The following is a 138,873-nucleotide window of genomic DNA, read 5'->3' as shown; positions in this document are numbered from 1 at the left end:
GCCGGATTTACGTGAGCAGGGCCCTCCCGCGCCGGCGTGCCTATTTTGCATAGGCCGCCAGCGCGTGCAGAGCCCCGGGACTCGCGTAAGTCCCGGGGTTTCTGAAAAGGGACGTGTCAGGGGCGTCGCCGAGTGACACCGCGTTTGGGGGGCATGGTGCGGCGTTTGGGGGCGGGCCCGGGGGCGTGGCCACACCCTCCGGAACAGCCCCGGGTCGGATCTCGGCGCGCCAGCAGCCCGCTGGCGCGCGCAGATTTACGTCTACCTCCGGCAGGCATAAATCCATGGATAAAGGTAGGGGGGGGTTAGGTAGGGGAAGGTGAGGGGAGGGCGAAAGTAAGTTCCCTCCGAGGCCGCTCCGATTTTGGAGCGGCCTCGGAGGGAACGGAGGCAGGCTGCGCGGCTCGGCGCGCGCAGGCTGCCCAAAATCGGCAGCCTTGCGCGCGCCGATCCTGGATTTTATAGGCTACGTGCGTATGTTATAAAATCCAGCGTACGTTTGTTTGCGCCTGGTGCGCAAACAAAAGTACGCAAACAAGTAATTTTTTAAAATCTACCCATTTGTGTCGAGCGCCCTCTGTGAGGAGTTGGAAGGGAATGGCTTCTGCCATAGCCCAAACAAAACCTGCAAAGGAGAGGGCTTCTGTGGGAGATTGATGGCACTCATCTGGCAAAGAAGCCTCAGAAGGCAAGTCGCCAGAGTCATTGGAAGAGGACTCCGATGAAGCATCACTCCAGGGATCATAAGGCATGTCTTCCTCGCTAATTTCCACCAGGGGACGTCGAGGGAGGCCAGCGCCTATCCCCTTTGGTAACAGCATCGTGGGATGCCTCGGCAGCCTCAGTGCTGGGGGTCTCAAGGGCACCGATGGAATCGCACCAGGGTCCCCGGGGGAACTGATGGCCCTGGAGCTCCCGATGACCCGGGAACGGGCTCGGGGAGCAGAGGCACCCTTGAAGGCTTTAGGCATCCTCCTCTTCGGAGGATCCGGGAATTGGTATTGCTCCAGAGGGGGACCTCTGAAGGGAACTGAAGGAGCCCCGGGCACCAGTTGCGTCAGTAGGACACCCAAGAGGATTTTGAGACACTCCAGCAGGGGTGCTAACAGTACATGAGCTGGGGACGGTTCAAAACTATGCTGGAGTCGATGGAGCTGACTTTTTGGCACCAAAAAGCTGCTCCATTGGTCCAACCTGGAACGACGGCCCTTAGGGGTCATCTGAGCACAGTTGGGGCCCCTGCAGACATCGTGGGAAGCCCCCAGGCAGAGGATACAGACCTCATGCCAATCCATGAGACATGCTCTGTGGCACTGGAGGCATTTACAAAAACCAGACAATGCCATGAAAACAAGTCGCTAAGTGGTTGAGGGCCGGTGGCCACTGGGAGGCGACACACTCGGGAATTGACCTCAAAGAAAGATCGAAAGAAATACCTACGAAGACGCTGGGGGAACAGATGCGAAGAGGGACCCCACGTGGAGGAAAAACAGGAAAATCCTCGATGAAAAACATTTTTTTTGAAAATTGTGGAGAGAGCTCCAAGAACCACGAGGTGACTGCTTTCTGAAAAAAAAACCCCAAAAAAACAAGACTGAAGGACCCCGTGTGGCCGCGCGGATAGTGGCATGCTCAGTGTGCCAGTCAAAGTTTTTAGAAACAAAAGTTTTCCAGGCCGGACTCCATCTGATGATGTCATCCATCTGTGAGGACTACGAACCTGCTTGTCCTAGGAGAAAATGACCATGCGGCCCATCTCATTCCTGCTGCAACATGTACATGTCACTTGAGTTCTGGATTTCCTTTCTATTCTTTGCTCTACTTATCCCATGCTATCTTGAATTTTGTTACCAATTTGTCTCCCCCCCCTCCCCCCCCAGCAAGCCATCCCATATATTCACCATCATTTCGGTGAAGAAAACATTTGGATTTTGCTCCCAAATTGAATCCCTTGGGAGTCTCGTATTGTGGCCTCTTGTTCTTTCCTCTGAAAAGATTTACTTCTTCTTTTCCATTTATACCTTGGAGTTATTTGAATGTCCCTCTCATACCTCCTGTCTCTCTAAACTAGAGTGTGTGTGTATATATATATATATAGATAGATAGATATATATAGATAGATAGATAGATTTAGGGCCGCAAGTCTCATCCCATATGAGACTGGCTTTTGGAGTAGACCTGGTACCATTTTAATGACAGTTCTTTGCATTGCTTCCATTATCTATATTCTTTTTGGGGGGCAAGGCTTCCAAAATTGGATACAATAGTATAGGTGAAGGCGCACCAATGAGCGGTGCAGAGGCATATTTTTTTTATAGTAATGATACCTCTCCTTATAAAACCTTGAAGGCCAATAACTCCTTAAGTATGAATTATATAAATCAAAACAAAAATACAGGAGCTTACTAATGATTTTCTATCTTAATAATGCTTTTGTAAATTCCGCCACTTTGTTTAACACAGTGAGGCCCTTTTTCACAACTGTGCCACAGATAAAACCTCCCCTCCCCCCCCCCCCCCATCTACTTATCTGGCATACACTGTGACTTACTAGTGCTTTCTCGTAACAAATGCCATAGCTGCAGCAATTCACCCAGCAGTGTAAAAATATAATTGCTTATACAAGTTTGCTAGGAGATACATGCCTAAAAAAAAGCAAGCAGGTGTTTTAGGAGGGGCTGGAACCCCTATTTCGTTCATCCTCATGACTAGTGCTGCAATCCAACTAATGCTATTTTGCTGCTGGTGACAGCCTATGTGAGACCCACAGTCTCTCACTGCAGGTCTCCATTGAAACAGTGGAGATGTAGGTGTAGATATGGCAGCCTTTTCCTCCATATATTTCCATTGGTCAATTTGCAGCACTTTTTGCTCTGAACCAGTGGTGTGAGATAGCTGCCCCTCAAACTGCTTCTTCATCCTGTAGCTCAGATTAAGCAAATGTTGCTTACCTGTAACAGGTGTTCTCACAGGACAGCAGGATGTTAGTCCTCACATATGGGTGACATCACAGGATCGAGCCCAATCACAGAACACTTTTGTCAAAGTTTCCAGAACTTTGGCCCCTACTGGGCCTGCCCAGCATGGCACTAACCCTGTAGCCAGCAGGGGCCCCCCTTCAGCCTTGTTTAAAAGCTACAGGCAGTGCCGAAAAATAAAATAAGAAACATAACAAACCCAACACGGCTGGCGGGTTTCGTGAGGACTAACACCCTGCTGTCCTGTGAGAACACCTGTTACAGGAAAGCAACATTTGCTTTCTCACAGGACAAGCAGGATGGTAGTCCTCACATATGGGTGAGTACCGAGCTGAGGATGTCCGAGAAATGCACCAAACGTACCCAAGGTGTGCAAGGCACTAGGACTGGGATAAAATTTGGCCGAGGGCATCCTGAACCCTAACGGGCAGGCGGAAGGGTGTTGGTATGTCATGTTGTAAACAGGTTACGAAGGACAGACTGGCCGAAGATCGAAGCTTGTCTTCCGCCTTTGTCCAAGCAATAGTGGGCTGCAAAGATGTGGAGAAAACTCCAGGTGGCAGCCCTGCAAATGTCAGGAAGCGGCACTGATCGTAGGTGTACTACTGAAGTCGCCATGGCCCTCACAGAGTGTGCTTTAACACGGTCTTGAAATGGAATGCCCGCTTGCTGAGGAAAAGGATATGCAGTCCGCCAACCAGGAGAGAGTCTGCTTACCCACAGGCTTCCCTAACTTGTTAGGGTGGAAAGAGACAAACAATTGATTGCTTTCCCTGTGGGCAGCTGTACGGTCTAGGTAGAATGCTAGAGCCCGTTTACAGTCAAGGGTATGCAGAGCCTGTTCTCCTGGATTGGAATGGGGCCTGGGAAAGAAGGTAGGTAGTATAATGGATTGATTAATGTGAAACTCCGATACTACCTTAGGCAAGAACTTAGGGTGAGTGCGGCGTACTGCCCGGTCCTGCAGAAGTTTAGTGTAAGGCGGATAGGTAACTAGGGCCTGTAATTCACTAACTCTGCAAGCTGAAGTGATTTCCAGAAGGAAAATCACTTTCCATGTGAGATAGCAAAGATCACAGGAGTGAAGAGGCTCGAATGGTGGTTTCATTGGCCGACCCAAAACCAGGTTGAGGTCCCAAGAAGGGGCCGGAGGACGCAGAGGAGGCTTGAGGTGAAGCAAGCCTTTCAGAAAACGTGTTACAAGGGGATGTACTGATATAGGAACATCCCTGACACCTTCATGGAATGCGGCTACCGCACTGACATGCATTCTGCTGGAAGAAGTTTTTGGACCTGACTCTGACAAGTGCCAGAGATAGTCCAAAAACTTCGTGATTGGACACGAAAAGGGGTCAAGGGACTGAGAAGAGCACCATGGCGTGAACCTGTTCCATTTTAAGAGTAAGATTTTCTCATGAGAGGCTTCCGTGAGGCAATCAAGACACGGGAAACTGGTTCAGAAAGGTTAAGTGGCTGAAGAATTAACCTTTCAACATCCATGCCGTCAGGGACAAGGCATGAAGGTTGGGGTGGCAGAGGCACCTGTCATTTTGTGTGATCAGAAGCGGGTCCTTTCCCAAGGGAATGTGCCTGCGAATGGAGAGATCCTGCAGTATTGGAAACCACACTTGGCGTGGCCAGTGAGGTGCTATCAAGATCATGGTTCCCTTGTCCTGACGTAACTTCACGAGAGTCTTCGAGAGAAGAGGAAGTGGAGGGAATGCAGAGAGTAGACCGGTTGCCCACGAGAGGGAGAATGCATCTCTGGGCTGAGAGTGTTTGCTGCGAATGAGAGAGCAGAAGTTCTCAACTTTGCAGTTTTGAGGAGATGCAAAGAGGTCTATTTGAGGATATCCCCATTGTTGGAAGATGGAGTTCGCTACCGAGGGGTTGAGAGATCACTCGTGCGGTTGAAAGACGCGACTCAGCTTGTCTGCCAACACATTGTCCACTCCCGGCAAGTAGGTGGCCCTGGGGTACATCGAATGGGAGAGAGTTTCCGCCCATATCTGTGCAGCTTCCTGACACAGAAGGAAGGAGCCCGTGCCTCCGTTTCTTGAGGTACCACATGGCCACCTGGTTGTCCGTCTGGATCAGGATAACTTGATTTGAGAGGCAATCCTGAAATGCCCTGAGAACATATCTGATTGCTCAAAGCTCCAGGAAATTTATTTGGTGTTTGGCTTCCTCTGAAGACCAAGATCCTTGTGTTTGCAGATCTGGCACGTGGGCTCCCCATCCGAGGTTGGAAGCATCGGTACTGAGAGTGATTTGAGGGTCTGGAGCCTGAAAGGGCAAGCCTTGGAGGAGATTGATCTGATTTGTCCACCAGGCAAGAGACTGACTGAGTGAGTCTGTTATGTGGACAATGGTCGACAGAGGCTGAATGCTTTGCATTCATTGAGACCTTAAAGTCCACTGCATGACTCTCATGGCCAGGCGGGCCATTGGTGTGACCTGAACTAAGGACGCCATGTGTCCCAGGAGGATGAGAAAGTGGCATGCAGTCGCAGAGTGCTGAAACTGCAGCTGGTGTGCAAGAGACACAAGAATGAGAGTTCGCTATCGAGGCAGAAAAGCCTTTACCTGCAATGTGTCCAAGTCTGCCCCAATGAACAACAAGGTTTGAGATGGGACTAAGTAGGATTTGTCGTAGTTGTCGAGAAATCCTAATGAAATCAGTGTGTGTAAGGTTAGATTGAGGGACGACAGAGCAGCTTGCTGAGTGGGAGCCCTGATTAACCAGTCATCTAGATAGGGGTAGACGTTAACACCTTGGGTCCTGAGGAAGGCTGCAACTACTACGAGGCATTTTGTGAAGACTCGTGGCGCAGACGCTAGGCCGAATGGAAGCACTCAGTTTTGATAGTGCTTGGGGCCTACTAGAAACCTCAGGTATTTGCGATGAGATGGAGTTATCGCAATATGAGTGTATGCGTCCTGGAGGTCCAGAGAGCAGAGCCAGTCTCCTCTTTGTAGAAGAGGAAGAAGCGAGCCTAAAGTTACCATCTTGAACTTCTCTCGCTGGAGGTACTTGTTGAGGGCCCGTAGGTCCAGAATAGGACGAACACCTCCCGATTTTTTGGGGATTAGAAAGTACCGGGAATAGAACCCTAGGCTATGCTGAGAGTAGGGTACGGGTTCTATTGCCTTAGACTGGAGAAGGAGGGAGACCTCTTGATCCAGAAGGATGGAGTGATCAGATGTTCTCCACGTCGGTAGAGGTGGGGAGTCCGGTGGTACGGAGAGAACGTTCAGATGGTAACCCTGAGCAATTATCACCAGTACCCATTGGTCTGAGGTGATTGTGCCACTTCCACAACATATGGCACCCAATCGACCTCCCACTGGTATGTGAGGCAATGGAAGCTGGCTGCTGCTCTCTAAGTAGAAGTCAAAAACTTGAAGCAGGACCTGGTCGAGGAGTTGCTTGCGGTTTTTGTTTCCATGTCTGACGAGACTGGGCTTTTTGAAAAGGTCTCATGGAACAGGATCTGGTTGGTGGCGGGTAGGACTTCTTCGGGCGGAAGAATGACTTCTTAAGAGTCCTTTCAGAAGAGCTGTTTAGAAGAGTAGTTAGAAGGCAGCAGAGAGAGCTATCTTAGGGTCTCATGATGGTCCTTAAGTTCTGCCACTGTTCGTTGAATTTGTTCGCCAAACAGATTTATCTCCTACACAGGGCTGGTCGGATAACCTGTCTTGTACCTCAGGGCGAAGGTCAGAAGACTTAAGCCAGGCCCACCTTCTTGCCGAAACAGCAGCTGCAAATACCCTAGTAGCAGTGTCAAAGATATCATAAGATGATCTGATCTCATGCTTGCCTGCCTCATAACCCTTGTCTACTAGGGTTTGGAGCTGATCTTGAAATTGCTGAGGCAGGGAGTCTGTCAAGTCTTGTATCTGCTTAAAAATGACCCTATTATATTGGGTCATATAGAGTTGATAAGCGGCAATTCGGGAGATGAGCATTGATCCTTGGAAGACTCGGCGACCAATGGCATCTAGAAACTTCTGTTCCTTGCCAGGGGGAAAAGAAGTGTGAGGCTTTGACCTCTTTGCTCTCTTCAGTGCAGATTCTACTACTACAGATTGGTGATCCAATTGAGGTTTCTGAAAGCCCAGAGCTGACTACACCAAATAGGTAGTGTCAGCTTTCCTGTGGACTGGAGCAACGGAGCCAGGATGTTACCAGTTCTTCTTGAGGAGGTCCAGAAGAACCTGGTGGATAGGGATGGGGGTTATTTCCTTGGGAGCATCCAGGAATTGGAGCAACTCCATCATCTGATGTCTATCATCCTGTTCAGTCTGTAATTGGAAAGCAACCAATTCAGACATTTCCTTCACAAAATTTATAAAGGAAAGGTCCTCTGAAGGAGACGCTTTCTACTTTCAGTGGGTGAAGGTGGTGAAGGCAAATCATCAGTGTCTGGGGAGGAATCATCAATCCAGGTGTCACAGGGATCAGCACCTGCCCCTCTAGGAACTAGAGGGGGACGGGGTGGTGGGATACCCGAAGGTCCTAGTCTAGGGTCCGAAGGAATCGAAGGAATAATTGGAGGCACCGATGAAGGTATTGAAGGCACCGGCGCAGGCATCGAGGGCATCGATGGATGGCTCGGTAGTGCCGAGGGCTGTATTGGCACCGATGGCTGAGGCATTGGCAGAACTCCCGATGGAGGGATGCGGAATGGTGTTTCTCCTCCCGATGATAGAGTAAGCGGGGAGGGCGCCGGAGCCATCGGTGACCCAGGGTCCATGGGTGGAAAAGCGGTAATGAGCGCTTCCATCCTGGAAAGCAGCAGTGCCAACCCTGCCAGAATCGGGTCGTGGTCAGTTCCGCAATTGGTGTCGGTGCTGGAGGAACCTGGAATCGTTGCATCGCCTTGTCGATGGCCTCCTGAACCATCCGGTCCAGTTCTTCTCGGCGACCTGTAGCAAGCAGCCCCAGCTCCGGAAGAGAAGAAGGAGGCAGAGGCATAGCCGGAGGGACCACCGTTAAAGGCGGAGTCGCGGCTCCCGATACCCTGGTGGGTAAGGGTTGCCTCTGTGACCCGGTCGCCGAAAAGGTCAGTGCCTTTTCTGGACGGGGTTTCTTCGCAGGCAGCTCGGCAGATGGCGAGGTCGATGATTTCGCTCCCTCGATGGTCCGAGACTTTCAATGCCAGTGGCGATGTTTATCTCTACGATCCCCTCGATCCTGAGGGGGAGTAGAGGGTGTCTAAGGCCGAGATGTCGTCGATGCCGGACGGTCACCGGCCGGTTGTCAATGCTGGCGCGAAGTTGACCAAGCTGGTTCTGACGATGTCGATGCAATGGACGGAGTCGGGGTTTGAGCACGGAAGAGAAGTTCCATCTTCTCCATTCTGGCCTTGCAACATTTTGATATCATTAGGGCACATTTGGTGCAGGTCAAGACATTGTGCTCTCGTCCAAGACACATTACACAGACTTTATGGGGGTCTGTGATGGACATGGTGCGATTACAGTCCGGGCACCACCGGAACCCTGATGCCATGACAAAAATTGAGCTGTGGTACAGTTGACGGCCAGTAGGCCGCGAGGGCCAAACTCGACGGTAATTGATGGAAAAACGGGTAAAAACTTACCAGAGTACCTCGGCTTGAAAAAGTTAAAGGAGGGACCCCTGTGGGGCAAATTAACTTTTAGTAATTCCGTGAGGAACATTCCTGTCAGGAATCTCTGTAGAGCTCCTTAACCGCGAGGCTTCTGCTGCATGGAAAAAAGAAGATTGAAGGGGGACCCCTGCTGGCTGCAGGGTTAGTGCCATGCTGGGCATGCCCAGTAGGTACCAGTCAAAGTTCTGGAAACTTTGACAAAAGTGTTCTGTGATTGGGCTCCATCCTGTGATGTCACCCATATGTGAGGACTACCATCCTGCTTGTCCTGTGAGAACTCCCCTGAAAAACATAGCAATTCAAAGACTGTTCTCGATCACCACTCGTGTAAAATCTAGAGTAATACTAGATACTAAGTGAGATAAAGTCTAATAATTTTTTACTTTCTTTTATAGGCTTTGGCTATGGCATTGTTTCTAATACGGAACATAGATGCACATTCAGTATGAAAAGCAAAAATAGTGCAAAGCTAATTTCATACAGGTGAATTACAACTTGTCAAGAAATGGTGAATAAAGTGGAAAATGCCATAATGCCTCTGTATCACTCCATAGTGACGCTACATCTTGAGTGCTACTATGTGCAGTTCTAGTCACCACATCTCAAAAAAAAGATATAGTTGCACTGGAAAAGGTACAGAGTAACCAAAATGATAAAGGGGATGGAAAGGCTCCCCTATGAGGAAAGGCTAAAGAAGTTAGGGTTATTCAGCTTGGAGAAGTGACAGCGGAAAGGAGGATAGAGGTCTAATAAAATCATGGGAGAACTAGAACAGGTAAATGTGAATCGGTTATTTACTCTCTTAGATGATAGAAGGACTAGGAGGCACTCCTAGAAGTTGGCAAGTAGCACATTTAAAACAAACCAGAGAAAATTCTTTCACTCAATGCACAATCCAGCTTTGGAATTTGTTGCTGGAGGTTTGGTTAGGGCAATTAGTGTAGTTGGTTTTATAAAAGGTCTGGAGAAGTCCATAAAATTTTTTTCATTTTGATTGCCAGGTTGTTTTCCATAGGGTTGATATACAAAGGGTTGGTCCAGGTACCTTTTTGTTACATGGATCAAACTTGAAATGGGAACATTCCCCTTCCCCTGCTATCTGAATAAATTCTGTCAGAGTAACGAATTACTCGCACAAAGTTTAGCTGGATCAAGAGAGATAGTGATGGAAGCATATTTACTGTAAATTTTAGCAAGCAATTCAATTAAGGTAGCCAAATGAGTCTGGTTAGAAAAATACTTGTCCTTATATTAAGCAGATAACTTTATTCAGGTATGTTTCAGTAGATAATGGGTTAACTTTCCTGCTCGCCAAATACTTGCCTCTGGGTTCTTCTGGATAAAAGGTCAATGACCAATTTTGGGAACAAACAATGCAAATAGGTAAAAGCAAGCCTTCAGAGTAATCACAATTCCAACACCTTACTGAAAACTTGCATTCAAAAGCAAGTGCCTCTCATACGGGCCAATAACAGTAAAAACGCCCACTCTCCTGTGCGTGCGATACAATATCTTAATTTATTTAAATTAGGCCCGGTGGTAAAAAGAGGTGCTAGGGACCCCTACCGCCTCTTTTTTTGATGGAAGCGGCGGTTGTCAGCGGGTTTGACAGCCGACGCTCAATTTTGCCGGCGTCTGTTCTCGAGCCCGCTGATAGCCACTGGCTTGGAAACTGGACGCTGGCAAAATTGAGCGTCCGGTTTTTGACCGGCAGCTGCGGGCCCATTTAAAATTATTATTTTTTTAATTTTTTACTTTAATTTTTTACTTTTTTAAACTTTCAGGACCTCAGACTTAATATCACCATGATATTAAGTCGGAGGGTGCACAGAAAAGCAGGTTTTACTGCTTGTGTGTGCACTTTCCCGGTGCCAGCAGAAACTAGCGCCTACCTTTGGGTAGGCGCTAGTTTCTGAAAGCAAAATGTGCTTGGCTGCACATTTTGCTTACTGAATCGTGTGGGAATTCCTAATAGAGCCATCAACATGCATTTGTATGTTGCTGGCGCTATTAAGTTCGGGGGGATTGGACGCATGTTTTGGATGCGCTATTACCCCTTACTGAATAAGGGGTAGAGCTAGTGCGTCCAAAACGCACATCCATAGTTGTCGCTGTTTTAGCCCATATGCTTGCTACCTCTCCTTCAATTTATTGGTGGTCTCACTTCATTCCTTCTCCCAGGCTAAAATCTTCCATACAACTCTTCCATATATTACTTCCTTGCCGATATATATATTCCCAGTGTGTAAGGGGGTGGGGGGTGGAGTACTGGGGTGGGGGGTGACTGTATAATTAAAAATTTGGTCAATTTTGGTTCGGAATGTATTGGTTCCTCTAGCAGTTTGTTGATGCTACCAAATTGCACTTACTGTTCTGTATTACACTTTCTGTTTCTGTTTTTATATGCTGATGTTTTGTATCATTGTTTTGCACTGATTGACAATAAATTCTTTAAACACAAAACGCACATCCAAATGCCGGCTAACAGTGCGCTCTGTCGGAGCGCACTGTACTGTATCGGCCCAATAGATGGTATAGCTGCAAGCCAGATGGATGGGTTGGGAGCCCTTATCCCAGGCAGTAGAAACAACAAAAGTGTACTAATGGAATTAGGGCCTCTCTTTGGTCTGAGCTATGAGTTCAGGACAGACACTTCAAGGCCATTTGGCTAAGCTTGAGAATCTGTACAAGATGGGGGACTATTATTCTTCTATGCTACCCCACATAGGACACAAAACTGTTTTAGACACCGACCAAACCAGGAAGAATTAGAAGTCTAGATTAAAAAAAAAAAAAAAAAAAAAAAAAAAAGAGTTACAGATGAAACCCTACTCGTTTTTCCACATTTTAAAATGCAAACAAATGAAAAGAGACCAACAGAGAACTGTTCCCACTAGATAAATATGTATTTGCTTAGAATGCATTACAAAACTATAATTGGTAAAATGGAATGCAAGCGGTACAGAAATATTAACACTTCTCAATACTGCATACACGCAGTACATGACTCTGGTTTAATCCAGTAGCACACATCTATACATTTGCAAAATTACAGTACTTGGTTTCAAAAGAATAATTTTTCCAGAATTGTTAATAGGCAGCTCTGGGATTTTGACATATACATAAGTAACAATAGCCAATATAACAATCAGTGCAGTTTAATTAATGTACGGCTGCTGCATATTTTTTTTTTTGGTTTACACACAAGGGCACACTGTGCTTGTTGCAGAGTCGTGGGCTTCCAAAATTATAAATCACCAACAAGAAGCGAGCCAACCGCAGTGCAGCAGTTGGAAACATTCCAAGAAATCCCATCTGAGGAGAAAAATAAAAACAAAACAACAAAGCAGTCTCCTGGCCAGAACTAAAATCCCATACTCCAGTACTGCTGTCTGCTTGGGCTGTTCAACTGTAAAACGCATAAGAGTGAAGAAAAACTTCAGCAGTTCCTTTTCACTGCTGTGGGCATGCACAGCTTCGTACGCTTAGGTTGCTGCTCAAGTTGCCAATGTCATTACCTTTGTGAGTCATGTCCACTCCCAGAGTTTTGTTACAATTATAAAAGTCGTTATTCTTTTATGCAATAAGAAATTAAATGAGTAAGAGATGCTGGAGCCACAGGATCTGGAAGGAAGATTCTGCAGATGTACCTGAATCTTAGTTTCTAACTACTGGGCAGCACATCATACTTGCTGTTTGGTTTGTACTACACACTGTAATTCATCTATTTCAAATAGCTTACTGTGATGATATCTAGTATCTGAAGCTGCTTCTCTTTTAATCTGATTTGCTACACTAAGAATATCTTTTCTTTAAAAAAAATCTCTGCATGAAAAATGTTTGCAATTTTACAGCACAAAAAGCAACATTTTTATATTTACTTTAAAAAAAAAAAAAAAAAAAGGCAAGACTCCAAACTGTTTTAAACTATAATTCATGGTGCCTGAGCGATTTTCTGAAACTGCTTAAAACCAGAGAAACTTAGCTTGTTAAGGCAAAGGTCCTTGGGGCCTGGACACCCCTGCACCCAACTCTTTGGGCCTTTCTGAAAACACAGATAAAGAGGCATTTCATTACAACAGCAAGTATAATAACCCAAAGCTGTGAAAAGTATTTTGTGCATTACTGTTAGCTTGATCAGAATGGCAATATATTTCTAATAATGTTATACAACCTAAAAATAATAATGCAAGATTGTACTACATACATAAGGCACTGTCTTTTCTAACTAAGAACACCAACTCGGATTATTGCACTGCTATAGCGGCTTCCCTCTTTTCTTTCTTGCTGTGCTGCAACTTTTGCATCAGTCTTGATGAAGTCTACAAGGTCAGTGGGTTGATACATAATAGAATTGACCCCTTATCTGCTCAACCTATGGATTTTCACAGATACGTAAACTGAAAAGCAGCACCATTTTAGTTCGTCAAAACCAAAAATTATCAAAAAAATCAGCAAGTAGTTTTGGGTAAGGCCTAGGCCTTTATTATGCTTGGTAGTATAGAAAGCATCACATTTTAAAATATTCATTAGCATGGTGAAGGTATCGCATCTCTCTTACCAACAGTAAATCCTCCCAATACCAATGCTGCCCTTTGCAATGGCTTTGGAACTGCATATGATTAGTTTATGCGAGGGACTGGAAGTTAGGATCATTAAAACTTCAGCACCACTTTAGGCAAGAATGTCTGGCTTCATTACAAAAAAAGTAAGCTACAAGTGAGGAGCTGCAGAATAAATGCACTTATAGGTGAATAAGAGAAGACTGAACTGTATGCAGGAACAGATAGGGAGCCAATGTATGACTTAAGAAGACGGGGTTATAGGGGTGTTAGAAACATTGATGGAAGGAACGTTGTTTAGCTGAATTCTGATTATAGTGGAATGCGATGGTTCAATGGGTGATCTGTGAGTAGTTTCAGTAATCTTAAGTGCAAGGTGATGAATTTGAATAAGTGTTCTGGTAGAGTATTCAGAAAGGAAGAGGGATTTTGGTGATGTTATAGATAAAGAAATACAACATTTTTTCAGTGTTCTGGATGAGTGTAGAGAGAGCAGTCAAAGATGACACCAAGGGAATCATATGGATAAGTTATCCAAAGAAACAGAGAAAGAGGGAAGAGAGAAGGTGGGTTTGGGGGATATGAGATATTCTGTCTTGGCCGTAGAAGTTTAAGGTAGAGGTTGTGGGACATCCAGGTGGCAATGTCAAACAAATGGGCTAAAATTTAAGACTGGGTGGGAGAGGTTCAGATCTGGGAGCCATCAGCATAAACATACTAAGAGCCACTGAAGGAGATCAGAATATCAAGGGAACAAGTATAGAAAGAGAAAGTCCCAAGGCAGAGCTCAGTGACAGTTCACTGCCCTGCAAAAGACCCGAGCTTGATTCCTCTAGTGGGAGCACAAGTCTCAGCTCTCTCTCAACAGTGACAGCTAGAGGCCAGCATTAGGGTCCATGCTAGGTTGTGGAGGAAGCTGCAGTTTGTGACCCCACCATCCAGCCAAGGGCTGTTACTGCAATGACTGTGGCTAAGTTGGGAGAGAGAGAGAATTAGGGGAAAAGGCTCATAGCACTGTTGCTGAACAAAGGCTGGTTCTAATAGAGCTGGAAGTCTACAAGGAGGAGGAGGAAACTGCCAGACCAAAAAATGAATACAGATGTTGGAATACTAAAAAGTGACCCAAAATAAGATGAGATGATCATGCAATTCACAGATCAACCGCCAAATACTTGCACATATAACCAAGCCTAATCTGGCCATGGGTTACCTTTCCAAATTTCTCCTCACCAAATTGTTCTGACAACAGTGTATCCAATCTGGGCTGGGGAGCTCATATAGAAAGGTATCAATTTTCTGGAGCTGTGGGCTGTAAAATGTTTTTAAAGGTCTTCCAAGATCAAGTGGGCAACAAGATTTTTTACTTAAATTTTCAGGTAAGGATGAAAAAAACTAAACAAAACTAAATGACGCTTAAGGAGCTGCCTCCATTCACATACTGTATTACAGTTTATTAATCTTAGGTCAAGGTGTATACTAGATCCTGGAAGTTCACAGATCAACAGAAATGTCTTTTGATATGTAGAAGGGAGCTAATATACTCTGGGTTTTATATTTTATGGGACTGTATAGAAAAAGTAATTTATATTGAAATTCTTACATTACCAGGAATTATTTCTCTGCATACAGAAGACACTTCTGAATGAATTATGCATCTTATGGATAGTCTTGTCACTTTTAAGGAGATCTAACTGTCAATCTCAGGCCACAAACTGGCTGACAGGTTTTTGTGTCAAAGTACTTGTTTGCATTTTCATACTTTTCCCTGAATCATTCTACCATTTCACTGAAACAGGCTGGGTGTCCATATTTTATGTATTTCACTTATTAGCACATTGTGAATTCTGCAGTTGATTTAACTATTGATGTCTTCATTTCAGATAAGTGGAGGAGTGCGTTGGGAAGATATTCCTGCACAGCCACAGATATCTCAATTCCAGTCTTTAGTATCAGAGCACATTTATTACACTACCAGCTCAAGGGAACAGGAACCTTTGTAAGTGTGTTGTGTGTGTGAAAAAAAATTGGAGGGGAGTGGGGTGTAGGCACCAAGGCTGGAGCGTCAAAGGCAGGGGCAGAAGCTGTGCACTTCATATCACCCTCCCTCTACCTCTGTTTTAGCTATTACTCATTTGAATCACTTCCAGCTTTCACTGTGAGCTTTACTCAAGTAGCAGAAGCCATTAGCAAGTAAGAAATTCAAGTGTGCCTACAAAGCCCACATGTGAGAGTGTAATTTAATGTCACTAAAGTTAAAAGTAACTTCAACCACGACTGGGTATGTGTTTCTGTTTCCATTTCGTCAGTGTTGTGTTAAACTGCTCTCTGCTATCTATAAACCATAAAATGAAGCTTATACCACAAGAAAAAACAGATTCAAGTGTAAACACCACCTACTACCGTCCTTGGTGTTGCATATTCTGGTGCTCTCGAGCTTGCTGTTTGATTCAGGAAATCCTACAAGGCAGTAATATCTCCACTTACTGTTTACAGAAGTGCCTGCATGCACAAAACAAGGGGGCCTGTCTACATTTTTCCCATTTTGCTGACCTCTGCCATCACTCACCCTCTTTCTTACCTGCACAAACATATTTCAGACCTGCTCAAGTACAAAAGTGACCCCTCACTACATTCTGAAAATCATTTTACCCCACCCCATCTAAAAAAAAAAAAAAAAAAAAGAGTGTTCAGTCATAACAGCAAACAAGTTAGCATGAGAACCAGTCATCCACCTTTCAAAATAACCCAGGAGTTTTATTCAGGTCACATGACTCCCTAGAGCTGGAAAATCCCTTATTGGTAGATAAAACATTACTCTGTGGAAGACCAGTCTGCACCAATGGTTAGTGAAGCACTACTTGTGCAGTCAGCAAGAAACACTGCAGGAAGCTCAAGTGTGAGGCAGGCTTTCACCCAAATTACCCCAGAAAGAGGCTGAGAAACAGGCCAAGGTAATGTATCGGACCAAATGTGACTAAAAATGCAAGTCTGACAGTCAAAACATGCAGTGTGAAAAGTGTGGACCATCACTTTTCCGTCAAGCATGGCTTCTGCTCATCAACAAATTTAAAAAATATATGCTTCTATGGCTTCAAACTGATCATGCACTATTAAACTAAATTGCAACCAAGAGAGCATGATAAAATGTATATTGGTAATTCTATTTCTGGCTTCAGAAAGCATTACTGCACCACTAACTTTCTATTATCTGGAGAAAGTCTTCAGATTACTCCTTGATTGAATTACATACGTATAGTTTTGGGTAATTCACCAAGTCTGTCTAATGTTGCTGAGATCAGAATGTGTGGTGGTGGTCCTCCACCTATGCAAAAAAAAAAAAAAAAAAAGCTTCACAGGGACTCTCTTAAACTTACCTAGTTTGATTTTTTTTGTTTTACATGTTGCATTTCACCTATGCATTTCCAAAGAGGGGAAAATATGTTCATTGGTCTCATTGCCACCTAAATGTATTGCAATGCTACAGCACCACTCCCCCAAATTCCACCATAAAAAGCTTTTTTTCCCATGTCCTAGAAAAGGTTTAAATTGCATACAGGTTTATCAGCAGTAAGGCAATTTTGCAATTACCACTTCAGAGCCATCAAACAAGGGTGCCCTAGTAACTTCATATTCAGCAAATGCATACCTTCCAAGCAAAAACTACAAATTTAATCTAGAAGTAATTCAGAAGAAAACTGGTGAGTTGACCCTGCAGTAGAAAAAAAAGAAGGGCCTGTAGCAATAGAAAGAAAAGAAATAAAACCATGCAGGCCGTTTGGGTCTGAACAATGCTGCAACTTGTCAATACAAATGAGACTATGTCCCTATAGCAGCTGGGAGCCTGTTTACTCTACGCTGATAATGCGTCACAGGACTGCGAAGGCGAGACTTCGCTCAAGTTTTAAATACATTAGCATTAGGGTGAATTTAGCAGTGAGGCAGCTGGTATGGTAGGAAGCCAGACACAAGGCCTGAACAGAAGAATCATAGAATTAGGAGAAAAAAAAACAAACCACAGGAAACTTGGGTTATTGCCTCTTAAAGAGAGCAGAACAGCATCAAGGCTAAGACCGTGATTAGTCAAATTTTCCAGTTTTGGAAGGAGGCTTCTCCATTGATGCCATTATTCTACTGTCTCCCTGCTAAGCATTTCCTTACAGCAATATATTTCAACTGAAAATTACAACTCCCTGTTTCCTCTTCCAAATCCCTCTTTCATAGGCTTTCAAAGGCTGGTGTGCCTGTTTTTTTGTCTTGCGTAGTACTTTTTCTCACCACTTTCCTGTGTTGAAGAATCAAGCCTGACTATCTAAGGCCAAGTTGGTGTGAGATTCAGTGCACCATACCTGCTGAAAAGATAGATTTTATACCAGGTGTAAAGAAGGCCTTGGCTTCCAACTGTTTTCCATGATTTATGCCAACAAACATGGTGCTAAGACCAGCCCATTTCAAGTCCGCTCATAGACAGTTCCGATGCCTGCTGCATTTTTGTGACATGGACAAAATTTCAGTGGCCCAGTTCACTCCTGCTATCATTCACTGCAGTTTTTGATTCTCATCCCACATCCATCAGTTGTATGTACAGAAAAGCAGCTGCAGGATGTTTGTTGCATCTAATCAGTGCCACCTAACAGTTGTATGGTCTAAGTCAGTGATTCCAGACATTTTTTTAATGTCCAAGTACGAGTTTCACTTTGTCGTCTCCCTCTTCTTCTACCAACTCCTACTGCCATCATTAGACTCTTTACTCCCCCATAGCACATGCGCTGGCATTATTTTTCTCTTCCCTCATCTTCATTCTCCTGCCATCACTACCTTCCCCTTCCCCCACCTGTCCTGGCTTCATCAGTCTTTTCTTCTCAGGCCACTGGTATCACCACCTTCCCTTCCCCCCTCTCCCCCCTCAGCATCCGCTTTCCTTCCCTCCCATCTCACCCTCTTGGCATAAGTACTATCCTCCCTTCCCTCCCATCTCCTAACATCACTTTCCTTTCCTTCCTACCCCCCCCTGGCATGAGCACCATCTTTCCCCTTTCCCCTCCACTGGCCAAGGCATTCATTTTCCCTTTCTCCCTCTGGATGGGCTCCAGCTGGCAAGAGGAATCCAGCAACCAGTGCTTCTTACCTGCTGCTGCCACTGCATTCTCTCTTCTATAGCTGGAACAGCACAGGGCCAGCGGGTCTCGAGAGAATAGAGGGCTTCGTACAATTCTGATTTCAGAAGGAACCCAGAACAGGAGATGGCAGCAGCCACAGCAGGTAAGGAGCACTGTTTGCTAGCTTCCCCTGCAAACGTGAGGGCATGGTGCAGGGAAATGGGGTTAAAAGGGAAAGAGGAAGACTTTGCTGCTGGCAGCAGTGGCTGTGATCTGTCCTCGGCTTCCCTCTGCAGGTGCCCAAACCTTTGTGGCATAACTGAAGTCCCCTCACGCTATACTTGTATGCTGCAGCACACAGCACGGCACTTTTTCCATGAACAGTGTCTCTTTAAAGGCTGAGATACCCAGCTTGTTTCTCTTTTAATCTAAACTCCTCTACAGGACAAATCTTTCCATCACAGAGTACAAAGGAAATAATTCAAAATTCCAGCCCACAGTTCAAGAAGCAAATATATCAGTTCAACATGTGGATAAATACAATTTTGGAGGTATTTCAGCAGATATACAGAGATACTACTGTGTACCTGTCACAGAGCAGTTTTATATCTCCAGGAACCCAACAACACTAATCAGAAAATTGGCTCTCTTTCCAGAGTCAAAATCTGAGTTTGTTAAGATAAGTGCAGGATCCCTCAGGAATACCAGCAGTCTATTCCCAATGCCTCAGAAGACTACTTAATATCACCACTGGCCCTTTCGATGGCTAAGTATTCTATAGAAATGAAAATAAACATACTAAAGTTAATTGCTATCCTGAAGGCAATTTTGAAGACAGACAAAAAATAGAAAGGTATTAAGGCAACTGCCTATGGTGAATATTAACAATTGTACATCCTTCATATCAGATATTATTCCCTCTCAAGAAAAATAATAAATAAATGACAAAAATAATCTTCACGTGAGCATGATGTCACACAATTGAAGGAGAGAGATTAGACCCTGAGTCTGATGACAAGATCAGTGCATTCAAGACTACCTCCCAAGCTCTTGACTTTTTTATCCTAGGACTTTCTCTCCGAGTCTCTGCCACTGTATTTAAGGAGAGAGAACTGGAAATGACCTACCCACATCCATTCTGGGTCCCGGCTGCACCTTATCTAAACCCACCCCACCGCTTTTAATGCTCCTAGGTGACAAACTTTCCCACACCCAAAATACTCTGGTCTGTAATGTCTCTGTGTGTGTTACGTACAATGCAAGAACAAAGACATCTATCTCTACATCAATTCCTGTAACCAGCTTTTCATGGTGGGTGCTCACAATTCTTTCCTGGTCAGTCGCTCTTTGATACGATGCCGCAGGAACATCGCCGTGACAGCACTGCACAGAATAAGCCCAAAAAAGGAGGCACAGGCTATGTATGTTGAGGCTGGATTATGCCTTGCCAAGAAATACTCATGCCTGTTACTGTAGTCCAGCAGCACAGCCTCCAGCTGGGAGAGTGTGCACATGGCTAGGAATACATGAAAAATCTGATGCCCATGCCCTACAATGTCACAGGCACCAGGGAAATATTTCTCAGGAACTGGGCAGGAGAAAAAATAAGCCCCGATAACAAAGAAGAGAATCTGGAGCACATGGTAGCCTACAGCCTTCTCTGCGCAACTAGCCATATGGCAACTGATCACTCGATGGATGATCGGGCTGATGTCTAAGATGTATGCCAGGGCAGCCGGAACTATTTGACAGACTTTCCTCATGACAGGGTAGGGGCGTCGGTACCGGTATTTGGCATAGCAGCAGCCAGCACAAGACAGCCAGCCAAAAAATGCAGCCCCTGGAAGGAAGAAGAGAGAAACCTGGTCGTACCAGGTTTGCTCAGAGCTGTAGTAGAAATGGGCCAGAGCACTCCCATATTGGTAGACACTGACACCGACATAGTCCATAAAGTAGAATGTATAGTGTGCTAGCTCTGATCTGGACTGCAGCAAGTGAGCTAGAATGCTGAAGGTGAGGTAAGTAACTGAGGCCAGGACAAATATGAAGAGTGGCAAAGACATGAATTCCAGGGAAAGCTCTTGTGTGTCTACAAATGCTTTGAACCTCAGGAGCACGGCTAAGGCAGCCACAAGGTGAGTCCAGACATTGATGGCTTCGTTGTGTTTCTGGAAGAGGCTGAGGAAGTAATAGCGCCACTCTTGGTCAGTTGGACGATATCCTGTCTGAATGTAAGGCTCCCGGAAAAGCTGTGGGACATCAGTTTCTTTGACAGTGCAAGGCATCTTGGGAAGGCCATCTTCTAGCAGCTTGGGGAAGCGCCGCAGCTGCTGCCCACTAATGGACAGAGTGCTGATACGTTCCAGGATTGCCGTTGTCATGCTGAGAAAAGATCAAGCACTCAACAGGAAATACGAGATGCTGGCCTGCAAAGAGAGAAAAAACATAAATAAGAATTAGAAACCATTCTTGAACAGTATTTATAAAATCACATATGACTGGATCAACAAGACCATAAATTATACAGTAAGAAGTCCATATTCAAAAGGTTTATTTGGCTAAGTTTGGGACTTAGCTGGACAAATCTGGGGTTTGAAATGTTCCCCTCCCTACCTTGCTGACCAGGTAACTTTTAGCCAGATAAGCCATTACACACCTAAAATTGCTGTGGATTAAAAAAAGGCAGTGCAAGGGGCATTCTGGGGGTAGGATTTAAACTTATTCTGGTAGTTCTGATATTCAGCCTTACCCAGATAAGTTTATTTGGGCAAGTGTGGTCGTGGCCCAGAGAGTTTACCAAAATAACTTTAAAACTAATTAGCTATATCCCAAATATAGCTATCAAGTTTCTAGGACTGCTGTCGGGCTGGTACAGCCTAGTTCAAGCGAGCACAAACTAGGCCCCAACAGGCAGCGGCTGAAGGGTTGTGGACTGTGGACAGGACGGGCTAAGTTCAGTCAGAGGTGAAAAGCAGACTCAGGTCAGGGCTGGCAGAGTTCAGGCAGAGATGGGGAGCCAAGCTGAGGTCAGGGCAGGCAGCAAGCAAGGCAGCATCAAAGGGCCAGGCTGGTTCAGCAACAAGAAGTCAGTCCAAAGGATAAGCAAAACGAGAGGCAAGAAGGAACCAGGACAGGTGAGAAGACAGGAGCAGTAGAAGGTAGGTAAACAGCAAGGTCTGGTGCAGAGACAGGAACAGGTAAACAGGCTAGTAGCATAGCGGGAACAGGAGACAGGATCAGGAACAACACCACCACTTTGGAAGAGGAATCCCAGGAGGACCTCTTGTTGAGGCATGGGTCTGTTACACTGAGCTTCCTTATACACCTGGGAGGTGCTGATATCATCAGCAGGTGCCACAGGAAGTCCCAGCTGCTCAGCCTATAAGGCTCAGGAGCCGCTGACTTGCCTTGTCAGCAACACAGAATGGAACAAGATGCAGGGGGCCATGTTGGAACGAAGGGAAGGGAAGGAGGAGTGTTGCATTACAATAGCTGGTTATATAACAAAAAAAAAATAAAAATACAAGCAGGCCCAATCCCACATCCTCTCCCAGCCTCCAAGATAAAGCAGAGTTGCTTACCTGTAACCTGGTATTCTCAGAGGACAGCAGAATGTTAGTCCTCATACATCAGATACAGGCCTGATGTGGAAAACATGTCAAAGTTTCTACAACTTTGACTAGGCACACTGAGCATGCACAGCATGCCTTATACCACTCATCCATGCGGGGTCCCTCTCAAGTCTTGTTATCATAGAATTATAATTAAAATAAAAAATTGGAGAAACCCAACTCCACAGAGTGGCGGGCGGATTTGGGGAGGACTAATATCCTGTTGTCCTTAGAGAACATCTGTTACAGATATGCAACTCTGCTTTCTCCGAGGACAAGCAGAATGGTAGTGTTGCTTGCATCCATCGGTCGCAGACGGCTGCGACCGCTCTGCCTCACCTCTCTGTTATCCTTCTCCTCCTCCTTCGGAAGGATGGCTGCCTCCTGCTGCTGTTTGCCAAACCCCTCGGCGTCTCCGAGCCAGCATGGGCGTCCCCGTCCGCCATGCTTCTTCCTGAGGCCTCCTAGGGTGCGCGCTGCCCACATCCTTAAGCACGTCATGGCAGGAACCTCAGGGGTGGCCCCACCGCATGACGTCAGTACCTCCGGTTATTTAAACTTCCGCTCCAATTCAACGAGTTAGCAAAGACTTCGGTTTTGCTACTCTGACCACTTCTAAGCTGCTCGCCTGGATTCCTCATTACCCTCCGGGATATTATGCTGCCTACAGAAGCTCTGGGTACCTGCTCCTCGGGGGCCTCTCGCTTCTACTCGTCCTCCGGTGTATTCTGCCTAACCATCAGGACACATGCTCCTCGGGGGTCTTGTCTGCTTTATTCCAGGTACCCTCGGTGCTCCTAGGTACTCGCTCCTCAAGGGCCTATCCTGCTCTGGGTATCCTGCACCTCGGACCATGGGTTCTTCTATTCACTGCTACCCTGTGGGTACTACTTCGCTCCAAGCTCTCCTCGCTCCACCCTTCAGGTTCACGGCCTATCCCGCGCTGCGGAACACTACTGGACCTTCGCTACATTTGGGTGAGATCATCAACTACATTACTACTGAGACTATCTGGAGCCTTACTGTGATATCACTGGACTACAGCATCATCCTTTCCTTGGACAAGTCATCTTCATCACAGCAGTATAATAACGCTTCCTTTCCTCTGTGTCTGCTTGATATTGAGTCTAGCCTATCGTTGTGGTTCCCCACGGGGCCCCTCCCTGTGGGCGGAGTCATCGCCACTTCGACCAAGAGTCCACATCTTGCCACAAACCCAACAGGTAGTCCTCACACATAGTTGAATTCCTAGCTACAGGCTACTCCCCAACAGAAAAGGGACCAACAGACACCCAACTAGGTGCCAACAGGCACAACACCACCAATGGAGTCATTGGTGGCAGAGCGGGAGACAGCCTGAACTTAAACAGGCCCTAGGTAGGAGACTTGGTTGCTATACCTCAAATAGGTTCCGAAGGACAGACGGGCTGAACCTACTGTCATGTCAGCCATCCTTATCACACAATGAGATGTGAATGTGTGGAAAGAACTCCATGTCACAGCCTTACAGATCTCCTCTACTTGAACTGCTCACAAGTGGGTCACCGATGCTGCCATGGTTCTGATAGAATGAGCCTTGACATGAGCCCCAAGATGCAGTCCCACGCAGGACCGATGCTGCTCATGGCCATAATCTGCCAGCCATTCGGATAGTATGTGTCTGGCAATGGTAATGCCCAACCTAATCTCAAAAAAAAAAAAAAAAAAAGTTGGGTGGACTGTCTATGGGCTTCTGTCCGCTCCAAATAAATGGCTAAGACTCTCTTGTAGTCCAAACTGTGCAGTACTAGTTTGCCTTGGTGCAAACAGGGCCTGGGAAAGAATATTGGCAGGACGATTGCCTGGTTAAGATGGAAACCTGTCACCACCTTAGGAAGGAACTTAGGGTGCGTACGCAAGACTACCCTGTCATGATAATAGTTATTTTATGTATTTGAAGCTTTTTTATACAGACATTCGTTTGCACATCACATCGGTTTAAATGGAACAAGTAGTAAAAATAAAGTTAAACGTTTACATGGAACAGGTAGTAAATTAACATTAGACACAAATGGGAAAAAGGAATAAAAACATCTAGAGTCCTTAAAGGGGGTTTTCAAAAATCAACAAAGTTAATAATTAAACAAAAACAATTAAACGGGAAAGAATGAGAGAATAAAAAGATTTGCACAGGAGGGTAGTATAAAATACAAGGGAAAAGACGAAGGAGTTTGGGGGGGGGGGGGCAGTTTGAAGAGCCAGGTTTTTAGTTTTTTTTAAATTTCTGGGTGCATGGTTCCAAACGAAGGTCAGGGGGCATTGAGTTCCAGATTGAAGGTCCTGTAATAGATAGCGTTCGTTCTCTCGTGGAGGTAAGATGGGTAAGTTTAGGCGAGGGTATGTGTAAGGTTCCATTGTAGGCAGATCTGGTGGGTCTATTAGATGTATGGAAGTGTAGGGAGTCATTTAGCCAGTGTACGTTATGGTTATGTAGTGTCTTGTGTATAATTGTGAGGCTCTTAGAGTATTCTGAAAGAGATTGGGAGCCAGTGAAGGTCTCTTAGGATAGATGTGATATGATCCTTTCTGCGAATATTAGTGAGGACTCTAGCTGCGGCATTTTGTAACAATTGGAGGGGTTTGATGGTAGTAGTGGGGAGGCCTAGAAGTAGGGTGTTACAGTAATCAATTTTGGAGAATATAATGGCCTGAAGGACAGTACGGAAGTCATTAAGATGAAGAAGGGGTCTTAGTTTTTTTTAGAACATGAAGTTTGTAGTAGCATTCTTTCATCGTAGAGTTTATGAATTTTTTTTAGGTTCAGTTGGTTATCTAAGATGACGCCTAGATCTCGTACATGTTGCGAGATAGGTATTGAATGGGGAATAGAGTTGATGTCGTTGGAGGTAATAGTATTAGGGTTATGTGATATGATAAGGAGTTCAGTTTTGGAGGTATTAAGAGCGAGATTAAGATTTGTGAGGAGCTGGTTAATTGATGAGACAGTTTTCCCAGATCTTGAGGGATTTGGGAATGGATTCCGTGATGGGGATAAGGATTTGGACGTCGTCCTCGTAAATGAAGTGAGTGAGACCTAGATCAGAGAGGAGTTGGCATAAGGGTAGCATGTAAATCTTGAAAAGCGTAGAAGACAGAGAGAAGCCTTGGCGTACGCCTTGAGTTAATGGGTTTAGATTCGCTATTACCTATTTTGACCTTGTAGTGTCTATTATCTAGGTAAGATTCAAACCAGCAAAGTGCGGTTCCTGTTATGCCAATTTCAGTGAGTCGGTTTAGTAGACTTTTGTGGCTGATGGTGTCAAAGGCAGATGAGATATCTAGCATTGCTAGAATGTAAGAATGGTCATTATTTAATCCTTTGAGGAGAGTGTCTGTGAGGGAGATTAGAAGAGTTTCGGTGCTGAAGAATTTGCAGAATCCAAATTGAGAAGGGAATAAAATATTGTGTTTTTCCAAGTGATCAGAGAGAGAGAGTTGGAGGTTTACTAGTTTTTCCATACGTTTTGCTAAGAAGGCTATGATTGAAATTGGTCGAAAGTTGGCAGGTTCAGCAGGGTTGAGATTAGGTTTCTTTAGGATAAGTTTGACAATGGCTAGTTTTAAATGAGGTAGGGACATTTCCATGAGTGAGGGAACAGTTGATGATCTCGGCTAGGGATTTGGCTATTATGTTTGGGATCGTTAAAAGGGATTTCGTTGGGATGGCATCATCTGGGTGTGATGCAGATTTTATTTTCTTTAAGAGTGATTCTATTTCAGAGGAAGATGTGGTCTCGAAGGAGTCCAGGGTAGCATTAGGGTTTTTTGGGAGGATGTTAGTGTAGGAGGTGGAAGGGGGAAAAACTAGCTATAAGCTTAGAGATTTTGTCATTGAAAAAGTGGGCTAGGTCATCGCATTTGATTTTGGAGTCATTGTCAGATATGGGAGGGGGGAAGTATTAGTAAGATCGGAAACATAAGAGAAGAGGGCTTTGGCATTGTATCGAAAGTCGTGAATTTTCAGAGTATAGAAGTCACATTTGGTTTTAAGGATAGTAGTTCTGTAGATGTGAAGGGAGGATTTGTATGAGGCCAGCAGGAGAGGAGAGGAATCTTTTTGCCATTTCTTTTCGTTGTTTCTTAGGTCGCATTTAAGTTTTTTTAGTTCAGGTGAGTACCAAGCTTTTTTGGTATTGTGAGAGGGGTTTATTTCTTTGGTTGTTAGAGGGCAGATTTTGTCGGCTATGTTGCTAGTGATATTATTCCAAGTGGAGAGGGCAGATTCGGTGTTCGATAGGTCAAGTTGATCGAGGGCGTCGGTGAGAGAATTAAGTTGTCTTTGGTGAAGGGTTTTCTGAATTGGATAGTATTGTTGTGTGAGGGAGGGGAAATAGATTTTTTCTTTATGGAGAGCTTGGTTTTTATAAGTGAGTAGTCAGACCAAGGGACGGGGGTGCAGGTGGGTGTTTCATTGGAGAGAGTGCGTGAATTTATGAAAATTAGGTCTAGGGAGTGACCTGCTTTGTGTGTGTGGGGCAGGTTATAATTTGTTTAAAGCCCATAGCATTAATGGAGGATAGAAAGGCTTCACAGGAGGGAGATAGAGGAATGGAGTCTACGTGGAGGTTGAAATCACCAAGTATAATGGCTGGGGTGTCCATGTCTATATTGTCAGCAATGAATTCGATGAGGGGGGAGGCACTGTTTTCGAGGAGACCTGGGGGGGGGGGGGGTGTATACTAGGCATACTTGGAGTTGAGATGATTTGAAAAGACCAATTTCAAATCTGGGAGAGGTATTTGTTACGAGCACGCACGGGCGCGGTCGTCGTAAGCGGGTGGTGGTGAGCCCTTGGGCCACGGCAGGACTCAAGGAGGAGCCCCAAGCCACACCGTGGGAGGTGAGCTGAGCAGGCATGGTGAGCCAGGCAGGCAGGAACAGAAGCAGGGAGTCTGACCCTCAGCCGGACCTGCATGCCCATGGTAGCCAACACGGGGAAGTTGACTAATGAACGGTCCTCCGACTGTTCCCGGCCCTTTCGGACCTGCCGCAGGGAACGGCAATGGGCAGCAGGCCGGACAGAGGCGAGGGCAGACAGAGTCCTTAAACAGAAGACATCAGACGGGGCAGAAGCAGGCTGAAGCAAGACGGAGACATCAGGACAAGGGCTGAAGCGAGACACAGGGAGGATCCAGGCGAGCAGGAACTCCGATGCTGGGATACTCACATGCGAAGCCCCCTCGGCTGGCAGAAGCTCAAGAGCCCGTGGGACGAATCCCTCCTGTTGGCCACTCCAGGGCCCAACAGGACAGAAGGCTCAGGAACCAGACGAGGACGTAGATCAAGGCAGAGACAGGAAGACATCCGGGCAAGGGCTGAAGCAGACACTGTAGACAAGGCTGGACGGAAACATTGCACTGTCCATCAGGGCACCCTACTCAGCCCACCCGTGGGACTGAGTCGCGGACCACCCTGTCCCAGACGCGCCCTACACAGCCCAGGAAGGCTGGTCGCGGACCACGCTGAGAAGGAGGGTGCGGGGAAGACCCAGGCGAACAGGAACTCCGATGCTGGGATACTCACATCCGAAGTCCTTACGGCTGGCAGGAACAGGAGCATACATCTAGGCAGGGACACAGGACAGGAACCCATCAAGGCATAGGCGAAACCGGGGGACCTGGATCGGCAAGGTTACAGACGACTGTAGAGCCCGATCCGGAGGCCCTTTGCAAGTGAACAGAAAGTCCTTAAATACTGGAGGTAGAAGGCAACTCCCTGGGAGGAGCTTGCCAGGACCGCCCACCGCTGGTCCTATAAGTCAGGTGGAGAGCTGCGGGCCAGCCCCTAGGAGAAGGGCGTCGCCAAACAGGAAGTCCAAACGCTGGCAAGCAAGCCACAGGCACAGCTAGGCCTCTCAGGCCCTGGAGCAAGTCCCGGATGGAACACAGGCGAGGCCCAGGCTTCAGAGCGGCCTCTGGAGGAAGGTAAGAGACCTCCTGTAGCGCAGCAACAGGGGGGATCGCAACAGTATTGACGGTCTGGGATATTAGTCTGAGGTCTTTCTTGGCTGCTAATAGGATACCTCCTCTTTTTTTAAGCCTAGGTATAGAGATGATGTCGTATAAGTGTGTCGGTAGTTGGTTTAGGAGGCCTAGGTCTGTTTGTTTGAGCCAAGTTTCAATTATGGCACAAATGTCAGGCTTGTAGTCAAGCAGGATATCATTTAGGATAGGAGTCTTTTTAACTAGGGATTGAGAGTTGAAGAGTAAAAGAGAGAATACTGTGAGGCCAAGAAACTGCATGAGGGGGGATAACATGATTGGTAATAGGTATCTTGGGTGAGAGGTAGGAGTGGGTATAGGGGGTTTTCTGTAGTTGTGTGTGAGATTTTTGAGTATCGGAATAGGGAGTGCTAGCATGATTGGTTGAGGGGGGAGGTATATAGACAGAGGAGGGACAGATGGTAAGGGGAGTATAACGAAGATGAGAGGGAATGGTAGAGGTGGCAGAAATAAAAGTGAGTGGGGATTGAGGAGGGGGTGAGAAAGATGAAGAGGGCGAAGGGCAATAGAGTGGCGAGTGAGGGAGAAAGGTTTTGTAGGGGGAAGATTAGGACAGGTGAATAGCAGGAAGAGGAGGTATGTGAGGCTATGGGACAGGAGGGAGATGGATAAATATAGTCTTGTAAAGGTTAGAGAAGGAAAATGCAGAGTGGTGCAGCTTCAGGGGCTGTGCCAAGGAGCAGGCTCCTTGGTTGCGTACCTTCAGCGCATGACGCCAGGCGTGCGACACCTGAGGCCGGCGCCTTGCTTTAAGGCTTAGTCGGTCGCTGAGAATGACGTCGCGGGAGGGCGGGCCTCGGATCCAGTTGAGGAGTCTAGCTCACGGTGGCAATACTGGGGGTCTAGCGATGTAGATGTGACGGCTCCTGATCCCAATGGGTCTACGCCGATCGCGTGGAATGGTCGTTGTGGCCCAGAAAGTAAGGCAGGACAATGGCGGTCGTGAGGCCAGCGCCTTGCTTTAAGGCTTAGTCGGTCATTGAGAGTGACGTCGGCGGGAGAGCGGACCTCGGGTCCGGTCGAGGAATCTGGCTCGCAGTGGCAATACCGGGGGTCTAGCGATGTAGACACGACAGCTCCTAACCCCAATGGGTTTACGCCGATCGCGTGGAGTGGTTGCTGTGGCCCGGAAAGTAAGCAGGACAACGGCAGTTGTGAGGCTGGCGCCTTGCTTTTTAGTATAAGGTGGTTAAGTCACTAAGACCTAGAGCTCGCTGGCCCTGCGCACTGAAGCGACCACCACCAAAACTATGACCTTCCAGGTCAGGTACTTCAGGTCGCAGATACAGAGCAGCTGTTAAGCATTAAATCAGCTTAAAGGTGCTGCCCCATACCAAATTAGGAGAATTGGTAACTCCAGTTTCACTAGGGCCCCTGAAGTCGAGACGGTATCCTGTGAGAATGTAACCTCGTCCATTTGCTCTTTGTGACCTCATGACCCTCCATCATAAGTTTTGAACAGCTCCAAATGCAGTCCAGATGTCTCCCAGAGTCTCCAAGCTAGGGTCAATTTGAGGTTCTCATGGCCAGAATTTGCAGATAGGCCAAGCAGCAAAGGATTCTGGGTGAGCCATAGTCTCTATGTTGATTTCAAACTTCAGGCACACATATCACAGCTCAAAAAGAGCTTTCATCTGTCCAAAGTTTATATCTGATACAATCTCCTCTGTTCCTATTGAAGATAGGCCGGAATCTGCTATACCTCAGTAATGCTGTAATAATTCTCTAATTGAATTAAGTAATGTCCAAAGCTATATTTCTTTAAAGTTTTCCTATTATGTTAGACTTCACTTATTTAGGATCCATAATTATTGTGGACTTGATTCAATGACCATTAATATTATATTGATGTGTTTGGATTTATTATTTCTTAACAAATTTATTTATTTATTTATTTAAAGTCTTTTCTATACTGTAGCTAAGTTATATAGTATGTAAATGGCCATTGAAAAACTCCTAGCTAATAAGAATTTGCTTGTTGTGAATTATATAAATTTGCAATAAATAAAAAATTAAAAAAAAAAAAAAAAAAGAGCTTTCATCAGCTGAGCTAACACAACACTGAGGTCCCAAGACATAGTGGGAGGCCTTAGGGGAGGTTTCAACTGAAGCAGGCTGCGCATGAAACGTACAACTATAGGCTGTACAGAGATGGGCGTACCATCTACACCTTGGTGTTATGCGCCAATTGCACTGAGATGAACTCTAACAGAGCTGGTCTTTAAGCCAGCCTCCGATAGGTGTAAAAGGAAGTCAAGCAGCTTTTGTATGGGGCAGGAGAACGGATCTAGGGCTGTCTGCCCACATGGAAAACCTCCTTCACTTCAGTCCATAGGACTTTCTAGAAGCCACTAGGACCCGAGACATATCCTCTGAAAGATCAAGCAGCTGCAGGATTAACCTCCCAACATCCAGGCTGTGAGTGACAGAGGGTGGAAGTTGGGATGCCACAGCCTGTCCTGATCTCGTGTGATGAGACTCTGGGCAAGTCCTCAGACTGACTGGTCTCCAGATGGACAACTCCTGTAGGAGTGAAAACCAGACCCATCTCGGCAATGAGGGGCTATGAGAATCATAGTCCCCCTATCCTCGCAAAGCTTCAAGAGTCTTCACTAAGGGAATCTAGGATATGCACCGAGAAGACCCTTGCCACAATGACGGGCAAGGGCATTAGAGGCTGGTTTACAGTCTGACTTGTACAGGGAGCAGAACAAGGCACCTTCCTATTGCAGGGGGACACTAACAGATCTACATCCGGGCTTCCCCCACAGATGGAATATCTGATTCGCTAGCCCCTGGTCCAGGGGACCACTCGTTCGGTCTGAAGGCTCAACTCAGCCTGTCTACCACGTTTTCCATCCAGGCCAGGTTCATGACCCTGAGCACCATCCCATAGGATAGGGTCCACGACCCGATCTGGACGGCTTCCTGACACAGGACGCACGATCCCGTGTCTCCCTGCTTGCTGACATACCAAATAGCTACTTGGTTGTCAGTGTGGATCAGGACAACTTTGTTGGAAGCCAATCTCTGAAAGCCCATAGCGTATACCTGATTACCTGAAGCTCCAGGAAGTTGATTTGACAAGAATGTTTCTGGGCGAACCAGAGACCCTGGGTGCTGAACCCATCTACATAAGCTCCCCACCTCAGGGTGGATGCATCCATGAATAGGACAATTTGGGTAGGGGGATTTCGAAACAAGATCCACTGTTTCAGATTTGAAAGTACCTGCCACCAGAATGAGTCCCAGAGAGCCAGGGTGATTTGGATGCAATCTTGGAGGCTCTGACTTGCCTGCCATCACTGCGACCTCAGGGTCCACTTGGCTTTGCGTATATGTAAACATTCCAAAGGAGTGACATGGACTGTAGTGGCCATATGATCCAACAACCTCAACATGTGCCATGCTGACACCTGCTGGCTCTCCTGGATCTCTGCTGCAATGGTCTGGAGATGCAGGAAGGCCTTGGCCTAAGCCATGTCTAGCAGGGCTCCTATGAAGACCAACTGAAGAGACTGGCTGAGATGGACTTTGGGTTGTTGAGAACAAAACCTATTGACTCCAGCACCCAGATGGTCAAACACATGGACCTTGCCTGAGACATGCTCTTGAACAGCCAATCGGCCAGGTACGGGAAAACATGCACTCCCAGCCTGCGGAGGTGTGCCGCCACCAAGGCTAGACAACACCTGCTACTGAAAGTGCTGTTTTTCCATGACAAATCAGAGATACTTTCTGTGACTGAGAAAGATCTCGATATGAGTGTATGCATCCTTTAGGTCGAGGGAGCATAGCCAGTCCCCTATTTGCAAAAGGGGGATCAAAGTGCTGAAGGAAACCATCTTGAACTTTTCTTTTGTTAGAAACTTGTTCAAGACTCTTAGGTCTAGGATGGGCCAGAGTCGTCCTGTTTTCTTTGGAATCAGGAAGTACCTAGAGTAGAATACCTGCTCTCTTTTCCCTGGTTGTATGGGCTCGACTGCTCTGGCCGTTAAGAGTGAGGAAAGCTCTGCTAGCAGTACATCCTAATGTGCTACTGGCCCCCAAAACAGGTATGGAGGGCAGTTTGGCAGGATATCCAATAAGTTCAATTGGTACCCCTGACGGACAATGGACAGAACCCACTGGTCAGAGATTATACTGGGCCACTGGTTCATAAAGAACTGCAGCCTTCCCCCAACCAGAGGATCCATCATCCTGGGTATGGGCAACTGGCTTTCATTCTCTATGGCCCAATCAAAACCCTATCCATAGAGTTGACTGAGGAGTCGGCTGGGGCTTGGGAATCTCTGCTGCCTGGGATGGCCACAGGAGCCCTGATGATGTTGACAGGAGAGAGAGAAGGCGGAGGATGGTACTTCCTTTGGCGAAAGAAAGAAGCCCCAGTCTCACTGGCCTTTTGGAAGAAGAGAACTGGTCCGAAGTTCTGGCAGAGAGTTGTTGGGAGGGTCTCATGGTGGTCCTGAAGTTGGGCTACAGCATCCCTCACCCTATCTCCAAAGAGATTCTCTCCAGTACACGGCACGTCAGTGAGTTGTTCCTGTACCTCTGGCTGGAGATCAGAGGCCCGCAGCCATGCCATTCTGCAGGTACTGATTCCCGCTTTAAAAGACTGAATGCCATCTCAAAAACATCATAGGTTGCACTGAGCTCATGTTTTCCGCACTCCAGGCCCTCATGCCCCAGCATGTTGAGGTAGCTGCTCAGCCACCTTCTGCACTTGCTTCCAGATGGCCCGCAAGTACTGGCTCATGCAGAGCTGGTAGGTGGCATTGCAGGCAATAAGCATGGTGTCTTGAAATACTTTCCTTCCAAGAGCGCCTATTGTTCTATGGGCCTTCCCAGGGGTTCCAAGGAATGAGTCAGAGAATGTTTGGCCCTCTTGAGGGCAGATTCGACTACCATCGACTGGAAGGCAGCTGACACTTATCAAATCAGACAGCGTTCTGGATGAGGTAAACCCCATCTAGCGAAGTTGGTTACTTGTAACAGTTCTCCTAGGACAGCAGGATGTTAGTCCTCACACATGGGTGACATCATCGATGGAGCTCGGCATGGAATTTTGATCTCAAAGATTCTAGAGCTTTTAGCATGCCCTATTGAGTATGTGTAGTTGTAGTGATAACCCTGTCCCCTAGGCAGAGTCCCTCAGCCCATGATATAGCTAATTCATGAAGAAACCAACTCCCAGGGGAGGCGGGAGGGTTTTCTAGAGGACAACCTGTTGTCCTAGGAGAACACCTGTTACAGGTAAGCAAATCTGCTTCCTCCTAGGACAAGCAGGATAGTAGTCCTCACACATGGGTGAATACATAGCTCCAGGCTGTCCGAGCAGGAAAAGGCAGTAAACTGCACAGTGCTGGAGCATTACCTCCCTCCTTTGCCTGCCAGCAAGCCGACCCACCAGGGATGCAAGCTGGCAAAGAGTTAGGTTCTACCAAGAAAGCTAAGAAAAAGACAAAAACACAAACCCTCATGCGTAGCAGGGATGCCTGAGGCAGGGGAGTGATGCGAGTGCTAGCAGAAGCAACTGTGCATCACGGAAACAGTACAAGCAGGGTTTCTGACAAGAACAGTGGATCTAGATCCTCCTGGATACAGGAAGGACCCAGAGATGTAAATAAGAGACTCTAGGATGAAAACCACACAGTTTCCATTGGTGTGAATACAACCAAAAAACAAACTGGGGTCAGAGAGCCCTCCAGAAAGAGACAATTGGCCACTGACAGCCAAAGGTCTGGAGAAAATTGGGCAAAAGAAACCCATGCCACGCTTGGATGAACAAGCAGTACCCCACGGCAGGGCCTGGGAAGACACTGCGTGCCGAAGCATCAGACTTAGTTGACCGCGCAGGACAGTGTCGAGGGTTTCAGGGAATGAGAACAATCCCCGAAACAGACCTGTAGCCCAAAGATCCTGGAAGGGAGATCAAATAGGCCTGAAGCTCACTCAAGAACACCTGTCAGAACTGGTTCAGCTATCCTGTCACAAGATAGCAGTGGGAGCAGGCAGGCCCTTTGGAATGAGAGAAACTAAGGTAGTAGCTCTCCCTGCAGGTATATGGAGAGATACCACGGGCGCCTTAGCTTCCTCGCCACTCACCCTGACAAACCAATTGGAAGTCGGGAGGAGCAAAGAACACAAGGAGGCAGGCCGGCAAACCGCTGGGACAAGCACAATTCACCTTGTTGGGTATCAACCCCAAGCGAATAACTCACTGCAGAAGGCAGCGGGGAGTATCCCCCTGAGATGGAGCCCTCAGTCTTCTTAAAACAGTGGAAACTGAAAGCAATTGCCCCCGGGGAGAAGCCCCGGAGGTTCCACCAGGAGACAAAAAGGCAGAGAGTCGCATGCATAGGTTCTGTCAGAGTGTGATGTTATTACCAGCCTGGAAGCCCAAAGGGCATTAGGGCAGGTCCAGCGCAATCTCGGAATAGATTACCAAGCCACCTGATTGCGGTATCACTACCCCAGCCATGAGGATATATACTTCCCCTCCTAAGGGAGCATGTGGCCCAGCAATGGACAATGCTGCTTAACCCAGTACTGCTCGCCCACAGACAGGTCGATACTAACATAAGGGGAAAGAACAGCTTGCACACTACTGCTAGTGGAGGGCAATGCCCCTCATGTTGGGACTGAGCCCTCAATTCCCAGAGTCATGGACATGACAAAAGGGGAAAGGCACGATCGCCTAGCTGATGGCTGAAACACTCCTCACTGAGGAGAGTCGCCCAGGCAAGGATGACTGATGATAGCAATCCTTGAGGAAGACAGCCACAAAGTCCAGTAAAGATTGAGGTAACTCCCAAAACGGGGGAAACCTGGAGGGTCAGCACTGGACAGACTCCCTCGAGGATAGACCTGCCGCACATCAAGCGTACAAGGGAGAGATTGCTACACTCGACTATTCTTGGGGCTGGTGCCCATCAGAGTAGTGACATCCCTCATCCAGGAACGGAAACAAAGGGCACCCCTCGAAGGAATGCACAGTGGGACATCCAGAGGGGAACCCGAAGGAATCTCCATTTTCAAGGGGGAGAGGAAAGCCACAGGATCAGGGCCTCTCGATCCTGATAGATTAAGTGACTCCCCAAAGGACAGCAGATGCACAAACACAGACCGCCCAAGCGCAAAGTGACTAACCCACCACAGGCCACCAGCCTTAGATAAGGGATGTCGTTACTGCAATCCCCAAAGGGGTCCCAGCTGAAAATGGTCCAACGATCGCCTCATCTGCTCCCTGATCCTGGCTTCCAAGGAGACATGCCGATGCAGAAGATCAGGGCCCCGAATCAGAGAAAAACGTCTCATGGACAGCCTCAGGTACTGTTCCACAAGAACATAGTAGAGGGCAAAAGACACTCACCTCAGGATCCGACCAGGAGAGCAGTTCTAGGTCAGTCTTGCAGCTGCGGAACACAACTATTGTGAGTGCCTGAAGGGAACAAGCATACACACACAAACGCCCAGGCGACAGAGGACAACTGGAAGCCCTCTGCTGCGAAAGCACGCTAAGCGGAACTCATGCAGTTGTAATCCATCCATGAATGGTGGCACACCCATGATCCTGAGCGCAGTGCTTGTGGGAGAAACCCCACGCCCCAGAGGGTCAAGAGCCACGTCCCAGAGTCTGTGGTTATATGTCACCCCACAACCAAGCAGAGAATGTATAATGACGCCTCCCCCGCCAGTGCTCCTCGGCACTATGCGGTACGGACTGATGCGGATGCCAAGACCAGGCTGAAAGATGGCAGAACTCTAGTTTGGCTGAGAAGTGCACAGCCAGAGAGAATGCCACCTGCCAGCGTCCTTGGACCAGATGCCTTGTCTGTCCCAACCAGGCCAGCTGCGTGTCAATGCCACAGTATCTCCAGCAGAGTGGAGAGGATAGTATGACGGTGGCATACCAACACCACTAGACCCTTGAGTAAGGCATGGTGGAGGGTGCAGTCTATGGCATCACCCCCTCCAGTACCAGAGAACGCTCCGAGAGACGGGCCATCGACCTGTATTGGAACTGGCTCACGTGCGAGTCCCACTGGGAACCACTGCAGTGAAATCCCCGAAGAGTGCAGGTGCTTATGGAGGACTGCAGACATGTCCTGCGATCTATAAGCAGTTTGCCACTCACCTAGACACCCGAAGGTACAGACCAATGAAGCCATGGGCATCTGTAGGGAGAGGCCCTGCAGTTCCCCAACAGGTCATCGATGTCAAAAGAGCCTGGGATCATCGGCTAAGGGACAGCTCTGAGCCTCCCAGTGCTCTGCAGTGGACACCACACAGGAGCCCCAAGAGCACCGGGCACTGCGGACAGGTGCACCAAGGTGCTGAGAATATGGCTACCCCTGTACTCAATCTGCAAGAGGCCAAGAGCCTTTGCCCCCTAAGGGCTGCCGCATCATACGGGGCTTCAGAGAGTCCCGGTGGTCGACAGCCACAGAGGTGACAAGGCCACTCAATGGCAGATCGGTGCTTGGTCGTTGGGGGCTCAATGTAGCTAAGGCAGAAATGAGAGGCATCGGTGGTCTGACGACCTCTCTGGTGGCCCCACGCCTTAATGGCCTTGAGGGAGTCAATGGTATCGGGGCAGCACCACATCACGATGGCATTGAGGCCATGCTGGCAACAAGGCCACATACCTCAATGACTTCTTTGGGATCCGTGGGACTCAGGGAACGCCCTCAATGGCGGCGTGAGGGCCTGCCACCACTTTGACATTGCCAGCCTCTAGAGTGGCCATGCATGCAAGTTAATGGATCAAGGCGTTGATGGTGTCAAGGGCCCCGCTGGCATTGAGAGCAGCACAGGCATCGATGACACTGTGGGTACAGTGCTGCGAGGGTACAGAGGCATCAAGTGTCCCGAGCGTGCCGAGGGCACTGTGGCAAGTGCACAGAGGACATTATGCTGAGGGATCAAGCCAAAAGTACTGTGACATTGAGTGCAACAAAGGCACCGTGGCACGGAGACATTGAGTGCAGTGAGGGCACCGAAGCCTCGAGTGTATCGAAGGCACTGTGAAATAGAGTACACTGCACCACAGCACAGAGGGCACCATGACATCGAGTGAGCTGCACAGAGGGCACCAAGACATCGAGTTATTGAGGGCACTATTTCATCAAGTGTATGGCACCACAGCACAGAGGGCATTGCGGCACTGAAGGCAGGGAGGCCTCGATGCCCAAACCGGTGCACGTGAGACTCTGTTCCACAGATGCCGAAGGCGCCAAGGGCCACTGTGGCATCGTGGGCAGTCACACACCTTATCGCAACAAGGGTGACCCTGGACCTCGATGGCGTCAATGGGACCATGGTACCCGAGGATGGGCCCCATCCCCGACGTGGTCCCGACATCGATGCGTCGGACGAACGGTGCACTGGTCACAGCTGTGCATGGGCAACCATTCATGGGCATTGCACCAAAGTGCGGCAGCAAGCTGCTAGCTCAGGCTCCGCTCAACCTCTCTCTCTCAGGGAGATTGCATTGCCAAGGTGGGCAAGCAGAAGGGAAGGCAATGTAATCCAGGGCTCCTGCCCGTGGAGACAAGTTCTCTCCCCCCCACAGGAACAGCATGGTCCTCGATCCTTCCACCATCTGAATCCATTGATGCCCAGTGATCAGTGAGCCGCCATGGAACTCCAACCTGGGTAGAACTCAGGCGAGTCCCCAGGCTCAGCTGCCTACAAGGATCACTGACGGATTGCATAGCTCAGTTCTGTCAGCGAAGAAAAATTATTTATAAAAATAAAGTTTTCCAAAAGACAAGCCAGAAAGCCCAAAAGTTAAGAAAAGTGAGACTTTCACCCGACCATGAAACAGGCTATGCAGAAAAGAAGAGTTTGAAGGGGACCCCATGTGGATGCGTGGTATAATGCCTGCTGAGCATGCTCAATGAGGCTCAGTTAAAGTTCTAGAAACTCTGACCTAATTTTTTTGTGCTGGCTCCATTTGATGATGTCACCCATGTATGAGAGCTACCATCCTGCTTGTCCTCGAAGAATCAGTTCTCGGGGGGGGGGGGGGCGCTCTAGCCGCGAGACAAAATGGCCGCATGAATCAGAGCTCCCGCTGAACCCGAATCGAATGGAGCGTATAAACCTCGCTATTTTGCAAGCGAATCGCCTGGGGACACTCTCAGCATGGCGCATCGGAAGAAAGGCACTGACTTACGTCAGTTTTCTTATGCGAAATCGGCGTTGCAGGAAGAAGGGCCTGTAGAGGACCCAGAAGCAGCGGATTCGAGTGAACACGAGGCTGCAGAGGATAGCGCAGCTGGGGGTGCACCGGCCTCGACCGACACCATACCATCTCGGGCGGAATTTCGCCAATGGTTTGGCGATATAAGGCGAGAAATGAAGGCAAATAAAGACTTGCTTAACCATATGGATCTGCTAAAGGAGAAAATGGCTGAGATAGGTTGTCGCGTGGATGACTGCGATATCAGGTTGTAGGCACAAGAGGAAAAGATAGCCCATATGAAAAAAAATCGATATTGAATAATACTGCCGCTAATATGGACTTAGCTACCAAATTGGAGGACTTAGAGAATAGGTGCAGGCGCTCCAACCTCCGCTTTCGGGGGATTCCAGAAATGGAGGAATATGCTAATTGCAGAGAAACCATTCAAAAAGTCTGCAAGTTTCTTTTACAGCATAGCAACAATCCTGAAGTGGACGGGGTGCTTTCTGAAGTTGAATTGGAAAGAGCTCACAGAACCCTGGGAACTAAACTTCCTGGAAAACCACGAGATATAGTGGTATGCTTTACTAAATATTCCATGAAAGAGCGTGTATACTTGGTGGCCAGGAAACAGCAGTCATGGACATGGGAACAAAATAATATCATGATTTTTGCAGACCTATCTCCACTGACATTAAAAAGAAGATTGGAGTTCAAGGATATCACACAAGTCCTGCGGAAAGAGAACATACGCTACCGGTGGCTTTTTCCATTTGGTATTGCCTTCACCATACAAGGCAGGACCTCCAAAGTGCAGACAGTGGAGGAAGCCGTAGCCATCTTAAAGGATGCCGGCCATGTTGTTAAGATTACTGGAGGGAAGAAGATTGCATCACAGAATCAGTTCTCAGTAAAAACATTACTGAGCACACGCAGGCGTTCCTGTACGCTGCCTCGAGTCCCTTAGTCTCTTCCACAGCTTAAGCTTTAGAACGATAGAGTTAACTCTTCAGGGAGTTGGGCAGGTATAAAGAATGGCAATTTATTCTGATGTCTATAGAGAACCTTGTGTACAGGTAGCAATTTTCCTCTCTGTTGACAAGCAGGCATGAATCAGCCATTACACAGAGTTCCAAGTTGAAGACTACAATGAGGAAGCACTTGCTTAAAAACAATTGGCCCCACCAAGTGGAGAGTGGACTACTGGGTGAATAGGAAAAGCAGAACTGCCTGTCCACAGTTAATGGACATGCTATCCAGACAGTAGTGAGATGTAAACAAATGATCAAGAAGCAGCTTTGCAAATGTCTTCAATAGAAGTGGGCTGAGATAAGCCAGTGAAGTCTGCTTCGCTCTTGCTTGATAAGCCTTGACCAAGGCTGTAATCTGTATTTATTATTTGATTTATATTCCACCTTTTGGACACTTCCAAGCATGTTATATTCAGGCACTGTCTTTTTTCTCTGTCCCCTGAGAGCTCACCATCAACATGACTTACCCAAGGTCACAAGGAACAGCAATGGGATTTGAATCCTAGTTTCTAGCCCTCTGCTCTAACCACTAGGCTACTAGTCTACTTTATAGCAAGCCAGCATGTAACAGTGCATGATACAGCCTACTAGCCAATTGGACAGAGTACATTTGAAAGCTGCCCTTCCCAATTTATTGTAATCAAAAGACACAAAGAGTTGAGAAGCTTGACAGTGAGGTTCAGTCCTTGTTAGCTAATATGCCAGGATTCATTTACAGCCCAAAAAGTAAACAGCCCATTCTCTTTTGTGCACATGTGGGTCTTGGAAAGAATATAGGTAGAACAATGGCTTGATTGATATGAAATGCTACTGGGACATTTCTCCATCTTAGGGCATATCACAAGCATAGTGTGCGGCTACAGGGCAAACCCAAGACTGCACTGAGGACTAGCCAGCCTTTGGTTCTGAAAGAGATCAAGCAGTTGGAGTGAGGCTAGTGAACTGCAGCCCAGCTTTAGAGAGGGTCCAGTGGCTGATCCCAAGAGGCATTTATGTTCAAGCTGCCAGCTTTGTGCAGGAGTCAAGAACGGAGATGACTGTTCCAGTAATATGGCTACCTAAGGGACCTGATAACATCAGTTGTGGTTTTGAACTGAACCCTCCCTAGCATCAGGCTCTTGGCCCTAGGTACTGTAGGGAACTGAATAAAGAATAAGTTGCAAATATGAACAGTGGCCTCAGGGATTCCTTAGGTACTGGGTAGGAGGGAAGGTTAGCGGGGATGGAGAGAGGCATTATTTTAAGCCACAGTTACCAGGGAAAAGGGCAGGAGGGGAGAGGCCAACACCGAAAATTAAAATTTTCATTTTATATTACCTATCGGAAGGATTTGGGGGGGAGACTGAGCCAGCAAGGGACTTTGTGAAATATTGGGGAGAAGGGGATAGGAATAGACTGCAGGCCCGCACAGTACTTTTTAAGCAAAATAATGCTACTTAACTGGATATCTTTTGAAGCTATCCAGTTAAGTGGCAGGTTATCTGGCCACAAAAGGTTGGATAACTTTAGATCTATACCAAAGTAGATCTAAAAAGTTATTCAATTAATTTAGTGAGTTATAGCTGAAAATAGGATAAGCTACTCAGATAACTTTACCCTACCCTGGAACACCTTTTTTTTTTTTTTATCTGGTTGAATTATGGCCACTTAGATAACTTGTGATTTTTCTGGCTTTGAACATTAACCTCTAGGTAAGTGGGAGCAATACTTTTCAAACAAAATTTTCTTCAAATAAGCCATATGTGAGAAACTGGTCTGCAATAAGCCACAGGAAGGCAAAAAAAACAAACAAACCAAAAAACACTGCAGATCTTTTGTCCAGTTTTTTCACAAGTAAACAATCTTTTCTCTATCCAAGGCAGGAATCACATTTCAGAATCAGCAGCTATCAATTAGAGTAGCAACAGCTTTGATAGCTCACTAATACCAGTGACCTCTAAGAGGAGTCAATTAATAAAAAAAAAAAAAAAAAGGTTTAATGGCTCAACTTGCTGCAGTAGGCTGCATATTTCATAGCTCAGTCTCAATCTGTCCTGGAGGAACCTGTTTTACATTTAACTGTAGTATATTGGCCTCCAAAGATTAAAAAAAAAAAAAAAAGTGAGATCTATCTTTGGTTGTAAGTGCAGAAGGTAATAAGGAACGTGCAATTTGGCAGCTCTATATAGTCTGTACTGGTCAGGATGAGGCTAAAGCCCCAAAAGTCCATCTTTCTGTTCCCATATCATTGTCACCTCTTGGCAGCACTCAACCTAGGATGTCTTTTTTGTAGATCACCAGTGTTCAATGCATAACTAGCATGGCTCTCTGCTTCAACGGCAGGGGGGAATGAAGAAAGGTGGATCTATATTCAGGCAACAATCAACAAGGACTGAATTACATAGTCTGAATAAACAGATAAGCATGGGTGTAGCTTGCTTATTGCGGTGGTTAATACCCCTAACTAAATTAAGCTATTTCACTTAGATGCAGTTTCAACAATGCTCTCTACATTAATGGCAGGGGTGGAAGGGAAATAGAATAAAAAAAGGTTACTAAGAGCCAAGAGAAACAGATAAGTATGTGAGAGAAAAAAAAGTGCGAAAGCTTGCTGGGCAGACTGGATGGGCTGTTTGGTCTTCTTCTGCCGTCATTTCTATGTTTCTATATGTGTTAACAGAAAAACAGGGTAAGTATGGGGCCATAAGGGAAATCAATTATTAGTCAGAATCAAAGAGAGCATCAAACGTGGCAAATGAATTATTTGTTGTGGTGCAAGAATGGCCCAGTTTTAGAACCCATAGTACAAGCCATAGAGTCTCAACTGAATATTTCTCTACAGACTGTTATCTGAAATTGGGCAGTCAGGATTTGGGGGAGGTGAGAGAAAGTAGCAAATATTTTCTTAAATTGTGAATTTTGCCATCTATTCCCAAATTTCTTAGGTCCTTATTATTGTGATCAGTGGTGGTAATATGCCAATAAACCTCATCTACAGGCAAATACACGAATAATGAGCATGATCTGCAGTCACAGATTATGATTTTTCAAGCCCAGCTCTACTTCCTCCTAAGGAAGTGCTCTTGGCCAGTCAACGACAATACATGAAAATAATCAGAACTACACTCAGTACTACAGATTACTGAAGCATTGTGGGATATATTTGATACTGTATGCTACTTAGTTGCTGTGGGATCCTGGCCTTCAAATAACTGGCATACTGTGTGTGATTTTCACTTGAATCTCCCACCTATATGTCTAACCACAGATACTCTACAGGCCAGCCATCCTCCTCAGATGCATGTAAGTAGTACTCCTAATTTATGATATTCAATTGTATGGCTTTCCACAAGTATTTCTTCCTATTTATTTAACACAGATTTCCTCCAATTTGTTTCTCTTACATAGGGAAAGGTATAACTAGTGCAAAAAAAGAAGGCAATAACATCTTACAAATCATTAGACCTCTTCTGGACTGTATGTTCAGTTCTGGAGGCCATACTTCCAAAAGAATATGGGTAGGGCACAAGCAGTCCAGAGGAGGGCTACCAAAATGATTCTGTAAGTCTTAAGGACATAAATATGCATACTCCAGGAGGTAAGAAGGGAGATGGCAATAAGGTAGACACATTCAGGTATCTCAAGTATACAGGTGATGCACAAGAAAGCAAACTTTTCAATGGAAGGGGAGTTCTAGAACAAGAGGCCATAACATGATATTCAAAGGAAATAGATTCAGAACGGACATTAGAAAGTATTTCATTGTGGAAAGGTGGATACATAGAACAAACTTCTAGTGGAGGAACAAACAGTATCAAAATTGAAGAAATCCTGGGTTAAGCAGAGTATAGTTAGCTACAGGGAACTCATACAGAGCTTGCCTGACCATATAAATGTTTCTGAGTATGTGAATGAGGTGGTATGTGTCTGATGTGTGAACAAGTGTTGTTTCTTGTCCTTAGTTTACATAGATGTTTCTGAAACATATTCCACAAGCTTCCTATGCCTTTATGTATAGGGGATAGACATCAGAGCAGTGGCTCTGCATGCCCGAAAAGGAATCATAATTTAATGAGGCCAATCAAGCATGCATTGATCATCTTGCAGCTGGATAGCTGCAGCTTACTTTGGTCTCCCAATTTCTGACAATGCCAGTGGTACCTGGTCAGGATGGGTAGGCAAGGCAGCCTCTACATTCTCATTCACTACTCACTTCCCCTGTCTTTTAAATTTCTAACTTCTACAGCCAAGAAACTTTGCTGTGAATCTTTAAAAGCTTTATAGCTAGAAAACCATACTCTCTGGGTGTCTGATGTGGTAAATACTTTCAATTTTTACCTGACTCCTGGTTTCCCGATGCTTGTTCTCTCATTCTATTTAAAAGCCTCCTTTTAAGATTCAAGCTACATTTGGGTACAAGCTTCCTTCACATCTGTTCCACATCCTATTGGGGTGGACTACTGCTGTGGTTGTCTGCATGACAAGAGCTTGAGGCCCAATCCTGGTAGTGAATGGCTGCCTGTCAGAATCCACCTGACTTTTGCCTGCACAATCTGAGACTAACGGAAGAGAGTGGGAATGAGGATCCCTCCTGAAGAAAGAAGGCTGCAGAGGGCTGGCAAATAAGTGCATAAATGACACCAATTTTCAAAGCAAACGTACACGCATAAGTTCACTTTGAAAATTATCTTGGCAAAACGACATGCGTACAATTACACCTATTTGGTGCATGTAGTTTTGACGAGTTTACGTACATACTTTTTAAAATAAAAAATGATGTGTACAAGTCTTAACTCTGCCCAGACTCCACCTCCCCCCCCCCCACCCCGGAATGCCTCTCACCTATGTGCGTAAAAGTACCCTCATATCAATCGCACAATTTTTTAAAGAACCATTTCTGCAGGAGAGGCACTACTTTACCCGCAGAAGTCCCTTTGAAAATTACCCTTCCTATTACCAACTGTCAGTGGCATGCAGTCAGGGCCCTTCAGTGAATCTCCTAGACTCCCCATCTTGGGTTGCACAGATTCCAGGCACAAATCCATGAGCACAGCAGCTTGCCGGAATGAGAGTCAACAGGCCAATCGCTCCCCACTATCCTCCCCTGTACACATGGTGGGAAACATAGCAGCAATGCTAGCTCACCATCATTCACAGCAGGTGCAGAAGGCAGTAACACTGGCTCCTCATTTCATTTAAGACTAATCAGAGAAAATTCTTTCACTCAACGCACAATAAAGCTCTGGAATTTGTTGCCAGAGGATGTAGTTAGTGCAGTTAGTGTAGCTGGGTTCAAAAAAGGTTTGGATAAGTTCTTGGAGGAGAATTCAATTAACGGCTATTAATCAAGTTTACTTAGTGAATAGCCACTGCTATTAATTGCATCAGTAGCATGGGATCATCTTAGTGTTTGGGTAATTGCCAGGTTCTTGTGGCCTGGTTTGGCCTCTGTTCGAAACAGGATGCTGGCTTGATGGACTCTTGGTCTGACCCAGCATGGCAATTTCTTATGTTCTTAAACCCCAGAACTGAAAGTAGAGAACAAGAGCAGGCCGCTGGAGGCCCCCCCCCAACCTGGCCAAAAGTCCCTGGGGGTCCAACGGCCGTCCGATGCCAGTACTCAAAATGGCACCGATAGCCTTTGCCCATACTATGTCACAGGGGCTACCGGTGCCATTGATCAGCCCCTGTCACATGGTAGGAGCACAAGATGGCGCCAATGACCATGTGACAGGGGCTGACCAATGGCACCGGTAGCCCCTGTGACAAAGGCTATCGGCGCCATGATGAAACCGGCACCGAGGATGTGAGTGCAGGGGATGGCTCCTGGACCCCCCTGCTGGACCACCAGGGAGTTTTGGTAAGTCTTGGGGGGGGGGGTTCAGGAGGGGGGGGGGTTTGTTAAAATTTTTATTTAGGTGGCCGTATAATTCAGCGAAGATTCGTGTATTCGTGGGGAATCGCGATACGTTTTGCTTCCCCACGAATAGTGCAATATACGTTGCGGATCGCCAATACGGCGAAAACGAATGCACACCCCTACTGCAGGGCTTTAAAAGCCTGGTACATTAAAAGAATACATTTTGTGGAAAACCCTTGATGGGAAGGCCCAGCAAGTTCCTCTGCCTTGACAGTCTGCCTTGTTCCAGGAGAGACTCTTAAAGGTGGGTTGGAACCTATAAGGTCCCTAGGCATGCTCTCTGGCTGTAATACAACCTCTTGATCTGAAGATTTTATAACCTCTCCATCCGGGGAGCTGGGATCTCCTAATTGCTCCTCTGCGGGGGGGGGGGGAGGGGAGAGGAGATAGCAGAATGGAGGCTTGTCTTCCTGGGTTAGCATCGCAGATGGGACAAATTAGCCCAGCTACCGTTGAGATCCGCTTGGTCCCACAACCCGGGCACCTTCTGCCTCTCAGCATGTTTTTAATGGGAACACATACGAACACAGGGAGAAACAGCACATCCCTTTTTTGATTTTTTTTTAAACTTACCACGTGGCTGTGTAGCAAAGCATGCAATCCTGCATGCCTCTTTCCTACAATGCTACTGCCTCAGATGCTTCCCTCGCTCAAAAGGGCACACTGTCCTCATGCTGCAGCAGGAACCTCTTATCTCACTCTGAATTCCCCCGGAGGAAGGGAGGAGGATGGCAGGAAGAGGACGGCCCCTGGTTCCTGGTCTCCCCCTTGGGGAGAGGGGAGCCCCCTACCAGGGTTGCAACGCCAGAAACCCCACAGGGAACTCCGAGCAGTGCCTGACGGACTCAGCAAGGAGAACCACAGTTTGTTTTTCGAGCAGGTCTGCAATTTCAGGCATCAGGCAGAAACATAAGAGAAAACGTTCTGTCGATCCACCTCTGTCGAAGACAGAGAATTACTGGAGGCCATCTGCAACCACACCTCTCTTATGATGGATCGGACATCACATGCAAATCTTAGGAGTTGTGGTCTCTGTCTCCACAAGAAGCAGAAGGGAATATACCCCAAGAGTCACTAGTCTAGCAGTAGGATAAGGAACTTGTGAATTTCCTCCTGGAATGGAATCTTTCTCCCTTTCCCTCTCTCCTTCCTCCCTTCTATAAATTTACTGAATCCTCTCCAATAAATCTCACTGCACACCACTCCCAGCAACCACTGTACAATGCCCCTTTGTAATGCATTTAACATGCAGCACCAAGCCTCACCCTCGACTCCCTCTTATATAGCTCCTTTTCCACAGCTCCATTAAATTGTCTCTTCTTCTCCTCCAACCCAGCCTTCATCTGTCATTCACATATATCCCATCCTCTGACAGTTCCAACAGGAGCATGTAGTGAGAGGCAAAGTGAAAGGTCTTTATTCCCCTACTGAAATGCAGCAGAAATCATTGAATTTTTAGGAGAGAGAGAGAGTGGAAAGACAAAGACATTCTTTACCAAATAAGAGGTACTCTTCCTCCCAAACAGGGAGATCAGGGAAAGTTGTATTAACCTCCTTTCACACACTGCGCTCCACTCCCTTTATTTCCTTCAATCATATTCACCTCTCAGCCTTTCCTTGCTTTCCTTTACACCTCTGGAACGCACGTCATCAAGTACTATATAGCACAGTTCTTCAGGGAGGTGTTCTATCACTCTTGCAACTTCACCCATCCTCTTTTCTCCCCTTCTTCCCACCAAGACTGTAAACTCTCTGGGTCTGTAACCTACAGCATCCAAACAAATTCTGTTACATGTGTTCTGGAGGGAGCGGGCGGGGAATTTGCGGGTGAAACAGTTTTATGCACAGAAATGGCTTTTTACAAAATTGTTCGCCCAACATGTGGGTAACTGATGTTTATAGTTTATTAGGTTTTTTATACCGCCGTATTGGCGTTAGCTTTCACAGCGGTTTACAATATACATATTAGAAATAATACAATAAATCAGTTCAATAAAAGATGACAGCTAAAATTAATTAAAAGCACATAAAAGTATTTTAGCTGTACAAGTAGAAATAAAGTTATAGATTGCTATTCCTCAGTGTGGTATTCAAGGGTAAAGTTAAAACAAATTAAAACAAAATAATAAAATCAACATACATAAAATATCACACTCATAAAACATAAAATTTAACTCTGCCTTTAAAATTGAAGTTTTGGAGCGTTTGTTTTAATACCTGTAACTAGCCATGTGGAGTTTAATCATTTTCCAAATATGCGCATTTAAAAAGCCAGGTTTTTAAATCAACCTTAAATTTTTTTATTTTTTTATCAGTCGTTAGTCTCAGATCTGTTGGTAACTCGTTCCACAGTTTGGATCCTGCAATGGACAGTGCGCACTCTCTCACCTAGCTTAATCTTGCCGAACGAATTGTTGGTATAGATAACAAATGTTGTAGGCATATCCTGTTTACACATAAGTTTACCTGGACTGAGTGGAGGCGAGCCTGGTGGGCAGAGTTTGAACTGATGCACATTCTTTGGGAGTCTGAAAAGCGCACACGCAAATTTTACAAGAAAAAATGTGTGCGGATGATTTAACAGGTATAACTTATGCTGGTAGATTTGAGAGATAATTTTCAAAGTGGACATGCACAAAAAAGTTAGCTTCGAAATCTGGTGTAACGTGTTATTTGCCAACTTTTTATGCACTTAAATTTGTGGGCTGTTACAGGCATAAGTTACACCAATTTTCAAAGCAAACAATGCAGATGAATTTGCTTTGAATATTACCCTGGCAAAACTACCCACATACAATTATACCTGTTTTGCCGTGAAATGGAAATGCCTTTTAAATATTACCCTCCCTTTGAACCCCTGCACTGATTTATTTGCATTTACCTTGTACACGCTATTAGTATTGTACTAATATACATATATTCTTACTGTAGATAGGTAAGATTAAACAAACCTATTCATATTATTTTTATCTAGCTTAAAAAAAATGTAGAAATCCCAAGCAATATTACACACTTATTAGATGACTAATTGCTGAGTAGGTCATTCATACACCCAGGCATCTGGAAACTAATAATTTGTATATATTATTAATAGTCCAGCAAAAAAATAATGGGAACAGCTTCCTCAATACACTCTCTCTCATAAATATTCTTCTATTGTGCAGCATCTTCTTTGGCCTTCCTTGTCAGTAATATATGTTTTCAAACTATCTTCATCTCCTGTTCTTGTCAATGGCACAAAGCTGTCCATGTTCAAACACTGGTACCTCTAAAAGACTCCAGTGCAATCGTCTGTCAAAGCTTTCTCCTCTTCAAAATAAACGGTAAATTTTGCTTAGTGTGCCACTCAATTCTCAGTATAACACACCCATTCTCCCCCGATACGTCCAGTCAAAATATCAGCATCAATCATTGACGAACTCTCACAAACAATCTTGTTCTCTTCAGCAATCCCTTCTTTGGATTCAGAATTGTAATTAGCTTTATGACTTTCAAATCTGGTTTTGTAGTGGCAATCACAATGATGTCTGTTCATTCAGAATCTCAAATCGGGAAATCCGTTCTTGCCGTATCATCTTCGATTCTTCTTTGATAAGCCCCAAAACATGATTGGTCCAACACCATGGCATCCTTATTTTTTCCAGTGCAAAAATGCATTTTCAAGATAATCTTAAAATTGCTTCTGCATTACTGAAACTAATTTTGCTTCCATAGGTTGCTTCTACATAACCAATATTAAATTTTGTATCTGTAGATTTATTGCCACGACCATTAATTTAGGAGGTTTAATGGTTGGTGCTGTAGCCAGCTAAAATGAAACATCACCATACATCTCAACTTGTTTACTTTTGTTTAAAATGGGAACTTAGCTTAACAGACAGACCAATACTGTAAGTGGGTTCAGAAAACAGACGCTCAATTTTACAAGCATCTGTTTTCCGAACCCGCCAATAGCCATGGGTTAGGAAAATGGACGCTCGTAAAATTACTAATAGCCTCATCAACATGCATTTGCATGTGATGAGTGCTATTGGTGTTGAGGGGGGGGGGGGGGGACACACACACACACACACACACACATTTGACATGCTAAACCCCTTACTGTATAAGTGGGTCGAGGACGTGTGTCCAACCGCAGGTAAAACAGTGAGCTCAGCTGAGCGCACTTTACAGTATTGGACTGAAAATGACAAATATTAGTGTGGCAAGACAAACATCTCATAATAGGCAGATGTAATAAGGTACACTAAGCTTAGCACACCTTTTTACTCACGTTTTAGTGCACATTTTGATTTGCTAAAAGTCACAATTTAATAAGGTTGTAGTTCTCAAAAAAGTGTTAAATTTGTCTTAAATTAGTGCAGTTTCAAGCAAATACCATTTAAATGAAGAGATCTGCTATTACTCCCACATACAGGGAGGTGCATTAAAAAATGAGTTAACTATTGAGGGCTTTAATGCTGGAAATTTAACTCTTGGATCAGAGATGGAGCAAAGATAATGGGACATTTCTGGGGCTGGTGTTAAGTCTATAGTGCTGTGCCACCATGGTCCTGGATCCAAAGTTGGTTTAAGTAAGACAGTATATAAATGTGCGCTCAATTTTAGCATACTTTTTAACTCATGTTTTATTATAAATTAGGTTCAAAGTCAGAAACTGCTGAAGAAAGGTAAAGCAGTGGTCAGCTGAAGTGGCAAAAGGGCACTCTGCAGGGAGTTCTGAGAAGAAAATGCTGGAGCAGAGAACCTGGAGAATAGGAGCTCTCTGGGAGATAAAGTCCTAAGAAAGAACAAAGCCAAAGAAAAGCTGAAGAGCAAAAGGTTACAGCTGGGAAGAGTAATTGGTATATCTAGATGCACATGAAGCTCATTAAAATGCTATTTAGAGAGTGAGATTGACTTGGAGGAGAATAGTAAGTTCAGCTGTATGGGCTTCAGAAGAGGTTAAGCCTAGCTCTGCCTCTGGAAAGGGAGAGAATCATGCACACCGTTTGTGTTATGCGCCAAACACTCATGGCGCTTCTCCATGGGCACAATACAAGAATACTGTACTTAGATTTTGTAGAAAGTATAATTTTTTTTATTGAGCAATATAAGTATTCTTGGGAGATCATGGATGTCATTTCTCTGACAAACTGACCAACCAGCATCTCGTCTGTATACATGAACTGATCCTTCTTTTATAGGTAAAATACAATACAGTACTAGGTCAGAAATTCTTAAGTTGCGTGACCACCTGGAGTATCATTTACATAGGTTGCATTGTCAACAGCATGACAGAGTATCCCTACATTACCCTGATTAGTTCTCCAAGTTGGGGCCCATTTACCATCACTCTTTAGATAATCCTTTGTTCTGTTAAAATCTTGCTGTTCAGGGCAATCTTTATATCTTAGACTGTGTGCTGTGTTTATAGATGCCCCTGTAATCGACATTCTAACCTGAGATTCTGACCATTGCCTTCTGCTCTTGTGACCCTATAATTAAGCATCACAAATTGTCGCCAGTTTCAACTGCTGTCCAGGTGTCCTTGGAATTCCTCCAGGTCATGCTCAGTTGGGCTTTTAAAGTTCACTTAGCCAGAAAGGCTAAGATAGAGGATTCTGGGTCAATTGCCGTCTCCATGTTGATCTCAAGCTCAGACACACATATCACTTGTCGGATAAGTCACTATATATGCCCTTCTCCTCCACTGCCATGTGATTGGAATAGTCTTCCTGAACTGGTGTATCTTGCTCCTTCTCTTGCCATGTTTAAATCCCAACTAAAGGCTCACCTTTTTGAAACCGCTTTTAAATCTTATGCTTGATTGTCTGCTTTTAGACTTAACTAACTTTCTTCTCAACCACTGTCTTGCTTTATGAAATACCCTAAGCCTCTTGTCCTGTATGTTTGTCTTATTAGATTGTAAGCTCTATCAAGCAGGGGCTGTCTTTTTATATGTTTGTATAGCGCTGTGTATTTTGTGTAGCGCTACAGAAATGTTAAGTCATAGTAGTAGGACTAACTGATGAGAGAAGGGGAAGCAGTGAAAGACAGGCCAGGAAGCAGACTAGAGAGAAAAGGCAGAAAAGAGACCAGGAGATGGATGAGCTCCTGGCCTTTGTGAAAATGAGTATGTATTCTGGGGGGTCCAGGAGAGGGCAAGATTACCTCAGTCAAACTATCAAAGACAGCACACTCAAAGACTGCAAAGGATAAATCTACAGACCACTCCCATTGCGTGTCCCTCCTTGGGCATGCAATCTCCCTCCAACGACTACCTTTCTGACTCCCAGAAACCTTCTCGATTTTTTCTTTGTAGCAGCTGTCCCCTTACATGATTTGAGCACAGATATATACCTAATTATATTGTATATCTTGATTGGTATTAAGTTATTGTTCTATACCAGTTTCTGTTTTTCTGTTAAATGCTTTAAATGTAACAGGTTGTTGTAAATGTAAACTGGAGTGAAGGCAATTTCTGCTATACCTCGGTATATAAAAAAAATGCTAAATAAAGATAAGATACACTTGACACCTGAAGTAACAAACATAAGTAAGATCAGCAAGGCCATAATCTGCATAAAGGGACTAGCTATGGATATTACAGAAATAAAAATTGACACAGTATTGTGAAGCAAAAGTTATTACTGAGAGAATCCTACTAATAAGACCACAAGGGCAGAAGAAAATGAAAAAAGTCCCCTTAAAAAAAAAAAAAAGCATACAAGGAAAAAATATCAATGCTTGTGGAGGTGTCATTGGTAGACAAGTACCCGAAAGGATTGAGGAAGCCAAAATAAGAAAAAAAAAATCCAAATCTCAAACTGAAGCATGTTACATTAACAGAAAGATTTTAAATTCATATACTCCAATATTAAATTGAAAACAGAAGCACAAAAGCTGTGGAGATGCGAAGAAAACAGAAAAGAAAAATCTGAATAAAAACAGACAAAACCCAAAGCAATTCTAATGGGAAAGAACATTATTTGCAGTTAAACCACCACCAACGAAAGCTAAAATAGAAGAGTTCTGGAGAAAGTTCTGTTAGGATCCTACAGATCACCACAGAAGTGGAATGGCTACCCAGAATACAAAAGAACATAGAAAAGTCAAGTTAAATGTAAGACATTGATAAGACAGGCTAAGAGAGAATTTAAAAAGAAGTTGGCCATAGAGGCAAAAACTCACAGTAAAAACATTTTTAAATATATCCGAAGCAGAAAGCCTGTGAGGGAGTCAGTTGGACCATTAGATGATCGAAGGGTTAAAGGGGCACTTAAAGAAGATAAGGCCGTCAAAGAAAGATTAAATGATTTTCTTTGCTTCGGAGTTTACTGAAGAGAATGTTGAGGAGGTAACCGTACTGGAGAAGGTTTTCGTGGGTAATGATTCAGATGGACTGAACCAAATCACTGTGAACCTAGAAGATGTGGTAGGCCTGATTGACAAACTGAAGAGTAGCAAATCACCTGGACCGGATGGTATACACCCCAGAGTTCTGAAGGAACTCAAAAATGAAATTTCAGATCTATTAGTAAAAATGTGTAACCTATCATTAAAATTATCCTTTGTACCTGAAGACTGGAGGATGGCTAATGTAACCCTGATATTTAAAAAGGGCTCCAGGGGCGATCCAGGAACCTACAGACCGGTTAGCCTGACTTCAGTGCCAGGAAAAATAGTGGAAAGTGTTCTAAACATCAAAATCACAGAACACATAGAAAGACATGGTTTAATGGAATAAAGTCAGCATGGCTTTACCCAAGGCAAGTCTTGCCTCACAAATCTAATTCACTTTTTTGAAGGAGTTAATTAACATGTAGATAAAAGGTGAACCGGTAGATTTAGTGTACTTGGATTTTCAGAAGGCATTTGATAAAGTTCCTCATGAGAGGCTTCTAGGAAAAGTAAAAAGTCATGGGATATGTGGCGATGTCCTTTCGTGGATTGCAAACTGGCTAAAAGTCAGGAAACAGAGAGTAGGATTAAGTGGACAATTTTCTTAGTGGAAGGGCGTGGGCAGTGGAGTGCCTCAGGGACCTGTATTGGGACCCTTACTTTTCAATATATTTATAAATGATCCGGAAAGAAATACGAGTGAGGTAATCAAATTTGCAGATGATACAAAATTGTTCAGAGTAGTTAAATCACAAGCAGATTGTGATAAATTGCAGGAAGACCTTGTGAGACTGGAAAATTGGGCATCGAAATGGCAGATGAAATTTAATGTGGATAAGTGCATATAGGGAAAAATAACCCATGCTATAGTTACACAATATTAGGTTCCATATTAGGTGCTTCTACCCAAGAAAGAGATCTAGGCGTCATAGTGGATCACACATCAAAATTGTCGGTTCAGTGTGCTACGGCTGTCAAAAAAGCAAACAGAATGTTGGGAATTATTAGAAAGGGAATGGTGAATAAAACGGAAAATGTCATAATGCCTCTATCGCTCCATGATGAGACTGCACCTTGAATACTATGTACAATTCTGGTCGCCGCATCTCAAAAAAAAGATATAATTGCGATGGAGAAGGTACAGAGAAGGGCGACCAAAATGATAAGGGGAATGGAACAGCTCCCCTATGAGGAAAGACTAAAGAGGTTAGGACTTTTCAGCTTGGAGAAGAGACGGCTGAGGGGGGATATGATAGAGGTGTTTAAAATCATGAGAGGTCTAGAACGGGTAGATGTGAATCGGTTATTTATTGTTTCAGATAATAGAAAGACTAGGGGGCACTCCATGAAGTTAGCATGTGGCACATTTAAAACTAATCGGAGAAAGTTCTTTTTCACTCAACGCACAATTAAACTCTGGAATGTGTTGCCAGAGGATGTGGTTAGTGCAGCTGTGTTTAAAAAAGGATTGGATAAGTTCTTGGAGAAGTCCATTACCTGCTAAGTTGAATTAGAAAATAGCCACTGCTATTACTAGCAACAGTAACATGGAATAGACTTAGTTTTTAAGTACTTGCCAGGTTCTTATGTCCTGGATTGGCCACTGTTGGAAACAGGATGCTGGGCTTGATGGACCCTTGGTCTGCCCAGTATGGCATGTTCTTATGTTCTTAAGGCAAACATCAAAACTGTGGAATGGCCTGAAGCAATAACAAAAATGCATGAAACTAGGTTAAAATGAGCCTTGAATGGAAGAGCCCTGGCCCCGATGAAGTGTCCAACTTTTGGCTCAAATATTTAACTTCCCTCCAACAAGACATGGCAAACTGCAAAACTCAATTGATTAGACAGCCAGAACTAACACCACAATGGCTAACAGGAAGAACATTTCTCCTTCCCAAGGGAGTCTCAAATAACATCCCCCCAAAATCATCAACTGATAAAAATCCTTATCTACAATAAACAAATTGTCCACTGCAGTAGATGCTGATACAATATATGATCACATAGCCAGTATCATCATCATTGGCAAAATAAATAGGAGCATTTGGATCTAAAGATCATCTGATGCTCAATAAGCCCATTATTCCCAACTGTAAGATATATCAAAACCTTAGGAAAGCATGACTTGACTATATAAAGCTTTTCATAGCATTTCACACTCATGGATAATAAATGGCCTTGAAATGTAGAGCATGAACTCTGGACTGATTGAATATATCAAATTTACTATGAGAATGTGGCAGACTATACTCCATCTTGCTTCAGTGTTTACTAAAGAGTATGTTGGGGAGATACCCGTTCCGGAGAAGGTTTTCATGGGTAATGATTCAGATGGACTGAACCAAAATATGGTGAACCTAGAAGATGTGGTAGGCCTGATTGATAAACTGAAAAGTAGTAAATCACCTGGACCGGATGGTATACACCCCAGGGTTCTGAAGGAACTCAAAAATGAAATTTCAGACCTATTAGTAAAAATTTGTAACCTATCATTAAAATCATCCATTGTACCTGAAGACTGGAGGATAGCTAATGCATTCTTTCCAATTTGATGGAAGGCAGACTGTCTAAACTCATCTGCTCCCAGGATTGCAGAGCATATGCTGGTGTCAACCTGAAAGCAGTTTGCATATGCAAAAGGTGGAGGCATTCTCTTAGCAGCCAAAAAAGAGCTCGTTCACCCAACTCCCAGCCAAGTCTGATTCCAAACTGATGAGACGGCAGCGTCCACCTTCGGCACCCTGAGAAGTTCCAGTGTGTCCTCCGGGAGCGGGTACAACTTATCCATAGCCCGACTTACTTTCAAACCCAGATCAGGAGTGTCCCACTCCTTAAATAAAAGGCCAGACACTGATAAGTGGAATGGGAAAGACCGCGCCGGACCTCGGAGTTCCAGCATCACCGGATCCATAGTAGCACCAAACCTGGAATCTTCCTCCAGGATAACTGGGATAAGGGTTCCCAATTCATCTTTCTCGGAACAAGCGAACCACCTTGGGGTCATCATCCTCCACCGGAGGTGAGCCCAAGTGCTTGGTCGGTTGGGGCTGGGTATTCGGATCCCCCTTCGGACCCTGATCAGGAGCCTGTGGCGGAGACTCCCCCTCATTCGAAGAATTGCTGTCCCCCGGACAGACCACGGATGCTTCTCCTTCGCTGCTCCGCTGGACCTCAGCGCCTGAACCCGCTTTTGGGCAGAAGAGGACCCATCCCCGGGCCCTGCTGATGTGGGTGCCTTGCGAGCTGCCTTGGGCCCCTGAGACTTAACAGCCTTGTGAGCCTTGTGCATTAAAAGCACAAAATCAGAGGTAAACGACAAAGACGACCCTTTGGAGTCGTCCCCCTCGTCGTCCCCTACAGAATCCTCCACAGCCCCATCCAAGCCAGCCCCCCCAGGCGTACTAGGCCATGGAGACAACGGGGAGGGGGAAGCCCTTCCCCCACAGCAGCTCCCTCCTGCTCCCTAAAAGTCCTCAAAATGGCCTCCATTCCTGCGCTGAGCAGGAATGGAGGCCATTTTGACAAAACCGGGACCCCAGCCCCCCTATGCGAGTCGCTGCCCCTCGATTTCACCGGTGCAGCAACCCCCGAAGACCCCTCTTCCCTGACAAACACTGGCACGGGAGAGTCGCGAGTGTGAGCTGCCGCACACAGCATAGGCCACACCACGCGGCACGAGTAACGGCCTAAATTTAGCTTGTCAGGAGAGAGGAGCGGCGAAAAACAAACAATTACCCGATCGGGAGTTGTCCACGTTCTGAAGCCGATCGCATGCTACACACCCGTGGAGAGAAGGCTAGGCCCGCCGAGCAGGAGAATTTTAAAACATAGTACCCCCCCCCCCCTTTTTTTTTTTTTTTAACCTGTGCAAGGTCTGACTGAAGGTGAGAGCCCGAGTCCCCCAGGATCACCCTCAGTGGGCAGTTACAGGGTCCTCAACCCTCTGCTCCGAAGCCTCTATTACCAAGGGGGGGATGGCCCCACCAGGACCTGACAACCCCCTGGGAGGCTGGAAAAGGGGAAACTAGCCTAAAGACCAAAACCTGACTTTTTTCTAACAATAAGGACTATTAAATTCACAAATCAAAATCCTAAATCCTGACAAAAACCACCAGACTCAAGGAAAGCACCTCCTCCATCTACTGGAGACAGAGGAATACTGACAGACTCTAGGTGGCACCTCAGGGGTATACAACAGAGTCCACAAAAATTTCTCTGTCTCCGCCTGCTGGAGGGGAGGTAAAACCCAGGAGTCTGGGCTGATCCGGGTACGTACAGGGAACTGGGTGATGCTTTTGTGTCTTTAATTCACAAAAAGGGTAAGTGTATTGATGAGAGTAGTTCTTATTGGCCTATATTTCTACTGAATTCTGACCTGAAAATACTTGCTAAAGTGTTGCAAATGAGGCTTGAGAAACGTTTGCCCAACTTAATACATTGTAATCAGACAGGCTTCATTAAAGGGAGATCGTCAACATCTAATACTATTCAACATTTTACACCTGGCTGAGAAATCTGGGGTTTTGGGAATAGTTGCTTCTTTAAACACAGAAAAAACCTTTGACCAGCATTCAAGGCAGTTTTTATTTGCGGTGTTGCAGAACGCCAAAATACCTGAACACTTTATTGCTTGGATAAGAGCAATGTATGCTAAACCTAGAGTGTGTCTTCCAATCAATGGGGCTCACTCGCCTTTTGTTGACAAAGCCCATGGGACCATCAAGGGTGCCCCTTATCGCCACTCCTATTTGATCTGGCAATTGAACAATTAGCTGAAGTGCTGCAAAAGAATAAGGATATTTGTGGTATTTTGGGTAAAAGGGATCATCACTTTTCTCTTTATGCCGACGACATTTTTTTTTATTTGACAGATTTGCATTAATCTGCACCGGCAATATGGTAAGCTGGCAGGTTATTGGGTTAACTGGGACAAGACTGAGTTTGGTTTATAAGGTCACTATCCCAGTTTGTTTTTCCAATTTTAAGATAGTGCAGACAGGTATTATATACCTGGGTATATTTGTACCTAAAAATCACCATAGTCTGTACTCTGGTAACTATGAGGCACTTGTAGCTAAGATAAAATAGTTCTTGATTTCCTGAATGGACTTGCCCATGTCTTGGGCGGGTCGGATCAACTTTCTTAAAATGAGCATTCTGCCAAAACTGCTATATTTATTTTAACATGCTCCTTGCAATGTCCTGGTGAAACTCTTTGATGTTTTACATAAGGCTATGGCTAAATTTATTTGGCGTAAGAAGGCTAGAATCCAGCTCAGTCAGCTATTGATGCCTAAGCCACAGGGCGGCATGGCTCTCCCCAATTTGAAATTATATTACTGGGCTTCACGATTACTGTGTCTTAAGGGGTGGCTTGGATATTGTAGGGACTCATGGCTATCATTGGAAAGAATACAATTGGATGTTATTGATTTGTCTTTATTACCCTTTTTGCCATCGACCTCTCTGATTAGACGACGAGTAACTAGAAGTAGCTATATCCTGGCACATACGCTTGGGTGTGTGGAGCCAGGTTTTGCGTTTCTTGGATCCACAAAATACCAATGTGCTCTTAGTACCCCTATTTATGGTAAGTCACTGGTTTCAGTCTTGATTTTTTTGCCAGCCTTTATGGGGTGGCATGCTAATGGGCTAATCAGTATTGCCCAATTCTAGAATGCAGGTCAGTTTGCTTCATTTGCTTCTCTGTATGAGGAATCTGATTTAGATGTGGGTGATCATGTTTATTATTTACAGCTTCATGAGGCACTGGCTTATCAGTTTGATTTATCTGTGCCTACTCGTCAGATGAATGGGTTGTTCACTTACTTACCTGAGTGACCCTGACGCACAAGCAAAAAGAACTTCTTTAATGTGCTGGGGAATTCTATGGGGTAAATTAGGGTCGGAAACTTCTTCTCGGTAAACAAACAGATGCTTGGAATGGTGACCTTGGGATTTCTTTGGATACTTGTGGTTGGAAGGGTATTTGGGTGGTGGAACATTGTAGTTCCATTTGCCAGAAACATGTGGAGTTGATGGTCAGATTATTGCACAGGACGTATCGATTTCCTGCCTTTTTTGCAGCCTTTTACCCTTTACCTGAGCCCAGAGTGTTGGTAGGGCTATGGGTGTATTGGATCCTTCTTCCATATGTGGTGGCAATGCCCAGAAGTTTGGAAGTTTTGAGCTGGTGTCACTCAAGAGCTGGCTGATATTCTTAATATTCTAGTGAATATTATACCACTAACCAGACTACTGGCTCTGGTATTCCAATAACTTTTAGAGCAGAGCTTTCCAAACTTTTCATGTTGGTGACACACTTTTTAGACAAACAATTTTGTGACACAGTAATTCAGTCTACTAGCAAACCAGAGGTTAAAGGTTAAACAAATGAAATGTATTTCGACAATTTATGTATGTTTCCTTAAATATATACATAATAAAATGTTTCACGACACAACATAAGAACATAAGAAACTGCCATGCTGGGTCAGACCAAGGGTCCATCAAGCCCAGCATCCTGTTTCCAACAGAGGACAAAACCAGGCCACAAGAACCTGGCAATTACCCAAACACTAAGAAGAACCCATGCTACTGATGCAATTAATAGCAGTGGCTATTCCCTAAGTATAATTGATTAATAGCCATTAATGGACTTCTCCTCCAAGAACTTATCCAAGCCTTTTTTGAACCCAGCTACACTAACTGCACTAACCACATCCTCTGGCAACAAATTCCAGAGCTCTATTGTGCGTTGAGTGAAAAAGAATTTTCTCCGATTAGTCTTAAATGTGCTACTTGCTAACTTCATGGAATGCCCCCTAGTCCTTCTATTATTCGAAAGTGTAAATAACCGAGTCACATCTATTCGTTCAAGACCTCTCATGATCTTAAAGACCTCTATCATATCCTCCCTCAGCAGTCTCTTCTCCAAGCTGAACAGCCCTAACCTCTTCAGCCTTTTCTCATAGGGGAGCTGTTCCAACCCCTTTATCATTTTGGTTGCCCTTCTCTGTACCTTCTCCATCGCAACTATATCTTTTTTGAGATGCGGCGACCAGAATTGTACACAGTATTCAAGGTGCGGTCTCACCATGGAGCGATACAGAGGCATTATGACATTTTCCGTTCTATTAACCATTCCCTTCCTAATAATTCTTAACATTCTATTTGCTTTTTTGACTGCTGCAGCACACTGAGCCGATGATTTTAAAGTATTATTCACTATGATGCCTAGATCTTTTTCCTGGGTGGTAGCTCCTAATATGGAACCTAACATCGTGTAACTACAGCAAGGATTATTTTTCCCTATATGCAACACCTTGCACTTGTCCACATTAAATTTCATCTGCTATTTGGATGCCCAATCTTCCAGTCTTGCAAGGTCCTCCTGTAATGTATCACAGTCTGCTTGTGATTTAACTACTCTGAATAGTTTTGTATCATCCGCAAATTTGATAACCTCACTCGTCGTATTCCTTTCCAGATCATTTATATATATATATTGAAAAGCACTGGTCCAAGTACAGATCCCTGAGGCACTCCACTATTTACCCTTTTCCAGTGAGAAAATTGACCATTTAATCCTATTCTGTTTCCTGTCTTTTAACAAGTTTGTAATCCAAGAAAGGACATAGCCTCCTATCCCATGACTTTTTAGTTTTTGTAGAAGCCTCTCATGAGGGAATTTGTCAAACGCCTTCTGAAAATCCAAATACACTACATCTACCGGTTCACCTTTATCCACATGTTTATTAACCCCTTCAAAAAAATGAAGCAGATTTGTTAAGCAAGACTTCCCTTGGGTAAATCCATGTTGACTGTGTCCCATTAAATCATGTCTTTCTATATGCTCTACGATTTTCAGCTTGAGAATAGTTTCCACTATTTTTCCCGGCACTGAAGTCAGGTTCACTGATCTATAGTTACCTGGATCGCCCCTGGAGCCTTTTTTAAATATTGGGGTTACATTGGCCACCCTCCAGTCTTCAGGTATAATGGATGATTTTAAATGATAGGTTACAAATTTTAACTAATAGATCAGAAATTTCATTTTTTAGTTCCTTCAGAACCCTAGGATGCATACCATCCGGTCCAGGTGATTTGCTACTCTTTAGTTTGTCAATCTGGCCTACTACATCTTCCAGATTCACAGTGATTTCATTCAGTTAGTCTGACTCATCACCCCTGAAAACCATCTCCGGAACTGGTATCTCCCCAACATCCTCATTAGTAAACACGGAGGCGAAGAATTCATTTAGTATTTCTACAATGGCCTTATATTCCCTAAGAGCCCCTTTAACCCCTCTGTCATCTAATGGTCCAACAGACTCCCTCACAGGTTTCTTGCTTTGGATATATTTTAAAAAGTTTTTATTATGAGTTTTTGCCTCTATGGCCAACTTCATTTCAAATTCTCTCTTCGCCTGTCTTATCAATGTTTTACACTTACCTTGACAATGCTTATGTTTTATCCTATTTTCTTCAGATGGATCCTTCTTCCAATTTTTGAAGGATGTTTTTTTGGCTAAAATAGCCTCTTTCACCTCACCTTTTAACCATGACGGTAATCGTTTTGCCTTCCTTCCACCTTTCTTAATGCGCGGAATGCATATGGACATTTTTAAACAATGTCCAAGCCTGATGAACACTTTTAACCTTTGCGCTGCACCTTTCAGTTTTTTTCTAACTATTTTCCTCATTTTATCAAAGTTTTCCTTTTTAAAATTTAGTGTTAGAGCTGCAGATTTACTTATTGTCCCCCTTCCAGTTATTAGTTTAAATTTGATCATGTTATGATCACTGTTGCCAAGTGGCCCCACCACCGTTACTTCTCTCACCAAATCTTGCGTTATCTTGTGAAAACCTTTCATTTATATTAAATATATATAATATTCCAAGATTAATGTTATTGTTCTAATTTATGAGTAACAATAATAAAACTAAGTTATTGTGTTATTCAATTTACCTCTTTAATGAGATATATGAGGTTATTTATTTATTTATTTATTTATTTAAAATTTTTATATACCGACATTCATCCAGGATATCATATCGGTTCACATTGTAACGCAAAAACAGACGCACGGCATGGCGCTTTACATTGAACAGTAAAAAACATGATAACAAGGCATTAACGAGAGGGGGGAACAATAATATGGGAAGTTTTGCAATAAAATTATATACAAGAATTGCAATTATATACATATATACAAAAGAAAGAAAACTATGAGGTTAATTTTAATTAGGCTAGGAGATAAGATGGGGAAGAGAAGGGAGGAGAGCAAGGAAAGAGGGGGGCAGAGAGAAAGAAAAGAAGGTGGGGGAGAAAAGGGAGGGGAGAGTGGGGCGGAAGAAAGGGAAACAGGGGAGGAGTGTGGAGAGTGGGAACAGTGGTGAGGTATAGTGAAAAATTAAGTGTATGCTTTTGCAAAGAGCCAGGTCTTGAGCTTCCGCTTGAAAGATTTGAGGCATTCTTCTTGCCGTAGTTCAACAGGCATTTTGTTCCAGAGGGTCGGCCCGGCTATCGATAGTGCACGGGCTCTTGTGGAAGTGAGTTTATAGAGTTTAGGAGAGGGGATAGGCATGGTTGCTAGATGTGCTAGTCTGGTGGGCTTATTAGACTGGTGTAAACGGAAGGATTCATTGAACCAGTTCATTTCGGGATTGTATAGGGCTTTGTGGATGAGAGAGAGAGCCTTATATTGTATGCGGGAGGCAATTGGAAGCCAATGTAGGTCTTTTAGAACAGGTGTAATATGGTCATGTCTACGTAAATTGGTCAAGATCCGGGCTGTGGTGTTTTGTAAGATTTGAATGGGATGGATGGCATTATTAGGTAGGCCGAGGAGTAGGGAATTGCAGTAGTCGGTTTTGGCGAAGATTGTGGTTTGGAGAACTGTACGGAAATCGGGGGGATGTAATAAGGGTTTGAGTTTTTTTAGTGTGTGGAGTTTAAAGAAGCCGTCTTTTAGAATGTTATTTATGAATTTCTTTAGTGTGACGTGACCATCAAGAATGATACCCAGATCACGGACTTGTTGAGTAAATTGGAACTGAGGAAAAGGGGGGAGGATCGGTTGGCTTTGGGGTGAGATGAGCATAATTTCAGTTTTATTGGTATTAAGAGCAAGGTGGATGGAGGAAAGGAGATTGTTAATGGACTGGAGGGTTTCATTCCAGAAGTCCATGGTTATTGCTAGGGAGTCAGTGATGGGTATAAGCAGCTGAACATCATCAGCATATATGTAATGAGGGAGGTTTAGACTGGAGAGGAAGTGACAGAGGGGCAGAATGTAAATATTGAAAGGGTTGAGGATAGGGAGGATCCCTGAGGGACACCTCGGTTGAGGGGGATGGCCTTGGATACGTGATTTCCTAGCTGGATTTTGTAATCTCTATTACTAAGGTAGGAGTTGAACCAATTGTGGGCAACACCTGTAATACCGATTTCAGTTAGCCGCTGTAGGAGAATGGGATGGCTAACGGTGTCGAATGCGGAGGAGATGTCAAGGAAGGCAAGAATGTATGATTGCCCTTTCTCAAATCCTTTGATAATGTGGTCTGTCAGGGAAAGTAAAAGAGTTTCAGTGCTATGAGATTTTCGAAAACCGTATTGTGCGGAGGCCAGGATATGATTTTCTTCTAGGTATTCTGTGAGTTGCTTGTTGACAGTTTTTTCAAGTAGTTTAGAGATGAATGGAAGATTGGATATGGGGCGATAATTAGCTGGATCAGAAGGGTCAAGTTTGGGCTTCTTTAGAATAGGTTTGACTATTGCCTGCTTCAGGGAGAGCGGCACCTGTCCAGAGCTAATGGATAGGTTGATGATTTTTGTTAAAGGTTTGGCAATGATGTTGGGTATTGTAAGAAGATGTTTAGTGGGTATGGTATCAGATGGGTGGGTGGAAGGTTTGGCTTTCTTGATAAAGGTTTCTATTTCTAATGTTGAAGTGCAGTCTAGGGAGGAGAGGGCATTGGTGTAATTGCTGGTTTTTGTTTGATTGATGGGTTGATGGGATGAACACAGCTTTTGAATATTTGGTGTTAATAAAAAAGTCCAAAGGGTATTCTGCGTAATTTTAAAAAGCTGGCCAGTTTCACACTATAAAATTATTTGATAGCTTCATTCATCTTATTCTATGTGGCTATGAGAGTGAAGTCTGGAATTTATAGGAAGGGACAGAATGTCAGTATAAATCCTGCACCTCCAGTTCTGTAACTCTGTGCATCCACTGAAATTCCGCCAAACAATGGAGCTTTGATGTTCCCCTTACAGCTCATCATACTAAAAGATATTTTCAAATTCTGGTGTCACCTCACAGTAACAGCAGCACAAACACCTTCCACTGCCAGGCACGTTGTGAACTAACACAAAACCCTGCAAAAAAGACACTCAAAATCTATACTGCAATCCCATTGTAACATAACAGTAATAACACCAAGGACTCAAACAACAATAACCCTACCTGTGAAAAAGCAAGGGTAAATATTACACTGGGTCCTAGAATACCAATACACCAACTACTGAGGAAACAAAACAAACCAGATTGCTATAAATCCCTATGCTAGCACAATCTCTCATCATGGTCACACACACAGAGCAGAGACAGACCCTCACCAAATACAGAATGCAAAATAAAGGAGCACAAATTAGACAAAAACTGAAATGGAAACCCCAAGAAGCCAGACTCTGTGTATTAACAATGGAAAAACAGAACCATCATTCCTCATAAAGCAAATAAAATCAAGAAACCTAAAGCATCAGTTATAATCTTCATGGTCAAAATTTGAGACCACTTCTACACTTGAAATTCAATCGATTATAAACAGAATGAACCCCGCAAGCCATCCATTAGACAGCATCCCAATTACAACCCTCAAAAATATTGAACCCACCATTTCAAAAACCATCACAAAAATTGTCAACCTATCCCTAACTGAAGGTAACTACCCCAAATCTGCTATCATCAAACCTATTCTAAAAAAGAACAACCTTGATCCGGAAATCCTTACCAACTACCGCCCAATATCAAACCTTTCATTCATTGCCAAAACCATTGAAAAAATCGTACACACTCAACTTGATGACTATCTTGAATCAAACAAAATCCTACCCCCATCCCAATATGGATTTAGGAAAAATCTTAACACAGAATCTCTCCTCATTTCACTAAATGACATCATTCTAAGAGGCTTTGACAAAGGAGAAAAATTCCTCCTCATACTCCTTGACCTCTCAGCCGCCTTCGACACAGTAAACCACAAGATACTGTTAGAACGACTTTCACAAAATTGGATTAACAGGCACCACACTACAATGGTTCTCCTTATCTCTCTGACCGAACCTACCAGGTAATAATCAACAACAACCCATCCAAAATGATCAACCTCAACACTGGCGTCCCCCAGGGATCTGCATTACCTGCCACCCTTTTCAACATATACCTCCTCCCCCTCTGCCAACTTCTCCAAAAAAACAAAATAACACATTTCCTATATGCTGATGACATACAACTTTTGATCCCCATAAAAAAATCAATTGAAGACACCTACAGAAAAACCTCAGATCTACTAATCTCTATCAAACATCTCCTAAATTCCCTAAAACTCATAATCAATTTTGATAAAACCGAAATTATATTGATGGATAAAAAACAGAACCCAGCTCCTCCACCCCTGATAATTCCTGACAAACATAGGACAACTATAATCCCTACCTCCCAACTCCAGGAACCTCGGAATTATCATAGACAAAGATTTGTCGTTTAAGAACCACATATCAAACAAAACCAAAGAAGGCTACCACAGACTCCTAACCCTAAGACATTTAAAACCATTTCTCAACACTGATGATTTCAGAACCGTACTTCAAATACTTATCTTCTCCACCTTTGATTATTGTAACTCCCTACTAATAGGTATACCCTTCTCATCCCTCAAACCACTACAAATACTTCAAAACTCTGCTGCTAGAGTCCTAACTGGAACAAAAAGAAATGACCATATTACGCCCATCTTGTCCTCTCTTCACTGGCTCCCTATCACTGCACGAATCGCTTACAAATCCATGACTATCCTCCATAAAGTCCTTAACAATGATCATCAAGGACTTAACACCCTTAACATAACTCTTCAAAACTCCTCAAGAAACCTACGATCCAGCAATTCAAACCTCTTATTAATCCCCACTATCAAAGATGCTCATCTATCAACAACAAGAGAGAGAGCCTTCTCCATCGCCTCCCCTAACCTTTGGAACACTCTACCGGAAGACCTAAGATCTCAAAACAATATAAAAACCTTCAAAAAAGACCTAAAAACTTTACTGTTTCGTAAACTCTTCATGGATCCCCAATCATCTACACAGACCAACTCTCAAATGAACTCATAACCTTAATTCTCAACCTAACTAACCCCCCTCCACATTCAACCTTATATCTTCAGAGACTTATTTGGTTATGTTTATTATTGTAATTACAACATGTTATGATATCTCAAAACCTCTGTTAAAAAATTGTATTCACTTTGTAAACTGTTATGATGGCTTCCCGAATAACGATATATAAAACTCTTCAAATAAATAAATAAATAATAGTAAAACCATACTCATAAAAGAATATTTTAAAACTACTGATAAATAGAATTTCTATTAATTAAAATCATATACTTTTTTTTTTTTTTTACAAACACCAATAAAATATTTCAAAACAGCACATATATCAAATAACACCCAATAATTAAAACAAATAAGGATTTTAAAAGGCCCCTGCTGTCCATACATGGGAGTTCTTGATTTCCAGTCACCCTGATAGTCAAGGATTAGGAGGTTATCCTCTCTCTCTCAAACATACTCACATATCCATTCTCTCTCACACATACACTGTCACATACATACACATTCATGCTCTTATACCCACCATAACCTCTCGCTCTCAGTCACTCTCAGGCTCTAAGACACTCTCTCCCCCTCCACACACACCCCACACACAAACTCTTACTCCCCTAGATTTTCTCATACACACTCATGCTCTCACTCTCTCTGGCTCCCTCACATACACACAAACACCCACACCCAGGCAAGCTCCCATTCATTTTCACACCACTCCCTCACCATCCCCCAGGCATGCACACATTCACCACACACAGGCAGGCATCTATTCTGACACATACAAACCCCAGGAAGACACCCATTCATTCTCATACACAGACACACCCTAAGGCAGGCACCCATGCATTCACACACATACACCCCCAGGCAGACTCCCATTCATACACATGCACACACTAAAGGCAGAAGACCCCCTCTCTTTCTTTTGCCAGCAACCTCGGAGCCTCTCTCATTCCTCTGCTGCCACTGTCACTGATGCCGCATGGCTATTGGGGAGGTGCTGATTGCTGCTACTGGCACTGAAGCCCATTCTGCTGCCTCCTCTGTGCAGGCCCCATGGGTTTCCACTTCCTCCATGTTGATCTCGTACATTGTGAGATCCACATAGAGAAAGTGCTACTCTTGCACATTACCAAAGATTACACGTGCCAATCAGTAAAAAGTAATTTTTTTTTTTACCTTTGCTGTCTGATCTTAGTTTTCTAATCGGTTGGTCACAGGCTTTTTTGTTCCACCTTCCCTTTCTTATTTTTTTGCCAATTCCTTTCATATTGTCTTTTTTTCTATTTCTTTTCTCTCCATCTATCTTCTTCCCTCAAACACACAGTGAGGTTCTCACTCCCACATGCTGTCTTGCTCAAGCACAGGCTCTCACTGCCACATGTCTCTCTCTCACACACAACACCTCTCAACTCATCTCTCACACACACATACACACACACACACACACACACCCTCTCACCTCATCTCATACACACACTCTATGGGCCCTCAGCCTCTCTCTTACCTCTGGACCTCCTCTTCAAGGGTCGCTGCAAGATAGGCTCTGCAGCGGCCCTGATCTTCTCGGGCCGATCCGCGGTTACGGCCCTGCTACCGGGCCTCCTCCTCTTCTTAGCCCGCTGCAACAACGCTGCTCCTCTTCTGCATGTGGCTGATGCTCCTCCTCCTTCCTGCCCACGTGGCTCTGGCAAAATTTTTCTTCCGGGGCCGCACGGGCAGGATGGAGGAGGAGCACCTGCACATTAAGCGTGACCTTTTTCTTCGGGCCATGGTAACATGAGTTCTGCAGCAGCCCTGATCTTCTCTGGCCATGACATGGGATCTGCAGCGGCCCTGCTATCTGGTTTCCTCCTCTTCTCGGGCCGCTGCGACGTGGGATCTGCAGCAGCCCTATCGAGTTTCCTCCTCTTCTTGGGCCGCCGCGATGTGGGATCCACAGCGGCCCATTAACGCTGCTCTTCTGTACGCAGCAGAGGCTCCTCCTCCTTCCTGCCCTCGCGGCTCCAGCAACATTTTTCTTCCGGGGCTGTGCAGGCAGGAAGGAGGAGTAAACGTGACCCTTTTCTTCGGGCCGTGGTGAGATTAAGCTCCACCACGGCCCCGCCGATCTTCCTGCTGTAGTTCCCTGCTTCCGCCGGCCCTGCGGACCGGGCAACACACCTCCACACTACAAGCAACACACTAATGTGTCGCGACACACACTTTGTTTTAGAGGTTTAGACTGTAAAATGAGCAGCCAGCAATAAATGACAACCACCACTATTTGGAAACAAACTCCCTGCTTAAAAGATTGGAGAGCCCAAGCCCATGAGGTGGCTAACATAGAACACCTACGTTACATGCTTAGAAAGGAATAATTTAAATATGATCATATTTAGAAACCATATCATACTTATCAAGACAGCATTACTAATGTGTAATTGTTCTTCATGTATTTAGCCTCATTTTGCTCTAAGTGCGAATACTGTATCACTGACTGCCTGACTTGTTTATATGCTATTAGACCATGCCCTGCTTACATAACTATTTTGTTCGTTGTATGCCTTGATAATGCATAAAGAGGAAAACAAAAAGTGTTGGTCCACTAAACAAGGAAAAACAATTGGCTAAAGCACAAATACAGCAGGAAAAACAGTTATTCCTGCAACCACAAGTAGATCAGGATCTGACAAGAATGGCTAAAGAGAGATGAATTTAACTCCAAAGATGAGAGATTGATAAGTGCAGGACAGTGCGCTACGGACAAGATGGTTCACAGCCAGCATAGGAGAAACCAGCAAAACAGATAAATGCAGATTCTGTAGAACAGAACTGGAAATGGTTACACATCTTGTCGCAGAGGGTAATATGCTGTTATCAGAAGGCCTATATACAGAAAAGCATAATAAGGTGGCATGACTCTTCCACTGGAAACTGTGTGCATAACACTGCTGTATCAGAAAAGCCTGGGATCAAGAAAGGATTGTAGAGAATGAAGAAATTGTGACCACCTGTGACATTCCTGTTCCAACAGATAAAAAGCTTGATGCAAGAAAAAACAGATATTGTGGAAAAGGAGAAACACACAACATTGCTAATAGATGTGCTAATACTAAGTGACGATTCTGATTAACATATGGAAAGAGGGAAGATCCTCAGGCATCAGACACCAAGAAAACATAGCAGAAAGATTCAGAAAGAATCTCAACTGTATTTGGTGCCACTGGCATGAATAAAAGCTTCCAGGCGCACCTTGAAATGCTGCTCATACATAGTGCATCTCCAGAAGGAAGCTCTTTTTGGCACAATGCAACTATTAAGAAGATCTTTAGCAGTAAATTTGAATGACTGAGACATACTCAACATAGCCTGGCTGTGCACAAAACAAACCCATCTAGCAACATTACCCCATCTAGCAACATTACTGGCAGACTAACAGTAAGGAGCCAGAAAGGGGGACTGGCCCCTGTAGGAAGTGGGAGGATTTGACTCCTACTGTGGAATGCTGACTAAATTCTTCTTGTATTCATTGTTGAAATGATCTGCAGTAACTGGTGTGGAAACAGGCTGAGTAGGGCCCGTCTACTGTGTGGAACAAAAGGGGATGCGATTCCTGATGCAGAATGTTGTTTAAGGGCCGTGAAGCAATTTCTCTGAAGTTTGGGAACATGCAGTAACTGGCAGGTCTGCGAGGGATCAGATTAAAGTAGTAAATAAAATCCAGTTATTTTATATAGTATGCGTTTCAGACATTATCTGTATACTAGTTGTTGGCAGAGTAAGGGGGAAGACAGGAGATTTTCCCCACATCAGTAACCATCCTAGCAAAGTTGTAATGGAAACGGCAGGGCATAGTTGCAAAAGACAGTTGAACAGAACTCCAGCCCTACAGAGAACAGTCAAAATGGATGCAGATGTACTAGAGACCAGGGTGTGGAAACTCCAAGCCATGACAATTAGCACTACGATAGTAATTGTGTTTTTAAATCTTCACTTTAATAGAGTCATTTTCTAATGCTGAGCATTAGTTATCCATCAAATACGCGCATAACTTACACTGATTTTCAAAGCAGACTTGCAGGCTTAAGTCCACTTTGAAAAAGATTCCACCAAAATTTACCTGAACATATTTACACATGCTAAAATAGGTGAAGTTTTTTCTTAAAAATGTATGTGCAAATATCTGGGGATTCTGATCACTGAAGCTTTGTTTGACCTCAATGATAAACCCTTGTGGCAAGCAATAACTAGAGATATGGAAAGGTGGGCGTCTTACACTATGTCCTGGTTTGGCCGAATAGCTTCGGTTAAAATGAATATTCTCCCTCAAACTATTTCTTTCAATCGCTCCCAATTCCACATTTATTATTTAAAGTGTTGGCAAAGACGTATTTTTGTCTTTATTTGGAAATACAAACCCCCAAGATTAGCCAGGTCGGTGATGTATCAGCCTAAATTACAGGGGGGGGGGGGGGGAGCAGGGTTGGGAGTAGCCAATCTTAGTTGGTATTGTGTGGCTGCTCACTTACGGGCAATATTAGATTGGCATAGGGTAAAAGAACCCAAAATTTGGACTCAGGCAGAGCAATCCATGATGGGTAGTATGCCACTCTGGGCTAGGGTCTGGCAACCACAGAACACCTGGAAACAGGCAGAGAGTTTACCTCCAACTACTAGGTATACATTACTGGTGTGGAATTGTTGGAAGGCCCATTTCGTAGGAGACTGCAGATATTTCTATAGTACGGCGATCAAAATACTAAATTTCCTGCTGGGCTTTCTCCACAACAGTTCAAGCTCTGGCTACCTAAAGGAATAACTCGTTTTAATAAACTGGGGACTCCAGAGACCTCTTTCTTTTCGGGAAATACAAGAAAAAAACGAAGTGATAGAAAAAGGTAGATGAGGACTTAAAGAAGGGTAAAACACAATTAGAGCATTGGTGTGATCATGCCGACACCATGAGCAGAATGATCTCCAATCTTTATGGGTTTACTAGTAATGCCCTATGCTCTCAGGCTCCTTATGTAGCAGCCTGGGAAAAAGATTTAGGAAAGCACTTGTCAAATGAAGAGTGGGACTCAATATTCCTATCTATGAAGCGGAGCTCAGTTTCAGCAATCATGACTGAAAATAGTTATAAGGTATGAGGTGGCACTTTATGCCCAGAGTAAATAAGATGTATCCAAATAAAGGAGATTTATGCTGGAAAGAATGTGGAGAAAGAGGTACTTTTTACCACATGTGGTGGGGATGTGCTAAAATAGCTCAGTTTTGGGCTGTTGTGATCTCTGTTATAGAGGAGGTTATAGGATGACGTTTACCATTGTCTCCCGAATACATTTTTTTGAACCTACCGCTTGATGTCCCTACTTCAACATGATTGATTCACCAAATCATACTGTCTGCCTGGTGTGAGCTTGCCCTTTATTGGAAACTGAAAGATACTCCCACCAAGATAAATGTTATAGACAGAACAGAGAAGACACAGCACAGAACAGAGAAGACACAGCAACTAAAAGCCATCAGCTTTCCAAATTTTCTAGGATATGGGATCCTTTTATGAAATGGAAGGTTAGCTATGCTACTATTTTATAGCACTGGAAAGGATATCATTCTCTTATTTATCCTGTATCTGCTCTTAGGGTTATAAGAACATTCAGGCTGATGAATGGTCTATGTGATCCTATTGTTAGCTATTTGCTTGACTCCTTTTGGGTGGGAAGGGGGAACTGGGTATGTTATACTTGTTGATTGTAATTGGCATCTTACTTCAGTTATGTAAGAACTGAATGTTGGTCTTGCTGAAGTAATTGTTATAAGCATTATTGAAAATAAAAACTGCAATTTATAAAAAAAAAAAAATTTAAAAAAATGTATGCGCATACTTTTGGAAATCCAGATGTCTGTGTGTAAATTCAAATCCCTCCCAAATCTGCCCATGGGAACAGGAAAAAGTTACACACAAAGAAAATAGGCATGCAAGTTTGCCCACATATCAGGTAGATGATTATATAAAAAGGCCATTTCTGAACATCAAACACTGCTTTACCTATAGAAGTCCCTTTGAAAAGTATCCTTTAAAGACAGATGTCACTATTACTAATTACTCAGTTACAACTGGTTCTTTATTTTGTTTTGGGTTTTTTTTTTACCTTGGAAGGATGAAAGTGGAATTGAGCATGCCAGGATGTAAATCTCCAAGACCTGTCACTGCATCACCAACCTAAACAAAGAACAAAATGTTAAAATTAAAAAAAAAAAAAGAAGAGGCAGCTTAATCTTACTGACCAAAATTACCATACCCTTAACAGACTGAAGATTAGCCTCCAGCCTCCAAAGCTATATCAAGGAGGAGGAACAGGAAGAGTTAGTGAAACAGTTCCAGTTTCGCTGCAATGCAATAACTGCTCCAGAATTATCCATGGAAATATCCCAGTATTTTCAATGAGAAAAAACACAGGGAGGAACTGATGCCCATGGATACCCGGGTGTAAAACTTTGATAAATCCCCTTCAAAATGCTATTCATGCTACTACAGGGAGAAGAACAACAAACCTAGCACTAAATGACAAACCAGTAAAAAAAATCTATGGGGGTAACATTCAGTCACTGGCCAGATTAATTTGTCCAGCTAATTCTGTAGGGATAATCAGCGTGTGGATAACTTTAACTAGTTAACTGACTGAGGCTATCTTTGGCATTACTAGAGATAGCCTCAGTCATTCCCCTCAGTGCTCTGCTCCCCAGTCTCAATCTCCCCCTCAGCTACTCATTCCCTTATTGCAACAGAAAGGGTCGATAGCAAACCCCTAGCCCCAGTCTCAATTCCCTCCCTCTTCCTCACCAGCCCTTCTAGCATCAGTTCCTTGGTTTGTGTATCATGTATGTGAGAAGAAACACTGGGGGTCTGAGGCACTGACTGGCAGTGTGGTTGCTTAGTTGCTTGGCAACCAGTTCAAAAGCTGATTAATCATAATCCTTGTAAGGAGGGAGAATGAAAGACGGAAACCACCATATACTATAGAAAATATAAGCATGTATATCTATATTTTTAATTAGCACTTTTTTGCTAATGTATTTGTTGTAAATCAGTAATTTTTTAAATTTTTTTTTTTAAGTCTCTCAGTTGACTTTCCTTCCCCATCAGAGTTTGCATAGGAACTGCTGAAGGATTATGTCATGGGGAATAAGTGGGCCCTGTTGTGGCCTGGGATGATTTCTTCGCAAGAGTGTTCTGGGGAAGTTACCCCACAAGCAGTGGGGCCAACTGACCGACAGATCACACTCCTTGCAGGGAGTGTGATCTGTCGGTCAATACAACAATAGCAGAAAGAACAATTGTAAAAGAAGTCTGAAAAGAATAGAGATTTTTTTTATTCAAATATTCTTCCCCAGCCTTTTCAAGCCAAAAGGAGGTCCAATGAGAAAAGCAAGGTTTTAAAATGCCTACATGAAGCTGCTTTTGGTGTGTGTGGTAAAATTCTCTCACCATTGGCCCTATCAGTAAGAGCTCTGTCTTCAGGGAATATTCCGGAGGTCAGCAGTGAGATACCACCGCCCCAATTACCATAATGGCAAAGTTACTTTGGATTTTATCTGGCAAGCTGTTATGGAGATTAATCAAGTTTTGCTTCCTAAAATTGTCTACCTGGAAGAGCTGGACTTAAAAGGGGTAATTTTGTAACTGTACTGTAGGAAACGTACAAATCATACAAATTATTTTTTTCACTCAACACACAATCAAGTTGTAAAATCTACTGCCAGAAGATGCAATTAAGACAAATTCCTAAACAAAAAGTCCTTAAACTGTTGGCAGCCAGGTAGACTTGGGAAAGCCACTGTTAATTCCCAGGGACGAGCAACAGGAACAGATCCATTCTTTGGGATCTGCCGCATACTTGGGACCTAGATTGGCCACTGTTAGAGACAGGATGCTCCATAGTCCCTTTGGTCTGAACCAGCATGGCTCTTAAATTCTTAGGGGGTCATTTTCCATGTATTTGCACAATTCAATTTAGCACTTAGCTGGCCAGGATTTTAAAATTTCCCAAGTACTCAATGCCTCCAGTTTATATGGCTAAGTAATTACCGGTTAACCTGGAGATGTTCTAGGGGCAAAGTTGCATTATCTAGCTAAGTTAGTCGGATAACATTTGGACTGAATGAAAGCAGTCCTACACTTAGCCAGACGCACTTATCTGACTAACTTGCCAATAGATGGGTCTATTTAGCAGTGCATCTGTGCTGCTGAATATCTGGAATAAGATTATCTAGATAAGTGTATCTGGGCACGCCGCTGCTGCATATTGTCCCCTTATGTTCTTATTACTGGTTATTACTTATATTTTTGCAATCTTGCTCAAATTCCCAAAATACTTGTCTGTAACATTTGTTAATATGAGTCGTATGAATGGGATTTTGGTCTTGTCAAAATATTTGCTGCTATCTTGATAACTATAAAAATGTTCAAGAAATATACAGAGATCAAAAAAGCCGGCACTAATTAAAGCAGCCGTGGGGGGGGGGGGGGGGGGGGGGAGAGAGACTTTCAGGTTATTAGTCTGCACAAAGAAAATCAAATGCAAAGCTAAACATGCTCTGGAGCACAGACTGTCAGACAACTAAATGACATAACTGGATGATGACTGTCCTATTGTCTAATGACAATGGCACAAGCCTTGAAAGGGCCTCACTCAGCAACAAAGGCAGGCACTCGCCATCAAGTTCAATTCTATCAATATCTCATTCCCAACTTTGTTCAAATGACAGAACACATCAGGCACAGGTAGACTGGTAGGGCGGGGAGCTGTCCCCAGTGTTTACGGCTCTAGAGTCTGAGGGTACACCATACATATAGCAGAACATATGGCCTTAAAGACACATACAGTGTGCACGCTAAGAGCACTGTGCTGTCAGCATCTAAGAAGTGTGCCTCAATCTTCGCAGCTGCACAGTTCAGGAATATGTAATTTCACTAGGAAAAAGTTTAATTGGGGCCCAACCTGGAGCAAGAGCTGGGTGTGGGCCTCCATGGGCTGGCTAGAGCTGAGGGATGCTGCAGCAAAGGCAGCACTGGCAGCCCGTGGTGGGGGGAGGGAGCCATTTAGGACCCATGATTGAAAGGGAGCCCCATGCACAGTTCCCACCCCTTCCCCCAGGGAGGACTGTTACTGCAAGGACTGGACTAATGGGCTTGGGGGATGGGATACAAAATAGGGTGAAAAAAAAATCCATGGGCAGTTGCGAATGAAGTCTCGGGGGGCACCAAAATCTAGCTCTGCTTCTTAATGTGCTGGAAGCTGAAAGAAGCAAGAGGAAACTACCAGGTTAAAAAAAAAAATCCTTTTATTTTTTAAGACTGTTTAAACCTTTTATTTTGGTAGGTAGGTAAATAAATAAATAAATAAATAAATAAATAAATAAAAGGTTTAAACACAAAACACAATTCAGGTGATTAGTGAAAAGCACCAAGACTAAATGGAAATGCATTAAATGCTAAACATGCATTAAAGGAAGGAAGGAGATGAGGTGACATGCTTAGCCCGAGGAGGCTGGGATCCTGAGGGCCAGAAGCTGTGGTAAGGATGAAGGCTTTTTGTTTTTGCCCGTGCTCTTGGAACACCCTGGCACTTTGCAGAAGACAAACCTGTTTCATGGCTAGGATATACCGAAGAGGTGAAATAATCTAAAACCATGGCCGTTTCAATGGCTGGTTGCACTGTCAATAAAGTGGCCTAAATATGTACTTTTTTTAAACTTTATTTTTATTGAAGTTGATTTCAAATACAATCATATTTGAAGAGAAAAACAGAGGTTATATTGCCAACCATAGATAATTATGGAAATAAAATAGGAAAATAACATTGCAATCACCTCTTGGTAAACATTAATATAGCAGGGGAGAGAAAAAGGTCCAGGGGCAAAATAAACCAATCAAATCAAGAAAAAAAAAAAAAAAAAAAGGGACAGCATTCCTGATTACCAGTACCCACTCAAATACAACGCAAGAAGCCCCCAAAGCTAACATATCTGGTCACATAGCAAGAAATTTTCTTCTCCGCTCCTGAGTGGAACCTAGCTAGGTCACGAAAAACTCAGATCTTCTCCCCTTTGACTAGAGCCTCACGTTTACGAAAAAACAAATGAAGAATATGGTCTCTGTCATGTAAAAGCACAAACGAGACTACTAGCAAAGTAGCTCTGTTATGAGCTGGCAAAAACAGAATTCTTAAGGAACTCAATTTAACAAAGAAGCTTCTTGCTCTGTTCTGTCCATATTTTTCTTAGTAGATAGTAAATAGAAGACTTTTTGGAATTGGAGGATAGACCAATTCCTGAATTTGCAGAATTTGTTTCAAATAAAGCTTGAACATTTCAAGAGGAGAAAGTAATGGAATTTGAGGAAAATTCAAATTCTTTGAAACGTTCGCCAAGCTTTCTAATGTACATGATATGACAGTAGATTCCACTATTTGTTTGGCTTGTAATTCGTTAATCTCAGAGACCGATGTTTCCAAACCAGAGATAGAACCTTCACATATAGCCATCCGTTGTTCTTGATTCAAACATTTAGAGTGAATATCTAAAGTTATGGTGACCAGAGATGAAACAGACTTCTCAGCTGATGCCAGGACACCCCATAAACTATCCAAAGTCACTTGGGTAGGTTTAACCAAAGCAAATCTAGCATGAAAATTGTTAAATGCGTCCTGAAACTTCTATGATCCAGAGACCTTGACAAGTGAGGCGGCTTTACCTGCTGCCAGGATCCGCAGCACCCTCAAACGAACTATCTGCCTCTTGGAATGGCTGGAACTGCTCAGACACTTTCAGCTGTAGTCCCTAAGCAGCAGTGGAGACACAAACGCCACCCAATAAAGCAGGAGAAACACCATGAAACTGCACCTGCTCCGGCAATTCTACTCAGACACAGCCGGGAAATCCATGTGGCCGCAGTGATGACCAAGCGACTGGGCTGAGCAAGACCTCAGCAATCGATGGGCCAGCAGCCCCACTGGCCAAGTCAATGGTCGACATCGGCAAGGGTAGTGCGGGTATGAACTCTATCATGGTGGTCTGCCACATACCGTAACTCCAGCGGAGAGGTAAGTTTTAACAGCCCCGTTCCTCTTCCAGGCCAAAATATGTAGATTAGCTCACTAGATCAGTGCACTGTACACTGAGTTGACAATAAAGGATAATTTCCACTGCAGAGTACACTCCAGTCCACTCCAAGATATTTTCAATTTTTTTTTTTTAAAATGTTATTTATTTTACCTTTTGCAGTTTTCCTCATTTGGAATCTTTTTTTGCAGTGTGCCAGAGCTAAGAAGCACTTCTCTTGTCAGGCTCAGGAACACCACTAGACAGCAGTGAAATGACAGGCCACCTTGCTTCTCTCCCTGCAGTGTAAACATGAGCAGAGGCTCTTCAGCAGAAGAACCGAAGCTGAAACTGCATGCCAAGTACATACCCACAACTCAGTGGATTCAGTCTTGCAGCTGGGCAAACAAGCGATCCCCCTTATCTCAGATCTGACAGACAGCTCAGCTTGGCTTCCATTTTCCAAATGGTAGCTAGGGGGTGAGGAATTAAGTCCTACACTTGGTACTTTCTTGTATTTGCTGCTGTCCTGACAGCATGCAAACGCATGTTTATCAAAGCAATCTAGCGACCCAGCACTGACTGGAAATCTGTCACGCATACCGTCCTGGCTCTGTTTGTCCCAGCAGTGGCTGTGATGAAACCTAAGAGTTCTGACAATTCCCTGTGTATTTTCCATGATGTTTTGTCTACTTTTGCCTCTGATCACAGGCCATGAGGTAGCCAGATTGGTATCCTCAAGCTATAACTGCCCAGAAACCAACCAGGTCAATGACAGCAGGTGGTTGGTGGCATGGAATCATCCAGCAACACTATGGGGATCTAGGAGGTTGAATATTTGCAAACGGCTTCTCTAGTCTTAGTAGTTTAAATTATTACAAAGCTTGGATGTAAGACATGGTGGGTGGGGGGAGAGCTGGGTGTTGGATTAAGTATGATATTTTGTATGCTCATCTACCCAGGATGGTAAAGACCCGATGAAGAAACAACTGACAGATATCCTATTATAGAGCCCTCACTGGGATATCTGTTATTCAAGCTGATGAAATAAGGTGTGTTCAGCAGAAAACAATTTTACCCGCACTTGAACGCACATTTTGTGTGCGTAAACCTTACTGCCAATGCAGGAAGGAGTTTTGTATGCACAAAATGTGTGTAAAACTATGCGTCCATCTTAGCAACCTGGCACATAAATCCCATGCAAATGAGGGCATCAAACATTATCCTCCGATGCAGAAAGATATGCTAGCTTAGCTCACGTTTTCATAGTGCTGGAAATTTTACTCCTGGTTAGAGATGGAGTAAAGTTTCCAGCGCTAATAATAAATGCAATTCATTGGTGGCCCCTCCCGTCTCCCATCTAAATCATCGCAGGAAGCCGCCTGCTGCCTCATTCACAGCACTTGTAAGGAGAAGCCGGGTGCCGCCTGTGTCACACTATGTTAAGGCTGGGCGGGTTTGTCGTCCCCCCCAGCTGCCATTAACATGGGGCGAATAGCATGTAGCAGAAGGAAGTTAGTGGCAGAGGGGTGGGGTAGAATGAGAGGGCACCTTGGAGCCATTAGCAATGGCAACAATTTTAAATGCTGCCTCGCTATTGGCCCCGGGGCCCCAGAGCAGGAATCTGTGCACCAAGTTAACTCACTTGGTGGATGGGCAGCAGCCAACTTTTCTTTCCCTCCCTCCCTTTTTTTTTGTATTTGCAATGTAATGGTTGGGGGTGCTAATGGGGCTGATCCATCTATTTCCACATCGCAGTAGAGGGAGGAATCCCGAGCCCAAAATTGTTGTCATTATTGTATTGTTAAATGGGACACTCGGGTGGGGAACTCGAATAGTTAAAGGGCTGCTACACGAGGCGGCTAATGAGCAGGGGTGGGCTGATGCTCAGGCCGTGCACTTACCCTCTCTGAGACGGGGGCAGGGTAAGAGATAGGGGGATGCGGTTTAGCCTACCACTGGGGAGCGGTGGTACGTGCATGGGTTGGAGGCAGTGAGGGCGGGGGCAGTGAAGGACTTGATTATTTCTTAAAGCTCTCGGGCTTGGGTTCACTTATGTCATAATAAACTGTGGCCTTTTGTAAAGCCATAACCTTGTCTTGTGTTTTGTAATGGGTGAGGGGGAAGGAAAGTGCGAAACGCAGGTCTTGCCCTCCCTATGCTAGTTCTCCACCTCAGCAAATGCAGTCTCTGCTGTCCCCTGTTGCCTCACATGTCGTGCTATAACGAACTGAGCATAACAAGCAGACCCGAGACTTGGTTTTCTTCTAATGCAGGCTGTGGCAATGGGCTGGCAGGAACCAGTTTGAGGGCTGTAAGGGGGGGGGGGGATGGGTGCTGCTGTATGACACGGGCCGTACCCTTAGCATCCTCGATCTCCATCCGGGGCCTTCTCCTTGATGGAGGCTGCAGCCGGTACTGGGAAAGCGAGATACACCTCTGCTCGGTGGTGGCTCCCCAACCCCACCCTCTCAGAATTAAATTGTGCATTCAACCTGTGCTAAACTCACATTTTAACTCCTAAAACATTAACATACTGCACTGGGAATTTTTTTTTTTTTTTTTTTAATAACTTGTGTGTTAGAAAACAGAGCGCTGAATTTCAACACGCAGTTTTAAACACTCAGCTTCCTGCATCAGCCGGAAAGTGTGGCCTTCTGAAAGGCAATAGATTCAGTGAAGGAAAGAGGAATGCACCTAAATATCTATGCCACAACACCCCCATGTGAAGCTGCTGCTCCCCCTAGAGGAGTTGTCAATTTTTTATTGAAAGTTGGAGGGGAAAAAAAAAAAAAAAAAGTTTGTTTCAGTACCCTTTCCCGAGGCCCCAATCAGTGGGACAAGGAATTTCTGGATGTTAGAGAAGATTCTGTCCTTGCTTGAAATTTCAGTTGAAAGGAAGTTTTCCCACCTTTCCCTTCTCCTTTTGTTTTGGGACTTCTGGCTTATGTTTTCATCTGGTCCTCTCAGATAGGCAGGGTAGAAGTATTGGAGAAAGTAAGATACTTGGTCCAGTATTCAGCATAAGTGCTGAAGAAAAGTTACCCACTACCAGTGCCCATCTTGTACAGAGTATGGAAAGGAAAAGCTTAAATTGGGAAGGCAACTATTATTTATAGTACCCAGGGAAGCTTCAATATTTTAATCCAGAATAAGGAAGGACCCAGAGGATTAATTTAAGAGATCCAAGAACCATAGATTCACCTGCTGTCGCTCCTTGTGAACTTGGGAAAGTCACTTTACCCTCCATTGCCTCAGGTACAAAAACTTAGATTGTAAGCCCTCTGGGGATAGAGAAATACCTACAGTACCTGAATGTAAACCGGTGTGATATCTCAATTGAGATCAAATGTCGGTATATAAAAAAATAAAAAAATAAATATTTACCCTCTTGACTTATTTTGTCATTATTATCTGTAAGATATTTATACAGAGTACCATATTTTATGTTTCCACCAAATCATCAGTAAAGCTGGGTTGGAAGACCAGCTTGGCCTCCAGTTTGGCTACTGACACCTTTTAGAAAAACTCAAAGTTTACATGCAGGGCTCATAAGCTTATCCTCCCCTGCTCCTCACCCCCTGAAGAATCCTATAAAACTGAGGCTGATGAATTAAGATAAGTGGAAAGGACACTTAGCCCTAGGTATTGTGTGTGTGTGTGTCCTGTGGACTTCTTCATAGGATCCCAGTCCAGGGGCTAAATCTACAAGCAATAAGGTTCTATGGCTGGCAGCTAGAATATATCCTTTGCAGTGCAGACCAGAATAACTGGACAAACTGGAGTCTAAATGGACCAACTGGCCTCTGTTAAACACTGTATTGTTGTAATGATGTTTTTATATTATAGATGTAATCTGCTTTGTATGTTTGTTGAAAAAATACTGAAGTTTTAAATTCATTTTTGTTATATTTTCTGATACTTTCTATCTTCACTTTTTTATAATCATATGAGTTTGAAGCTGGAGTTTAATCACTTGTTGATTATTTAAGACCATTTATTACTATTTACCATGCTTGTTGTTTTGAACCTCTTTCTTTTTTCTTCTGAGTTTCATCAAGAATCAGAGCCTGCCCTGTGCTAATGGGAGGAGGATAGGGAGACTCTAAAATTGAGGATCTAAGGGTTTTCATTTAGGTTTTGGGTGTGGTCTTGGAGTGCCCCAAACAGATCAGATTTTTTTTGATATTCGCAAAAAATATTCATGAGCTATATCTGCATACACTTCAACTGAGAACCAGGGCTAACTTCCATATTTTGGGAACCTAGAAAACCAGACCTGTTTGCTAGCCTACACTCAGTCTAAGGTGCTCAGACTTCACAGCAACAAACCTCCACTGGAGGGACACAGTTTGCAACTCCTTGTTATTGTTTGCTACACCCTTGAGTGAGTCAATCACTGCTGAGTGGTGCCCAATACGCCCTCCTCACCTGGCTAAGCATGTGTTGCTGCCTTCTCAGTCCTTGAGGCCCTAGCTTCTGCTGAGTCCCCTTCTTGCTTTCTTAACAGTACAATAATCTCCTTTCAATTTACAGACGTGCACTAATTGTTCAACAGGTTTGTAAGATGCTCTTGATAAATGCCTTATAGAACAAAATACAAAAACTATATTAAGCTATTTATCTGGAAATGACTCAGGAAAAAGCCTGGTTCCTAATGCATCATTGGTGTACGGCATGTTTGCCATCACGGCAGTGATCATCATTAGAGGAGTGCACGTGTCATTTTCTCCTTAATATGATCATATACATTTGGTAACGACATTTGGATCATGGTAAACGCCCTTCCCTAAAATAAAACTGAAACCTGGGTCACTGCACTTGCTCACACTTATTTACAGCAGAAATCCAAGGCTGTAATTAAACAAGATCAGGGCCCACCCTGCAACTCAGCAGCACCGTGAAGTGTCCCGGTCTACCGTCTATCAGAGCTTGAAGGTTGTAGGCATGTTGCGGTGGTGATATGTTTGGGCTCTGCAGGAGGGCAGAGGCCAACAGACACTTCAAGGGGCAGCATTGGCGACATACAATTTGCATGATTCAAGCAAACATCTTGACCAAGGATATAGACACGAAAGGGGACACACCAAAAACAGACTGTCCTTTAACCGAATCCTAATTTCTGTTTTACTGCCATAAACAAATTTACATTGAAAGCACTAATACAGTACATAATATGATCATCAGGGACTAATGAACACAAATCAATGACAGAAAACAAGGTGCCCTATTAAAGCTATGACATGTTAAGCAATGTGTACGATTTAAGCCTGGTATTGTAAATGTCTTAACTCTTGGGAGTCCCGATATCTTTCAATGTATTTTAAACTGAGCAAACATTTTCCTGTTCAAAAAGAATTGTCAAAAATGAACCGTGCAACAAGATAATTAGGAAAACGATTTATACAGGTTCTAAACATAAACAGGGCACCATTCACAATATTAAACATTCACATTCCTGCCTCTATTTTATGCACACTATGTTATATTTTATCCTCGTTTTTCAGGCAAGGATAGTGGGGAGAATAGTAGAAAGATCTTTATGATGATAAACTGCTGCTCACTGATCGCCGATTCCCGAACGCGATTTCAACATTAATATGAACGGCTGGACCCCCCAACGTGATCTTACTTATGTTGTTTATTAGCCATTTCACCTTAAGTGAGGTGAAGTCCCTGCTCCACCGGCAGCATTAAGAATAAATGCTAAGGCGCTGGGCATAATTAAGTCTATTCCCCCAAGTGATAGTTCTGCCTTACCCAACCTGGAGCTCTTGGGAGACCTGTTGGGGCTGTTCGGGGCCTGTGTGCAGTATCATTTCTGAAGTTTGCAAACTGCGGCGAGGAGCCATAAGCGAGAAGATGCTGCTGGGCTTCAAAGGCATGGGGCTGCAACTACCGGGCACGCAGAGCAAATGCTGCTGAAAGATTCGTTTTAACAGCATTTAGCTGGCACTAGTCCCTAAATTTAGAACTGACTTTTCTCTCCCCCCCCCCCCCCAAACCTACCCACTATTGATACATATTTTTTTTAAAACCGTTCTCTCTGAGGCGGTGCAGACAGTTTGCCCTCCTCTTCGGCTGAAGTGCAATCCTTTCCTTCCCCTCATCCCACTTACCGAGCCAGCAGCAGCAGCGACGGAGGCAGCTTTCCGCCTCGGTGCCGGGCTCGGCTGCTGCAGTCCCAGCGGGCGTGACGGGGAGCGCTGGGCGTTGCCGCTCCCCTGGATACAGTAACAGCTACAGACTAAGGGGGAGGGGGGAGAAAGGGGGCGGGCCCGAGTCAGGAAGTTTCGCGGCGCGCGCAGAGAGGCGGGGAGGGCGCGAGAAGCTGCCGCTGTTGGAGTTTCGCTTCCTCTCCCGCCAAAACTCTGCCAGGTCTCTACTCCCTTGCACCAAGAGTCACGGCGTTTATTTTAAGAGCGTTTGCGCTCGCCCCATATAACGAGGTTTTGTTTTTTTTTACTTGGATTAGGTGCGATGCTTCGACGTAACGGTGTAAGCGCGAGTTATTGTTATAATAATGTCACATTAAAATGATTTCATATTTTAAAGCTTAAAAGCCGTTAACATGAAGGAAAACATTTCTCTATTTTTTATTATCCCGCAAAAATGACAACCCCTGGCTTTTTAGAGAACAAAGACTATGTGTGCAAAATATTTTTTAAAACACCAACAAAAAAGTAGATGAGAATACAAATGAACGTTTTAGTTTACATAAAATGTATTGTTGCTATATGATTAAATGCAAACATATTTATACTAAGTCAGAGTCAAGGAATCAGCTAATTACGACTTTAGTATTTGTTAATGAGCTCCCAGCAGACCGTGGTGCAAAATACTGTCCATAATTTAGTGTCTGGGTAGCCTCAGTGAAGCAGGAGCTAAAATCAGGTATTTCATCCATCCCTCCTTGGGCACTAAGGCTTCAATGAGAGTGTACCATTGGAACCTGCTTCTTGAGGATGTCAGGCTGCGAACCATCTCTGAAACGGGCTAGTTTAAATAAGACAATAAAATCGTGGGATGCAAAAGAAACTCTCCACCATAACTGAATAACAGCATGGAAAAGCCCCCTTGTATTGTATAATGCCACTCTGCCTCCAGCAAAGCACCAGATATAATTTTGTGAAACAGGCACCAATAAGATTTGGCTAGAGAGATAACAGTGGTGGGGCCGTGTAGCAATAGTGACCATAACATGATCAAATTTGAATTAATGATGCAAAGGGGGACAGTAAGTACGGTAAATAGAAAAAACCTGAAAGGTGCTGCTACAAAGGTTAAGAGTGTACAACAGGTGTGGACATTGTTAAAAAAATATTTAGAAGCACAGTCCAGATGTATTCCACACATTTAGAAAGGTAGAAGGAAAGCCAAATAATTGCCAGTATGGGTAAAAGGTGAGGTGAAAGTCTATTTTAGCCAAAAGATCTTCCTTCAAAAACTGGAAGAAAGATCCATCTGAAGAAAATAAGAAAAAGCATAAACATTGGCAAGTTAAATGTAAAACACTGATGACAGGCTAAAAGAGAATTTGAAAAGAAGTTGGTAACAGAGACAAAAAAAATCATATTAAAAACTTGTTTAAATATATGTGAAGCAGGAAGCCTGCGAAGGAGTCAGCTGGACCATTATAGAAACATATAGAAACATAGAAACATAGAAATGACGGCAGAAGAAGACCAAATGGCCCATCCAGTCTGCCCAGCAAGCTTCCCTCATTTCTTCTCCCATACTTATCTGTTTCTCTTAGCTCTTGGTTCTAATTCCCTTCCACCCCCGCCATTAATGTAGAGAGCGGTTGGAGGAGCTGCATCCAAGTGAAATATCTAGCTGATTAGTTAGAGGTAGTAGGAGTAGTAAACCGCCGCAATAAGCAAGCTACACCATGCTTATTTGTTTTTACCCAGATTATGTTATACAGCCCTTATTGGTTGTTTATCTTCTCCCCTGCTGTTGAAGCAGAGAGCTATGCTGGATATGCATCGAAAGTGAAGTATCAGGCACATTTGGGTTTGGGGTAGTAACCGCCGTGACAAGCCAGCTACTCCCCGCTTTGTGAGTGTGAATCCTTTTTTTCTTCTCCCCTGCCGTTGAAGTTATGCTGGATATGCGTGAAAGTATTCAGTTTTTCTTTTCCCCTGCCGTTGAAGCAGAGAGCTATGCTGGAAATTCGTGATGTATCAGTCTTTCTCCGATGCCGTTGAAGTAGAGAGCCATGCTGGATATGCGTTAGATGATCAAGGAGTTAAAGGGGCACTTAGGAAAGATAAGGCCAGTGCGAAAAGACTACATTCTTTGCTTTGGTATTTACTGTGAACTTGGAAGATGTAATATAAGTCAGATTGACAAAATGAAGAGTAGCAAATCATCTGGACCAGATGGTATACATCCCAGGGTTCTGAAATAACTAAAAAATATTATTTCAAACCCATTGCAAAACCTGTCATTAAAATCATCCATTGTACCTGCAGACTGGAAGATGACCAATGTAACCCTGATATATAAGAAGGGCTCCAGAGGTGATCCAGGTAACTACAGACCAGTGAGATTGACTTCAGTGCCGGGAAAAATCAAGGAATCTATTATAAAGAATAAAATCACAGAACACATACATAGATATGATTTAATGGGACACAGCTAACATGGATTTAACCAAGAGAAGTCTTGACGCACAAATCTGCTACATTTTTTGAAGGGGTGAATAAGAATGTGGATAAAAGTGAACTGGTAGATGTGGTGTGTTTGGATTTTCAGAAGCTGTTTGACAAAGGCCCTCATGAGAGGCTTCTAAGAAACTAAAAAAATATGGGACAGGGGAGATGTCCTTTTGTGGATTGCAAACTGGTTAAAAGACAGGAAACAGAGTAGGATTAAATGGTCTTTTTTCACAGTGGAAAAAGGTAAACAGTGGAGTGCCTCAGGGATCTGTACTTGGACTGGTGCTTTTTAATCTACCTTATAAATGGGCTCTGACCGACGGCCCACAAATGCGCAGTAGAGAGTAGGTCTATTGCGCATGCGCGGGCGAGCACGTCGGTCAGAGCGGAGCGTGCCCGAAAAAAAAAATGGCGCTGGGAGGGGCAGGAGCGGCGGTGGCGAGGAGCAGGAGCGGGAGGAGCAGTAGCGGCGGCGGTGACGAGCAGTAGCGGCGGCGCATGCGAGGGAGGGAGGGACACCCCCCCCATAGATCTTCCGTCTGCCAGTTATGGATGAGCTGAAAGGGGAGGGGATTGAGAGAGGGGGAGTGACTGAGGGGAGGGGAGAGAGGAGAGAGTGAGGGGGGGAGGGAGGAGAGAGTGAGGTGGGAGGGAGGAGGAGGGGAGGGGGGAGGGAGGAGAGAGTGAGCGGAGGGCGAGGGAGGGGGGAAGGTGAGGGGGAGGGAGACTAGAGGGGGGAGGTGAGAGGGAGGGAGGGAGAATAGAGGGGGGAGGGAGAATGAGGGGGAGGGGAGTGGGAAGGAAATGGACCGAAAAAACTTTTTAAATGTAGCCCGTTGTTACGGGCTTAACGGCTAGTATATTTATAAATGATATGGAAAGAGGTACGGCGAGTGATGTGATCAAATTTGCAGATGACACAAAATTATTCAGCATAATTAAATCACAAACGGATTGTGATAAATTGCAGGAGGACCTTGCGAGACTGGAAGATTGGGCATCCATATGGCAGATGAAATATAAAGTGGACAAGTGCAAGGTGATGCATAGAGGGAAAAATTACCCATACTGTAGCTACATGACGTTAGGTTCCATTTTAGGAGTTACCACTCAGGAAAATATCTGGGTGTCATAGTTGATATTACATTGAAATCGACAGCTCACAAAAGCAAACAGAATGTTAGGAATTATTAGGAAGAGCATGGCAAATAAAATGGAGGATGCCATAATGCCTCTGTATAACTCAATGGTTAGACCGCACCTTGAATATTGTGTGCAATTCTGGTTGCTGCATTGCAAAAAAGATGCACTGGAGAAAGTACAAAGAAGGGCAACCAAAATAATAAAGGGCATGGAACACAGAGCTGGTGCTAGTTATTTTTTGCTGCCCTGTGTAAAAAATAACTGTGCTGCCCCCCCCTCCCCCCCATTCATTCAGTACCTGTCCAGGGCCTATCAAATAAAGCCCGTCCTGCAATCTATATTTTAAAAAAGTGACACAGCTCCCCCAACCCAGAGCCAATGGATAAGGAAGTGTATTAGGTAACCTAGGCAATCCTTACAGCCTTGCACACACCCCCCCCCCCAATGCACTCCCATACCCTTTACAGACAAACACAAATTACGCATTTATAACAAATTTTTCATGAAAGAGAACATTCAAAAGTACAGTCTTCTGAGACAAAAATATCACAACATGCATATTATATTTACATGCTTTCCTGTGGTGCCAGCCAGAAAGCTCTACAAAAAAGACATTTGGAGTTCCTATGGAATTAGATTTTTTGTAATGCGTGCTGGGTGTGGGCTTGGCCCTCAGAAAGCCATAAATAAATCTCCCTACCAAAACAACCCTAACAAACATATCTATGAAAAGGCAACACTACACACATTACACCAGACCCTAGAACACCAATAAAAACTCCTTTTAGGAAACCAGGCCGCTATAGATCCCTACACAGTAATTACATGCTAGCAAAATACCTCACCTCGGCCACATATGCAGAACACAGAGAGACCCTGACAAAATACAGAATAAAGAAATCAGAAAGTATAAACATAAATGTGAAGAAAAGCAAGTTTGCTTACCGTAAATGGTGTTTCCGTAGTTAGCAGGATGAATTAGCCATGCTGTCATGAGAACTGTCCATCAGGGCCAGGAGGTGGAGCTTCTTAGTAGAATACAGAGCTTTGCTCTGTGCAGCTGCGCATGCCTTCCCACGCAGAAAAAACAGTCTCTCCTCAGTCTGTGATTTAGCAGTTCATGAAATGATTGGCAGACTATTCAGGTATCCAAGGAGGTGGGTCAGCATGGCTAATTCATCCTGCTATCTACGGCAACACCGTTTATGGTAAGCAAACTTGCTTTTTCTCGTTGATAGCAGGGCTGAATTAGCCATGCTGTCATGGGAGTCCTAAGCTCCCGATCGCGCTGTGAAAGGATTTTTTTTTTTTTGCGTGATCAAAAGTGTGGATAGTCAGTGAGAACTCAGTTGGACATTGATTGCAATACGACTCTTCCCAGCTTAGCATCTTCGGTTGTCTGTTGGTCCAGACAGTAGTGGGACGTGAATGTGTGTAATGAAGACCACGTCGCTGCCTTGCAAATGTCAATGGGCGGTACTTGAGAGAGGTGTGCCATTGAGGTTGACACTGCCCTGACTTGGTGTGCATTAGGGCAAGAATCTAAGGGTAGGTTCTTCTTTTTGTAACAAAATTGAATGCATTGGGCTATCCAGCTGGATATAGTCCTTTTTGCTACCGGAAGGCCAGAAGCGTTCGGGTTGGAAGAAACAAATAACTGAGACACTCGTGTGTCCGAATGTGTTCGTTTGTAATACGCTAACGCTCTTTTGCAGTCCAATGTATGCAATAAACGTTCCTTATCGTTCCGATGCGGTTTGGGAAAGAACATAGGTAACTCGATGGATTGGTTCAAGTGGAATTGGGTGACCACTTTTGGTAGGAAAGATGGGTGCGTTCGCAGGATCACCTTGTTATGGAAGAATTGTAGGTATGGAATGTAGTGCACTAACGCTTGGAGCTCACTGATTCTACGCGCTGACATTAGAGCGACGAGGAATACTACTTTCCATGTGAGATATTTGATGTGGACTTTATCCATTGGTTCAAAGGGTGCCACCATCAATTGTTCCAGTACTAAATTCAGATTCCATGGCACCAGAGACTTTGAGGCTGGAGGTCGTGAGTGAGGCCTTTTAGAAATCGTGAAATGAAAGGATGGACGGAGATGGGCTGTCCCCTAATTGGGCAGTGATACGCTGCTATCTCACTGAGGTGTAACTTTAATAGACGAGGTTGCGAGGCCTGTACTGTATAAGGGTAAGCATTCTAAGGGATGTATTATGTTAGACGAGCACCAAGCCGTATATTGTTTCCATTTGAAGCTATAGTTACGCCGAGTAGAATGTTTCCTTGAGGCAAGGAGTATAGCTTCTGCGGACAGTGATATTCCTTGTTCTGTTAAGAGGATCCGCTCAATCTCTACGCAGTCAAGTGCAGGGAGCTGTACATGCGATGTAGCAGAGTTCCCTCTTCTTGCGTCAAGAGATCTATGCGGTCTGGTAGCAATACTGGGTCTGCTACTGACAGATGTAGAAGATGAGTGTACCATGGTTGTTGTGGCCACGGTGGTGCTATCAAGATTAATTGAGCTGCATCTCTTATGCATTTCTGTAACGTCCTTGTTATGAGGGGGTATTGGCGGGAATGCATACATTAGTGGTTCTGTCCATGGGAGGAGGAACGCATCCTGTGTTGTTCGGTCTCTGCTGGGCCACACTGAGCAAAAACAAGGGAGTCTCGTATTGAGTTCCGTCGCGAACAGGTCTATGGTTGATGTTCCCCAGGTTTGGAACAGAGTGTCCACTACTTGTTGATTGAGCGTCCACTCGTGAGGGTAAAAAATACGATTGAGGCGGTCAGCTCGAGTGTTGATGGCTCCCAGTAGGTACATCGCTTGAAGTTGTATTGAGTGACGTGATGCATGATCTAGTATTTGCAGGGTTTCCTTGCAAAGGGACCAGGAACCTGACCCTCCTTGTTTGTTTATGTAGAACATCGCCACTTGATTGTCAGTGTAGACCATGATCCTTCGTCCTTTTAAGTGCGGAAGGAATGTCTGGAGTGCATTTTTTATTGCCCTGAGTTCTAAGAGGTTGATCTTCAAGCATTGTTCCTGGGTGGACCATAGCCCCTGGGTTTGTAGCTGATCCAAATGTGCCCCCCAGCCCTTGCGGGAGGCATCTGTAGTCAGTATCGTGTTGTGAGGAGGTGTGGAGAACAGTGCCTCTTTTGTGAGATGAGGCTCCTTGTCACATTGCCTGAGTCAAGTTCACTCACGACATTAATGGTTGTGAGTGTTGCTTCCATTGTCCTTTGAGTCCCCATTGGAGACGATGCATGTGTAGTCTCGTATTGGGAACGGTATGGATGGCAGCCGCCATGTGTCCCAGGATGGTGAGAACTTGCCGTGCCGAAGGCCTCTTGAGCAATCAGGTGGCTTGAAAGAGCCGTCGCATCTCTAGTCTCCGTTCTGTTGGTAGGTAAGCTCTGGTGCGGATTGTATCTAGACGTGCCCCAATGAATTGAAGCGACTGCGTCGACGTCAAATGGGATTTTTGATAATTGACTACAATCCCCAAACTGTTCAGATAGTGAAAGTTTTGGTGAATGCAGTCCGTGAGAATCTGTGGTTCGGACGCCACAATGAGCCAGTCGTCCAGATATGGAAAAAGTTTGATGCTCCGTTGCCGGAGATGTGCCACCACCACTGCCATACATTTGGTAAAGACCCTGGGGGCTGATGAGAGGCCGAAGGGTAGTACCCTGCATTGATAATGTTGTTTCTGAAATTGAAAGGAGAGGTATTGCCACGAAGTTGGTGCATAGGGATGTGGGCGTAGGCATCTTTCAAGTCTATTGAGCACATCCAGTTCTTGGGTTGAAGAAGTGGTAAGATGGTTTTGAGAGACACCATTTTGAACTTCTCTTTGATTAGGTGTTTGTTCTAATCTGATCTAAGATCAGTCTCTGCCCCTCCCCCCCGCCTCCCCCCGGTTTTCTTGGGAATTAGGAAATAAGGTGAGTAAAATTCCTTGTTGCAAGCATGTGACGGGATTCGTCGGATCGCTCGCTGCTGGAGTAGGGATGCGATTTCTGGTTGCAATTGAACCTGCTGCCCTGGAACTCGGTTGAGCAGGAGATGGGGCACAGTGGGTTTGTTGTTGAAACGGAGTTGATATCCCTGTCTTACTATTTCTAAAACCCATAGATCCATGGTGATGGCCTCCCAATATGGTAGGCATCAGGTAATCCTGCCTGGTGGGTACAGCGGCAGCTGCACTAAAAAGAGGGAGTCTTTTTAGATGCAGTTTGAGGTTGTTGTGTGGTAGGGCGTTGTGGTCTTGGTCTACCTCTCCTTGGTTGAAGAGGTTGAGGGGTCGTCCGTTGTGGCGGGTTATAAGGAGCAGGGCGAAATTGCTGATATGTTCTAAAGGGTCGGCGGTTATATGGTTGTTTGCGGTTGGACGCATAATACCTACATTGCGTGACGAAAGAGAGTGTTTGCGTCAGCAATTGGACAGCGACTGCTTGGTCCTTCAAGCTGGCAACTGTCTCTTGGAATTTGTCGCCAAAGTGATTATCACCTCTGCATGGGATATTCGCCAGTCGTTCGTCTAGTTCTTCTCATATGGCACTGGAGTGGAGCCAGGCCATTCTTCGTGCGGCAATGGCTGAGGCAGACGTACGAGCCGATGATTCAAACGCTTCATACACCATCTGGAGGAGGTGTCGAATGCCCTCTTCCAGGTCTTGAATTGGCTGAGTGAGTGAAGGTGACGATGTGTCTGTAGAGAGCAGCGCAGTCTTTAGGGTTTGTAGAATTTCATATAATTATTGGACCAGGTAGAACTGGTGTTGACTGATACGGGAAGAGAGCATGGATGATTGATACGTTCTTTTCCCAAAGTCATCTTGGAGCCACTGCTCTTTTCCTGGAGGTGCCGATCCTGAAGTTTAGATCTTTTGGCCGTCTGCATCGCTGATTCCACTACTAATGAAGAGTGTGGGAGTTGTGGCATGGAATAGAACTGTGATTTTTGCATCCTAAACTTTAGATCTGTTTTCCTGGACACCGGTGTGGTAGTATAGGGGATTCCCACATCTTTTCTAGGACGGAATCTAACACCTTGTGGGATGGAAGTGAGGTGGGTTCCTCTGGTACATCAAATATTTTCAGGAGACCAAGCGTTTCCACCCGAGGATCCGGTACTTTTTGGACCTCTAGGTTAAGGATGACCCCCATCTTATCCAGGAATTTCGAGTAAGAGAGATCTTCTGGGGGCGAGTAGGGTTCAGGTATGTCCTCCGGCGGGTCGGATGGATATCCTGTGGATGATGAGGGAGATGACGGAGGGGAATCCGAATCTACTACTGTCGGTGACTTTCCCTTCCCGGGGGGAAAGATCGGAGGCTGTGACGGACCTGGTTGGGAGAGGTCCCTTGGTTCCGACAGAGAAGGGTTCTTCGGCCGCTCCCGTTCCGAGTGTGGTAAAGGTGGTTTCTTCTCGCAGGGGATATATGGAGTTGGAACGTGGATTGTAAAATGTCAAAGAATCCCGCTAGGGCAACTGAGAGCTGTGAAAATGCCTCTTGTGTCTGTGGAGGCATCCGTGGTTTTCCCGGTGTCTCCCTAGGGAGTGGGGAAGTGCATGCCATGTCTAACCCTGCTCTCCATCTCTTTCGATCTGGTTCTCGTGGATCTGTGTCGTCAGTCATTTGATGAGAGCCAGGTGAATGCGGGGGAGATGTCAGATGTGGGGAGGAGGAGGAAGATGATGTGATCCTTACATACTCCTCTTCAGATTGCGCTGTTGATCTAGAACACCCCGTTGTTTAGTGCAGCGCTTCTCAATCGGTGTGTCGCGACACACTAGTGTGTCACCAAACACCGGCAGGTGTGTCGCGTCTCCCGGTGTCCCACTGCCCCGTTGTACTTTCCTTCTCCCTTTTTCCAGCCCCCGCGGTCCAATTGAAAGCCTCCTTTCTTCCTACCCCCACTGCCCAATGGGAAGCCTCCTTCATTTTGCCTTCCCCCGCGCAGGCCAATCGGAAGCCTCCTCCCTACCACCTGCCAGTGGGAGTAGGAAGAAGGGAGGAAGCCTTTGATTGGCCGGTGAGGCAGGCATGGCACTGCCCGGGAGTGGGGTGGGAGGAATAGCAGTGTAGAACCTCGACGAAGCAAGGCCGCTACGGGAGCCCATCCCCGTAGCGGTGAAGAGGAAAACCCGACCGCGACGGTGCAAGGCCGCTACGGGAGCCCATCCCCGTAGCGGTGATGAGAAAACCCGACCCCGACAGTGCAAGGCCGCTACGGGAGCCCATCCCCGTAGCGGTGAAGAGGAAAACCCGACCCCGACGGTGCAAGGCCGCTACGGGAGCCCATCCCCCCTAGCGGTGAAGAGGAAAACCCGACCCTGACGGTGCAAGGCTGCTACGGGAGCCCATCCCCGTAGCGGTGAAGAGGAAAACCCGACCCCGATGGTGCAAGGCTGCTACGGGAGCCCATCCCCCCTAGCGGTGAAGAGAAAACCCGACCCCGACGGTGCAAGGCTGCTACGGGAGCCCTGCCCCATAGCGGTGAAGAGGAAAACCCGACCCCGACGGTGCAAGGCCGCTACGGGAGCCCATCCCCCCTAGCGGTGAAGAGGAAAACCCAACCCCATTCACACACAAGCTCTCACCCAGGCCCCCATTCACACACAGACACACCAGCTCTCACCAAAAATAACTTCTTCCTTCATTGCAGGGATGGGCTCCGGTTCCGCCGTGGCTTTAATCCGGCGGGCCTTCTTTTTTCGGCGCCACGGGGATGGGCGCCTCAGTCAGAGGTCGGGTTTCCTCTTCGTCGCTAGGGGTCGGGTTTTCCTCTTCACCGCTAGGGGGGATGGGCTCCCGTAGAGGCCTTGCACCGTCGGGGTCAGGTTTTCCTCTTCACCGCTACGGGGATGGTCTTGTGTCTGAGGGTGTGAATGGATGCCTGGGTGAGAGCTTGTGTGTGAATGGGGGCCTGGGTGAGAGCTTGTGTCTGAGGGTGTGAATGAATGCCTGGGTGAGAGCTTGTGTCTGTGGGTGTGATTGGATGCATGGGTGAAAGCTTGTGTCTGTGGGTGTGAATGGATGTCTGGGTGAGAACTTGTGTCTGTGGGTGTGAATGGGTGCCTGGGTGAGAGCTTGTGTCTGTGGGTGTGAATGGGTGCCTGGGTGAGAGCTTGTGTCTGAGGGTGTGAATGGGTACCTGGGTGAGAGCTTGTGTCTGTGGGTGTGAATGGGTGCTTGGGTGAGAGCTTGTGTGTAGGGGTGTGAATGGAAGCCTGGGTGAGAGCTGGTGTGAATGGGTGTAAGAGCTTTTGTGTGTGATTAAGAGCTTGTATATAAGAGAACATGAGTGTGATTGAGAGAGCGAGACTGGTCAGGGAGGTGATGTGTTTCTGTGTGAGAGAGAGAAACTGGTCAGGAAGATGACTGGTGTGAAAGAGACCGAGACTGGTCGTGGGGACTAATTGGGGGTGTGTGTGTTGTGAGTGACTGGTTGTGGGTGCTAAGGAAGAAGATTGAGGACAGAGCTTCAGCAGCCCTTGCTGCTTCTGGTTAGTGCTATTGGCCTGGAAGGAAAAGGAGTAGGAGAGTTGCTGGAGAGGGTAAGTAAAGGTGGCTTTTTAAATTTATTTTTCTTGATTGACTGCCATTTTAATTATTGGATATTATGCGATGTCTGCTGTTTTGAAATATTTTATTGATATTTGGACATGTTTTAATAATTTTTATGAGTATTTAATTGAATATTATTCTGTTCAGCAGCTGTTTTGTAACATTTTTGGTATAAGTTTACAATGATTTCTGTGTGGGGCTCTGTAGCAGCTTGGCTTATTCTGTTTTCCCAATAGGAAATGTTTTAGTGTTTAGGGCCTGGTTTAATAGTTGTATTTCTTAGATAGGGTTGTTACTGTTTGCGTGTGTTCCGTAATACAGGTGTAACTTTGTGCAGGTTAGTTTGGGTGCATTATTGCAAATCCTGATTCTGTTAGGTGCTATATTTCTCTTTCCATTTCTCCAGGTTCGCACTGTATGCAGAGTGGCTTTTTTGGTTTTCCGTTCCAGTTTCTGTCTCCATATTTATAATTTGTGTTTTTTCTGTACTTGGTGAAGGTCAGTTCTGGGTGTGTGACCAAAGTGAGGTATTTTACTAGCATGTAGGCATTTGTATCAATCTTATTTGATGTATTTTCTCAATAGGATATGCATTAGTGGTAAATTACTGTCTTTTCATAAGGAAGGCTATTGTGCCTGGTAGTAAAGGGAGTTTGTTTTGCTTTTACTGAGATGTCATCAGAACCAGAATATCTTTTTTTTGTATGGTGAGTTGTACGGGTTATGCCCTAGATCTGCTCTGCACTCATTGCTGAGGGTTGAGGGGATTCCTGTGGATGCAGAGTGCATGTTTACATTTAGCCCCGTGATGGTCACATGTTCAGTGTGTCACGCATGTGAGAACCATTTGTCAGGTGTGTCCCGGCCAAAAAAAGGTTGAGAACCACTGGTTTAGTGATATACCATCACAACGGTTTACAAATAGGCACATAAATAAGTTAATCATAATAGTAAAGTCATATTCATAAAAAGAATATTTCAACCCAGTTAATGAATAGAAAGAATGTTGAAAATTTCCCAAACATCAATAAAATATTTAAAAAATCTGATGAATAAAAAATCCAATGTTCTATTCCCTCCTCTAAAAAAATAAATATTTCAGAACAGTAGAATCATCAAATTACACCCAATAATTAAAACTAATGATTTAGAAATCTGCTCTCCATAACTGGAATCTGATTTCCAGTCACCCTGTGTGTGTATGTGTGTGTGTATGCCTGGGAGGAGGAATAGCCTAGTGGATAGAGCAGTGGGCTATGAACCAGGAGACCAGCGTTTGAGTCCCTTTGTCGCTCCTTGTGACCTTGGGCAAGTCACTTTACCCTCCATTGCCTCAGGTACAAAACTTAGATTATAAGCCATCTGGGGATAGAGAAATACCTACAGTACCTGAATGTAAACCGATGTTATATCTCAGATAGAATGTTGGTATATAAAAAATAATAAAATAAATATGTGACACATAGGTTCTCACAAGCACAAAATATACACAAGCTCATACACATTCACAGGCACATAGGTTCTCACACAGACACACACATAAGCTCTTACAGTCTCTCATATTCACACACAGGATCACATGCACATATAAACAGGCTCTCATACATACATGAGAGCCTGTTTATACATACAAGCTATTTATTTATCGTGTTTTGTATACCGTCATTCGGTTTCGCCATCAGAATGGTTTACGGTAATCGTGAACAATTAGGTAAAAACATCATCACAATGTATTGTCTTGGAGTCGGTTTACAGTTTCAGGATTTGTGTGTTAGTTAATACATCTAACATGTACTAAAGTATAGATTGGGGTTACAAACTAAGGTAGAAAGGTGGGTATGTAAGTAGGTTGGGGTTACAAACTAAGGTAGGTTGGGGGTTACAAACTAACAGGCCGATTCAGTAAAGTCCACGGGAGAGACTGCTCTCCCGGCGCGCGCACAGGCCACTCGCCTGTGCGCGTGATACAGTATTTAAATGAGGCCCGGCAGTAGAAACGGGCAAAAGGAGGCGCTAGGGACATTAGCGCGTCCCTAGCGCCTCCTTTTTGACAGGAGCAGCGGCTGTCAGCGGGTTTGACAGCCGACGCTCAATTTTGCCGGCGTCGGTTCTCGAGCCCGCTGACAGCCACGGGCTCGGAAACCGGATGCCGGCAAAATTGAGCGTCCGGTTTTCGACCCGACAGCCGCCGGCCGACTTCCAATTTTTTTTTTAACTTTTTTTACTCTTCGGGACCTCCGACTTAATATCGCCATGATAGTAAGTCGGAGGGTGCACAGAAAAGCAGTTTTTACTGCTTTTCTGTGCACTTTCCCGGGCCGGAAGAAATTAGTGCCTACCTTTGGGTAGGCACTAATTTTTGAAAGTAAAATGTGCGCTTGGCTGCACATTTTACTTTCTGAATCGCGCGCGAATACCTAATAGGACCCTCAACATGCATTTGCATGTTGAGGGCGCTATTAGGTTCGGCGGGTTGGACGCCCATTTTCCGCCCCTTACTGAATAAGGGGTAAGGGAAAACACGCGTCCAATCACGGGTTAACAGTGCGCTCCACCGGAGCGCACTGTACTGTATCGGCCTGTTAGGTAGAAAGGTGGATATGTAAGTAGGTTGAGTTATACAGTTAAGTCAGTATAGATCATGTTTTCGATGTACAAAGTATAGTTGCGAGGTAGTTGGAGGTAAGATCAGGGGTTAGTAGCACAAATGTCTTAGAGTTTCGGATGGAGTTGGGTATTTTGTTGTTCGTGAGATGTAGGTTTCTTCTTGATGTTGAGTTGTGTGGGTGTCTGGCAGTGTGGTTGATTGAGTGAGTCTCAGTAGGCTCTGGTGAAAAGCCAGGTTTTCAGTTCTTTTTTGAAAAATTTTATGTTTTGTTGAGTTCTTATTTCAATTGGTAATGAGTTCCATAGTTTGGGGCTGGCAATGGAAATAGCTCTCTCACGGGTTGTGTTTAGTTGTGTGGTTCTGGCGTGAGGGATTTTCAGGAGGCCTTTATTTGTTGAGTGTAGGTTCCATTTTGGAGCGTGGGTTTCGAGGAGTTTGCTTAGCCAGTTGGTTTGATGTCCTATGATTATTTTATGCAGAATTGTTAATACTTTGTAGTCTATTCGGTATTTTACTGGGAGCCAGTGTAGTGAGATGAGAGTTGAAGTAATGTGTTCATATTTCTTTGTTCCTGTTAGAATTCTGGCGGTTATGTTCTGTAGGATTTGAAGCGGACGGATGGTTGCGAGTAGTAGGCCAAGTAATAGGGCATTGCAGTAGTCTAGGTTGGAGAAGATGAGTAGTTGCAGGAGTGTTCTGAAATCATCTTGTGCGAGGAAAGGCTTAAGACGTCTGAGTGTAAGGAGTTTGTGATAGCCGTCCTTTATCTTGTTAGTTATGTGGATTTTGAAAGATAGTTCGTTGTCTATGGTGATTCCTAGGTTTCGAGCATGCGTGACAGGAGAGATTAATGTTTTTAGGTTTTCCATTTTGAGGGTTTGCAAGGGAGAGTTGATTTTTTTTTGTCAAGGATGATTATTTCGGTTTTGTCTATGTTTATTATGAGTTTTAGGTCAGTATTTGTATATTGTTGGCGTATAGGAAGTGGGTCAGACCAAGACGTTCTAGTGTGTGACAGATTGGGAGAAGGTATATGTTGAAGAGTGTTGCTGATAGTGCAGATCCTTGAGGAACTCCTGTGTTGAGGTTTACTTTGTTCGAGAGGGTGTTGTTGAACATTACTTGGAAATTTCTATGTGATAGATAGGATGAGAACTATTATAGGGTTTTACCTGTGGCTCCTATTTCAGATTGTCTGTCGATGAGAATGGAATGGTTGACTGTATCAAAAGCGGCCGATAGATCTAGGAGGATTAATAGATAACTTTGACCTTTGTCGAATCCTCTGAGTATTGTGTCATTTAGTGAAAAGAGTAGTGATTCTGTGCTTAAGTTTTTCCTGAATCCAAATTGCAAGCGGTGAAGTATGTTGTTCACTTCAAGGTAGTCAAAGAGTTGGGAGTGGATGATTTTTTCTATGATTTTTGCAATGAAGGGTAAATTGGATATAGGACGGTAGTTTTGTATGCTCTCCGGGTCTAGGTTGCTCTTTTTTTTAGTAGGGGTTTGATGATTGCTGATTTTAGGCATTCTGGATATTTACCTTCGGTAAGGGAAAGGTTAACTATGTTAGTAATTGTTTTGGTTATTGAGTTTTCGATCAGTTTAATTGTTTATATGGGGATACTGTTAATGGGATGGTTTGCTGGATTCATCTTTTTAATGATTTTTTAATTTCCAGGGAGGACGTGGGGTCAAAATTGGGCCAGGGTGATGTTAGTTTCGGTGGTATTTTTGAGGTTTGGGATTGTGTGTTGGTGTTGTTGATGGTGTTGTTTATTAGTTTATTGATTTTTTCGGTGAAGAATTCTGCAAATTCGTTGCTTTTGTTTTTGCTGGATGGTGTTCTGAGTTCGTTTGATGGTTTGGTGAGGTTTTGTATGATGGTGAATAGCATTCTGGGGTTATGCTGCTATTTATTTATTTTGCTTGAATAGAAATCTTTCTTTGCATTGGGAATACGTTTTTTGTAGTTTGCTAGATAGGTTCTGTATGCGTCGAGCAGTGGGGGAGTTTTGTTCTTGTGCCAGGATCTTTCTTTTTTTCTAAGTTCGCGTTTGGCTTTTCTTATGCTGTCGTTGTACCATTGATTTAGATGTTTTGGGTTTTTTATTGACTTTATGATGGTAGGGTTTATTTTGTCTGCTATGGCTTTGGTAATGTTGAGCCATGAGGTTGTGGCTGTTTCTGAGTTTGTTAAGTCGATGTTTGTGAGTTCTTCTTGCAGATTTTGCTGCAGTTTTTTTATATCAAAGGGAGGGTGGTATGCGATGGTTCTTATGTTGTTTTCATCTCTGGTAGGCTTCATGTTGTAGGTCAGGGTGGATTGGATGAGGGAGTGATCTGACCAGGGGATTTCAGTTATTTTTGTTTGGTGTGACAGCCAGGTGTCAATGTTGATAAATACAAGATCTAGGGTATGTCCTGCTTTGTGAGTTGGTCCCTTGATGATTTGTTGTAATCCCATTGTTGCTAGAGCATCAGTGATTGCTTTGCATGTGGCTGAGAGGGGGCGGGTGTCGATGTGTATGTTGAAATCCCCCAGGATGATGATTTTCTTATTGAGTGTTAAATTGGAGATCATGAATTCTATAACAGGGGAGCAGTTTCTTTCTAGTGAACCTGGGGGGCAGTATACTAGGCAGATTTGTAATTTTGACGAGTCGAATAGTGCAATTTCGAAGGGAGAATATATTTTTGATGTGATTAGTTTTATCTGTATGCTTTTTTGGATGATTAACATGAGTCCTCCGCCTTTTTTTTTTGGTCTGGGAATTGAGAAAGTTTTGGTTGTTGGGTCTTCTATTTGATTAATTAAAACATCAGAGTTTTTTTATCCAGGTTTCTGTGATTGCTATGAAATCTGTTTTTTTTTTATCACTGAGTAGGTCTGTGAGAATGGGGATTTTTTTTACTATGGATTATGTGTTAAATAGTATAAATGATAGGAGCATGCATTTGGTGTAAGTCTTCAAATTCTTGTATGTAATGTTTGAGAGGTTGTACTCACATTTTTTCTTTGGTTTTTGCTGTTCTTCATGAAGTATGTTTTCTGAGTGAAATATGGTTACATCGATACTGCTTCTTCCGTCAGTTCGGATGAGGTGGGTTGGCATGATTGTTGGTGTTTTGTGGGTGGTCCGGAGATATTAATATTGCGTTAGGGATCGCACTAAGGGGCGCACAAAGGGAGATGCCCCTTTGTCGTGCTTCTTCGGCACACGACGCCCGTGTCTGGTGCCGGTTTTCAGGGTCAGCCGTGGCGCTCCCGATGACGTCGGGTAGCAGGCGTAGCCTTTGCGACTTGGGGCGGCGCGGTGGCTATGCACTTCGGTGGTGCTCAGCGCCTCGAGGGGAGGCAGCCGGAGAAACGTCGGCGTCATCTGGGCATCCTGGAGGTCATCTCAGGTCGGCGCTCATACATATAGTCTCCTGTTGTCGTCGGGCAATGGCAGGATAAGCTCCACCATGGCCCCACGGGCCTCCTGCTATCTTCAGGCCATTTGGCCCACCAATCTTTCTGCTTGGGGTGGGGGGAGAAGAAGCGGATTTGTGCACAGGCGTGCACGTATGCTTGCCCATACATAGAAGACGGGCCTCTCCTTTGGTTGCCGGCGCTCTTTCATTCTTCGGCTGCTGGCTGGTTAAGCTCCACCAGCAACATGCAGCCTCTCCTGCTGCCACTGCCCCACCGCCTCCCCAGGTGTGCCGCCCTGTGCAAATGCACGGTATCACACCCGGCTGTGCCGGGTCTGATGGAAGGCTCCTCTGTGAGGAAAGGCTAAAGAAGTTAGGACTGTTCAGTTTGGAGAAGAGACAACCGAGGGGGGATAAGATAGAAGTCTACAAAATCATGAACGGACTTGAACAAGTTAATGTACATCGGTTATTTTCTCTCTCAGATAACAGAAGGACCAGGGGACACTCCATGAAGTTAGCAAGTAGCTCATTTAAAACAAATAGAAGAAATGTATTTTTCACTCAGCACATAGTTAAGCTGTGAAATTCATTGCCAGAGGATGTGATTACAGAAGTTAGTGTAACTGGGTTTTAAAAAGGTTTGGATAATTTCCTAGAGGAAAAATTCATAAACAGCTATTACAGTAATTAATAAGCAACAGTAGCTTGTGATTTATCTAATGTTTGGGTACTTGCTAGGTACTTGTGACTTGGATTGTCCACTGTTGGAAACAGGATACTGGGCTTGATGGACCCTTAGTCTGATCCAGTATAGCATATTTTATGTTCTTATATTCTTATGAGGTCTACAAAATCATGAAAGGACTTGAATGGGTAAATGTGAGACAGTTATTTACTCTTTCGAATAATATAAGGACTAGGGTGCACTCAATGAAGTTAGCAAGTAGCACATTTAAAACAAATTGGAGAAAATACTTTTTCACTCCATGCACAATTGAGCTCTGGAATTTATTGCCAGAGGCTGTGGTTAAGGCAGTTAGTATAGCTGGGTTTAAAAAAGGTTTGGCTAAGTTTCTGGAGAATTCCATAAACTGCTATTAAACAATATGGAATAACTACTGCTTGTTGTTGGCATTAGTTGCATAGAATCTATTTAATGTGTTAGAATCCTGCCACCTTCCCAGACTCTTCAGCGGCAGATGTTCACTGCGGCAGGGAGCGCCATTGGAAGCTTTGATGTGTGTGATACTAGGACCCGGCGAGGAGGCACTTAGAGCATGCGTGCCCATCTGCGCACATGATTCAGAGCATGTTGGTGGGAGAGTCGGTTTCCTGCCTTCAGTTCTAGTCTGGTTCAGTCTTCTCAGCCTTCAGTCGTGCTTCAGTCTTTACCTGTGGTTCCGCTGTAGTTTTCAGCTCTGCTTCAGCCTCAGCCTAGTTTCAAGCCATCAGCCTTGTCGCAAGCGATTAGCCTTGTCTCAAGCTATCAGCCTTGTCTTTGCATGGCTTCAGCCTTAAACTGATCTTGTATAGACCTTTGGACTCGGTCATAGTCTGGTCCGTGCCAACATTCGCTCACCTGCTGCTGGCATGGGTCTCAGGACTCTACTATGAGGCTGCATCACGGCAAGAGGGGCTCATGCATACACAGTTCCTTACATAACATTTGGGTACTTGCCAGGTTCTTGTGACTTGGATTGGCCACTGTTGGAGAGGATACTGGGCTTGATGGACCCTTGGTCTGATCCAGTATGGCATATCTTATGTTCTCATGTTTTAATAAATAGTTGTTTTCAATGTTCAAGAAAATGCTGAATAGATGTAAGCACAAAAGACTGAGCACGTATACAAAGCAGAAGACAAATGGGAAAAGTATACAAAGACATGGCTTTTCAAAATAGATTTGCAGAAGGTATTGATGGGCTTAATACATTACATATTAAGTACATACTAGGGAAATACTTTTGTTTTTAACAAAATTGTCTATTTTGTTTCATTTCACTGATATCACAAATCAAAAGAAAATTCACCAAAATTTCCGTGTTTTCCAAATTTCAATTTAGTGTACACTAAGTCCAGTTAGTATGTATTTATCTATCTATTTATTTATTTATTTTTAATTTAAATGTTTTATATGCTGTCGTTCCATATAATGATAACAACGGTTTACAACAGTAACATTCATAATTATTAATCAACAGGTCTTGACGATTTACGTAGTTAGTGTTCAAAAGCAATGATCATCATATCTTGATTAAAATGAAATGTTCCTCTACATGTTAATTTGTATACTAAAATCTAATATTTAAGGCAGGTAATACATGATGATCCTATAGCACATATCACATGATATTCTGTACATTGTTTTAAGTCTTATGTTCATTCATTATGTTTTATTCCTCCTGCTTCCATTAATATCTCTCATCTATCTTGTTATTTTCGTTCTTTACATGCTGATGTTTTTAATTTAGGCTATATACATTTTTAAATAGCCATGTTTTTGGTTCACATTTAAATCTCTTCCTAACTGGTATCATCTGTAACATCTCGGGTAGAGAATTCCAGAGTTTTGGGCCTGCTATGTAAAACACACGATCTCTTACTTGAGTTAGATGTGTACTTCGTATGGTCGGAACTGTAATAATCCTTTATTTTGGGATCTTAGTGTTCACTGAGATGTGTATGGTTGTAATGTCACACCAATCATACTATTATTACTAGAATGAATGGTTTTGAATATTATCATTAATACTTTGTAATATATTCGTTATTGTACAGGCAGCCAGTGTGGTGAGATCAGTGATGGCGTAATGTTATCAAATTTTCTGGGTCCTAATAAAAAGTCTAGCTGAAGCATTTTGTGGTAGTTGTAATGGTTTCAAGAGGCCTACTGAAAGACCAAGTAATAGGGAGTTACAGTAGTCTAGATTTGAGAAAATAGTTTGCAAAATAGTACGAAAGTCTTTGAATTTTAATAAAAATTTCAACCGATGTGGAATACGTAACTTGGCGCAACCTGTATTTAATTAATTTATTGATGTGCTTTTTCATTGTAAGGTTTTCATCCAGCTGGATACCTAAATTCCGTACTTGGTTTGAGGGAGTAATTTGAAAAGTACCGAAAGTCTAGAACCAGGGGTTTAACTATCAAAGGTTTTCTACTTAACCATACTGTTGTACTATGGTTTTTCAGTTGTTACAACCATGGGGAAAGGAGAGAAAGCAGCTTGGAAGGCACAGTAATGGGTGTATAGCCTTGGACAGGACTATGGTGCTTATGAAAGGCAGGTAAGAAGCTATGGAATTTTTCCTTTCCAAAAGCTTCCCCAACTCCAGCAGCTTGCCTAGAGCAAACCTGAAGCAGTATCCCAATTTGCTGTTATCACAAAACACTGTGTTGTAAATAAAAATTCTAGAAAGCAAGCAAGAGTGGGCTACTTATATGGACACACAGAAATACACAGACACACAAACAATGGTAAATCTCAGCTATGTGTGATGTTTGGGGAAAGCATGTGTGAGGGCATGGAGGTGTGGTGTGTGTGGATTTTGAGAAAGATGCTGATTGTAGTGTGGGGGGGGGAGGGGTGTGGCTTTGCATATGTGTTTTGAAAGGAATGCTAATTCTTGTAGTTGTGTATGTTGTGAGATGGATGTGCCATCCGTTGCCAGCTGCTTCACCTTTTTATTTTCCTGTCTGCCTTTCCTGCTCTGGACTTTAGCTGCTGAGTTTGGGGGAAAAGAGTGGTGAAGGGGAGAAGGCTTTTTGGAATAGAGCCTCTGTTTCCCACAGTAAAGCAATGTGCATTTTTGGGGAGGGTTCTTTCTCAGTAAATACTGATCCGCTGCCCACAATATTTAGATTTTCTTCCTACATTCCAAGGGGCCGATGTAATAAGACCCACAGTGAAATCGGCACTATTTGTCTGTGCATATTTTTTTAGCACGCATGGCTAAAGCAGGCACCTCCATTGGACGTAATAAGGAGATGGCATGCAAATGAGATACGCACAGAAAATCCACGCAAAACAAATATACGAGCCAATATGTGTGCTAAAACATGTGCTGAAGACCCTATGCAATAAACCTGAATTAATGTAGTGACCTGTGATTGATTCTCGGTTGAAAGCCTTTAAGACCGTAGTGAGTTAGTGGTCCAGGAGTGGGACTGAAGTTAGGTAGAGCAATGTCTAACGCCTTCATAATCTGTCGCCAACCACGTGGAAGCTATAATGGCAGATGCCAGTGAGCGAGGCAAATGCAGCAGACATTTGGAAGGTGCTACAAAAACATTCAGCATTTCTGAGATGTGCCTGTTCCCTCTCTGACCTCTCTTTTGGCTTCTGCCGCTTAATTTCTTGATCTCCGGACAGGCACTTATACTTAACTCCTGCCTTGACCCAAACGCTAAAAAACCCGTTTAAAAAAACCTGCACTAACACCAGCATGGCTTTCTGCATTGCCCATGAATAGCTAATTGCATCCTTTGCATGGCATTAGCATGGACTTACGCTAAACCAGTAGTGGCTTTTTGAGCGGGTTTGTGCGTGCACTTTTTCTGCGCTAACCATGTTATTATATACACTCGTAAGATTAGCATGGAAAAACGTGCGTAATACAATGCCTACAAACCCACACCAGGCTACCATAGCTTATTACATCAGCCCTCAAATGTGGTAAATTTTCATCCTTTTTTTGAGAAGGGGGTGAGTTATAGTGCTTACTGACAAGTGAATGGACATGGATCCATTTTGTATAATTGTTTCCAACATTCCGTATGTTGGAAAGCATGCAGAGGCATGGCTTCAGGAATACTTAGTTTCCAACACAGATCTGCAGGAGGGTGTGAGTTGAAGTATTATCTGGCTAAATTTAGAAAGGCTTTTGGGCTCCCCTAAAGATATGCAGTGTTAGGCTGCCGACGCGCGCAGCTTTGTTTGAGTTTGAAGGAACTGAGGATTCTCTTTCTGCTACCGACGATCCTGAGGTGGACTTCATTTGTGAGTCAATGATTTCTATTTAATATTTAATCTCCTAAAGCCCTTGCAAGCTATTATTTAATAATATTTGGAGTTTATTTGTATAAAGCGATACCCATTTTCGGTTTTCAATACTTTTATTTGGAAGGGCTTGCCTACTAGGCATGCCCCATACTAAAAGAAAGGCCAGGATCAGAGAAACTGTGACATCTACGCCTGATCCTGTAACATCACAGCCAAGGATATCATCATTTTTTGCATCTACACTGGGTAAAGATCAGGAGGACAGGGCCTCTAGAGTACTAGACTAGGAGCGGGAGTCGGTCCTACTGGCCGAGACAACATCGCTTAGCCCCGGAGCTCCTAATAATCCATCACCTCCTGCTCAAATGAATTTGGGACATGTTTATTCCCTATTGGGAGTAGTCAGCCCCGATAATATGCCAATATTAGAATTAGAAACAGGAATGAGTGGAGAGCAACCTTTGGGGGGTGGGGGGGAGAGCCTAAGCAGGAGATGAATATAATTATTTCCCCAGATATATCAGGTTACTATGGATTCAACATAGATCGCTATAAAATCTCTTGAGAAAGCTATTCTTAATTTATCTCAGAACATTTTATACATCAAATGACTATATGAGTAGGCATCTCACTCATATTAAAGTACAAAAAGAAAAAAACTCAACGTACTTCAGATTGACCCAGCATTACTTTCCCACAGTCAACCCACAGCAATTATATCTACACCGCATAACAGCTTTAGGGTATAATCCACCCATAGCCAACCCCATCCCCCCGACCCATTATAGCAAAAACATGTTCAAAAACCCATCTGATAAGATCTCCCATCCCACAAATCCCAAAACCACCAACTTAGGTATGCTCTCTTCGCCTAGAGAGTAAAGGTCACACAATTTCTGGACCAGGTACTAGGGATGTGAATCGTTTTAGGACGATTAAAATTATCGTCCGATAATTTTAATATCGTCTTAAACCGTTATGGAACACAATACAATACAGATTCTAACGATTTATCGTTATAAATCGTTAGAATCGTGAGCCGGCACACTAAAACCCCCTAAACCCACCCCCGACCCTTTAAATTAAATCCCCCACCCTCCCGAACCCCCCCCCCATAACTTAAATAACCTGCGGGTCCAGCGGCGGTCCGGAACGGCAGCGGTCCGGAACGGGCTCCTGCTCCTGAATCTTGTCGTCTTCAGCCGGCGCCATTTTCCAAAATGGCGCCGAAAAATGGCGGCGGCCATAGACGAAAAAGATTGGACGGCAGGAGGTCCTTCCGGACCCCCGCTGGACTTTTGGCAAGTCTCGTGGGGGTCAGGAGGCCCCCCACAAGCTGGCCAAAAGTTCCTGGAGGTCCAGCGGGGGTCAGGGAGCGATTTCCCGCCGCGAATCGTTTTCGTACGGAAAATGGCGCCGGCAGGAGATCAACTGCAGGAGGTCGTTCAGCGAGGGTTCCGGCGCCTCGCTGAACGACCTCCTGCAGTCGATCTCCTGCCGGCGCCATTTTCCGTACGAAAACGATTCGCGGCGGGAAATCGCTCCCTGACCCCCGCTGGACCTCCAGGAACTTTTGGCCAGCTTGTGGGGGGCCTCCTGACCCCCACGAGACTTGCCAAAAGTCCAGCGGGGGTCCGGAAGGACCTCCTGCCGTCCAATCTTTTTCGTCTATGGCCGCCGCCATTTTTCGGCGCCATTTTCCAAAATGGCTGAAGACGACAAGATTCAGGAGCAGGAGCCCGTTCCGGACCGCTGCCGTTCCGGACCGCCGCTGGACCCGCAGGTTATTTAAGTTGTTCGGGAGGGTGGGGGATTTAATTTAAAGGGTCGGGGGTGGGTTTTAGGGGGTTTTAATGTGCCGGTTTTTCGATTTTTCGATTTTTAACGATTTTTAACGATTTTTCACGATATTTTACCCCCCCAAACGGCAACAATACGATTCCCTCCCCCTCCCAGCCGAAATCGATCGTTAAGACGATCGAGGACACGATTCACATCCCTACCAGGTACCATCCCACAACATTGTACTTGTGAAGTAAGTGAACTGACACTGCATGAAACAGAACAAACAATAAAGTTAGACATATACAGAACTTGTCTACAGCAGAAAATATGCAGTGTTAACCATCCTTGCATGCAGTAAAATACATGTCCAGCCAGCCCTTTAGCCTCTGAATTAGACTAGAGATCATAACAAGAAGAGTTCCATTCTGAAAATGCCAATTGGAAATCTGATATTATAATTCCTTATGCAGCCTCACTGGCTTCACGTGATGAGGGAATCTACAAACCACTTAGCTGCCTCAGCTTTCTCAAAGAAATGTTGTTTTCCATCTTAACAGATGCGCAACCATGCTGGAAATTGCAGGGCAAAACTGACTTTCTTTGCCACCAAACATGAGCAAACTGGGACGATTCCCTCCTCTTAATTGAGATTGTACACTCTATGCATTATTATGTGTTTATTGTTGAAAATTACCCTATCATTATATACAACAGTTCTTTGTTTCTCTGTAAAGCGCTTGTTGCTGAGTTTTGTTTAATGTGAACCGATGAGATGTTCCCAACGTTCATCGGTATATAAAAACGCCTAAATAAATAAAATAAATAAATAATTGACATATGAGGTCACCCTACCTCTTTGAAATATTTTCAAAGTTGGATAACACAAGGATGGAAAGGACTATTTAGGGATGACATTCGGAGTTCCAGTTAGCACGTCCTTTCACCGCCGCTGCATCACGTGACCCCAGTGGTCTTCATTGTAAAACATATAGGGACAAAGATCTAAACATGTATACCCTAAAGGAAAGGTGAAATGGGGAGATATGTAAATACCTCCAAGAGCTAAGCCTCTTTCAACAGAAAGAAGGCTCTGGAATGAGGGGTCATGGGGTGATGATGAAAAGAAGTAGGCTCAGGAATAATCGAAGGAAGTATTTCTTTACAGAGGGGGTGCTGGATGCATGGAACAGCCTTCCAGTAGAGATGATGAAAACAAGAACAGTATCTTAATTCAAGAACATAAGAACATAAGAAAATGCCATACTGGGTCAGACCAAGGGTCCATCAAGCCCAGCATCCTGTTTCCAACAGTGGCCAATCCAGGCCATAAGAACCTGGCAAGTACCCAAAAACTAAGTCTATTCCATGTAACCATTGCTAATGGCAGTGGCTATTCTCTAAGTGAACTTAATAGCAGGTAATGGACTTCTCCTCCAAGAACTTATCCAATCCTTTTTTAAACACAGCTATATTAACTGCAATAACCACATCCTCCGGCAACAAATTCCAGAGTCTAATTGTGCGTTGAGTAAAAAAGAACTTTCTCCGATTAGTTTTAAATGTGCCCCATGCTAACTTCATGGAGTGCCCCTTAGTCTTTCTACTATCCGAAAGAGTAAATAACCGATTCACATCTACCCGTTCTAGACCTTTCATGATTTTAAACACCTCTATCATATCCCCCCTCAGTCGTCTCTTCTCCAAGCTGAAAAGTCCTAACCTCTTTAGTCTTTCCTCATAGGAGAGTTGTTCCATTCCCCTTATCATTTTGGTGGCCCTTCTCTGTACCTTCTCCATCGCAATTATATCTTTTTTGAGATGCGGCGACCAGAATTGTACACAGTATTCAAGGTGCGGTCTCACCATGGAGCGATACAGAGGCATTATGACATTTTCCGTTTTATTCACCATTCCCTTTCTAATAATTCCCAACATTCTGTTTGCTTTTTTGACTGCCGCAGCACACTGCACCGATGATTTCAATGTGTTATCCACTATGACACCTAGATCTCTTTCTTGGGTTGTAGCACCTAATATGGAACCCAACATTGTGTAATTATAGCATGGGTTATTTTTCCCTATATGCATCACCTTGCACTTATCCACATTAAATTTCATCTGCCATTTGGATGCCCAATTTTCCAGTCTCACAAGGTCTTCCTGCAATTTATCACAATCTGCTTGTGATTTAACTACTCTGAACAATTTTGTGTCATCTGCAAATTTGATTATCTCACTCGTCATATTTCTTTCCAGATCATTTATAAATATATTGAAAAGTAAGGGTCCCAATACAGATCCCTGAGGCACTCCACTGTCCACTCCCTTCCACTGAGAAAATTGCCCATTTAATCCTACTCTCTGTTTCCTGTCTTTTAGCCAGTTTGCAATCCACGAAAGGACATCGCCACCTATCCCATGACTTTTACTTTTCCTAGAAGCCTCTCAAGAGGAACTTTATCAAATGCCTTCTGAAAATCCAAGTACACTAAATCTACCGGTTCACCTTTATCCACATGTTTATTAACTCCTTCAAAAAAGTGAAGCAGATTTGTGAGGCAAGACTTGCCCTGGGTAAAGCCATGCTGACTTTGTTCCATTAAACCATGTCTTTCTATATGTTCTGTGATTTTGATGTTTAGAACACTTCCACTATTTTTCCTGGCACTTGAAGTCAGGCTAACCGGTCTGTAGTTTCCCGGATCGCCCCTGGAGCCCTTTTTAAATATTGGGGTTACATTTGCTATCCTCCAGTCTTCAGGTACAATGGATGATTTTAATGATAAGTTACAAATTTTTACTAATAGGTCTGAAATTTCATTTTTTAGTTCCTTCAGAACTCTGGGGTGTATACCATCCGGTCCAGGTGATTTACTACTCTTCAGTTTGTCAATCAGGCCTACCACATCTTCTAGGTTCACCGTGATTTGACTCAGTCCATCTGAATCATTACCCATGAAAACCTTCTCCATTACGGGTACCTCCCCAACATCCTCTTCAGTAAACACCGAAGCAAAGAAATCATTTAATCTTTCCGCGATGGCCTTATCTTCTCTAAGTGCCCCTTTAACCCCTCGATCATCTAACGGTCCAACTGACTCCCTCACAGGCTTTCTGCTTCGGATATATTTAAAAACGTTTTTACTGTGAGTTTTTGCCTCTACAGCCAACTTCTTTTCAAATTCTCTCTTAGCCTGTCTTATCAATGTCTTACATTTAACTTGCCAATGTTTATGCTTTACCATATTTTCTTCTGTTGGATCCTTCTTCCAATTTTTGAATGAAGATCTTTTGGCTAAAATAGCTTCTTTCACCTCCCCTTTTAACCATGCTGGTAATTGTTTTGCCTTCTTTCCACCTTTCTTAATGTGTGGAATACATCTGGACTGTGCTTCTAGAATGGTATTTTTTAACAATGACCATGCCTCTTGGACGTTTTTTACTTTTGTAGCTGCTCCTTTCAGTTTTTTTCTAACAATTTTTCTCATTTTATCAAAGTTTCCCTTTTGAAAGTTTAGCACGAGAGCCTTGGATTTGCACACTGTTCCTTTTCCAGTCATTAAATCAAATTTGATCATGCAAAAAATACAGGAGATCTCTGAGGGAGTGTAGGGATTATAGAACTGAGCAGTTGGTGTGGGTGAGCAGACTGATAGAAACATAAAGGCAGAAAAACACCATATAGCCTTTGTTTCCATTTCCAATTTGCATCTAGTAGTTGGTAACATTTCTCTTTGGTTTTTGCGCTGTTTACTCATTGTGTGATTTTTGTAGAGAAGAAATTTATCCGCCATTCCTACCCGAAAGCAAGAGGAATGAAGATTGGATTTTTTCAAGTCATCTAGGTGTCCCTTAGCCTGAGGGATTTTATTGCCAATCTGGTAACTGATGGTGAAGGAGTGGATACCCAGTTAATCCCCTAACCGGGAGGAGAGAAAAAGAGAATGAGTCACAATACAGGTGTCCCCCTAAATCAAACACCTACAGAGGTGCCCACGAGATGCAAGAGAGAGGAAAGGAGAGAACTGAAGATTAAGCAGTGGATCCAAGATATTTTAAGAGAAATCCCTGAAGGGATAGGAGGATTCTTGCTTGGTTTACCCAGCGCAATTTCATACTCCATTCTAGGAGAAAGAAGGGACCCTGCAGGAAATATATTGGGACCATAGATTTAGTGTTTTTTTTTTCTTTTATCTTTACTTTTATGATGGATCACAGTACAACCATGAACATACTGTAATAAACAAACAGGACAGATCAACAGAGATACATCTTTTTATATGAAACATGAAACCAGTTGACTAGCAGCTAACACAGAAGACAAAACCTCCACTCATTCCTCCATTCACACCCAGAATATATAGCCAACCAATTCCAAGTCAATGTACACATCAGTTAGTTTTATATTGTGAATAAATCAAACATCTGTATATTTGTATAGGTGGCAGATCTTCATTGATCCAATATTTCAATATCCCCATTCTAGCTAACAATAAATCAATTTGAATGAACTTCAAAAATCCCTTAAACTGAAGGCCCAATCTGTGACTCCGAATAAACAGAGCCTACCCAGTAAATAGAGGTTTAATAGATGCGATTTTCTCCAGAATCGTGAGAACCTCATGCCAGTAATCATACAGCTTCACGCATAATAAAAAACAATGAATCATAGATTCAATCATAAATTTACATTTAACACATATATTATAGTCAATTAGCCCTATATGAGAAAGTTTCAGATTTAATGTTTTCAGTTGCATTATGGTAATAACTAGGGTCATTTATATCCAGTAGCATTATTATTCATGTTGAATAATCTTCACAGTGTTCAACTTCATTATTGGCATCTAGAACATTTACAACACACCTAAGCCCTTGGAGGTTTATCCTCCCCCTGCCGCTCCTATGCCTCCCACCAACAGAGAGCCTGCATTTAGAGCAATTGAAAGAACATAAGATTGCCATACCGAGTCATACCAAAGGTCCATCAAGCCCAGTATCCTGTTTGCAACAGTGGCCAATCAATATCACAAGTACCTGGCTTGTGATATTGATTGCAGAATCCCAAGGGGCAGATAGAGTCCAAGCTGCTTATCCCAAGAATAAGCAGTGGATTTCTTTAATCCACCTTAATAATGGGTTATGGACTTTTCCTCTAGGAACTTGTCAAAACCTTTTTTAAATGCAGCTGTACTAATAGCTTTTACCACATCCTCTGGCAACAAATTCCAGACCTTAAATATGCTTTGAGTAAAAAAACAATTTATTTTTATTAATTTTAAATGTACAACTTAGTAATTTCACTGTGTGTCCTCTAGTCTTTGTGCTTTTTGAAAGAGTAAACAATTGATTCACGTTTACTTGTTCTATTCCACTTATTATTTTATAGATCTCTCTTCAGCTGTCTCTTCTCCAAGCTGAAGTCTCTGTATTGAGTGTGTGCCCCATCATCTTAGAGGGTTACATTTCCAGAATCCTAAAATACTGACTATTCAGTCACTGATCCTAGTCTCCTGCTTTTGTACAGCAACGGTAATAGCATACATCAAGATCCTGTGACAGATGGGATGCTCCTAGCAGCTTGCTGCCAGACTATTACTTATGTTAGGATTCATCGAGGAAAATATTGACATACTGACATTAATTCTGAGGTGCTTTCAAATTCACTTAAAATGCTATAATGCTCACAGCCACAGACATCATCATGAGATAAATGCCCATGCTGGTAGTTATACCTCCGAAACTGAAGACTAGTTGGCTGGTTTTAATGCTTCATTTAAATTGATTTACGTAAACTCCTACACAGAGGCGTGCTAAGGGGTGGGGGGAGCAAGGAAGGCGGCCACCCCAGGTGACAACAAGGAGGGGGGAAGCGACTGTGCGACCAATCAACTTCTTGTCCTCACCCAGGAAGAAATGTTCCAGCCAGGAGCAGCGGCCAGCAGGGAGCCCAAGCCCTGCCAGCTGAAGAGGACATGTTCCAGCCAGGAGCAGCAGGCCAGCAGGGAGCCCAGGACCGGAGCAGCACACCTGGGGGGATGGTGGGCCGCCAGCGGAGCCTAACAAGCCGGAGGCCTCACTTGCTGCCGCGCACAACTTCCACTCCTTCCCCCCAAGCAGGAAGATTGATGGGCTGTACGGCCTGAAGACAGCAGGGGGCCCACGGGCCACGGTGGAGCTCATCCCACCACAGCCTGAAGACAACAGGAGACCTTGATATGTGTGAGCTTGTGTGAATAAGTGAAGCCTGTTTGGTGTGCATGGATATGTGTCTGTGTGAGATCGTGTGTGTTGTGTGTGAGAGCATGCCTGTGTGTGTATATGAGATGGTGAGTGTATAGAAGAGTGTGCCTGTGTATATATATGAAAGGGTGCCTGTGTGTGGGGGAGGGGAAAAGAGAGAGGAAGCATGCATATGTGTGCCTGGGTGAGACAGGAATCGTGTGTGAAAGATACAGAGAAAGCATGTATGTGTGAGACAGAGATGGAGGAAACGTGTCTGTCTCTCTCACACCCTCACACACACATTCAAGCTCCCTCTGTCTCTCCCCAAACCTGTATGTGTTTGAGACAGAGGGAGCATATTTTGTTTGTGTCTTTGTGTGTGTGCATACCCACAGTTCACAACAATCTCATGGTGGCAGGTATGGAGTGGGGAATGTGTGTGTGAGGAGAGGGAGAGGGGTGTGAGAAAGGGGAGGGGTGTGAGAGAGCAGGGACAGGGGTTTAAGAGCAGGGACAGAGGGGAGGGTGAAAGAGCAGGGAGAGGGGTGTGAGAGAGGGGAGGGGAGGGTGAGAGAGAGCAGGGGGGTGAGTAAGAGGATGTGAGAAAGAGCATGGGTGGTGAGAGAGCAGGGGGGGGGGGGAGATGCTTGAGTATGGGTGCCAGAGATGGGACCCTATATGAGGAGATTGTGAAGGAGTGTGTATGTGTGTGAGAGATTGGGAGCTGGTGTGTATGAAAAAGGGATCGTGTGTATGTGAGGGTGCTGGCCTGTGTGAAGGGATTGTGTATGTGTGAGTCAGAGCCTCTGTGAAAGGGTGCGTGAGAGAGAGACATAGGTAGCCTGTGTGAGGATGTAAGCGTGAAAGAGAAAGGGAGCTCTAGTGGGTATGTATACAAGAAAGAGGGCCCTGTATGAGGGGATATGTGTGTGTGTGTGCGAGAGAGTGTGTGTTAGGGTTTGAGGTGTTTGAGTGGATTCTTGGGTACTGTGGCAGGTGACCACGCCCACGGGGAGCAGCCCCATGGGGGAGCCACAGTATTGGGCTAGACTCAGGAGGCACTAACACTGAATTGTCTTTTATTATACAGCAGATGTAAGCCACCAGAGGTGGCAGTAGTGAGCAGGTTTTGAAGTAGCAGTCCAGGGACCTCGGAAGAGGGACCCTTCTCACCAAGTTGGTATAGGGATGTTCCGGTGTAGGGTTCCCAGCACGGCAAAGCTGTAGATGAGATAGACTGAGAATTAGATTACTCACTAGATGGTAGCTATGAAGTAGAAGGTTTCCACCAGGCAGCAGTAGATGGTTCCGGGCACCGAGGCAGGGAGAGAAGGCCCTCGAGGAGCGAGTACCTGATCCCAGTAAGGCACCTGAAAGAAGAGAAAGGTCCCCCGAGTAGTGGGTACCCAGGTTAGTAGTTACCCCGAAGGGCAGGGAGAGAGCTTCCAGCGGCTGCACGGAAGCAGCAGAGCAGGGTAGACCGGACGAGTCCAATCCGAAATCCGATAGTTGGTAACTCGATTAGCTAGCAAGTGAGGGCAGGCTAAATACCTGGATGTTGTGACGTCACTTGAGGGGGATGCCCCCAAGATTCGTGCCATAGTCAAAATAAAGATGAGGGTAGCGCGCACACTCTAGTAGGCCCTTGGGAGGCAACGCCATAGCCGTTCTGGAGACGCCGGAGAGGGCGGCTAGCAGTCGCGGTGGTAGCCATTTCCCCAAGGTAAGCGGGAGGAGCCGAGAACAAGGTGAGGCATACGGGGCGAAGTCGTCTGAGACCGACGGATGCAACAGTGAGGGAGCCTCTATGAGGGTGTGTGTATGTGTACTAGAGAGAGGGAGCATGTGTGTGAGAGGGAAGGAGAGAGGGAGTCTGTGTGAGGGGCAGTACTGAGAATGGAATCAAACTCTGGGACTGGCGATAGAGTGGAAGGGGTTGAGCCTAGAGGTGGAGGGGAGAGATACTGGCAGGTGGAGGAGTTGGGGCCTGAGAGGGCAAAGTGGCCAGGGGAGTAGAGAGAGCGAGTGGAAGGTACACTCTTACAGTGAATTTCTAGGGAAATTCTGCTCAAAATATTTAAAATTCTGCATCTCTAAGTAACAACTTTTTTCTGTATTAATTTAAAATTAATCTAAATTTTATTAATCTAAAATACTTAAAGACTATCAGGTAAATTGTGTTATTTTGACCAATATAAAGTTTGCAGAATTTTAAGTATTTGTACGCAGAATTTAAAAATTTTTTTGCGCAGAATTCCCCCAGGAGTAAAAATGGGACTGGCCACAGGGCTAGCCAGCATTATTTTCAAATACCTGCAGGCAGGGCAGGAGAGCCTGGGGATTTTTCTGTCCTATTTGGACATTTTGGACTGTGGATGGGGTAAGATGGATTCAGGGAGGGTGAGGATTAATGCTGCCGCCCCCTGGGTATGCCACCTAGTGCCGGGTTGCACTCCCAGTAGCAATAGGCCTTCTATAGTTCCATGTTCAAATGGCACATCTTCTTTAAGCAGTTCTTGAATTTAACAAAAAAAAAAAATCATCATCCAAATTCCACCTATCACTATACGGCATTGATAGCTCTGTGTCTTTGCTGCTTTCATGTTTCTTTCCACACTAACTATACACCTCTCATGCTTTCATGCTCTGCATTCCACACCTATACACCCGTTCTTTCCTCACTTCTCTGCCACCCTGTGTCTTCACTGATCCCAATCCAGTTTCTTCCCTCGAGTCTTTCTTGTTCTGCTTCATTCCATTGTCATTCTGTTGCTCTGCTTTGTAGCCCGCCTGGTATTTATCTCTCTTCTTACTGTTTGCGCTTAAAAATAACCACATCTCTAGGTGTATGAACAAACACATCAGAATTCACAGTTTACCTCAGTAGGAAAGGACACATAATTAAGCATAACTACAAATTGTGTAAACTGCACTTCGCCATCTCCCATTCCTATGAGAACATGCAGAAAAAAAAAGCATAGTTCTCCCCCAAGGTGCCCTGGGTGAAAATGGTTGAAGGTGCCTCCCCCCCAAAAAGAACCTCACCTTCTCTCTCCTTCCATTCTCTCCCTCTTCTCCCCTTCCCCTCCAGGCATTCTCCCCTTTCTAGTACCTCTCTCCAATCATTCTCTCTTCCTCCCTTCAAGCAACCTTTCCTTCGTCCCAGCACTCTCTCTCTCCAGAAACTGTCCTCCCTCCCGTCCTTCTCCAGACATGCTCTTCTTTTTCTCCTCTCCCTCCAGACATTCTCCCCCTTCACCCTCCATCCATTCTCTTCCCTCTCTCCAGGCACTTTGTCCCCCTTCTCTCCAGGAATTCTCCACCCCTTCACCCTCTCTCTAGGTAGTCTATCCCCCTTTCCCTCATCTCTCCTCCTTACCTCCAGGCACTCCCTATCCCTGTCTTCCCTCCCCTCCTAGCATTCTCTTTCTTCTTCAAGTACCTGGGTACTTGTCAGGTACTTGTGATTTGGAAACTGGGCTTGGAAGCAGGATACTGGGTTTGATGGACCCTTGGTCTGACCCAGTATGGCATATCTTATGTTCTTATGTTCTTTCCCTCCAGGCATTTCCCTCCCTTCCTCTTCCCCCCCTCTCCTCCCTACCTTCAGGCACACTCTCTCCTTTTCCCCACCTTCCCTTTCTTCCAGGCATTATTTCTCCCCCCATTACCCCCTTCCCTCAATGTACATAATTGGTGAAATTACTTACCTGATAAGTTTGTTTTCCTTAGTGCAGACAGATGGACTAAGGATCAGTGGGTTATGCTCCCCTGCCAGCAGATGGAGACGGAGCAAGCTGACATCACAGTATATATCTCCTGCAGTGACCCCAGCCTGCCAGTATTCTCTTCAAAAGCAACTGTGGGCAAACTAGCTACAGGCAACCAAAACTGTACTCAACCAATAAGAAAACATTGAACTCATGTAAGAACCTAGGTACCTCAACCTAAGGACTGTAAGAACACTCACCAGCAATCCCCTGGGATCCAGAGCCCCACAGGAGGACTGTTGATACACTCATGTGACAGCCGAGGGCGGGAAGCTGAGTCCATCTGTCTACACTAAGGAAAACGAAATTATCAGGTAAGTAATTTCTCCATTTCCTAGCATTTAGACAGATGGACTCAGGACCAGTGGGATGTACCAAAGCTACTCCCCAACAGGATGGGAGGCTGCCCATAGTCCAGTCAACTCCGCCCGTGCAAAGGCTGCGTCCTCCCAGACCTGCACATCCAAACAATAAAACTTGGAAAAGGTATGTAAGAAGGACCACATCACAGCCCGGCAGATATCGACAGGAGACAACAATCAACCTCTGCCCATGACACTGCCTGAGCCCTAGTGGAATGAGCCCGAACCTGAGTAGGCAACAACTTCTCAGCATTTTCAGAAGGCGTTCAACAAAGTCCCTCATGAGAGGCTTCTAAGAAAACTAAAAGACAGGAAACAGAGAGCAGGATGAAATGGTCTGTTTTCACACTGGAGTGCATCAGGGATCTTTGCTTGGTCTGCTGCTTTTTAATATATTTATTAATGATCTGGAAAGGGGTACGATGAGTGAGATGATCAAATTTGAGGATGGCACAAATTATGCAGAGTAATTAAATCTCAAGCAGATTGTGATAAACTGCAGGAGGACCTTGTGTGTCTGGAAGAGTGGGCGTCTAAATGGCAGATGAAATTTAATGTGGACAAGTGCAAGGTGATTTATATAGGGAAAAATAACCCATGCTGTAGTTACACGATATTAAGTTCCATATTAGGAATTACCACCCAGGAAAGAGATCTAGGCATCATAGTGGATAATACATTGAAATTGTCGGCTCAGTATGCTGTGGCGGTCAAAAAAGCAAACAGAATGTTAGGAATTATTAAGGTTTAAGGTTTATTATTATTTATATACCGTTGTCTCAGCAAGCCTTCACAGCGGTTTACATTTCAATAGATATACATTGCCATTTTTCATTGATATTTATTGTTGTTTATTTATTAATTGTTATTGCATTTATTTTCATTTATTAATTGTTATTTATTAATTGTTAGCATTGTTATATATATATATTTTATTCTGTTTCTTGGATTAACTATGTTCATTGTAAACCGCTAACTTGAAGCGATAGTTACTGTTCATTGTAAACCGGGGTGATATGTATATTATACAGGAACCTCCGGTATATAAATCCTTAAATAAATAAATAAATAAATATACAGTAGGAAAATTACATTCAATCATAAAAGATAAAACAGCTAAATTTAAAAGAAAAATTACTAAAACATTTTAGCTGTTAAAAGATATAAAAGATATAAAATATCCAGTAAAACCGGTAAAAGACACTAAAAATCTATATACATTTCAGCATTACCTATAGTTTAACAGGAAGCGACTTGTGCATAATAAACTTAAACACACGTTTGCTGCTCATTTTATTAGGAAGGGAATGGCAAATAAAATAGTGGATGTTATAATGTCTCTGTTTCACTCAATGGTTGTTGCGTTTGCCACTCACAGGCCTGGCTGTGAGCTGCTCATTTACCCCAGCGCCACGCTGCTGTGACCCAAACTGCCAATGCTGCCAAGCCATGCTGCTGCTCCTATGTGACACCAAGTCTTCTGCAGGCTTCTTCGTGGTTGGATGCCACCTCCACCATCCCCATGGAAGGGGAACGTTGCCAACGCTGCCATGATGTTCATGGCCTGAGGGCTGCTGACTCCAGCATACTCTCGGCAGCCCAACACCTTCCTAGGTGCATGCCTCTGCTTGTAATTTAAAGGGACCGTGGTGGGAAAATCCCCATGACCTTCCCTGATGACATCTTTGCCTCGTCACCTAGCCAGGCTTATAAAAGTGCTTCTCTACAAGTCCCTCATTGCCTTTGTTATGGATTGTTAGCACCATCAAGGTCTTCGTTCTTTGTTCGTTCTTTGTTCCATGTTTCTGATCTCTCGTTGGTTCCTGGTTTCTCTCTTCAGCATCCTGAGTTCTCAATCCAAGTCTTCACCTTGTTCGTGAGTTCAAGTCTTCATTCCTGCATTTGACATCTTGTTCCTGTTTCCTGAGTCTTCATTGTGTTCCTGAGTCTTGAGACTTCTAAGTTCTCAGAGCCCTGCATCCAAGACCTATGTGCATGTGGACCGTGACCAGCCCACGGAGGGCTGTGTAGGTAGCGTTGCTGCCCAAATCCTGGGGCCAGTTTTCCCAAGTCTTCAGAGTTCTGTTCCTTGTTTCCATGTCCTAATCTTCATCTTCAGTTTCAGTCCAAGTCCTCGTTCTCAAGTCCTGAGTTCCAAGTTCCTTCAAGCGTGCCATCATTGTGGTCCTTGACCAGCCCAAGGTGGACTGAGTAGGGCACCTTATAGCACAAGACCTGATTCCATGTCTCCAAGTCCATCTTCACTGGGTCAAGTCCTTGGAGTCCATCCTCATTTTTAAAGTTCCAAGTTCCAAGTCTCAAGTTCCAAGTTCCTAGTTCCTACTTCCAGTGTCATGGAGCTTGTCCAGCCACTAGATCTCCTTGTTCCTCATTTCAAGTGATCTTCTGTCCTCAACCATCATCTGTCCTGACGTACAAGCCATTTCCAAGTGTCAGGTCTGAAAGGGCTTTCGAGTGGCTATAGAGCTACCTCCAAGACCAGCGGGTCTCTCGCCTGTGCATGCAGGTTTAGCGGAGGCTTGAGTGTTCCAAGTCTTCAAGCATTCTGAGTCTCCGATTGTTCCAAGCTCCCAAATGCTTCTAAGTTTCCGCCTAGCCCATGCCTGCATGCGTTCGCTTACACATGGCATGTACTCCATTGCCTGTTTCTTCTGTGGGGACCAGCAAGGAGACACCATGAACACGTCCCGAGGAATACTGTGAAAGTCCAGTGCATATCCTTCTCGTATCACCTCCAGGACCCACTGGTCCGATGTGATCTCGACCCAGCTTTGATAAAAGACAGAGAGAGGCATCACCCTATCTCCTGTTCCTGAAGGTGGGTCAGCAAACCTTCATTGGGAAGCTTGGGAAGATCCGCCACCCAAGCCCACTGCTCTCTTGGGCTGACTGGGACGAAAGGACTGAAACCTACTGAAAGGACGAGTCCTCTGAAAAGTTGACCCCCTATAGGGACGAAACCACTTGGAACCCTGGAGACAACCCCCTCATACCAAACGGGTGCTGCAATTGCATTTTATCCTCCAGCAACTGAGGAACCAGAGATTCACTCCATTTACTGGCCAGCTTCTCCAACTCGCTCCCAAACAATAGTGAGCCTTTAAAGGGCATCTTTGTAAGATTAGCTTTGGAGGCTGCCTCAGCTGACCAATTTCACAACCAGAGTTAATGCATGGCCACTATCACTGAAGCCACTCCATTGGCCGAGGTATGGACCAAATCGCAGCCTGCGTCTGCTAAAAAGGCTATAATGAAATAGATCCTGTATACTGTTTAGTGGAAAATACTTCAAAATAAAAACTCAAAGTGACCTCATATAAGGTGCCCAAAGTCTACAGGCTTAAACAAGCTTTCAGCGGCAAGGGCCTTTTCTAATCATTGGTCACTGTGAGATGTTTTTAGGAACGCTTCCGTGGCTGAAGCTGAACAGATATGCACTTATCTTGTGAAGCTCTCTAGTCCAATTTTCACAGTCGAGAGCGCAAATATTGTGCGGCAGAGTGAGTAAATCCGACGCTGTACCTTATTATGCAGCAGAGTCAGTAAATCCGACGCTGTACTAACACTCAGTGTTTCGGAGAGAGCCTCCTTCTTCAGGGAGTCAGATGTGAAACTTGCCGGCCCAATAGCTGTGGATAATGTGAATACATTATAATGAAAAGTGCATACCGAGAAGTCCCACTTAATACTTTCTAAAAACAGCGACTCTGTGAGGAGGCACTTACATATGAAGAATCACTCTTATCTGGCTGTGAATGTAGCGTCTCAACGTGGCTATGCGAACAGACAGCAGTATACAACAAATGACAAAAAGATCCTGATGTAAAGAACACATACCAAAAGTTTACCTGACGTGCAAAAGCACTGACTTCTGCGATGCTGGAGATCAGTCTATCGCCTTGCCATGAGTCATCTATCAGCAGCGGTGTTGAAATGAAGACGCTCACATTTTAAAGCTTAGATGGCCCACTAAAATTGTGGATGTGTCTAAAAAAGGGTATCTACGTTATCTGGACTCCATCTTAAACTGCAGAAGATCCAAATAAGGGTGTATACGTCATCGGGCGCCATCTTGAATATTTTTGCTCAGGGAACGACTTATGGATAATCCAAATAGGGGCAAGTGCGTCATCGAACACCATCTTGAATGTGCCATCAGTAGACATTGATGAGCGGAAGGTGTTGTCTATATCGCATCGAGCGTAATATGATGAAAATGTATACCTACCAGGCTTGAGAAAAATAAATAAATAGAAGCTTATATCAGGGAATAAAAAGGACAACGTGTGTGTATCTGGTGTAATAACAATACGAACCATGGGGGTGTCAGATGTTTCTGGTGAAGTAGCAAAACGATCCATAGGGGTGTCAAATGAGGGTATACCATTCAATTTTTTCATTGAGACCTCTTGGTTCCACAGATTGTAAATGATGGATCCATTGATTTTCCTTTAAATTTAGAGCAGATAGTCTGTCACTACCCCTCCATGATTGGGTGACATGATCAATAATAAGCCATTGAAATTGTTCAAAATTATGTTGATATGTTGCACAATGTTGTACCATGGGTGCTTTCAAGCCCAGATTTTTAATCCTGCTCCTATGTTCAATCAAACGGATCCTAATTTTACGTTTGGTGCGACCAATATAAATCTTGGAGCATGGACATATGAGTCCGTAAACCACAAATTCAGAGTTACAGTCTACAGCATATTTACGAGTAATTTTCACATGAGTATTTGGATCTTGCTATTCTATTCCTGTAATGGCTTGGGCACAAAAGCCACAATTCCCACATTTGATTTGACCCGGGGGACCATGCTGGTGGCCAATCTGTTGTGCAGCTCGCATCCCCTGTTGTTTGATGTTCGTTCCTCTACTGTATGCGAACATGGGCGGTGTTTCAAAAATCTTGTGTGGACTTAAAACATGCCAGTTATAGCGGATAGATTGTCTAATCTGCTGGGTGAGATTAGTGTGTTCCAATACGCAGACCAAATTAGAAATCTGTTTTTTATTCCTGTATTGCAGAAGGTCTTCTCGGGCAGAATATTTGGCCCTCTTAAAGGCTCTCTTGATGGTACATACAAGATACCCTCTCTCCCGGAATCTGTCGCTTAATATTATGCTCTGTTGTAAAAAGTCCTGATGATCAGAACAGATTCTCTGGATGCGGAAGAACTGCCCCACTGGGAGTCCTTCCTTAAACCGTCTGGGGTGATGACTCTCAAATTTAAGGAGGTTGTTCCTGTCAGTGGGTTTCCGTAGAATCTGTTCTGATCATCAGGACTTTTTACAACAGAGCGTAATATTAAGCGACAGATTCCGGGAGAGAGGGGTATCCCGTATGTACCATCAAGAAAGCCTTTAAGAGGGCCAAATATTCTGCCCAAGAAAACCTTCTGCAATACAGGAATAAAAAACAGATTTCTATTTTGGTCTGCGTATTGGAACACACTAATCCCACCCAGCAGATTAGACAATCTATCCGCCGTAACTGGCATGTTTTAAGTCCACACAAGATTTTCGAAACACCGTCCATGTTCACATACAGTAGAGGTGGTGTGCGCTGCACAACAGATTGGCCGCCAACATGGTCCCCCGGATCAAACCAAGTGTGGGAATTGTGGCTTTTGTGCCCAAGCCATTACAGGGATAGAATGGCAAGATCCAAATACTCATGTGAAAATTACTCGTAAATATCCTGTAGACTGTAACTCTGAATTTGTGGTTTACGGACTCATATGTCCGTGCCCCAAGATTTATATTGGTCGCACCAAACGTAAAATTAGGATCCGTTTGATTGAACATAGGAGCAGGATTAAAAATCTGGACTTGAAAGCACCCGTGGTACAACATTGTGCAACATATCAACATAATTTTGAACAATTTCAATGGCTTATTATTGATCATGTCACCCAATCATGGAGGGGTGGTGACAGACTATCTGCTCTGAATTTAAAGGAAAATCAATGGATCCATCGTTTACAATCTGTGGAACCAAGAGGTCTCAATGAAAAAATTGAATGGTATACCCTCATTTGACACCCCTATGGATCGTACTGCTACTTCACCAGAAACATCTGACACCCCATGGATCGTATTGTTATTATACCAGATACACACACGTTGTCCTCCTTTTTATTCCCTGATATAAGCTTCTACTTATTTCTTTTTCTCAAGCCTGGTAGGTATACATTTTCATCAATTTACACTTGATGTAATATAGACAACAGCCTCCATTCATCAATGTCTACTGATGGCACATTCAAGATGGCATTCGATGACGCACATGCCCCTATTTGGATTATCCATAAGTCGTTCCCTGAGCAAAAATATTCAAGATGGCGCCCGATGACGATTACACCCTTATTTGGATCTTCCGCAATTTAAGATGGCATCCAGATGACGTAGATACCATTTTTTGGACACATCCACAATTTTGGCGGGCCTTCTAAGCTTTAAAATGTGAGCGTCTTCATTTCAACACCGCTGCTGATAGATGACTCATGGCAAGGCGATAGACTGATCTCCAGCATCGCAGAAGTCAGTGCTTTTGCGCGTCAGGTAAACTTTTGGTATGTGTTCTTTACATTGGGATCTTTTTGTCATTTGTTGTATACTGCTGTCTGTTCGCAGAGCCATGTTGAGACGCTACATTCACAGCCAGATAAGAGTGATTCTTCATATGTAAGTGCCTCCTCACAGAGTCACTGTTTTTAGAAAGTATTAAGTGGGACTTCTAGGCATGCACTTTTCATTATAATGTATTCACATTATCCACAGCTATTGGGCCGGCAAGTTTCACATCCGACTCCCTGAAGAAGGAGGCTCTCTCCGAAACACTGAGTGTTGGTACAGCGTCGGATTTACTCACACTGTCGCATAATTTATTTATTTATTTATTTATTTAGGGGCTCTTATATACCGATATTCTTGTAACAAGTTACAAATCAATTCGGTTTACATTAAACCATAAAACCTGCGCTAACAAGGCATTACATTAAACTAGGAAACCAAGAACTTGGGTTCATTAACAATGAAATAATAAGGTACAGCGTCAGATTTACTCACTTTGCTGCACAATATTTGCGCTCTCGACTGTGAAAATTGGACTAGAGAGCTTCACAAGATAAGTGCATATCTGTTCAGCTTCAGCCACGGAAGCGTTCCTAAAAACATCTCACAGTGACCAATGATTAGAAAAGGCCCTTGCCGCTGAAAGCTTGTTTAAGCCTGTAGCCTTTGGGCACCTTATATGAGGTCACTTTGAGTTTTTATTTTGAAGTATTTTCCACTAAACAGAATACAGGATCTATTTCATTATAGTGATTATCATTATTTCCTGATTTTCGTGGATTCTACAATTTTTCTGCTAAAAAGGCAGCAGCAGGTTCCATAACTGCTCTGGAATTCCCACCAGAGTCATCAACCTCCTGAGAGAGAAGCAGACAAGATCGTACCAAAAGGGTGCAACATGAAGTGATCTGTAAAGTCATCACCACTGCCTCAAAGGCTTGCTTAAGGACAGCCTCAATTCTCCTATCATGTTTATCCTTCAAGGCCGCTCCTCCCTCCACAGGGATAGTTGTCCGCTTAGAGATGGCCCAGACCAGGGCATCCACTTTGTGGAAACACAAATGCTCTCTTACAGCAGATCCAGGGCATACAGGCCTTCCAATGTCCGACCCCCTTTAAAATTTGCCTCTGGAGCATCCCATTCAAGATCAATCAATTCCTGAATGGCATCCATCACAGAGAAAAAACAAGAGGCTTTTCGCAAGGAAACCAAAATGGGATTCTTCTTCAGCTCCGACATGGCATCCAAACCAGGGAACACCCAGCTGTTTCAAAGTCTGGGAAATCAGCGCCAGCAGCTCATCTCTATGAAAGAACCTCACATAGTTTGATATGGTTCCAGTCCTGGAGGAATTTCCCCATCTTCCAGGGGATCAGGATCTACCTCATCATCAGTGTCATCCAGATCCCTGTTGGGAACACCCACAGGAGCCAAGGTGAGCTCCGATGCTGCAGCCTAGGACTGGAAGAGGGAGAAGCCACTGGCTGAGGTTTTGACCTGACAGGATTGGGTGAGGCAGAGGACTGCACCTGAAGAAAAGCTTGTAAGTCTTGAAAAAAATTCCACCCAAGAAAAAGCTGCTGGATCTAAACCAAGCCTAGAAGGAACTGGAGCTGGTTCCACAGAACTGCCCTTGTCTGCGGAGGAGCCAGTCAAGGGAGAACCAAAGTCTGGTGTCCCTCCAGTCAAGGCCGTAACCCCAATACTGACTGAGGAAAGTAACATCAGGACATGCTAGAGATATAAAGTTCCTGGATCGAATAAACAACTGCTTCATGGAATAACTGGTTCAGGAAGCAGAGAGGGAGCTATTTTAGATTTAATTCTTAGTGGAACGCAGGATTTGGTGAGAGAGGTAACGGTGGTGGGGCCACTTGGTAATAGTGATCATAACATGATCAAATTTGAACTAATGACTGGAAGGGGGACAATATGTAAATTTACAGCTCTAACACTAAATTTTCAAAAGGGAAACTTTGATAAAATGAGGAAAATAGAAAAAAACTGAAAGGAGCAGCTGCAAAGGTTAAAAATATAACAGGTGTGGACATTATTTAAAATACCATCTTAGAAGCATAGTCTGTTGCGCTTCCCGGCCGCATACGCTCCGCGGACAGGCCTGCTCACCTCGCTACACCTTCCACCAGCTCCAGGCACGTCCTCTCCTCAGCTGCTTCCAGCTCGCTGCATCTCCGGTCCCTCTGCGTTCCCGCTCTGGACCAGGCCTCACGGCAGTGCTTGCCGTCCTCCGTGTTGTTGGCCCTGCCCCTAGGCGCACGCAGACCACATGGCCTCTTAAAGGACCAGGGGCGGATCCCAGCTCCATGGCACACCCTGATTGATCACTGCTCAAAGGAAGTGGTCTGACACCACTTCCTCGCCTTGGCAATCGGGTCGATCACTCTGTGATACTAGTTTGCCTTCCTAATCCAGTCTCCTGTTCCAGTGTCTTGTTCCAGTGTCTTGTTCCAGTCTCCTATTCCAGCGTCCTCCTGTTCCTACGTCTACCCAGGTAGTACCATTCGGACTCTCTTCTCAGTACTGACCTCTGCCTGTTACTTGACTAGGTTGATCGCTACCTGGATTTGACCTTTGCCTGTTTCCTTGACCACGTCTGTACGCTGCCTGGAACTGACCTCTGCCTGATTTCTGACCACGTGTGACCCCCGCCTGGAACCTGACCTTTGCCTGACTGACCATCCTCGGACTGACCACTGGTATTGACCACTGCTTTGGCTGACTACTCTATCCTTGACTCTGGCCTTGATCCTTGCTCTTCATTCAGAGACTCTGTTCTGGCCTTCTCTGGCACCTGGACTACCTGACCTGAACATCGACCGCGCACCCTTGTTCGTGGTGGGCACATCCCTGAACTTTATCTCTTGGAGATCCTGCGAAGCCCACCTAAGACTAGACGGCCCGGGTAACCAAGGGCTCAACCTGAGGGAACCCCGGGTTGCTATTGGTGAAGCTCCAGTTAGCCTCTGTCTCCTCCTGAGCTCCGCCTCCTGGTGGCAGGCACTCTCTGGGTCCGCCCAGGGAGCCGACCAATCCTGCACCAGGCCAAGGGTCCACCTCCCGGCGCAACATAGTCCACATGTATTTCATGCATTAAGAAAGGTGGAAGGAAGGCAAAACGATTACCAGAATGTTTAAAAGATGAGATGAAAGAGGCTATTTTAGCCAAAAAAAAATCCTTCAAAAATTGGAAGAAGGATCCATCTGAAGAAAATAGGAAAAGGCATAAGCATTATCAAGTTAAGTGTAAAACATTGATAAGGCAGGCTAAGAGAGAATTTGAAATGAAGTTAGCCGTAGAGGCAAAAACTGATAATAAAAACCTTTTAAAATATATCCGAAGCAAGAAACCTGTGAGGGAATCGATTGGACTGTTAGATGACCGAGGGGTTAAAGGGGCTCTTAGGAAAGATAAGGTCATTTCAGAAGACTATTGAATTCTTTGTTTCTGTGTTTACTAATGAGGATGTTGGGGAGATACCGGCTCCAGAGATGATTTTCAAGGGTGATAAGCCAGGTGAACTAAACCAAATCACTGTGAACCTGGAAGATGTAGTAGGCCAGTTTAACAAATTAAAGAGTAGGAAATCACCTGGATCAATGATATGCAGCCCAGTGTTCTGAAGAAACTAAAAAATGAAATTTCAGATCTATTAGTTAAAATTTGTTACCTATCATTAAAATCATCCATTGTACCTGAAGACTGGAGGGTGGCCAATATAACCCTAATTTTTAAAAAGGGCTCCAGGGGCAATCCGGGAAACTACAGACCAGTAAGCCTGACTTCAGTGCAGGGAAAAATAGTGGAAACTATTCTAAAGATCAAAATCACAGAGCATATAGAAAGACATGGTTTAATGGAACAAAGACAGCATGGCTTTACCCAAGGGAAGATTTGCCTCATAAATATGCTTCTTTTTTTTGAAGGGTTTAATAAACATGTGGATAAAGGTGAACTGGTAGATGTAGTATATTTGGATTTTCAAAAGACGTTTGACAAAGTCCCTCATGAGAGACTTCTAAGGAAACTAAAACGTGATGGGATAGGAGGCGATGTCCTTTCGTGGATTACAAACTGGTTAAAAGACAGGAAACAGAGAGTAGGATTAAATGGTCAATTTTCTCAGTGGAAATGGTTAAACAGTGAAGTGCCTCAGGGATCTGTACCTGGACCAGTGCTTTTCAATATATTTATAAATGATCTAGAAAAGAATATGACAAGTGAGGTAATCAGATGACACAAAATTAGTCAGAGTAATTAAATCACATGTGGATTGTGATAAATTGCAGGAGGACCTTGTGAGACTGGAAGATTGGGCATCTAAATTGCAGATGAAATTTAATGTGGACAAGTGCAAGCTGATGCATATAGGGAAAAATAACCCTTGCTGTAGTTACATGGTTAGGTTCCATATTAGGAGCTACCACCCAAGAAAAAGATCTAGGCATCATAGTGGATAATACTTTAAAATCGTCGGCTCAGTGTGCTGCAGCAGTCAAAAAAGCAAACAGAATGTTAGGAATTATTAGGAAGGGAATGGTGAATAAAACGGAAAATATCATAATGCCTCTATATTGCTCCATTGTGAGACCGCACCTTGAATACTGTGTACAATTCTGGTCGCCGCATCTCAAAAAAAGACATAGTTGCACTGGAGAAGGTACAGAGAAGGGCAACCACAATGATAAAGGGGATGGAACAACTCCCCTATGAGGAAAGGCTAAAGGGGTTAGGACTGTTCAGCTTGGAGAAGAGATGGATGAGGGAGGATATGATAGAAGTCTTTAAAATCATGGGAGTTTTATAATGGGTAAACATAAATTGATTATTTACTCTTTCGGATATTAGAAGGATTAGGGGCACTCCATGAAGTTAGCAAGTAGCACATTTAAAACTAATCGGAGAAAATTATTTTTCACTCAACACACAACTAAGCTCTGGAATTTGTTGCCAGAGGGTGTGGTTAGTGCAGTTAGTGTAGCTGGGTTTAAAAATGGTTTGGATAAGTTCTTGAAGGAGAAGTCCATTAACTGCTATTAATCAAGCTGGCTGAGGAAATAGCCACTGATATTACTGGCCTCAGTAGCATGGGATCTACTTAGTGTTTGAGAATACATTGAAACTATTGGAGATATATATGTCTTCAATTCAACAACTGCTGGCACATATGAAATTGGCATGAAATCACCAAAAGACCAAAATAGTTTTTTTAAAATAACATATTAGAGCAGAACATGGCTATGACTTATAGAATTGGTCCATCTGATATTAATTTAGTTAGTTTTGCTTGGGATCTCAGAATATTTTTGGATAGCGAGTTGAACATGAAGAAAAATATAAACAATATGATTAGAAATGGTTTTAACAAACTACACATTTTAAAGAGATTAAAACCTCTCTTAAAGTTTAATGACTTTTGGACAGTTTTACAGACATTGATTTTTTCAAAAGTGGGTTAATGTAATGCCCTCCTCTTAGGTCTTCCTAATAGTACATTGAGACCTCTTCAGCTATTACAGAATGCAGCAGCTAGAGTTCTAACTGGAGGATTAAAATATGATCATATAACACCAACTTTGATAGATCTACACTGGTTACCTATAACATTTAGAATAGAATACAAAGTCCTTTGTCTAATACACAAATCAGTATACAACGATAGAACAGAATAGTTAAATGCATCTTTGAGGATTCATACACAACAACATCATTTAAGGTCAGTAAATAAAGGTTTTTTAACCATCCTGTCAGTGACGTCGGCCCATTTGAGCAAAATTAGAGAAAGAGCAGTATCAATAGCTGGGCCCAAGTTATGGAACTTGCTTTTGATTGAGCTAAGACTACAGACTAAATTTCAAAATTTTAAAAAAGATTTAAAATCTTGGCTATTCAGGCAAGCATTTGTAGAAAAAGCAATAATATGAGTCATTTTTATATATGAGCTAGTGAGAGCTTTTAGGATGATATTTTAATTAAATATCTGATTGCAGATGTTAGATGTTTATTGAATTAATTTGTATTTTATTATTTTACATTGTACTATTTATTTTGATTTGAATTTTTATATGTTTTATGTGATTTTATTTATATTTATGCTGTGAACCGCTATGATTATTAGAATATCAGTATACAAAATAATATAAATAAATAACTAAATAAAAAACTTGCCAGGTACTTGTAGCTTGGATTGACCACTGTTGCAAACAGGATGCTGGGCTTGATGGACCCTCGGTCTGAACAAGTATGGCAATTTCTTCTGTTCTTAAAGAATAAGCTTGAGACACTGCAGAGCTAAGAAATTTGTGTTTCAGTAATTTCCCCAGAATTGAATAAATGATTCTCATAGAAATGCAAAATCCTGAAGTATTGTATGTTCCCACGGATGCCACTCAGCCTGTTGATAAGGCCTACTACTGTTGCGTCAGTCGGTCGCAGACGGCTGCGACCGCTCTGCCTTACCTCTTTTCTTCCCTTTTCTCCCTCCCTGGGCAAGATGGTTGCCTCCGGTGCCGAGCGCGCGTCTCCAACTTAGCATGGGCGTTCCAGTCCGCCATGCTCACTCCCTTGGCCTCCTAGGGCGCGTGTGCACATCTCCTACGCTCAAATACACGTCATGGCGGGAACCTCGGGGGCGTCCCCACCACATGACGTCAATACATCCGGGTATATCAAGCTTCCGCTTCGCTACCACCTTCGAGTTAGCAAAGACTTCAGTTTAGCTACTCTGACCGCTCTAAGCTGCATGCTTAGACGCCGCTTTCACTCCAAGGGCCTCGCTCCTCTAGAAGCTCTAGACACCCGCTCCTCGGGGGTCTCTCGCTTCCAACTATCCTTCGGGGCCTCTACTAACTAGACAACCGCTCCTCGGGGGTCTTTCTCTCTCTTCTCCATTTCAGGATATCAGACTATCAGGTACTCGCTCCTCAAGGGCCTACCAGTCTATGTATTCTGCACCACGGACCTTCGGTCCCACCATCTCATCACCAGGAAGACGCCTACACTCCTGTGAGTACCTCTACGATCTGGTGCTCCAACTCCACCCACCAGCTGCAGCACTACCCGAATTGCGGGCTCTTGCCTATCGTGAACATCTGGGTGAGATTCTACATCCAAGCCTGTTGAACGTATTGGCACCTCGCGGATCTCAGTGCCTTACCTTCCTGCTTACACCATTTATTTATTTATTTATTTATTGTTTTTGTTATACCGAGTTTCATGATAGGCATCACATCAACCCGGTTTACAAATAACAAGGAGTGTAAAGCATAACGTAACGTAAAAAACAATATTTTCAATAAGAACCTTGAACTTTAAATACAGTGAATCAGAAAAAGGGAGAGGGAAAGTTACAAAAAACAAGGAAAATAAACTTGGGATGGAAGGGGAGAAATTGAACAGCACAATATTTACATTTCAGCCTATTGAATCATTAGAATAGCAAGTGAAAAAATAAGACTATGAAACGGTACATAGGTAATCAAATGAATAAATATGACAGTTGTGAATGGTAATAGTATGATAAATATTCAGCAGGAATTAGTGAGAGAGGGTTTGAGGTTGGTTGATTCGTGTTTACATTCCATTATTGCATACGAGTTAGTGCTAGTGAGAGGAGGTTTTATTCAAGGCTTGGAAATGCTTTTTTGAAAAGCCAAGTTTTTAGTCTTTTCCTAAATGTTAAAGAGCATGGCTCTTGTCTCAAATCAGGTGGGATCGAGTTCCAGAGAGCTGGACCTGCTGATGAGAAGGCTCGGAGACTCAAGGATTTATGTTGGTAGGTTTTGGCCTTTGGAATTTGGAGTGACTCTTTGTAGTGTTCCTTGATAGGCCTGGCGGAGGTGAATTTTTTAAGTGGTATTTGTAGGTCAAGTTGCGTGTGTTGGTTGATAGTTTTGTATATGATGTTAATGGTTTTGTACATGATTCTATAGTGGATCGGAAGCCAATGGAGGTTTTTGAGAATAGGTGAAATGTGGTCAATTTTCCTGGAATTTGTAAGGACTCTGGCTGCAGAGTTCTGAACCATTTGTAAAGGTTTGGTGTAAGAAGCTGGGAGGCCTAATAGTAATGAGTTGCAATAATCTAGTTTGGAAAAGATTATTGCTTGCAAGATTGTTCTGAAGTCCTGAGTGTGAAACAGCGGTTTTATTCTTTTCAGGATATGTAATTTGTAGAAGCAATCTTTGGTGGTTTGGTTAATGAATGTTTTGAGGTTGAGACGATTGTCTAGGATGGCTCCTAAGTCTCTTACGTGGGTTGTTTGAAGGAGTGTGGGTGGTTTAGGAAGTGTGTTATTGTTTTCCGGTGATATGAGCAGGAATTCTGTCTATCTACCATCTATCTACAGCAGTACAATAAAGCCTTCCATCCATTCTGTCTGCTTAGCCTATTGCTGTGGTTCCCCATGGGGCCCCTCCCCATGGGCGGAGTCATCTCCACAGCGACCAAGGGTCCACTATGCCACAAACACAACAATTAAAGCTTACTGATTGATAATCATAAATTAAAGTCTATTGTCCAGAAGTGTGAATTTACTTCTAAATGAAGGTACATGTATGATTTTCATCTGTAGGCAGGTGAAATTTATTCAGACCTCTGGATAGAGTCCATGGAGATTTTTTAATGAGCTAATTCTCTCAGCAGCTGTCCAGGAATCCTAGTGGAGGGGTCCCCAACTTTACTGTAAAAATCTTACCTTAGTTCATCTTCTTTCTTGGACACCTAGACCATCGTGGTCCCTTGGTGTTTGTGTGTGGAGATGCGGTTGGGATCTTCCTCTTGCTCTTCTATCCTTTGTTTATTGGTATTTCAGGGAGACTTCTTTTGGAGAAAAAGTCAGTGGGTTCAGGCTACTTCACAGCACTGCAATCCCTGTGGGGAAGGGGGATCCAAAAGCCTCCCCACTCTGCTCAAGTCCAAAAAATATTTCTTAAGGTTAAATGGGATACATCTACTGCCTTCACTGTCTCTCGCAGCAGGATCCATCACTGGTGCTTGCCCAACTAGAGTTCAGATTAGGCTCACAGGTCTTTGGTCCCCTGAAGAGAACCCTTTAGCCCCTAAAGGGTATCAGGCTTAAAAACCTATCTCTCTGCAAATTAAAGGGAAGGGGAGTACACGATGAGGTATCACTTCTAACAGAAATTCCTTTTGGGTGAAGCTGGGAGGCCTCACCAGTGTATAAATCAGACATCCTTACTTTTCAACTGCTTCCTCAAACTGATACCAATGTGTCTAAAAATGGCTGGGCTAAATAGTATTCACACATCCAATCCAGATCCTACAGATGGGAGAGACTGAGGATAATGGATGGCTTCTTAGTAAAATGTTATAATACAGGGACAGTGTCATCTGGTGGCCAGACAGGAAGAGTCTGCCACATTAGGATAAAAATTCATAAGCTTACCTTTTATTAAGTCCCCAAAATTGGAGGTTCCAATTATAAATTGAGGGAGAAGTCTTCAAAGCCTTATTGCTATTGTAGCCTGGGGCTACTAAATTCTTACCCCTTTCTTTTCTTTGTAGCAGGGTCCTTGGAGGAAGACTGGAAGCCTCAGTTGCAGACTTTATAGGTAAGTCAGGTCAGGTCTGGGATTGAAGATGCCTGAGCTGTGTGGTAAGAAATAGCGAAGGGGAAGCAAAATAACATCACTTGTTGCTGCTGAAAAAACTGACAATTCAGGCTGCCTGAGAGGGAGCTGGTGTGTGGGCAAAAGGAGCCCTGAGGGGAAATGGAGACAGGAACAGTAGTTCCTCTCTGGAGTACTGTAGGAGGCAACAGAAAACAAAGGATCACTCAAAGCATTAGGGAGAAAAGCACTCAGCTGGGACTGAGGCAGAGCCTATAGACAGGAAAGGCAGAAGTTGGTGGGAAGCTGGAAAGAGAGGAGGTCAAAGGACGTACCTGGCAGTCTAGAGAGGGAAGAGAGACAGTGTGTGTGCTCGAAGGGGAAACAGCTCTGGTTTTCAAGTTGATGCTAAAGGAAAATACTTGAGGTTACAGTGTGAGTGCATCCTTCATATTCAGTTAGGAGTGAAAAATTTTGTTTTATAATTTAATCTGTGTTGATGTGAGAAAAGCAGTTTGTAGTAATCTGTTACAAAAACACCCAGTTTCTGATAGGTTCGCAGGCAATTAAATAGTGAGACTGAAATTCCTCTGGCATAGAATAGAGAGTACTTAGGGAAATTTAAGTTTGGGAATGACTGTAAATGTGACAATGCATTGAATAAATTACAAAAGATTGTGTTACAGAGGAAAAAATGAATTTTAAGAGAAAATTTAAAACCATTTCTAACAGCGTAAGAAATGGTGTTTTAGTGTGCCCTTGGGCCTCAGCCCGACCCCAGATGATCCAGGGCTGAACCGAGGGTTGATGGCATGTTCCAGCATGGCAGACGGTCTTACCCTCTGCCAGGCCTGCAAGCTCCCAAGGCCAACAACAAGATGTTGGAAGTTGAATGGTCCTCCGACCATTCCGAGCCCTTTCGGACTTGCCGCTTGGATCGGCATGGAGCAGCAGGCCTGGCCGGAGGATGAGGGCAGCGGGCCTTGACATGAAGACATGACACCAAGGTTGATGCGACGGCATCACAGACGAGGGTTGTTGAAAACATGACACCAGGGCAATTGAAGACATTTATTTTATTTATTTTTAATTTTTATATACCGAAGTTCTTGTGGGAATTACAAATCACTCAGGACTATTGAAGACATGACACCAGGGCTATTGAAGACATGACACCAGGGCTGATGCAAAGACATCACGGACCTGGGTCGATGCGACTGCATCACGGACCAGGGTCGATGCGACGACATCAGAGACATGACGAGGAACTTGACAAAGTCCAGACGAGACAAGAAGCTGAGCAGGAGGACATTGGCACTGTCTCTCATGGCGCCCTACTCAGCCCACCTTCATGGGCAGACAAAATGGGCTGGTCGCGGACCACCTTGTCCCACTGCACGCCCTACACAGCCCGAGGAGGCTGGTCACGAACCACGCGGAGAGCGGGACGAGCGCAGGGAAGAATCCAGTCAAGGTGGGACTCCGACGACGGAGCCAGATGTCGCCCGAAGCACCACAAAGGCTGGCAGGACATGTCGGCTCAGGAGCACAGGAACAAATTCCGCCTGTAGGCAACTCCATGCTCGGGAAAGACGTCATCCGAGTGAGCACGGTCTGACAAGTACCAGAAGGCTCAGGAGCGCTGAAACAAACACCAAGAAGGGCAGAACACCAGGAGGCGAAACATCAGGAGACGAAACACCAGGACACCTGGACGAGGACCTCAGGCACGAGACATGACTTGACGTGACATGAAGAGATGAAACGAAGAGGAGCTCCATGAAGAAGACCTGACGGAGCTCTGGCAGGCAGGATCCTCCAGAGTGAAGTAACTCCGATGCAAGGCGAAGACGTAATGTGAAGACAGCCCTTTTATAGAGCTAGCACAGGAAATCAATCCATAGGTGGGGCCAGCACACTTCCTGTGTCTGGCCCTTTAAATTTAGTAGAGAGGCACGGCTGCACGCCTAGAGGCAGGAAGGAAGCTGTGCAGGACGTGGACAGTGGCCTGCACAGACGTAGACGTCGCAAAGCAGCAGGGCTGGGCCTGAATGCAGGCCCCGAAGACGGCAGCAGCTCCAGCTGCTGCAGGAAGCCCCGGGGGCGGCTCCAGCCGCTAATCCAGGCAAGGGCTTGAACATCGGGGGTGGCTCCGGCCACGAAGAGGAACATGAAGTGCGGCTTCTGGGCCGTGAAAGGAAATAGAGTCCACGGCTCCGGCCGCAGTGACAAGCAGACACAAGGGGCGGCCTCTGGGCCACAGAAGCAGGAAAGTCCACGGCTCCGGCCGCACCGGAAGGCCCGATAGCGGTGTCCGGCCGCATCGGGAAGCGGGAGCAGCAGAGAGGTGAGCAGTGCCTGCTCACGGGGGGACCCGCGGGCAGGGTCCATGACACACACTTCCATTATTTTATTTATTTATTTAAGCTAAATTCAGTTTGCACTAAAGAATCTGGATGTAAGGGGGAACATTCTTACTCTAGATTCCGGAAGACTTCGTCTGTCCTCACATCGCTGCGGAAATGGTTAATTATATATTTTGTTTACACTTTCAAATAATAGAAGGACTAGGGGGCATTCCATGAAGTTAGCAAGTAGCACATTTAAGACTAATCGGAGAAAATTCTTTTTCACTCAACACACAATTAAGCTCTGGAATTTGTTGCCAGAGGATGTGGTTAGTGCAATTAGTGTAGCTGGGTTCAAAAAAGGTTTGGATAGTTCTTGGAGAAGTCCATTAACTGCTATTAATCAAGTTTACTTAGGGAATAGCCACTGCTATTAATTGCATCAGTAGTATAGGATCTTCTTAGTGTTTGGGTAATTGCCAGGTTCTTGTGGCTTGGTTTGGCCTCTGTTGGAAACAGGATGCTGGGCTTGATAGACCCTTGGTCTGACCCAGCATGGTAATTTCTTATGTTCTTTCTTATGTTCTTAATTGTAGACAGTTTTCTTGCATTGATTCAGTTGCAATATAGGGAGACAGGTACCTGGATAGATTTTCCATGAGGGTGCAGTCCAGCTAAAACTGATCCAACTCTCCAGAGGCTATCAACATCTAAAAGAAATTATCTGAGGCATCTCACTCAGATCCAGAGCTCTGATGTCTAGATTGTACATGCCAAGTTGTATTAGACATAGTAAGACACTAAAACATACTTGCCTGATAATGGTGTGCTGAATTATTTTAAAGACAGATTTATGGAAAGAATCAGAGCTTATGGACAGTCAGTTCTGTTAAGTTTTGAAAACTTCCTGGTGTGTCTGCAAAAATGCATTCTGCGTGCTCTGTGTCAAACTATTAACATCAGGAAAATTCCACTCCTGTTGTCCCATAAACAAACTATTCCTAAATCTGAAGAAGTGCCTCGTCATAGAACTCTTAGCTGTTTCAAAACAAAGGAAACCAAAAGCGTGGCATGTCTGGCTCCCTCCTCAGAGGAATATTGTCACGTCCAGACTGTCCTTAGTTTCTTGGCCTGGCTCACCTGAAACTGCTCAACTTTTCACCCACTTCTTATTTTTAATTCTTTTTTATTAAAGTTATAAAACACTACAAATACATACTGAACAATGAGCTTGTTTTGCACACCATCCAGTTGATATAATGATCATCATTTTTATTTATTTATTTAGACATTTTATATAATCATCATTCCATGTATAGATCAGAATGGTTTACAAAGTGACATTCATAGTTATAACTCAGCATAAAATAATGCACCCCAGAACCCCAACCCCTAAACCCTTCCCACCTCCCACCCCTTACGAACAACAAAATGACAAGGCGGTGTCAGATCATAGTACCATCACCCATTACGATATATCATTTGACAACAAACTACGCACCCAGTGTGGGAGCAAACTGAGATAACAATTCCAAATTTGCAAAAACACTTTGTGCTTCCTGGACACATCTATGGATTCAATATATTTTTCCATACAACAAACTTGAAAGAAAATTCCGCAGTTGTGTTAAAGTCGGTGGATCAGTTGCCAGCCAGCATTGTAATATTACTTTCTTAGTTAATAATAACACTTTTCGGATGCATACCCTAACAAATTTATCAGGAAAGAAGACACCCCGAAAATCATCAAAAAGAAATGAAGAAGCATTCAAAGGCAAAACCAGTGTTGTAACTTGACTTAAGAATTGTTGTACCCTGTTCCAAAAGCATTGTATCAATGAGCATGTCCAAAATTGATGACCAAGAGTACCTGGCTCTCTCTTACATTTCGCACATGAATTAGAAGAGACAATCTTTAACAGATGTGCTCTGGTTTGAGAATAAAAATAGCGCATAAAAAATTTATAGTGAGTTTCCCAGAGAGATATGTTTGTGAACACTCCCCTTACCTTAAAAAATTATACCAAAATGATATAGTATGTCTAGTAAGATCTTCTAAATAAAAAAGATGATTCAAAACTGCTCTATTTTCTAGGCTCAACACCTTTTTATCCAAAGACAAAGCATAGTGTCGGGCTTGTAGGTACGCAAAAAAATCCCTCAGAGGGATTTGGAAGCTCTGCTGTAATTCCTGAAAAGAAGCATATCCACCCTCTTTCCTCACAAAATGTTGTACTACTTGAAGGCCTCCATGACCCCAACTTTTAAAATCAAAAGAACGAAACCCTGGGAGAAATTTCTTATTACCTTGAAAAGGCAAAAAACCCAAAACAGAAAAACTCAAGCCTAATCTAACGCACAAATATTTCCAAGTCTTCATTATAGGAGAAATCAGGATACTTTGCTGCAAACAGCCAGAAAAGAAATATGGGTAATATGGAGAACACACCAAATATAAAATGGAAAAACAAAATACTGCTCATATGCAATCGGCGTATAGAAATCTGTTCCCATAATCCAATCGTCGCATGTCGAAGAAGGCACACTATATTATACATTTTTAAGTCTGCCAACCCAAGGCCACCCTTATCCCAACTTCTCATTAATATGGAGAGGGCTATCCATGGTTTTTTATTATGCCAGAGAAATTGATGAAAGAGATTATTCAACTTATATATGTCTTTGGCAGTTAAATATAGAGGTAATTGCTGAAAAACATATAACCATTTTGGAAAAGATTAATTCTCCCTACCAAAGAGAGAGGGAAATCCATCCAATTAGTTAAGATTTCATTGGTTTAAGCCAAAAGCTTTTGAAAATTCAATGAGTGCAAATGATTGGGATCCCACTGTATGAA

At 44.2% G+C, this 138,873-nt stretch overlaps 1 protein-coding gene across 3 annotated transcripts; it reads right to left on the bottom strand.

Annotated features, from left to right (window-relative positions):
- Positions 1-18,174: 18,174 nt before the first annotated feature.
- Positions 18,175-83,243, bottom strand: PAQR8 (progestin and adipoQ receptor family member 8). 3 transcript variants are annotated; one of them, XM_029596120.1, is made up of 4 exons: positions 83,030-83,243; positions 77,085-77,209; positions 71,960-72,030; positions 18,175-20,698 (listed from the first exon to the last, which is right to left on the bottom strand). In XM_029596120.1, the coding sequence occupies exon 4, from the start codon at positions 20,651-20,653 to the stop codon at positions 19,592-19,594; it is 1,062 nt and encodes a 353-aa protein (XP_029451980.1). In that variant the 5' UTR covers positions 20,654-20,698; positions 71,960-72,030; positions 77,085-77,209; positions 83,030-83,243; the 3' UTR covers positions 18,175-19,591. The 3 variants fall into 3 exon arrangements, with proteins under 3 accessions (XP_029451980.1, XP_029451979.1, XP_029451981.1); XM_029596119.1 differs by lacking the exon at positions 77,085-77,209; XM_029596121.1 differs by lacking the exons at positions 77,085-77,209; positions 83,030-83,243 and adding an exon at positions 82,671-82,889.
- Between the last annotated feature and the right edge of the window lie 55,630 nt (positions 83,244-138,873).

This window comes from Rhinatrema bivittatum, chromosome 3 (genome assembly GCF_901001135.1).
Source record: "Rhinatrema bivittatum chromosome 3, aRhiBiv1.1, whole genome shotgun sequence".
NCBI lineage: Eukaryota > Metazoa > Chordata > Amphibia > Gymnophiona > Rhinatrematidae > Rhinatrema > Rhinatrema bivittatum.
This window is presented reverse-complemented; position numbering and strand designations above follow the sequence as displayed.

What these genes read in the sequence shown, in the direction of transcription:
- PAQR8 (XM_029596120.1), bottom strand. Translation starts at nt 20,653, where the DNA reads ATGACAACGGCAATCCTGGAACGTATCAGCACTCTGTCCATTAGTGGG.